Genomic DNA, 144,179 nt, shown 5'->3' on the forward strand with positions numbered 1-144,179 from the left:
GAGCAGTCTGTATATAGTATATTAGATTGTAAGCTCCTAGGACAGGGTGTACATTAATATGTATGCCCTCAGGAGCAGCCTGTATATTGTATACTAGATGGTGGCCAGATTCTAACGCATCGGGTATTCTAGAATATGTATGCGGCCGACCGGGCGCAATCAGCAGAGCGGTGTTTAAATTTGGCGGCAATATCGGTGATTGGTCGCGGGCGGCGGCCGCGACCAATCAGCGAACTGTGTTAGTGAGGACTGGAGAGCGTGTTTAAATTTGGCGCCAAAATCGCTGATTAGTCGCGACCAATCAGCAGAGCGGTGTTTAAATTTGGCGCCAATAATGCTGATTGGTCGCGGCCGTGACCAATCAGCAGAGCGGGGTTTAAATTTGGCGCCAATATCGCTGATTGGTCGCGGCCGGCCACCGCGACCAATCAGCAAAGCAGTGTTTAAATTTGGAGCCAAAATCGCTGATTGGTCGCGGCCAGCGACCGCGACCAATCAACAGAGCGGGGTTTAAATTTGGCGCCAATACTGCTGATTTGTCGCGGCCGGCGACCGCGACCAATCAGCAGAGTGGTGTTTAAATTTGGCGCCAATACTGCTGATTGGTCGCGGCCGGCAATCAGCGAATCTTATTAGTGAGGATCGGGGAGAGGCGCTGCCTGTGCGGGTAGTTCCGCTGCGAGAAGCCGGGAGATGAGCGGCTGCTCGCAGCAGAAGTATCCCGACCAGCGGCGCCGCTCCCCGGTCCTCCCTTCACACTTGCCGTCGGGAGATCAGCGGCCCTAGGCGCTGATCTCCCGACAGTAGCCGCATGGAGGGCAGCGGCGCCGCCGGTCGGGGTCCTTCTGCTGCTAGCAGCCAGACATCTCCCGGCTGCATCGCCGCTGACCTTCGTGCGGCAGATGAGCCACTAACGGCCGCCATCTTTTTCTGAAATTCCACGTCGCTGATTGGCCGCGGCCGGACTAATCAGTGACGCGGGATTTCCTGGACAGAAGGACAGACAGACGGGATAAGACAATTATATATATTAGATTAGACTGTAAGCTCCTAGGACAGGGTGTACATTATTCTGCAAGCCCTCAGGAGCAGCATGTATAGTGCATATTAGATTGTAAGCTCCTAGGACAGGGTGTACATTATTCTGTATGCCCTCAGGAGCAGCATGTATAGTGTACATTAGATTGTAAGCTCCTAGAACAGGGTGTACATTATTCTGTATGCCCTCAGGAGCAGTCTGTATATTATATATTAGATTGTAAGCTCCTAGGACAGGGTGTGCATTATTCTACATGCCCTCAGGAGCAGCATGTATATTGTATACTACGCATCGGGTATTCTAGAATATGTATGCGGCCGACGGGCGCAATCAGTAGAGCGTTGTTTAAATTTGCCGCCAAAATCGCTGATTGGTCGCGGCCGGCAACCGCGACCAATCAGCAAAACGGTGTTTAAATTTGCCGCCGTTTCGGTGATTGGTCAAGGGTGGCGGCTGCAACCAATCAGCAGAGCGGTATTTAAATTTGGCGCCGTCCCTCCCTTCACACTTGCCGCTGATCTCCCGACGGCAGCCACATGGAGGTCAGCGGCGCCGCCCGTCGGGGTACTTGTGCCGCCAGCAGCGGGGAGATGAGCGGCTAGCGCCGCTCATCTCCCAGCTGCATCGCCGCTGACTTCCGTGCAGCAGATGAGCCGCTAACGGTCGCCATCTTTTTCTGAAATCCTGCGTCGCTGATTGGCCGCGGCCAGACTAATCAGCGACGCAGGATTTCCTGGACAGACAGACGGGATAAGACGATTATATATATTAGATTAGACTGTAAGCTCCTAGGACAGGATGTACATTATTCTGTATGCCCTCAGAAGCAGCCTGTATATTGCATACTAGATTGTAAGCTCCTAGGACAGGGTGTACATTATTCTGCATGCCCTAAGGAGCAGCCTGAATATTATATATTAGACTGTAAGCTCCTAAGACAGGGTGTACATTATTCTGTATGCCCTCAGGAGCAGCCTGTATATTGTATATTAGATTGTAAGCTCCTAGGACAGGATGTGCATTATTCTGCATGCCCTCAGGAGCAGCCTGTATATTGTATATTAGATTGTAAGCTCCTAGGACAGGGTGTACATTGTTCTGCATGCCCTCAGGAGCAGCCTGTATATTGTATATTAGACTGTAAACTCCTAGGACAGGGTGTACATTATTCTGCATACCCTCAGGAGCAGCCTGTATATTATATATTAGACTGTAAACTCCTAGTACAGGGTCTACATTATTCTGCATGCCCTCAGGAGCAGCCTGTATATTATATATTAGACTGTAAGCTCCTAGGACAGGGTGTACATTATTCTGCATGCCCTCAGGAGCAGTCTGTGTATGGTATATTCAATTGTAAGCTCCTAGGACAGGGTGTACATTATTCTACATGCCCTCAGGAGCAGCCTGTATATTGTATATTAGATTGTAAGCTCCTAGGACAGGGTGTACATTATTCTGTATGCCCTCAGGAGCAGCCTGTATATTATATATTAGACTGTAAGCTCCTAGGACAGGGTGTACATTATTCTGTAAGCCCTCAGGAGCAGCCTGTATATTGTATATTAGATTGTAAGCTCCTCTTGTATTTGTCTTTTCCTTCCCAGGGTCGGCTCTCTTGAGCTTATAATACATGCATATATACAGCAATATGCAGCAGCACAGATGTGATCCAGGGAAATATCCGATCGCCACAACTGGGGTCAGGAAGGAATCCCCCCCCCCCCCCCCCCTGAGGCAGAATTCTCCGGGGGGTTTCTTCGCCTTCCTCTGGATCTTTGGGTCCAGTGGCTCTCAGCTGGTCCACAATGAGCACAGCTAGTTCTGTGGTCTCTATGGGGCTGACCTGAGAGTCATTGTGATCATAGTTTAATTTCTTAAAGGGCCAGTAATATTTTTATTACAATGTTGCTTATTGCTATTCCAATAAAAGATAAAAAGAAAGAAAATAAGTGTAATGTTAGGATTTTTGTCTTGACTTTTTTTTTTTTTTTTTTTTTTTTACACAGTTACAATGATGGGAGTGATCATTACTACCCCCAATACTCCACAAGTAGAACCAGGAATTATGGGGGGCGCCATTTACATATGGCAGACCACATATATCTCCTCCCATTGTGGTATCATAATGTCAGCTCCTGTCCCAAGTTACATTACAAGTGTGATGGGGGCAGGCACTAATATAGTATATGTCCTACACAACAAACTACCTGATAGAAGTCTGAAGACCGGGACACAGAGCCACCGAATAAAAGAGACAAGCAGTGTCGGACTATGGTGCCAAGGGCCCACCAGTAACCAAATCTAGGGCCCCACTTTTCAGCTACATGCAAATGTGACATCATCCTCAATCACAAATTTATATAACAATGAACTGGGTAGATTGGTAAATGAATAAGATGCTGCCTTTGTCTGTACATAGTGATTCAAGTATATTGTGCCAAGTACTGCTCATATAAGAGGGTGGTGGCCCACCGGAGGATTCTCCTGTTCTCCTATTGGCCAGTCCAAGCCTGCCCATGCATACTGTATGAGCCCCCACATAAGTTCACACACAGCCCCCTATATACAGAATGAGCCTCCACATAGCTACTTAGATACAGTATGAGCACTCACATAACTCCCTATATACAGTATAAGCCCCACATAGCTCCCTATATACAGTATGAGCCCCCATATAGCCTCCTATATACTGTACAGTATAAGCCTGCACCTAGTTCCCTATGTACTTTATGAGCCCCCCTGTACATAGCCTCCTATATACATTATGAGCCTCCAGAGAAGAAGAGGGACCTCTCTTGCCAAGTCAAGGTACCTTCAGACATCCTGACATGGCAGCAGGGTCCTTGGCCCGAACAACTGAACACACTAATGGAGGGCACCATCCAATGCTCGGGAACAACATGCATCATGCCATGTGTAAACTATAAATTCCCAGAGAAAAGAGACACACAATAAGGCAGTGATCACCATATCTGACCAAATATGGATATTGTAGAAATATAAATTTTATTGAATAAATAAATACACGTCACACAACACTATATTAAATTAACACACAAGTAAAAACTCAGTAAACCCCATACTGAGTGAAAACTGATCCACTCTGCAACACCATCCCACAAAAGGTCTCATACACAATGAAAAGGCAAAAAACTAGTAGGAGCCATTTCTGATGATCAATCTGCAACCGTTGAATGGAAGCAAACCAATAAATATAAACAGTGTGTGCACAGATCCCCATACAGCTAATGAGAAAACAGGCGGGCAGCAGGATTAAGTAATCACACAGTGTTGAAAATACACGTTAAACCAGAGCGAAAATTGGTAAAGCAGGGGGGACAATCCCCAACTATAAGTCCTGAGAATGGTATGGATCCCTGTTAAAACTACCTGTATAGCCAATAAGACCAGGGGCCCAATTTGAGTGGCAGTGGTAATAACAGCATGCACTGAGAAAAAAAAAATCAATCAATGAAAGTGGAGACCACGGGACGGCGTGGATGGGCTGTCAATGCCCTACGCATGTTGCCACGCACGGTTGCTTCGTCAAGGGCCTATGGAAAGTATGTTATGATGCTACTATATATGGGATACATTATAATTACAGTAGGATCCTCACCAGGTGGCCGGAGCCGGGCCAGAGTTGCGCGCGACAAGAGCGGAAGTGCAGCCTCCGAACCGGAAGTACTGGGCATAGCGTGTGCGCAAATGACAAAAACAGTGATGGAAGCAACGCTTCCCGCACAATAGACACTGCAAGGATATCAGTCAATGTAGGTAAGTTGCAAAGCGCTGCCCCAAAAAAGGGCAGCGGTGCTAATTCAGACAATGCTAATGAGAGCTCACCCTCATATTCTGTACACCAATCCAGAGTAACCCTAACTCAAAAATATGGTATCTCAAGAACATTTAATCGCGTTTTGTTAATGCAAGATGGTACAGTATCAACCTATTCCAAATATTTATTTACAGTTCTTTAATCAGGAGAATATATACAGATAGAAAGATCAGTCTCTTCTATACCCCCACACACTCAATAATAAAATGGAAAGAAATCACCCCCCCACTCTCTTTTTGAATAATATGCCAAAATAAGGACAAGTGATACCGTAATATCACTGCCCCAAATTGGGAACTATCGAAAAGATGAAGGCTTATCCCTACAAATATACTGTTAGGCCTGCCCACTTGTAAAGGACAGGGCAGGGTTGAAGCAATTGCAGCCCAATCCCATAGTTCAACCTCAAACCACTTTTCATGCATACACCAAGGAGCACTCGATGTGCAGTCCAAAAGCAGGATATATGAGCCCCAGCATATTTTATGTACTGAGCAAGCCAACAAATAAAAAAAAACAACAACAAACAAACATAATGGCCCGAATATAATGTAACGCTGGTGGGTGTGGACCCACTGCGCCACGGGCCGGGCTTACCATAAGCGACTACCTGGTGTTCACTAGTGAGGATAGGCTTGGCCACAGGTAGTCGCCAGGTGCCACTCCAGGACAGCCCCCGGGTCTGCAGCAGCTGACCGGAGGGTCAGAGGCGTGGTACAGAAGGGCAAAGACAACGCTTGGTCAAATGGTTCAAGGATGGAGCATGCAGTACCGGATAAATGTGAATAGCAAGGGTCAGGAACGGAGAAGTCAGACAGGACGATAAACTGGCCTGGACGGTAACGAGAATCAGACCACAGGCTAGCATGTACAGAAACAAACGGGGTAAGACCCAACATTCGGGTGAGGAATGGGGGAAGGAGCTGCCTTAAATGGAACCTGTGCACATGGGATAGGCTGGGGAGTGAGATCTCTACAGGACACAGCAGTGTTATGATCTGCAACAAGTACTAAGGAAAGAAGGGGAAAGCTTTTCCTACAACAAGACTAAGCTGAATCCCTACGATGTAGCGGGCAGCCTGTTCCTAGCGAACAGACCTACCTTAGTCCTAGGCTAGTCTGAATGAAGACCTATAGAATAAAGGGAAGGGATCCCTAAAAGAACTAAGGACTGGAACAAAAATGGGACACCTCCTAAACTGAGAAAGTTGTTGCAGAACACAAAAGACAAACTGACAAAAAGGTACTAGAGGTCCCAAAAGGACCAAGCGAACTGACAGAGATAGGCACAGAAGCACCTGGCTAGCAAATCAGTCAAACAACACTGAAGTCCAGCACAGCCAAAAAAGGCGGAGCTGGAATATAAAGGCAGATAGTCACGTGACCGCAAAACACAAGATGGAAAAAACAAACAGGAGGGTTTTAACAAGCAGGGTTAAATTCCCACAGAGACCAGCCATGCCCCCCCACCCCCAAGGCCAGATGGAAACACCATGCTGTAGCAGCCATGCAGGGGAGTACAGGAAGAAACAAAACAAACTTTAGTGGAACGGCCTGCCACGAGGAGAAAACGCACGGTGAGTGGGCGGCGCTGAGAAGTCATACAAGTTGCCACTGTGACAACATCCTAGTATACTGTAAAAACCAAAGCAATAACCTGACAAGACAATGATACATGAGCGAGGAGGAAGGCGGTAAAGAGCATTACTGAATCCTTAGTTCCTAACCATCCCGGATTCAGCGGGACTGTCCCGTCACAGCTTTTGTCCCAGCTTCTATACTCACCTCTTCACCGTCTTCATTGCTCCGTAGCTCCTCTCCTCAGGGGGCAGGGCCGCTTCTCTCTATATATATATATAACAATGTATTTCTATGGTCCCTGTATACTGAGGTGAAGAAAAAGATTTTTTTGTTCCTATAAAAGTAGTAAAAATAATAATGAGCAATTACATTTTTTTTTCTGTGAGTCTCTCTGGTATTTGAACCAACAACCTTAACCGGTTCAGGACCGCCCACTGTACATAAACGTCGGCGCTGCCTGGGCTCTGTATAGCGCCGACGTTTAAAAACGGTGGGTGGTCCCGCAGCGCTCAGGCCCCCCAGGGTCCTGCAAGGACTGCGGTTCCGATGCAGAGCGATAGCTCTGATAGGGGACATCATCGGGACCTGATTGGATCAGGTCCCAATGATGTTAACCCTGAGAGGAGAGGGGGTCGTCAACTTACCTCTCCGATGGCCCCCTGATAGCTTCCAGGACCTTCCGCTGTTATGGCAGCTGGAGGTCACATGACTGCCTCCAGATCTGCCATATATGGTGTCCTGCTAGGCTCAGCCTGCAGTTGAAGCCTGGCAGGACACACTGACTGTGAAACAGTCAGCAAAGATGTCATGTAATGTAATACATGTCTATTACATTGCATGACATCAGTGATTAGAAAAATAAAAATTAATGTCCCATACAGGGACTAAGTAAAAATGTAAAAAAAAAATCAAAAAAATGTTTTCAAACTGTTAAAAAAAAAATCACAAAATAAATAAATAAAATATTAAACCAATAAATCCGTATATTTATGCAAAAACAAAAAAAGTACACATATTTGGTATCGCCGCGTCCAAAACAACCCGATCTATAAAACTGTCACACTAATTAACTCCTTCTGTGCACACCGTAATAAAAATAAATAAAAAACGGAGCAAAAAACTATGCTTTTTCATCATATCGCCAAACAAAAAGTGGAAAAAAATGTGATCAAAAAGCAAAATGGAAATAAAAATGGTACTGCTGAAAACGTCATCTTGTTCCGCAAAAAAAAAGCCGCCATACAGCTCCATCAGCCGAAAAATAAAAAAGTTATAGCGCTCAGAATAAAGCGATGCAATAAAAATATTTTTTCTATAAAATTGTGTTATTGTGTAAAAGCGCCAAAACATTAAAAAAATATACAGTAAGTGTAGTATCGCTGTAAACGTACTGACCCGAAGAATAATGCTGCCTTATCACTTTTACCATAAGCAGAACGGCATAAAAAAAAACCTCAAAAAACAATTCCTGAATTGTTTGTTTTTGTTAATTTTACCTCCCAAAAAACGGAATAGAAAGCGATCAAAAAATGTCACGTACCCAAAAATGGTACCAATAAAAATGTCAACTCGTCCCGCAAAAAACAAGCCATCACATGACTCTGTCGGTCGTAATATGGAAAACTTATAGCTCTCAAAATATGGCGATGCAAAAAATAGATTTTGCAAAAAAAAAGCGTCTCTTAGTGTGTGACAGCTGTCAGTCATAAAAACCCTATATAAATCTGGTATCTCTGTAATCGCACCGGCCCGAAGAATAAAGTAATCTCATCACTTATACCGCACGAGGAACGGCGTAAAAAATGAATAAAACAAATTCTTCACCTGCTACTGATTTGTTTATTATGGCTCCCAAAGATCGCAATAAGGCTCTGCTCACATTTATCCTGCGCTCTGCGCTGAGCACTTACACCAGAGTTTCCGAGTAAATCTCTGAAATACGTGATTCAGACGGAACCCATGACGGAAGATTCCCTGTAATGAGGCAGATATAGGCCATTGTGGATGCCGTCTGGCCTGTGATCCCACAGTGTCAGTTTTTTTAGGCGTGCATAAAAGTGCGGTTGGCCACAGTTTTGTGCACTTCTGAAAAAAAGGACACCGCTAAACAGAGGCCAGACGGAGTCCAGAGTAACTCTGCTGCCTCATTACAGTGAATGGATCCCACAGGGGTTTCATCTGAATTACATCACTTGGAAATTTAGATGGAAATCCAGATGTAAGTGCTCAGCCTAGAGCGCCAGATAAATGTTACGTAAAATGTTCCCAATAAAAGCTTCAACTCAGTCCTCAAAAAAAGCTAGTCCCCACTCAGGTCCGTCATCTGTTAAAAATATTCCAAGTTACTGGTAGCAGAAAGGCTCTAGAAAAGCGAAATGGCCCTTGCCCCCCAAAAGAAATTCAGAAAATTTTGTGCTCCCAAATCCAAATGCCTATTCTACAATAATTTGTTCTCCAATTGTCAAATAGCGCTCCGTCCCCCCCAGATCTCGCCGTATGGCTGAGCGGTACGATACAGCCACATATGGGGTATTGCCACTTTTAGAAGAAATTGTGTGACACATTTCGGCACCATTTTTACCCATTGCCCTGTGTGAAAATGTAAAATCTGAGGGTAAAACATTTTTTTGTGGTAAAAATATAATTATGCTTTTTTCACTGCCCAATGGTATAAATGTAAAAATTAAAAAATACTCACTACTTCCCTAGATGAATTCCTTGAGAGGTGTGGTTTACAAAATGGGGTCACTTGTGGGGGTTTCTGCTATTTCGGCATGTCAGCGACTCTTCAAATGTGACATGGTGTCTGCAACCTATCCCAGCCAACATAGCGCTCCTTTCTCTTCCGAACTCTGCCGTATACCAAAGTAAGTGGTTTTCCCCCACATATGGGGTATCAGCGTACTCAGGAGAAATTGCACAACAAATTTCATGGTGCAATTTCTCCTGTTATCCTTATGATAATGCAAAATTAGGGAATGGGAAAAATGTGAATATTTTATTTTTACGGCTCAATATTATAAACTTCTGTGAAGGACCTGGGGGTGCAAGGTGCTCACCACACATCTAGATAAGTTCCCTAAGGGGTCTAGTTTCCAAAATGGTGGCACTTGTGGGGGGTTTCCACTGTTTAGGCACATTAGGGGCTCTCCAAATGCAACATGGCTTCTGCTAATTATTCAAACAAATTTTACATTCAAAAAGTCAAATGGCGCTCCTTCCCTTTCAAACCCTGCCGTGCGCCCAAACAGTGGTTTTCCCCCACATATGGGGTATCGGCGTACTCAGGAGAAATTGCACAACAAATTTCATGGTGAAATGTATCCTATTACCCTTATGATAATGCAAAATTAAGGGATCAAAAACGTTTTTGTGGGAAAAATATGAAAATTTTATTTTTACAGCTCAATATTATAAACTTCTGTGAAGCACCTTGTGGTTCAAGGTGCTCACCACACATCTAGATAAGTTCCCTAAGGGGTCTAGTTTCCAAAATGGTGTCACTTGTGGTTGTTTTCCACTGTTTAGGCACATCAGGGGCTCTCCAAACGCAACATGGCGTCTGCTAATTATTCAAACAAATTTTACAATCAAAAAGTCTAATGGCGCTCCTTCCCTTACGAACCCTGCAGTGCGCCCAAACAGTGGTTTTCTCTCACATATGGGGTATCAGCGTGCTCATGAGAAATTGCGCTACAAATTGTGTATTCCATTTTTTCCTGTTACCCTTGTGAAAATAAAAAAATTGGGTCTAAAGTAACATTTTTGTGAAAAAAAGTTAAATGTTCATTGTTTTCTTCCACATTCCAAAAATTCCTGTGAAGCACCTGAAGGGTTAATAAACTTCTTGAATGTGGTTTTGAGCACCTTGAGGGGTGCAGTTTTTAGAATGGTGTCACTTTTGGCTATTTTCTGTCATAAAGGCCCCTCAAAGTCACTTCAAATAAGATGTGGTCCCTAAAAAAATGTTTTTGTAAATTTTGTTGGAAAAATGAGAAATCGCTGGTCAACTTTTAACCCTTATAGCTTCCTAACAAAAAAAATTTTGGTTCCAAAATTGTGCTGATGTAAAGTAGACATGTGGGAAATGTTATTTATTAACTATTTTGTGTGACATATCTCTCTGATTTAAGGGCATGAAAATTCAAAGTTTGAAAATAGCTAAATTTTCTAAATTTTCGCCAAATTTCCGATTTTTTCACAAATAAACGCAAGTGATATCGAAGAAATTTTACCACTATCATGAAGTACAATATGTCACGAAAAAACAATCTCAGAATCAGGGGAATACATTGAAGCGTTCCAGAGTAATTACTTCATAAAGTGACAGTGGTCAGAATTGAAAAAATTGGCCCGGTCACGAAGGCAAAAACAGGCTCTGGCGCGAAGTGGTTAAACATTACAGGCATGAGCCTAAGCTACTGAGCTACAAGGTCTGGTGATGTTAGGGTATGTGCACACGATGCAGAAATGCTCAGGATTTTTTCCTGAGCGTTTCTGCATCTCTCTGGCAGGAAAAAACGCATGCGGATTGTACATGCGGTTTCCTGCCAGGGACATCGGAAATGAAGCGGTCTTCACTTTCATTTCCGCATGCGGGTTGACAAGCGCTTCCCAAGCGATTTTAGCATCACTTGGAAAGTGCTTGTCAACTTCACACTATATAAATCCATGCAACCGGCATGGATTTATATAGTGTGTGATGTCAAAAAATAAAAAATAAATCTATACGTTACCATCTGATGGCCCCCGGTGTCCTGCTTCGCTCGGTCCCGGCTGCCGGCAGTGAAGACTGTAGGACCTTCCGACGTCAGCGTCACGTGACCCGTCACATGACTCTGACGTCAGCGAAGGTCCTTCATTCAACCGCGAAGTGCGCGGGAAGCCGGCAGGACGCAGCGCGGGCCGTCAGAAGGTGAGAATATATATATTTTTTATTTTATTCTTTTTTTTTTAATGGTACCTGGGTCTGGATGAGAGTCCTCTCATCCACACCCGGGTACCATCCGCACATTAGACCGCATGAAAAGCGCATCAACATATACAGTGATGCGGATTCCATGCGGTCTAATGCAAGTCAATGGCGGCAAAAGAGCAGCGTTTCCGCAAAATTAATTGACATGCTGCGGATTTTTGACCGCAGCGTTTACGCTGCGGAAAAATCCGCATCATGGGCACAGCACATGCGGATTTCCATTGGGGAACATTGCTGCCCTTCTACCATGCGTTTTTCATGCGTTTCCGCGGCGTTTACGCAACTGCAAAAACGCCGCGGAAACGCATGAAAAACGCATCGTGTGAACTCAGCCTTACATGGAGAATTTTGTGTACTTGATCTGTACTGCAGCCTCTGACTCCACAGACATATTACATACAGATACATTGTACACAGCAAAGTATTTCTATGTATTTGTATTCTAGAGGAAGAATAAGATTTTTTCATCCTATAAAATTACTAAAAAATAATAATGAAAAACATTTGATAATGAAAAAAATAATGTCATGTTTATTATTTTAAAAAAAACGCATTAAAAATCACAAATCAGCAAATAACATGGACATATTTGGGGTCCCTGTAATCATAACAACACAGCGATCAGATTATTTACGGGGATTGGTAAATGAAAAATGGCGTGATTGATATTTGTTCTCTATTAAACCCATAAAAAAATGTAATAACTGTAATGCTGAGGCCGTGTTTTCTGCACGTTTTATGCAGGTGTCCGATCTCTGACAGCGGCATTTAACATCGCCGCGCCGGAAGCGAGTCACTTACCCCGCCCATCGGTGACCCCGTCACGTGATCGTGGGTCACTGATGGGTGGGCATGACAACCCTGGGTCTGCAGCAGACCCCAGTGGTTGTAATGTACTGATCACTATGAGCGCCACCTAGTGGTCGGCGCTCATACCACAGTAGCATTTCTGCTACATAGAGGTAATCTGCTCATCACCTCTATGTAGCAGAGGCGATCAGACAAGTGCTGCTTCTAGTCTCCTATGGAGACTATTGAAGCATGCAAAAAGTGAAAAAAAATGTTTTTAAAAATATTTAAAAAATTAAAAAAATATAAAAGTTTTAATCACCCCTCTTTCGCCCCATTCAAAATAAAAAAAAAACTCCACATACACATATTTGGTATTGCCGCATTCAGAATTGCCAGATCTATCAATATAAGAAAATAATTCATCCGATCGGTAAACGGTGTAACGAGAAAAAAATTCTAAACACCAGAATTACGTTTTTTTGTCGCCGCAACATTGCAATAAAATGCAATAACAGGTGATCAAAACAATCGATCTACCCCAAAATGGTATCAATGAAAACTTCAGCTCGGTGCGCAAAAAATAAGCCCTCACCCGGCCCCATATCCCGAAAAATGGAGACGCTACAGGTCTTGGAAAATGGCGCCATTTTTTTTTTTTTAGCAAACTTTGGAATTTTTTTTTCACCACTTAAATAAAAAAGAACCTATACATGTTTGGTGTCTACGAACTCGTAATGACCTGGAGAATAATAATGGCAGGTCAGTTTTAGCATTCAGTGAACGTGGTAAAAAAAAATAAAAAAAAAAACCATCTGTGGTATTGCACATTTTTTGCAATTTCACTGCACTTGGAATTTTTTTCCCGTTTTCCCGTACATGATATGGTAAAACCAGTAATGTCGTTCAAAAGTACAACTCATCCTGCAAAAAATAAGCCCTCACACGGCCATATTGACCAAAAAATAAAAACACTATGGCTCTGGGAACAAGGGGAGCAAAAAACGAAAGTGCAAAAACGGAATATCCCAGGGTTGCTTAGAGGTTAAAAATGTGACGGTGTTTTTTTTCCATGCATTTTTTTCAGAAGAACCCTATAGAGGACAAATGCACCAAAACCGCAGCGTTCAGCAGCGTCTTCAGACTAAAGGGGGCAGAGAGTTCATGGAATCATAGTCACTTTGTTTGGAAATTTATACCTTGTTCACATGCAGCGTAAATGCTGCATGTTTTTTGCTGCTCTTTTTGTACAAACATTCTACTGTCCAAGCAAAGTGGATGTGATTTCATGAACACTGCGCCCCCTGTGGTCTAAACACACGGCTGAACTGTGCGGTTTTGGTGATTCTTTTTCTCTCTTGTCTTCTATGTGGAGCCTAAAAAAAACACATGTAAAAAACTGCAGTTACTTTTTTAAGTGCAGGATCAAAGCTTTTCTGTACAATAAAAACGCAGCTTTGCATCTGCACCAAAAACGCATCAAATAAGGGTGCTTTCCCAAGTTTAGGATTTGCTGCTGCTTTGATGCTGCGTATTTATGCAGCGTCAAAACCGCAGCGGCCAGATGTTACAGCATAGTGGACATAGGATTTCTAGAAACCCCATGTCCACTACGCGTCTCTGTGCACCTGCGTATAAAGAGCGGAAACTGACATGTGGCGAGTCTTTCAGATCCACAGCATGTCAATTTCTCTTGTGGGTCCACATGTGGGTTTTCCCCATAGACTAACATTAATGAGGAAAATCTGCATGTAAAAAAAAAAATGCAAGCCTGCTCATTTGCATAATTAATGCAGAAGTGGTGCGGGTGTTCTGCAGAGTCTGGGCCACAGCAGGTCCTGATAGTGGGAAGGCTGGGTGCCCCTATGCGTTTTTTTAAGCGTTTCCGCAGCGGCAATTCTGCTGCGGAAACGCTTAAAAAACACTTGGTAGAAGGTCTGTCATGTTCCCCAATGATAATTTTTTTGCGGAATCGCGGCCATTGACTTGCATTGAATCGCTTAATATCTGCATGACTACATGTGCACATGCGGATATTAAGCAATTCAATGTGCGGATGGTACCCGGGTCTGGAGAAGAGGAGACTCTCCTCCAGACCCGGGTACCATAGTACCTGTAAAAAAAAAGAATTTAAAATAAAAAAAATACATTATACTCATCTTCTGGTGGCCCCCGGTCTCCATAGCGATGCGTCCGGTCTCCCTGGCATTTTGCGATGGACTAAAAGGACCTTCCATGACGTCATTTAGTCATGTGATGGGTCACGCGACCGCTGACGTCGGCGGTCACGTGACCTGTCACATGACTAAATGACGTCATGGAAGGTCCTTTTACACCAACGCGAGACACCGGGGAGACCGGGAGCCGTCGGAAGGTGAGTATATGTTTTTTTTCTACAATTTCTATTCTTTATTTTAACTAACTTGGTCAGACTATATAAAATCTATGCCGGTTGCATGGATTTATATAGTGTGACCAAGTTGTCAAGCACTTTTCCAAGTGATGCTAAAATCACTTGGAAAGCGCTTCGCAACCCGCATGCTAAATCGCATGCTAAAAACGCTTCACAAACGCTTGTCCCTGGCTGAAAAAAACGCATGTAAAGTCCGCATGCGTTTTTTCTGCCAAGGAGATGCAGAAACGCTCATGAAAAATCCAGAGCATTTCTGCATCGTGGGCACATAGCCTAAGAGGGAGAAGATTGATATTGTGTAGTTTGGTGCGGACATCTGCAGAATACAAAAACACAGTATTTTTGCAATGTGTGAACACGGCCTTACAGACATAAAAAATCCAGATGTCATGTAGTGAAGCTACATAAAGATGAGAATATTGTGGCTGCTGTGACTATGAATGAATGAACAAAACAATAATCCACAGGTCCCAACTAGAGATGAGCAGGACGCACAGATGATGTCGCACTGCCCTGGCTAATCAAAAGCCGTGCCGGGGACGCCGGATGATTAGAGATTCGCGGCCTCCTGTCCAGCCACCAGTTAGCACTGACCTGTACGCTGGACCAAAGTCCCGTGAAATCCATCCGCTCATCTCTAGTCCCAACTGTCCCGGATACAGCGGACAGTCCCGGATTTGGGTCTCGGGCATCTGCTGAATGTCCCTCACTGCCACAGTCCCTCTGACAACTCCTCTGACAAAGGTAGAAAAAAAATGGTAAATGGGCATGGCCAAAATTTTCCACAGCGCAACTTAATCTGTCTATTCTACCTAAATCATTTTGGTATAGCTATGATCACTAACAATCTCTTTGAACCCACTATGTGTCACACAGAGTCCAAATTACTTCAAAACTCTAAATAGTGTTATTTATTACAGCTGTGAGATGTTCTATGCTTCCTGCTTTACCAATGTTGCAGGTTTTGCAGTTGGTTTGTGTTTCCTTTTCCTGCTCAGTGTTGGCACCGAGTATCTGTAAGTTGTATATATTTATGATTTGATAAGTTAGTGCCCTTAAGTATTGCAGCACATGCTGTGTTATCATGCCAAAAGACATGTCCAATCAGTCCAATGAGCAGGCTCCTTCTTTTCTCCTCCCTCCATCTGTTTACAACAAAAGAACCTATGTGACTGCAACAGCTGCAAGGGTGAAGTCCTAAAAGGAATCGATCACAGAAGGTAAGTGTGTGAGTCTCCACCTGCACCGTCCCTAATAGCAGAATACTAATATATCCCGACCAGCGCAGTGTATAGAATGCAAGACATGGAAACTCTAAAGTGTCTTCTTTTTAAAACTTCTGCTTCCATGTAATAATAAATAACTTTTATATTGAGTGTATTATATATACAATGATTTTGAGAATTCATATGCAAAATGAGTTAGACGATTTTGGTTGTAAGATATTGCTTAAAGTGGACGTGTTTTGCCTTTAAGGCGGCATTCACTGGCAGCTGTGGCTTCTGACTGTAGCAGTCCTGTGCTCCCCATTTTCTGTCGGTTTCCCTGCACAATTACAGGGTTTCCCAATCAAAACCAATGGCTGTTATGATTGTCTGTGTGGTCTTGGAGGTGAAACAGCTGTGACTGTGCAGTGAAAAGGTCAGAGCGGTCCAGGGTGACTGCATCATGTGAATGCAACCTAAGGAGTCGGAGACTTATTTCAGTTTGAGCAAATAATGCTTCTTCATTGTGTAGTAAACTTATCCAACCTTACAATATGTTTTCTAAATGAATTTCTTATGGTCTTACAAGCTCTCTGCCTGCAGGCTTTGAACCTTTATTGGTTTCTTTTAAGGCTCGGGCAGACACCTGTATTTTCTGTCCGAGTGCAATCCAACAAAACATCGGATCGCACTCGGACCAATGTTAGTCTATGTGGCCATGCACGTGTCAGACTTTTTTTTTTTTTCTTTTCTTTTTTTTCCCTCTGACAGCATTGGTCTAAGGGGAAAAAAGTAAAAGACACAGCACCGCCCAAGTTTGATCTGGTATTCGGAATGCACTCGGCCATACAAGTCTACGAGTGAATGGAAAAAATCTTCTCCTCATTCGAAAGAATCTAATCACACTGATAAAAAATTGATTAGAGTGTGATTTGCATAATCAGCCCCATTCTCTCGGATAAGACCTGCCCTTAGAAAATGAATTCTGTCTTGGTTATGTGATAAGGCCATATATATCTAATGCACCAGATGTTCTCATCAACTTCCTTTATTGGTTACAGCATGCAAAAAAAAAAAAACGTGACATTTCGACCCCACACTCATCCATTACCTTATTTTATGTTGTGTCGGCAATACAACGGCACGGACTAAGGAGTGGTGCATGGGATTTTACTAATGAACTAGTCATGTCATAACACAGGTATTCAGGTCAATAGAGTAGAGCCTGTAAAAAAAGAAAAAAACAAAACCTACTACAGTTTTTGCATGGGTCGTTATCCTCGTCTTTGGGTGCTGGTGTATGGAGTGAGCTCAGGAGCTGAGCATGCGTCAAACTCAGCAGATGCATGTAGGTCATGGGAAGCTGAATAAAATGACACCTTGGCGTGTTTTCTCTCGTGTTGGAGCCATGATTCATGTCAGTCCACTTGGTGCAACAGCTCTCCAAGGTGTGATCACTCCTTTTTAGATGCAGACTAACGAGCAGATCTAATTTGATGCAGGTGTTAGTTTTGGAAATGAAAATTTACAGGGTGATTCCATAATTTTTTTCCTCAGCTTGGTCTGAAAAAAATTACCCTTCCTGAGTACCACATTTTTATCTTGATTTCTTTTAGTGTTTCTTAAAGCCCTAAAGTTGCCATTTGAAATTACTTTAGTTTTGTGCCATGTCTGTGATCTGCTTTTTTTCAACAACATTAAACAACTGAATGAACATCCTCCGAGCCCGGTGATTCCATAATTTTTGCCAGGGGTTGTAGGGTTTTGGTTCGGGGGGCGGGGGGGTGAAACTTCTGAGCGGGTCCCTAACCAGGCAACCCTAATAGTGGATGTAGGAGAACCTCAGCAGATGACTGGGCTGTTACTGAAAATAATCTCTATACAAAGACCAACACTGATAATACTGCTATATGGTGGTGACCATATAGTGGTAGATACCAGTCCTACAGAGCATATAAGAGATTACAGTACAGTTACTGTATATATAATAACTTACAAATTACGTTCTTTCTGATGGATTTGTTCACTTTTTCTGTCTTTTCCATCTGGCACAGACCGACATGACAACTTCTTTCAGCCACGACTTATCTGCAGAGTTTACAACAAAGACACATTTGACTTCTCACATTTCCAGAACTGCCCCATCTATTCCCAACCTGCACAAACTCCTCATCCTACTGATACCCCAATACAGAGCCACTGCTGCCATATGTGTCCCTATTACTGCACCTACTGTGTGCCCTCTAGATGGTAAAACAATAATTCTAGAATACAGTGGGGAAAAAAGTATTTAGTCAGCCACCAATTGTGCAAGTTCTCCCACTTAAAAAGATGAGAGAGGCCTGTAATTGACATCATAGGTAGACCTCAACTATGAGAGACAAAATGAGAAAACAAATCCTGAAAATCACATTGTCTGATTTGGAAAGACTTATTTTCCACCAAAATTTGAAAAAAAATTATTTGGTCAATTACAAACAAGCAAGATTTCTGGCTCTCACAGACCTGTAACTTCTTCTTTAACAGGCTCCTCTGTCCTCCGCTCATTACCTGTAGTACTGGCACCTGTTTGAACTTGTTATCAGTATAAAAGACACCTGTCCGCAACCTCAAACAGTCACACTCCAAACTCCACTATGGTGAAGACCAAAGAGCTGTCGAAAGGACACCAGAAACAAAATTGTAGCCCTGCACCAGGCTGAGAAGACTGAGTCTGCAAAAGGCAAGCAGCTTGGTGTGAAGAAATCAACTGTGGGAGCAATAATTAGAAAATGGAAGACATACAAGACCACTGATAATCCCCCTCGATCTGGGGCTCCACACAAGATCTCACCCCGTGGGTCAAAATTATCTCAAGAACGGTGAGCAAAAATCCCAGAACCATACGGTGGGACCTAGTGAATGACTTGCAGAGAGCTGGGACCAACGTTGCACAGGCTACCATCGGTAACACACTATGCCGCCAGGGACTCAGATTCTGCAGTGCCAGACGTGTCCCCTTGCTTAAGCCATTACATGTCCGGGCCCGTCTGAAGTTTGCTAGAGAGCATTTGGATGATCCATAAGAGTATTGGGAGAATTTCATATGGTCAGATGAAACCAAAATAATACTGCTTGGTAGAAACACAACTCGTCGTGTTTGGAGGAGAAAGACTGCTCAGTTGCATGCAAAGCACACCATACCTACTGTGAAGCATGGGGGTGGCAACATCATGCTTTAGGGCTGTTTCTCTGCCAAGGGACCAGGCTGACTGATCCGTGTACATGAAAGAATGAATGGGGCCATGTATTGTGAGATTTTGAGTGCAAACCTCCTTCCATCAGCAAGGGCATTGAAGATGAAACGTGGATGGGTCTTTCAGCATGACAATGATCCCAAGCACACTGCCAGGGCAACGAAGGAGTGGCTTCGTAAGAAGCATTTCAAGGTCCTGGAGTTGCCTAGCCCGTCTCCAGATCTAAACCCTATAGAAAACCTTTGGAGGGAGTTGAAAGTCCGTGTTGCCCAGCGACAGCCCCAAAACATCACTGCTCTAGAGGAGATCTGCATGGAGGAATGGGCCAACATACCAGCAACAGTGTGTGCCAACCTTGGGAAGACTTACAGAAAACGTTTGACCTATGTCATTGCTAACAAAGGATATATAACAAATTATTGAGATGAACTTTTGTAATTGACCAAATACTTATTTTCCACCAAAATTTAAAAAAAAAATTCTTTCCAGATCAGACAATGTGATTTTCAGGATTTGTTTTCTCATTTTGCCTCTCATAGTTGAGGTCTACCTATGATGTCAATTACAGGCCTCTCTCATCCTTTTTAAGTGGGAGAACTTGCACAATTGGTGGCTGACTAAATAGTTTTTTTCCACACTGTATTAGTGCCCTAGAAAACAGTGTCCACATGTTTCCCCCTAGAAAGTAATAGTGCCCTCTGTGTGCCCCTTTTTGATAGTCACAATAATCTGAGTTCCCCTATAAAAATAAGTTCCCACTTAACATTTAATAAAGTTCCGAGTCTCCCCTTTTTATACAGTATAATGCTCTGTTATACACAATATGCCCCCACAGTATATAGTACCCCCCCATAACAGTATACTGACACCTTAGTAGCCCCCAAACTGTTTCATGGCTTCAAAACTGTATGATGGTCCCCACACTGTATGTTGACCCTTCACTGTATGATGGCCCCCTAAGCAGCCTCCATATAGTATAATGCACCCCATAGCCCTCCATATAGTAAACTGACCTCCTCATAGGCCTCTGTATATAGCATAATGCACTCCCCATAAATTAGAATATCATCAAAAAGTTACAGTAATTTATTTCAGTTCTTCAATTCATAAAGTGAGACTCATACAGTACAGACCAAAAGTTTGGACACACCTTCTCATTTAAAGATTTTTCTGTATTTTCTTGACTTTGAAAATTGTACATTCACACTGAAGGCATCAAAACTATGAATTAACACATGTGGAATTATATACTTAACAAAAAAGTGTGAAACAACTGAAAATATGTCTTATATTCTAGGTTCTTCAAAGTAGCCACCTTTTGCTTTGACTGCTTTGCACACTCTTGGCATTCTCTTGATGAGCTTCAAGAGGTAGTCACCGGAAATGGGTTTCACTTCACAGGTGTGCCCTGTCAGGTTTAATAAGTGGGATTTCTTGCCTTATAAATGGGGTAGGGACCATCAGTTGTGTTGTGCAGAAGTCTGGTGGATACACAGCTGATAGTCCTACTGAATAGACTGTTAGAATTTGTATTATGGCAAGAAAAAAGCAGCTAAGTAAAGAAAAATGAGTGGCCATCATTACTTTAAGAAATGAAGGTCAGTCAGTCTGAAAAATTGGGCAAACTTTGAAAGTGTCCCCAAGTGCAGTTGCAAAAACCATCAAGCGCTACAAAGAAACTAGCTCACATGAGGACCGCCCCAGGAAAGGAAGACCAAGAGTCACCTCTGCTTCTTAGGATAAGTTTATCCGCGTCACCAGCCTCAGAAATCGCAGGTTAACAGCAGCTCAGATTAGAGACCAGGTCAATGCCACACAGAGTTCTAGCAGCAGACACATCTCTTCAACAACTGTTAAGAGGAGACTTTGTGCAGCAGGCCTTCTTGGTAAAATAGCTGCTAGGAAACCACTGCTAAGGACAGGCAACAAGCAGAAGAGACTTGTTTGGGCTAAAGAACACAAGGAATGGACATTAGACCAGTGGAAATCTTTGGTCTGATGAGTCCAAATTTGAGATCTTTGTGTCACGGGTGTGTTGCCACGAAGATCGTCACGAGTACACAGCCTGACTTCTCGCAGCTGACTTGTTGGTGCTTTGTGTTTCTTGGCAGTGAGGGAGTTAATTCTCTCTGGGCTAGATGAGGTCCAGCCTCGCCCAGCTGCAATCAATACTTCTGTAGTGAGACTCCTTCATATACCTGCTGGTCTGTTTGGGAGGTGTCGGTGAAAGCATTTCATTCAGACTGACAGAGCGGATCGTGGTGTTTGGAGTTGCTGAGATAAGTGTATTTGGAAGTGTTTTTTCCCTTTCCTCGCTTTATCATTTATCTCCTTTCCCGTTGGTTTTCCCTCTGTTGTAGTTGAGAAGTTGTTTGTATGCAAGGTGGTTTTGGTTTTTCCCTTGTACTGTCTCGTTCGTCTAAATACTGTGTTTGGGCATATTATTTCTTGTTCCCTTTGGTTGTGATCGGGTTCCTTCTCAGGACTAGATTACTGAGGTGCAGGGATCTTCAGGAGGTAGGGGTTACGCTGGCGGCCTGGACCTCTGTACCTTTAACAGTACCTCCAGGTTGAGGGATTAGTCAGGGCCCCAGCTTAGGGTCAGCTTAGGCCCCCTACCTCCAGTTTACAGAGACAGCGTGACACTTTGGTTCCAACCACCGTGTCTTTGTGCGACGCAGAAAAGGTGAACGGATGGACTCTACATGCCTGGTTCCCACCGTGAAGCATGGAGGAGGAGGTGTGATGGTGTGGGGGTGCCTTGCTGGTGACACTGTTGGGGATTTATTCAAACTTGAAGGCATACTGAACCAGCATGGCTACCACAGCATCTTGCAGCAGCATGCTATTCCATCCGGTTTGCGTTTAGTTGGACCATCATTTATTTTTCAACAGGGCAATGACCCCAAACACACCTCCAGGCTGTGTAAGGGCTATTTGACAAAGAAGGAGAGTGATGGGATGCTACGCCAGATGACTGGCCTCCACAGTCACCAGACCTGAACCCAATCGAGATGGTTTGGGGTGAGCTGGACCGCAGAGTGAAGGCAAAAGGGCCAACAAGTGCTAAGCATCTCTGGGAACTCCTTCAAGATTGTTGGAAGAAAATTTCCGGTGACTACCTCTTGAAGCTCATCAGGAGAATGCCAAGAGTGTGCAAAGCAGTCATCAAAGCAAAAGGTTGCTACTTTGAAGAACCTAGAATATAAGACATATTTTCAGTTGTTTCACACTTTTTTGTTAAGTATATAATTCCACATGTGTTAATTCATAGTTTTGATGCCTTCAGTGTGAATGTACAATTTTCATAGTCATGAAAATACAGAAAAATCTTTAAATGAGAAGGTGTGTCCAAACTTTTGGTCTGTACTGTACATACAAATGAAAAAGATGAATTTACAAGCAGTAGGTGCACTAGCATATCAGCAGCTAGAGGAAACATGTATACATCAACTAAATAGCCACCTCATGCCCCCCATAAGTGTCAAAAATAAACCAATTATGCGTACATGCTAAATTCCACCTGCAGATTTATGACTGATACCAAGTGGATGGCAGATCACTACAAAAGAGAATGTGATATATCCACATAGGATATATAAAGAGACTCAGGAAGTCAAAATAGTATGGAACTAATGCCATTTAAAAATAATATTCAATATGTAGTCAATTATTGGCCAGTACAAAATACCACACTAGGTTGGCAAATAACCTGATCATGGGGTGTAAGTGACATAACATATTCAGGATAGAAATAACCTAAGCATATACAACCTCTTGCAAAATTATGGAATCACCGGGCTCGGAGGATGTTCATTCAGTTGTTTAATGTTGTTGAAAAAAAGCAGATCACAGACATGGCACAAAACTAAAGTAATTTCAAATGGCAACTTTAGGGCTTTAAGAAACACTAAAAGAAATCAAGATAAAAAATGTGGTACTCGGTAAGGGTAATTTTTTTCAGACCAAGCAGAGGAAAAAAATTATGGAATCACCCTGTAAATTTTCATTTCCAAAACTAACACCTGCATCAAATTAGATCTGCTCGTTAGTCTGCATCTAAAAAGGAGTGATCACACCTTGGAGAGCTGTTGCACCAAGTGGACTGACATGAATCATGGCTCCCGCATGAGAGATGTCAAAGGAGAGGATTATCAAACTCTTAAAAGAAGGTAAATCATCACGCAATGTTGCAAAAGATGTTGGTTGTTCAGTTAGCTGTGTCTAAAATCTGGACCAAATACAAACAACATGGAAAGGTTGTTAAAGGCAAAAATACTGGTAGACCAAGGAAGACATCAAAGCGTCAAGACCGGAAACATAAAGCAATATGTCTCCAAAACAGGAAATGCACAACAAAACAAATGAGGAACGAATGGGAGGAAACTGGAGTCAATGTCTGTTACCGAACTGTAAGAAACCGCCTAAAGGAAATGGGATTTACATACAGAAAAGCTAAACAAAAGCCATCTTTAACACCTAAACAGAAAAAAACAAGGTTACAATGGGCTAAGGAAAAGCAATCGTGGACTGTGAATGACTGGGTGAAGGTAATATTCAGTAATGAATCGCGAATCTGCATTTAGCAAGGTGATGTTGCTGGAACTTTTGTTTGGTGCCATTCCAAAGAGATAAATAAAGATGACTGCATGAAGAGAACATGCAAATTTCCACAGTCATTGATGATATGGGGCTGCATGTCAGGTAAAGGCACTGGGGAGATGGCTGTCATTACATCTTCAATAAATGCCCAAGTTTACATTGATATTTTGGACAGTTTTCTTATCCCATCAATTGAAAGGATGTTTGGGGATGATGACATAATTTTTCAAGATGATAATGCATCCTGCCATAGAGCAAAAACTGTGAAAACATTCCTTGAAAGAAGACACATAAGGTCAATGTCATTGCCTGCAAGTAGTCCGGATCTCAATCCAATTGAAAATCTTTGGAAGTTGAAGAAAATGGTCCATGACAAGGCTCCAACCTGCAAAGCTGATCTGGCAACAGCAATCAGAGAAAGTTGGAGCCAGATTGATGAAGAATACTGTTTGTCACTCATTAAGTCCATGCCTCAGAGACTGCAAGCTGTTATTAAAGCCAGAGGTGGTGCAACCAAATACTAGTGATGTATTGGAGTGTTCTTTTGTGTGTTTGTTTTTCATGATTCCATAATTTTTTCCTCAGAATTGAGTGATTCCATAATTTTTTCCCTCTGCTTGGTCTGAAAAAAATTACCCTTACTGAGTACCACATTTTTTATCTTGATTTCTTTTAGTGTTTCTTAAAGCCCTAAAGCTGCCATTTTGAAATGACTTTAGTTTTGTGCCATGTCTGTGATCTGCTTTTTTTTCAACAACATTAAACAACTGAATGAACATTCTCAGAGCCCAGTGATTCCTTAATTTTTGCCAGGGGTTGTAATACCCAATAAAGTCATCAGACTGCAGGATAGGCATACAGTATCTTTATAAAGGACACAGGAGAGAGCATACCGACTTGAAGGTGCACCCTGGACCACCACTGACTGACTCGTGTTTCGCATCAGCTTCCTCTTGAGGGGTCAAATTTAATTGTCTGTCTCCATAGCAGGGTTGTGGAGTCGGTACGCCAAACCTCTGACTCCGACTTCTCAATTTCCATGACTCCGACTCCACGACTCCCTCATACATGGCTCATGTTTAAGTGATAAATTTACTGTAGCACAGATTCATCTCAGCTAAAAGTCTAGACCCTTAGATCAGGAACAGAACAGACATTTATAGGACATTTCATAACTTTCCCAAATTCTTCTGAAAATTTTTTCCCCACAAACTGCATTGAACTACTGTACCCAATGTATTACATATTTTAGGAGTCGGTCCATTTTATACCGACTCCGATCCCGACTCAGACTCCACCAAAATGGACACACACACACTCCGACTCCGACTCCACAGCCCTGCTCCATAGTGCCATCCTCTTACTTTAAACCATGTATTCAATAAAGGTTTTTTATTTCAGAATTTTGACTTGATTCATGACTTTTTTGTTCGGGTTTTTTTTCCATATTGGTTGTTTATTTCCGAATGGTCTTTGCTTTAAATCTTGTCTGGCATTTATGTGTCTAGCTATCTCCTAGATCAGAGGTCTCAAACACGCGGCCCACGGGCCGTATGCGGCCCCTGCAGCTGCTTTATGCGGCTCGCAAGCACAGACCCCTTGACGATCCAGACCTAGTGCAGGAGGAGCCGCCGACAGCAGCGCTGCACAGAGACAGTCTCTCAGCACAGCATTTCCAATGCCGGCCAATAAGAGGCCAGCAGCTGACATCTGCGCATGGCAGTGACGTCATACGCCGCTGCGCTGGGACGCAAATATCAGCTGCTGGCCTCTGATTGGCTGGCGGCTGGCATTGGGAATGCTGTGCTGGGAGACTGTCCCTCGCAGTGCGCGGCAAGACAGCTCTGCTGTCGGCGGCTCCTCCTGGACCAGGACTGGATCGTCAAGGGGTCTGTGCCTGCGGGCCGCATGTGCACAAAGGACGCTGACGGAACGGAGGACAGGTGAGAGGAATCCCCCCCCCCCCCCCCCTTTTTTTTTTTTTTTTTTTTTTTTTAATGTGTGTGAAGAACAGCGCAGGGGACAATTCTACAATAGGGGGACCTGCTGGATGGGGCATTGCTAACGGATGGGGGACATTACTGCAAGATGGAGACCACCAGGAGATGGCACATTGCTGCAAGATGGGGACCACCAGCATGGGGCATATTACTGCAAGATGGGGACCACCAGCATGGGGCATATTACTGCAAGATGGGGACCACCAGCATGGGGCATATTAATAGATATTTGCCAGAATTACTATATGGTGCTAATTGTAAAACCATATTACTGTATGTGGCCAATTGGAGGAAACAAAATTGTGAAAATGAAATTTAAAAAAAAAAAAAAAAAAAATTAAAATAAAGCATGAAAAAATATTTTGCCACTAAACATGCTGTTTTATATATAATCTAAGCACAAAAAGTACACATTTATTATCGAAACATCCGTAACGTCCCAAGCTATAAACAAAATAAATACAGCAAAAATGTTCAGACGGTGTATACAAAAAAAATGGTATCACTAAAATGGTCACTTTGACTTTGCAAAGAATGCGGCCCCCCCAAATTCAAATTTTTTTCTATGTGCGGCCCATATACCCAGCCGAGTTTGAGACCCCTGTCCTAGATGATTATACTTTGACAAGAACTATACTAATGCAAGTATATTTTGCCATTCCCAAGTACCTTGTTTGATGAGATTCTATGTAGATGGGAGGAGCTCTACCTCTGGCTCCTCCCTCCTCTTATCTACATAGGAGATGGCAGTTGCTACATGTACAATTCTATCTCAGTAATGAGAAAGTCGGTCTTCACGAATACAGATTTCCCTCAGAATTGAGAATTTTGATAATAACTGGTCAATTTTGGCAGAGAAAGAAGCAAATTTCTGATAATATATTGCAAGGTTTCTTATTTTCACGCGTATTGATTTCTGAAATAAAAATTTAAATGACAGTTACTCTTTAAAAATGGCTTGTCCACTACTAGGACAACCTCTTCTCATACCCCACGCTTGGCCCCGATAAAATAAAAAAGCCTATACTCCCCTCCTGTGCTGGTGCCGTTCCCGTGGTGTTGGCACTCGCTCTCCCCGGGGGTCCCGTGCAGTGGGCACATGTAAAGAACTAGGCAAGTGGCTTGCCATGAAATAAAGTATTTTGCCATTTTATCTTTCAAAATTGTGAGGTATGGATTCCCCAAGCTCAAAGCATTACACTGTAGGTATTTTTGTTGAACCACTGCAGTGATCACATCATGTCGACAGCGCTGCAGCCAATCGATTAGCTCAGTGGCCTTGCTGATCTAAACGGCACAAGCCACGAAGCCCAGAGATTGGCTACAGTGCTGTTTATGTGACGTCACCATTGGAGCAGCGGTGGCATCGCTGGACTTGCAGGGGCAGGGTGAATAAAACCTCAGTTTATTTTGTATGTTTCTGAGCTAATAATCATTAGTATGGGATAAGTTACATAAAAACCTCCATAGACACCTGTATCTTATTTAGTCAGTGGCTGGTTGCACCATTATTGCTGTTTTTCTAAAGCGGGGTATGCTGTGCCAGCCATCAGTAAAATGTGGCAACATTGTTGCAGTTGAGGGAAAATCACCAGAATAGAATTCAACAAAGACCTGAATGTAATGTAAATTGTGCATCTGTAGTTCACAAACAATCTAATTGTACGTGTTATTGTCTTACAGTGCAATCATGTGGCTCCCCCTGCTGGTGTTTTTCGGTTTAATCCTGTTATATAGATGGCACAGACAGAGTCAGATCCTAGGAAATCTCTCGGAAAAATATGTTTTCATCACTGGTTGTGACACTGGATTTGGAAGACAGCTGGCTAAACAGCTGGACGGACGAGGAATGAAGGTTCTGGCGGCTTGTTTAACAGAAGCAGGAGCTAAGGAGTTAAATCAGGAGACCTCCAGTAGACTCCAAACTGTCATTCTTAATGTTACTGACAGCAAAAGTGTGAGCGCTGCTGTCAAGTGGGTTGCAGACTCTGTGACTGACAAAGGTAATAAACCATGTATTATTCCGAGGTACGTCGTCGTTAGATGCACTGGATTGAACTAGTTAGTAAAAGATGTACGCTTCTTAACCCCTTAAGGACCCTGGGATTTTCCGTTTTTGCTCCACTTGTTCCCAGAGCCATAGCGTTTTTATTTTTTTTGGGGTGTCAATCTGGTCGTGTGAGGGCTTATTTTTTGCGGGACCAGTTGTACTTTTGAACGACATTACTGGTTTTACCATATTGTGTACGGGAAAACGGGAAAAAAATTCCAAGAGCGGTGAAATTGCAAAAAAAGTGCAATACCACAGATGGTGGTTTTTATTTGTTTGTTTTTTTAACCATGTTCACTGAATGCTAAAACTGACCTGCCATTCTTATTCTCCAGGTCATTACAAGTTCGCAGACACCAAACATGTATAGGTTCTTTTTTTATTTAAGTGGTGAAAAAAAAAATCCAAAGTTTGCTAAAAAAAAATTGCGCCATTTTGAAAGACCCGTAGCGTCTCCATTTTTCAGGATTTGGGGCCAGGTGAGACCTTATTTTTTGCACGCCGATCTGACGTTTTTATTGATACCATTTTGGTGTAGATACGATGTTTTGATCGCCCGTTATTGCATTTTATTGCAATGTTGCAGCGACCAAAAAACCTAATTCTGGTGTTTAGAATTTTTAGTTCGTTACGCCGTTTACCGTTCGGATTAATTCTTTTTTTTATATTGATTGGGCGATTCTGAATGCGGCAATACCAAATATGTGTACGTGTTTTGTTTTTGTTTATTTTTTATTTTGAATGGGGCGAAAGGGGGGTGATTTAAACTTTTCTTTTTTTTTTATATATATAATATATATATATATATATATATATATATATTATATTATATTTTTTATATTTTTAAAAACCTTTTTTTTACACTTTTTGCTTGCTTCTAGAAGCAGCAACTGTCCGATCGCCTCTGCTACATAGAGGCGATGAGCAGATCATCTCTATGTAGCAGAAATGCTCCTGTGCTATGAGCGCCGACCACTAGGTGGTGCTCATAGCGATCAGTACATGACAACCACTGGGGTCTGCTGCAGACCCAGGGTTGTCATGCCCACCCATCAGTGACCCGCGATCACGTGACAGGGTCACCGATGGGTGGGGTAAGTGACACGCTTCCGGCGCGGCGCTGTTAAATGCCGCTGTCAGAGATTGACATCGGCATATAACTGGTTAACAGCCTCGGGTGGATCGTGTATAAATCAGCTGACATGTGCCCGGTTCAGTGCGGGTTCAGCGCCGGAGCCCTCACTGAACTGGGGGTGATAGCCTGGGGCGTACTATTATTACCCAGGCTTTAAAGGGGTTAAAGGGAATCTGTCATGTCAAAAAATGCTATTAACTTGTAGATATGAGGTTAACAGCATTCTGAAGCTGTGCGGCTGCTGCACTACAAGCCCAGCTGCCAGGAGGAAATGAACCTTAGTCCTCCCGGCAGCCTCTGTCTTTTAGTCATAGAGGCGCGGCTTCTGTCACCACTCAGTGTATAGTGAGTGGTGAATATAACCCCGCCCCAGCACTGACTGACAGCTGGGTCTGTACTGATGCAATGCTGAGCTGGCTGTCAGTCAGTGCCACGGCATGGTTACAGTTGCCGCTCGCTATGTACTGCAAAGAGTATATGTGAGTAAGCTCACGGTCCCACTATCAGTATTCAGTCAGTATTTTTTTTTTTTCTCTGGAGTCAAAACCAGATGAGGAACAATCAGAGAAAAGGTATAATAGAAACAAGTGCACCAATTCTGCATTTATCACCCACTCCTGGTTTTGTCTCCCATTCCTGGGAAAAAAATACTGACCAAAAACTGATAGTTGGGCCGTGGCCTAAATATACTTAGAAGATCCGGCTGGAGACTAGACTAGTCCGGTGATGCTGCAGATGACTGAAAGGTTTCTCCCATAACACGAGACTTGTCAAACGCCTCTAGTAGCGCTGGGAAAAGTCAGCTAGGAGTAGCACTCGATTAGCCTTGTCCTGGCCGGATCTTCTAACTACAGTGGGTACGGAAAGTATTCAGACCCCTTTAAATTTTTCACTCTTTGTTTCATTGTAGCCATTTGGTAAATTCTAGAAAGTTCATTTTTTTTCTCATTAAAGTACACTCTGCACCCCATCTTGACTTAAAAAAATAGAAATGTAGAAATGTTTGCAAATCTATTTAAAAAGAAAAACTGAAATATCACATGGTCATAAGTATTCAGACCCTTTGCTCAGACACTCATATTTAAGTCACATGCAGTCCATTTCCTTGTGATCCTCCTTGAGATGGTTCTACTCCTTCATTGGAGTCCAGCTGTGTTTAATTAAACTGATAGGACTTGATTTGGAAAGGCACACACCTGTCTATATAAGACCTAACAGCTCACATTGCATGTCAGACCAAATGAGAATCATGAGCTCAAAGGAACTGCCCAAGGAGCTCAGAGACAAAATTCTGGCACGGCACAGATCTGGCCAAGGTTGCAAAAGAATTTCTGCATTACTCAAGGTTCCTAAGAGCACAGTGGTCTCCATAATCCTTAAATGGAAGAAGTTTGGGACCACCAGAAGTCTTCCTAGACCTGTCCATCCAGCAAAACTGAGCAATCGTGGGAGAAGAGCCTTGGTGAGAGAGGTAAAGAAGAACCCCAAGATCACTGTGGATGAGCTCCATAGATGCAGTAGGGAGATGGGAGAAAGTTCCACAAAGTCAACTATCACTGCAGCCCTTCACCAGTCGGGCCTTTATGGCAGAGTGGCCCAATGGAAGCCTCTCATCAGTGCAAGACATATGAAAGCCCGCATAGTTTGCTCAAAAACACATGAAGGACTCCCAGACTATGAGAAATAAGATCTGGTCTGATGAGACAAAGATAGAACTTTTTGGTGATAATTCTAAGCGGTATGTGTGGAGAAAAACCAGGCACTGCTCATCACCTGCCCAATACAATCCCAACAGTGAAACATGGTGGTGGCAGCATCATGCTATGGGGGTGTTTTTCAGCTGCAGGGACGACTGGTTGCAATTGAAGGAAACATGAAGGCGGCCAAGTACAGAGATATCCTGGATGAAAACTTCTTCCAGCATGCTCTGGACCTCCGACTTGGCTGAAGGTTCACCTTCCAACAAGACAATGACCCTAAGCACACAGCTAAAATAACAAAGGAGTGGCTTCAGAACAACTCTGTGACCATTCTTGACTGGCCCAGCCAGAGCCCCGACCTAAACCCAATTAAGCATCTCTGGAGAGACCAGAAAATGGCTGTCCACCAACGTTCACTATCCAACCTGACGGAACTGGAGAGGATCTGCAAGGAAGAATGGCAGAGGATCCCGAAATCCAGGTGTGAAAAAATTGTTACATCATTCCCAAGAAGACCTATGCCTGTACTAGCTCAAAAGGGTGCTTCTACTCAATACGGAGCAAAGGGTCTGAATACTTATGACCATGTGATATTTCAGTTTTTCTTTTTTAATAAATTTGCAAAAATTTCTACATTTCTGTTTTTTTTCAGTCAAGATGAGGTGCAGAGTGTACATTAATGGGAAAAAAAATGAACTTTTTTAGAATTTACCAAATGGCTGCAATGAAACAAAGAGTGAAAAATTTAAAGGGGTCTGAATACTTTCCGTACCCACTGTAAATTCTCAGGCATTTCAGAGAAAAATATACCTGGCTGCAGTCATACTGCCAGGCTCTGATTCATGCTGCACATGGCGTTGGCAGCATGAATCAGATGACAGGTTCCCTTTTAAAATGGTTTTCACATGAAGATCAAGATCAAGATTAAGTTAGTCTGACATGACTTGTTAGTTACAAACCCATGCTGATTCTGGTTAATCACTTCATTCTTATCCATGTACTTACATACATGTTGTTTAATAATTTGTTCAAAGATCTTTCCTGGTATAGAAGTCAGACTCACCGGCCTATAGTTCCCTGGGTCCACCTTCTTCCCCTTTTTGAAGATAGGAACAACATTTGCTCTTCTCCAGTCTTCTGGGACTTCTCCTGTTCTCCAAGAATTTTTAAAGATTATGGAGAGTGGTTCTAAAATTTCTTCTACGATCTCCTTCAGTACTCTGGGGTGTAATTCATCTGGACCTGGAGACTTGAACTCATTTATGTTAGCTAAATATTCCCTCACAATCTTTCTGTTTACAGATAACTTGGATTCCTCTATTCCTTTAAAAGGACAGTGAAGATCAGTTGATGTTACATTTTCTTTCTGAGAGAAAACAGATGCAAAATAGGAATTAAAAAGTTCGGCCTTCTCAACATCCTCTCTTACCATTTCTCCATTTTCATCCTGTAAAAATCCTATAGCATCTTTGACTTTTCTTTTACTTTTGACATACCCCCAAAATCCTTTTTTATTGCTTTTGACATCTCTTGCAAGCCTTAATTCATTGTCAGCTTTAGCTAACCTGATACGTGCCCTACAGGATCTGCAGACTGCATTATAATCTTCTTTAGATATGCCTCCCTCTTTCCATTTAATAAACATTTCTTTCTTTCTTTTTAGCATGTGTTTAAGTTCTGTGTTCATCCATCCTGGTTTCCTTAAATGCTTCCCATTCTTCCTACTTTTCGGGATTGTTAACGATTGTGCTTTGAGAATCTCATTTTTAAAAATTTCCCATCCTTCCTGGACATTTTTGTCCTTAAGGACATCCAGCCATTGGATCCCTCCTATTCTCTTTCTGAGTCTCTTAAAATCTGCCTTTCTAAAATCTAACCTTGAAGTTTGAGTCTTCACATGTCTTCCTCCTCTAGTTATCCAAAATTCTATAATAGCATGATCGCTGCCTCCTAGGGTCCCAGCCACCTTTACCTCCTCAACCATTTCCTCCCTGTTTATAAGGATTAGATCCAAAGTAGCAGATCCCCTTGTTTTCTCCCCTACCTTTTGGAAGATAAAGTTGTCAGCAAGAGAGGATAAGAATTTGCTTGACCTGTTAGTTTTACTTGAGAGAGATTCCCAACAAATGTCTGGATAGTTGAAATCTCCCATGACCACTACGTCATATTTTTTGGAGAACTTGGTCATTTGATACATAAAGAGTTCATCCATATCTTCAGCTTGCCCAGGTGGCCTGTAGTAAATGCCTACAATGGTGTCCTTTCCGTTGTTCTCTCCTTGTATTCTTACCCAAACAGTTTCCACAGAACTCCCAGTCTCTGAAGCTTCAATCTCTGTGCAGATATACGCTTTTCTAACATACAATGCAACACCTCCTCCTCATTTATCAAGTCTGTTTCTTGCAAATAAGTTGTAGCCTTTTAGCCTTTTATTCCAATCATGTGTATCGTCCCACCAAGTTTCAGTGATTCCAATGACATCATATTCCTTTTCCTGCATTAGTAGTTCCAATTCTCCTTGTTTGTTGCCCATGCTTTGTGCATTTGTATAAAAACATTTTAGTTTGTGATTGGTTTCTCTTCCTCCCATATTTTTATTATTTAAATTGTTTTGTCTTTGTTCTTCTTTTCCACTTCCAATAGCAGAGATCTCAATAGTATTTGTCAGCTGTATGGCTTTTTCTGGCCTTTTGCTTCCCTTCTCACATTGTTCTAGTTTAAAGCTCTTCTGATGAGTGTAGCAAGGCGACTTCCAAATACATGTTTTCCAGTCTTCGTAAGGTGCACCCCATCTCTAGCAAGTAGTCCATCGTATAGGTAATTCATTCCGTGATCCAGAAATCCAAATCCTTGTTGACGGCACCATCGACGTAGCCAGTTGTTCACCTGTAGAATCTTATTCCACCTCATTGTTCCATGGCCATCCACTGGGAGGATGGATGAGAAGACCACCTGCGCTCCCAATTCTTTCACTTTCTTGCCTAAGTCTTCAAAGTCACTGCAGATGGTTTCCAGGTCCTTTCTTGTGGTGTCATTTGTCCCCACATGTATTAGCAGGAATGGGTAGTGATCTGTAGGTCTGAAGAGTCTTGATAACCTGTCAGACACATCTTTAATTTTTGCTCCTGGAAGACAGCACATTTCTCTTGAGGTTATGTCTGGTCTGCAGATAGCGGCCTCTGTTCCTCTTAACAGGGAATCCCCCATGACCACCACTCTCCGTTTTTTCTTCACAACATTCTTCTTTCTCCATCCAGGAGGATTCTGAGGGCTTACAAGGTTATTCATTGCTGGCAAAGTCTTATCTTGCTGTATTTCTTCATGGTTCTCCTGTGTGAGAGCCTGGTACTGGTTCCTGAGCAGTATGGGTGCTGACTGCCTCTCGATCCTCCTGCTTCTGTGGGTCACATGCTTCCATTCCTCTGTTTCGTCAGGTGCAGTTCGAATTTCTTCTCTTTCTGAATCATGAAGAGATAATTCTGCTCTGTCTAAGAACTCTTCACCTTCCTTAATGATTTTCAAGGTCGTTAACCTCTCTTCTAGATTTCGCAACTTTTCCTCCAACAGGGACACAAGCTTGCATTTCTGGCATGTGAAGTTTGGCTTTTCCACTGGCAAGTCTGTGAACATGTAGCAGGATATGCAGCTCACCAAATGGCTCCTGGACTCTTCCATGTTCTTATTGTTAATGTTCTGAAAACAGTGAAAAAAGCTTAAAAAAAAAAAAGCTTCAAAATGCGCGCGCCGGTAGGCGCGCGGTTTACCGATGTCCTCTTTTCAGCTCCAACAGCCAAAATCCAGTGTTCTTTGAGCTCGCGGAGACTCTTCACTTACCCCAAAATGCAGTGGGAATATGCCAATTATCTCCTCAGGACCCCTCCCCTGGTTTACCGATGTCCTCTTTTCAGCTCCAACAGCCAAAATCCAGTGTTCTTTGAGCTCGCGGAGACTCTTCACTTACCCCAAAATGCAGTGGGAATATGCCAATTATCTCCTCAGGACCCCTCCCCTGGTTTACCGATGTCCTCTTTTCAGCTCCAACAGCCAAAATCCAGTGTTCTTTGAGCTCGCGGAGACTCTTCACTTACCCCAAAATGCAGTGGGAATATGCCAATTATCTCCTCAGGACCCCTCCCCTGGTTTACCGATGTCCTCTTATCAGCTCCAACAGCCAAAATCCAGTGTTCTTTGAGCTCGCGGAGACTCTTCACTTACCCCAAAATGCAGTGGGAATATGCCAATTATCTCCTCAGGACCCCTCCCCTGGTTTACCGATGTCCTCTTTTCAGCTCCAACAGCCAAAATCCAGTGTTCTTTGAGCTCGCGGAGACTCTTCACTTACCCCAAAATGCAGTGGGAATATGCCAATTATCTCCTCAGGACCCCTCCCCTGGTTTACCGATGTCCTCTTTTCAGCTCCAACAGCCAAAATCCAGTGTTCTTTGAGCTCGCGGAGACTCTTCACTTACCCCAAAATGCAGTGGGAATATGCCAATTATCTCCTCAGGACCCCTCCCCTGGTTTACCGATGTCCTCTTATCAGCTCCAACAGCCAAAATCCAGTGTTCTTTGAGCTCGCGGAGACTCTTCACTTACCCCAAAATGCAGTGGGAATATGCCAATTATCTCCTCAGGACCCCTCCCCTGGTTTACCGATGTCCTCTTTTCAGCTCCAACAGCCAAAATCCAGTGTTCTTTGAGCTCGCGGAGACTCTTCACTTACCCCAAAATGCAGTGGGAATATGCCAATTATCTCCTCAGGACCCCTCCCCTGGTTTACCGATGTCCTCTTATCAGCTCCAACAGCCAAAATCCAGTGTTCTTTGAGCTCGCGGAGACTCTTCACTTACCCCAAAATGCAGTGGGAATATGCCAATTATCTCCTCAGGACCCCTCCCCTGGTTTACCGATGTCCTCTTTTCAGCTCCAACAGCCAAAATCCAGTGTTCTTTGAGCTCGCGGAGACTCTTCACTTACCCCAAAATGCAGTGGGAATATGCCAATTATCTCCTCAGGACCCCTCCCCTGGTTTACCGATGTCCTCTTTTCAGCTCCAACAGCCAAAATCCAGTGTTCTTTGAGCTCGCGGAGACTCTTCACTTACCCCAAAATGCAGTGGGAATATGCCAATTATCTCCTCAGGACCCCTCCCCTGGTTTACCGATGTCCTCTTATCAGCTCCAACAGCCAAAATCCAGTGTTCTTTGAGCTCGCGGAGACTCTTCACTTACCCCAAAATGCAGTGGGAATATGCCAATTATCTCCTCAGGACCCCTCCCCTGGTTTACCGATGTCCTCTTTTCAGCTCCAACAGCCAAAATCCAGTGTTCTTTGAGCTCGCGGAGACTCTTCACTTACCCCAAAATGCAGTGGGAATATGCCAATTATCTCCTCAGGACCCCTCCCCTGGTTTACCGATGTCCTCTTTTCAGCTCCAACAGCCAAAATCCAGTGTTCTTTGAGCTCGCGGAGACTCTTCACTTACCCCAAAATGCAGTGGGAATATGCCAATTATCTCCTCAGGACCCCTCCCCTGGTTTACCGATGTCCTCTTATCAGCTCCAACAGCCAAAATCCAGTGTTCTTTGAGCTCGCGGAGACTCTTCACTTACCCCAAAATGCAGTGGGAATATGCCAATTATCTCCTCAGGACCCCTCCCCTGGTTTACCGATGTCCTCTTTTCAGCTCCAACAGCCAAAATCCAGTGTTCTTTGAGCTCGCGGAGACTCTTCACTTACCCCAAAATGCAGTGGGAATATGCCAATTATCTCCTCAGGACCCCTCCCCTGGTTTACCGATGTCCTCTTTTCAGCTCCAACAGCCAAAATCCAGTGTTCTTTGAGCTCGCGGAGACTCTTCACTTACCCCAAAATGCAGTGGGAATATGCCAATTATCTCCTCAGGACCCCTCCCCTGGTTTACCGATGTCCTCTTATCAGCTCCAACAGCCAAAATCCAGTGTTCTTTGAGCTCGCGGAGACTCTTCACTTACCCCAAAATGCAGTGGGAATATGCCAATTATCTCCTCAGGACCCCTCCCCTGGTTTACCGATGTCCTCTTTTCAGCTCCAACAGCCAAAATCCAGTGTTCTTTGAGCTCGCGGAGACTCTTCACTTACCCCAAAATGCAGTGGGAATATGCCAATTATCTCCTCAGGACCCCTCCCCTGGTTTACCGATGTCCTCTTTTCAGCTCCAACAGCCAAAATCCAGTGTTCTTTGAGCTCGCGGAGACTCTTCACTTACCCCAAAATGCAGTGGGAATATGCCAATTATCTCCTCAGGACCCCTCCCCTGGTTTACCGATGTCCTCTTTTCAGCTCCAACAGCCAAAATCCAGTGTTCTTTGAGCTCGCGGAGACTCTTCACTTACCCCAAAATGCAGTGGGAATATGCCAATTATCTCCTCAGGACCCCTCCCCTGGTTTACCGATGTCCTCTTTTCAGCTCCAACAGCCAAAATCCAGTGTTCTTTGAGCTCGCGGAGACTCTTCACTTACCCCAAAATGCAGTGGGAATATGCCAATTATCTCCTCAGGACTCCTCCCCTGGTTTACCGATGTCCTCTTTTCAGCTCCAACAGCCAAAATCCAGTGTTCTTTGAGCTCGCGGAGACTCTTCACTTACCCCAAAATGCAGTGGGAATATGCCAATTATCTCCTCAGGACCCCTCCCCTGGTTTACCGATGTCCTCTTTTCAGCTCCAACAGCCAAAATCCAGTGTTCTTTGAGCTCGCGGAGACTCTTCACTTACCCCAAAATGCAGTGGGAATATGCCAATTATCTCCTCAGGACCCCTCCCCTGGTTTACCGATGTCCTCTTTTCAGCTCCAACAGCCAAAATCCAGTGTTCTTTGAGCTCGCGGAGACTCTTCACTTACCCCAAAATGCAGTGGGAATATGCCAATTATCTCCTCAGGACCCCTCCCCTGGTTTACCGATGTCCTCTTTTCAGCTCCAACAGCCAAAATCCAGTGTTCTTTGAGCTCGCGGAGACTCTTCACTTACCCCAAAATGCAGTGGGAATATGCCAATTATCTCCTCAGGACTCCTCCCCTGGTTAGTTAGTTAATTTCCTTCTATGACAGAATCACTGACTGGGTGGATCAGGGAAATGCTGTAGATATAGTATATCTTGACTTCAGCAAAGCATTTGACAATGTATCTCACACCATCCTTATTGAAAAAATGACCAAGTATGCAATGGACCAGGCAACTGTTAGGTGGATTCATAACTGGCTTAGTGATCGGACTCAAAGGGTGGTTGTAAATGGCTTCACATCCAGCTGGATGAATGTCTCAAGTGGGGTACCACAGGGCTCCGTCCTGGGACCTGTATTGTTCAACATCTTTATCAATGATTTAGATGAAGGAATTGAGGGTAAACTGATTAAATTTGCTGATGACACAAAGCTAGGAGGGATAGCTAATACTAGAGAAGAGAGAGGGAGGATTCAAAAAGACCTAAATAAACTGGAGCAGTGGGCAGCAACCAACAGAATGGTTTTTAACAGGGAAAAATGCAAAGTACTACATCTGGGCAATAAAAATGAAAAAAGCATATACAGAATGGGAGGAATAGAGCTAAGCAACAGTACATGTGAAAAAGACTTAGGTATACTAATAGATCATAGACTGAACATGAGTCAACAGTGTGATGCAGCAGCAAAAAAGGCAAATACAATTCTGGGATGTATTAACAGAAGCATACAGTCTAGATCACGTGAAGTCATTATCGGTCTTTACTCCTCTTTGGTCAGACCTCATCTGGAATACTGTGTACAGTTTTGGGCACCACATTTTAAAAAAGACATAGACAAACTGGAGCAAGTTCAGAGAAGAGCGACCAGAATGGTGACTGGTCTGCAAACCATGTCCTATGAGGAACGGTTGCAGGATTTGGGAATGTTTAGCTTGCAAAAAAGAAGACTGAGAGGAGACTTAATAGCTGTCTACAAATATGTCAAGGGCTGTCACATTGTAGAAGGATCATCTTTATTCTCATTTGCACAAGGAAAGACTAGAAGCAATGGGATGAAACTAAATGGGAGGAGACACATATTAGATATTAGAAAAAACTTTTTGACAGTTAGGGTGATCAATGAGTGGAACAGGCTGCCACGAGAGGTGGGGAGTTCTCCTTCAATGGACGTCTTCAAACAGAGGCTGGACAGACATCTGTCTGAGATGATCTAGTGAATCCTGCTTTGAGCAGGGGGTTGGACCAGATGACCCAGGAGGTCCCTTCCAACTCTACCATTCTATGATCAGGAATTTAAAAAGCGGTAAAGGGGTTCTTCAAGAAGTGTAATAAAATATATATAACATATGGAACATTTTTCTAAATACCTTTTTATTTATCAAAAAGATATGCTTTATTTAGTGCACTCTATCAAGATTTTAAACATGGCGACTGCCAGGACATGCAGTGGGACGTACTGCTTGAAGCACGAGACACACATGCTAAAACGGTCAGGCTGACTGAGATGGATGTTCCTTGTCAGTCAGTTAAAGAAAGGTGTTCATCTTCTCCTTTTAGTGTGGCTGCACTCCTCCGTGTCCTGTCAGGTTGACTGAACAGAGGAATGTCCATTCAGTTGTCTGACAGGATGCTGCTCTGACGTGACCTCTGTCTCCTGCGTCAAGCAGCCCATCCTACTCTTACTACTGCATGTCCTCTGAGATCATAGGATGGGTTGTGATTGATGGTAGCTGCCATCTTGGAATCCTGACAGAGTGCATTGGATAAAGCAGACATTTTTTGCTATATAAAGGTATTTAAAAAAATGTTTCACATTTAAATGTGTATCATTTATTATAGTACATTTCTCGGAGAACCCCTTTAACCTTTCTGGACTCCTCTGCAGCATCGACCAGCAATCCACTCTTAACACAGGGAAATGCGATCATCTCATACATTAGTAGCAGCCGCAGAATAAATGTAGCATTACATGTTGGGCATTTAAACGAGTGGGTGCCATATAATAGATAAGCGACAGATGCATCAGAGTGCTAGAATATCTGGTCATATAGAGCGCCTATGTATGTAGACCCCCCCTCTAAAACATCCATATCCTCTAGCATGGTGTCTTTATAAAGCATTTTATGTATGTATTGGTTTTGTTTTTTTTCTTCCAGGTCTCTGGGGACTGGTAAACAATGCTGGCATTTTAATCCCTGTGTGTCCCAACGAATGGCTGAAAAAGGAAGACTTTCTAAAGATTCTAGATGTCAATCTCTTAGGGATGGTAGATGTAACAATCAATTTGCTCTCCTTGATCAGAAAATCCAAAGGACGCATTGTGAATGTTTCTAGCATTGCTGGAAGGCTGGCATTTTGCTCAGGTGGATATTCCATATCTAAGTTTGGGGTTGAAGCTTTTTCGGACAACTTAAGGTAAAACAATTTATCTGGTGCATCATGGAACCTAAACTTAGTGTGGACATGAAGCATCTTGTAATGTTATATTCCCGTCATCAATTGTTGTTCATACCCAAGCCAAAGGTCTATGAGAATATCTGAGCTGCTATATTCAGCGCCCTGCAGATGCTAAAATAAATGCAAGCAGGAACGGACTGGCACTAAAATTCAGCCCTGGCAATTTAAAACACAGGTCCATGCTGTCCCATCCACTTTCCCTGATTGGAGTCTCTATTACTAATATTACCTTGCCTGGAGGAAATCAGCATTTACTACTACGTACTGTATATTTACAATAATACCCCTTTATAAGATTTAATAAATCACAGCAAGAATATTGAGATATAATTTAAGTTCTCATCATGAGTACTTGGTGGGTTTTTGATGCTGCTTATTTTCACTGCACAGAAACTCACAGCTTCTTACAGTTCCAGCAAAGTGGATGGGATTTAAAGAAATCTCCTGCCCATTGGGTGTTTTCTTCTATTCAGCATAAACTGACTGTTTGTTTAAAATCCGCAATATGTCAATTTCTCTTGCAAGTACTTTGTTTTATGTGTGGATTTTCCCAATAGAATTGCATTAGATGCGGAAAATCTGCAGGTAAAAAAATGCATGAAACCCGCACATGACTGTATCAATCAGGGTACGTTCCCACGTTCAAGAGCCGCAGCGGCCCCGACGCTGCAGAACTTCCACACCACGTCCGCACTGTTTATGCAAATTAGCAGATTTTTTTTTACACATGCAGATTTTCCCCATCTAAGCAAGTCTATGGGGAAAATCCACATCTGGACCCTCAAGAGGAATTTACATGCAGCGGATCTGAAAGACTCGCCGTATGTCAGTTTCCGCGAGTGATCCGCAGGTGCACAGAGACGCATAGTGGACATGGAGTTTCTAATCCCATCCACTATGCTGTAACATCTGGCCTCTGCTGCGGTTTTGACGCTGCATGAATAAGCAGCGTCAACCGCAGCAAATCTTGAATGTGGCAACATACCCTAAAGCTCTGTCAAAGCTGAACACCAGGAAATATCAAAAACAAAGCAGCTTTATTCACAACATGACATACCAAAAAGAGACCAAAACCACACTGTCAAACGGTAAAAAAAACAAAATGCATGTGGCCTAATATACTGAATAGGTGCAGAAAATCTATAACCTCAAAACCTCATTGTAGGAATGTAGCCTAACAGACTAATGCCACCAGCCCATAACCAAATAGTACTTGCATATACAGTAGTGATAATATCGCCATACTGATCAATAACCAAAAGCACTGTACTAGAACTGATTATTGCTACCATACTTTTATAATGGTAATATCAGTTCCACACCAATTATCTGCAGACCATATCTGTGTATATGGTACATGTTCTCATCAGTGGCATTCTCTATGATCATAATCATTTATTTTTATTTTTTTCCATTCAGCCCAGACCTACATGACTTCTTCTTCCATCCATACCTTGTCCGTGCAAGATGTAACACAGAAATCTTTGGCTTATTGCTTTTCCAGCCCCCTCCTCACATTCCCTGTGCCGACCATATAGTGCTATATTCAGAGCCCTAGACTTTAGAAATGCCTCTCTTTGCCCTGCACAGTAATAGTACCCTCCTGTGTCCTACACAGTAATAATGTTCCTTCTGTACTTCTTTGTAGTAATAATGCTCTCCTGCACCTCCTTACACTTATAGAGCACCATCTAGAAATGGCGTCCCCTGTGCTTTTTTTAATAATGATTCCCCTTGACCTTTTTATAATAACAACCACAAACTTCTTTTATAATACAAAGACACCCCTGTGCTTATTTATAATAATGCCTCCTGTGCTTCCCTTATAATAATGACCCTCACTGTCTTTTTAGTGTAATAATGCTCCTGAGCAGGGGAAACCACAGGGGCCCATAGCAAAAGTCCTCTCACAGCACATAGGCTCAGTCACAAGACATAACTTCATACTTTAACACACAGAAAGGGATATATATTGTGGCACTTAGTTATTTTGCCCCTACTGAAGCCTCTCCGTTTTCTCACCCTCTATGATACTCTATAGAGGATATTCAAAGAGTATGATGTTCCAACATTCCTTCACGTACACAGTATGATGGTCATCACATACCCACCACCACTCACAGTATGATGGGCCCCCCAATATAGTATGATGAGATCCTCAAAGCCCACAAAAAAAACACCATATCCAGGCTCCCTGCCCCCCTCTGCCGCCGTCTCTTCTTCAGTCCTGCCTTGCATTGGATACAAGTGACGCAATGCAGTGATTGCATTGACCGACTTCCCCTGTGTGGCATCAGAAGTAGCCTGCGTTATGCTGGAGTAAGTGACATACTGAGGATGCAGATACTGTTAGCAGTGTCACAATCCATACAGCCAGAACGGCCCATCTAGCATTTACCATATTAGCTTGATGGCCAGTCCGGGGTGTGTGTGTGTGTTTCCCATCCCCCACCTTCATTTTAAATTTACCATTACTGTTATATTTACTATAGTAAAAATTTTCACAAATGTTTGTGTGCATTCCTACCACAGGGCATTTATTTAACCCTTTAACGACGTATGATGTACAGGGTACAGCCCTAATAAACAGCCATCATCTGCCTCTAACAGCTCTGCTCCACCAGCGGCTGTTAACGTGTCATATGCTGCTGTCAATCTGTGACAGCGACACTTACAGCGTGCTATTCTATACGCCATGATGGTCAAGAGTCTGCTGAAGACCCCTATGTCTCTCATGATGGTACACCTGTGAAAGCCAGCCTGTGGGTGGCATTCATAGGAGACTGTGATTTTTACTATATACAACAATACTGTGGCATTGCTGTATATAGCAAAAGCGATTAGATGATAAGTTCAACTCCCCCAAGAGGACTAACGAATATAGTGGAAAAAAAAATATATAAAAATGAAAATCTCCACCCCTTTTCCCTTATTAAAAATTAAAAAAAAAATGAAATACACACTTGATATGGCTGCGCTCATAAAGAATGATCTTTCAAAATATAAAATAAATTAATGTGATTAATGGCATAATAAGAAAAAAAATCAAACCTCCAGAATTGCGGCTTTTCGCCATCTGCAACAACACCAAAAATTAGATAAAAGGTGATCAAAACATTGATATCCGTTTGTGGTAGATACAATAAAAACATCGGCTTGGCACACAAAAAAAACTAGTCTTCACACAGTTCCATATCCTGAAAATTTTAAATGTTACGGCTCTTAAAAAATGGCGTCACAAGCGAATATTTTATTTTTTTTATACATTTCTGAATTATTGTAAAATGAATGCTGTAAATTAAGAAAAAAATTGCCAAATTGCTTTTATTTTTTGCTATTTTGCCAAACTTGGAATTTTTTTTACTACTTTCCAGTACATTACTTAATAAAATGGATGTGGTCATTCAAAAGTACAATTTGTGATGCAAAAAAAAACAAGCCCTCACAAACTGTTGGATACCACTATTGCTATTGATCCTGGCATCGAAGGCCTCAAAGAAGTTTGACAAGTGGGTTGATCACCCTATCAGCTCATTGGCGCCTCTGCTCTGTGATCATGGGGTGCTTATAGCGGCCAGTACCTAATAAAGGCCTCCAGGGGTGTAAGTATAGTGGATGTATCTATTGGTGCCCTAAATGCTTAGCCCATGTCAGAGGACGAATACTATGGAAGACTGGTTATAGTTGTGCGTCATTCAGAGACTTTGCGTGGGGACCCATGAGTAGATAATTGATCCGAAAGTATTACACACTGCAAGATCCAGTCTCCTTGTGGAACTAATTGAGATTGTGATGAAGTTTTTTTATATATATTATATTAATTATATAAACCTTTCTTCTGTTCGTTTACTGCAGACGAGAGCTGAAACCGTTTGGAGTTAAAGTCTCCATCATTGCGCCTGACTTTTTTAAAACTAATATTTTGAATGCAACCCAATTAAAAGAAAGTGTTACAAACGTCTGGAAGAGATTACCAATGAGTCTACGAAATGACTATGGGGAAGACTACTATCACAATTGTAAGTGTGATCTGTTCTAAGTGAAGGAATATCTTAGTTACGTTAGCTGGAAATAGCAAAATATATAACTTCTTAAAATAGTTGGTTCTTCCATACACCTTTGTCTTCCCTTCTGGTCACATGCCGAGACTGGACAGCAGTTCCTGCGTCAAGACCTAACAGCAGTATGTAAAGGGAACTGCCTGACTACTTACTTCAGTAACTAAGTGCGAACCCACCCCCCCCCCCCCCCCCCCCCCCACACACACACACACACACACACACACACACACACACACACACACACACACACACACACACACACACACACACACACACACACACACACACACACACCATTCCCCTTTCCACTACTGATGCAGAAACCAAGATGAGGGGGGAGTTGGCTATTGAAGATAACAGTGAGTTGGCCTCCTTCACACCTATTGACAGTCACATGGCCAAACAGGAAACCGATCCTGTGTCAGCAGGTGACCAGAAGCACAACAGCAGGGAACCAAGTGTCTACAGTGAAGAACAAGGCAATGTAAGTAATAAAGCACTAGTAAGATTTAGCCCTTTTAACCCTTTTTAGATTTTGCACTTTTCTTTTTTTTTCTTCATGCCAATCTACATGTGGACAATTTATTATTATTTATTATTATTATTATTATTATTATCATCATTATTATTATTATTTATATATAGATTTTTTTCACTTTCTGCTCAGGTTTGCCAAGCATATAGATGACTAGAGTGGTTATGTATTGAACCTTCTTAAAAATGCACTCCCACTAAAATTTTTATTCATTAAATGTGTGTGGCGTGCGACTAGTGGGCACGGCCTTGCTCCATACACTTGTATGGAGAGAGGCTGTGCCCACTAGTAGGGTTCTGCCTGGGCGTATGCATAATGCATTCGTACCCGCCGGTCCAGACTCAGAAACCGGCGAATCCTCGCAGCGCACAGTGCGCACGCCGGAGGGATTCGTAAGTCAGCACTCGAACAGACTAACTGCAGACTTAACAATTCAGACCAAGCAACCCCTTTAAGTGTGCATAGGCTTCCATTATTCTATGTGACGCGTCCCCTGGGCCTGTGCTGTGCAGGGGGATACCCGGAGCCAGATCACTGGGGCTTGTAGTTCTCCGTGGCGGTGACCCGGTCTGTGCCCAGGGCGGTCAAACCAGTGGCGGTCTTAAGTAATAACAATGTCCGACTACGCCACCCGTGGATTGCGGTCAGTGGGGACCGCCGCTGCGCTGCCGACCGCTGAGGCTGATGTTGTTTGCGCAGCCGAGTATGGGATAACTCCCCACGGGAGAAGTATTGCCTCAGGGCAGCTAATGTGGATGATGGGAGTGATGGTGTGAGCGTCCCAGTAGTAATGGTGCTGGTGCGGCGATGAAACAGACGTGTGGTGCAGTTCAGGGTCTTTACTGATGGTATAAAGCAGACCCTCCCGGGAGTACTGGTTAGCAGTAGGGGCCTGGTCAGTCTGTGAGCAAGCAGGATCTCCCCTGGCCAGGTGGAGTTGTAGGCATCCCCGACTATCTGCACTCTTTCCTGGCTACCTTGCTCTATGCGGGTAGAAGTAGCCCACGTCCCTGAGTATACCGTGTGGTGCTCACCCGTATGGCCGGTGACTTGGGGCCTTCCGTTAGCCTTCGCTTCACGATGGCGGTGCTGGTCCCTTGCTTGTGACCGTGCCTTCGGGTTTCTAAGGCCAGAGGACATGGAATCCCCTGCCGGTTGGATTCTGCTGCTGGACCTGGATGGCCCCACAGCCTCGGACTCCGTGTCCGGGTTAGTGTCTTCAGCCAAGGCGAGCTTTCTAGCTTCCAGCCTCTGGCACTCGCTCCTGCTCCTACAGAGCTCCTGTTGTAACTTTCCCTGTGTCTGCTGTCCTCCAGACCTGACTGCGTCTCTGTCTGGGACTTCACTCCAGGCTCTGACTGCTCTGCTTGTTCTGCAGGCTCTGTCTGTCCTAATCCCGCCCCAGACCCAGTTTATAAGGGCAGATTCCTCTCCTCCCAGGTCTGGGTGGGCCGTGTTGCATGCTTAGGGCTCCTGACCAGAGAAACCTCCCACTTGCTCTCAGACATATTATCTCTATTACTGTGGTAACCAGACCCCTGGGGTGCCACATTCCCCCCTAGTAAATTTTAGTACTCCGGGACTAAACACATTTTTTTAAAGAAACATAAATACAGGGTATAACAATAATACAATAACATATTTACAAGAAGCTTTAGTTCTTTAAAGGTCACGGCGTGTCCGCAACCGGGTGTCCATATCACCCAAGGTGAAGTTTTAAGCGAAGTAGGGGACCTGTCCAAAGCAAACCCCTTGCGTTGGCCTTGGGCGTGGCTGCAAGGCTGGAGCTAGCTACTTTGGGCCGCAAGTAGGCCACGCCAGACAGGTTTTCTCTTCCGCGGCCGTCTTCGCAAGAGGCACCAAGGTGCAACTATCTACAAGCATTGTTCCGGTTATCCAGTGTCCATAACCTGTTAGTTCATAGAAATCTGCAGGGTAACTGAGAAACATAATTAATAACAGGCAACAAACATAAACCATAAACAGTTAACAGTTAAATTCACAGTGCATTAGTTATATTTTCCAGCGAGCGGGCATCTGACCTCTAGTGACTCTAGTGGACCTACGGAGCTCACTAACTGGTCCTGCACTACAGGGTGTAGGAGGTGTTATGGGTAAGCTGGGCAGCTGTCTGCGCACTCTTTGGCTCACTAGGGGCACGGCAGGCTCACTACTAGCAGAGGGTTGATTCTCCTGGGCTGCTGGTGTGGATTCTTCTGCCTCCTGGGCCGGCTGCTCTTCCAGCTCTACCTGGTCTTCTGTAGGCACTTGAGGGGCTGGCTGGAGAAAGGTGAGGACGGGCACCACGATAGCGTTGTTTACTTGTGTCCAGGACCGGGGAAAGTCTCCGAGTACGGTGCTGATCATTTCCTCCTTTTCCCCTACGGGTTGAGGGTCTTCCTGATCTTCATCCGTGCTTTGCAACTTCTCGGGGCACTTTTTCAGGTGGTCTCTGGAGACAGTGGCTGTGGTCTCTCCTCCATCCTTGCTGATGACGTACACCTTTGGATTATTGTGGCTTGAGGGCAGTACGGTGTACGGGTCCTTTTCCCACTGGTCGTCCAACTTATGGAGCCGCCTTTTTCTTTTTAAGACCTGCTCTCCAGGTACCAGGGGAACAGCGGGAGCATGTTGGTTATAAGTCCTCTCCTGCCTTTCTCTTGATTGACAGAGACTTCGCTCGACGCTCTCTTGTACTTTCCGGTACTGCTGCTGCCGTTCTGTAGCCCAGTCTGTCTCTGGTGAGGTGTCCTCGGGTATCAGGACTCCCATATCCAGGTCAACAGGCAGCTTACCAGGTCTTGCTCGCATTAGGTAAGCCGGGGTACAGTTGGTGGAACCTACCGGGATGTGGTTATACAGGTCCACCAGATCGGGCAGTTTCTCAGGTCACAGACTACGTTCTTCCAGGGGCAATGTTTTTAGCCGATCTATCACCACCTGGTTCATCTTCTCGCAGAGTCCATTGGTTTGGGGGTGATAGGGCATTGTTCTTATCTTCTTGCAGCCATACAGGTTGCAGAACTCCTGGAAGACCTCCGCTTCGAAGGCTGGTCCTTGGTCCGTCAGCACTTGGTCCGGGTACCCGTGTGGGCGGCAGAAGTGCAGCTGGAAGGCTCTAGCTGCTGTTTGTGCGGTTAAGTCTTTGACGGGGACCACCACTAAGAATCGGGAGTAGTGATCCACGATGGTTAGTGCGTAGACATACCCGCTTCTGCTTGGAGCCAGTTTAACATGGTCCAGAGCGACCAGTTCCAGCGGCTGCCTGGTGATGATGGGCTGCACTGGAGTCCTCTGGCTGGCACGGTCCCTTCTTCTTAGATTGCACGGGCCACAGTCTCTACACCACCTCTCAATGGCTCCTCTCATGCCTATCCAGTAGAACCGTTCACGCAGCAGGAACTCCAGCTTCTTCCATCCGAAGTGCCCTGCCCCATTGTGGTAGGCCTCCAGCACCATAGCTGCGTCCCGTCTCTGTACCACAACCTGCCAGATCAGTTCATGTGTCCGGGAATTGACCATTCTGCGGCACAACTTCTCCTTGTAGAGAAACAGTCTGCTCTTCTCCGTCCACAGTTGCTTGGTCTCTTCCGGAGCGTCTGGGTCTAGGCGGGCGTCAGCCTGGGTCAGCATTTCCTTCACCAGACGGACTGCGGGGTCACTGTCTTGCGTCTCCGCCCAGTTGTAGTGGGGTAAGGGGTTGAACGTAGCGGATCGCTGGCCCCTTACACGGTGGGAATACTGGGTAATCCCATGACAGTGAAATGCAGGGAGTTCGATCTCTTCCAATTCTTCTGGATCCTCACCTTCGTCCGGTAGGTTTGGCATCCTGAACAGGGCGTCCGCGTTGGTATTGGAGCGTCCTGCCCGGTATTTGATCGTGAACTCAAAATTGGACAGGCGGTCCATCCATCTCTGCTCCAGGGCACCCAGTCTTGCAGTGTCCAGGTGTGTCAACGGGTTGTTGTCCGTGTACACGGTGAACCTGGAAGAGGCAAGGTAATGCTTAAAACGTTCGGTTACTGCCCACACCACTGCCAGGAACTCTAGCTTGAACGAGCTGTAATTCTCCGGGTTTCTTTCCGTGGGTCGCTGTTTTCGGCTGGCGTAAGCAATCACCCATTCTCTCCCCTGCTGGATCTGGGACAGTACGGCTCCTAGCCCGATGTTGCTTGCGTCCGTGTAGAGGATAAAGGGCTGGCTGTAATCCGGGTACGCCAGGATTTCATCCCCAGTGAGTGCCATCTTCTGCTGGCGGAACGACTCCTCTTCCAGCTTTTCCCATTTGAAGGGTGGCTTCTGGTTTTTGGCCTTCCTGGACTGGCCTATCAGGAGGTCCTGCATAGGAGCTGCCTTCTTGGTAAAACCGGGAATGAATCTTCAGTAGTAGCCTACCAACCCGATGAACGGCCACACTTCCTTTATACTGGATGGTCTTGGCCAGTCCTTAATCACGGTGATCTTGTCAGGGTCGGGGGCTACTCCGTCAGCACTCACCACGTGTCCCAGGTACTGTACCTTTGGCTTCAGTAGATGACACTTTGAGGGTTTTACCTTTTAGGCCATAGTTTGCCAGGGCTTCAAACACTTCTGCCAGGTGTTCCAGATGGTCCTCATAGGTCTTGGAATAGACGATGACATCGTCCAGGTATAATAGAACTGTCTCGAAGTTCCGGTGTCCCAGACAGCATTCCATCAACCGTTGGAAGGTTCCTGGTGCGTTTCAGAGCCCGAACGGCATACAGTTAAATTCGCTGAGTCCCATCGGGGTGGTGAATGCGGTCTTCTCACGGTCCGCCTCTGCTACAGGAACCTGCCAGTACCCGCTAGTGAGATCCAAAGTAGAGAAGAAGTTAGCAGATTTTAATGCAGCTAAGGACTCTTCTATCCTTGGTAACGGGTACGCATCTTTGTGTGTGATACGGTTGACCTTCCTGTAGTCTACACACATTCTCATGGTGTTGTCTTTCTTTTTCACTAAGACTAGTCGAGCTGCCCAGGGGCTACAGCTGTCCCTAATTACCCCAGCCTCCTTCATGTCTTTTAGCATCCCCTTGGCGTGTTGATAGTGTGCAGGGGGTACGGGTCGGTATCTCTCCTTTATGGGAGGATGGTCTCCCGTTGGGATGTGATGTTCTACCCCCTTTACTCGCCCAAAGTCTAGCTGGTGTTTGCTAAACACTCTCTCGTACCCTTGAACCACCCGATAGACTCCCTGTTTTTGGTGTGAGGGAGTGGAGTCAGTACCCAAATGCAGTTGCTGACACCAGTCCTCCATTGGTTTCTTAGAGCCGTTACCTTCCTCTGGTTGAGATGGAGGCAAGGGTTCCACGGCCTGTACAGAATTCTGGTTGATGGTGAACAATTTGGCTAGCGTGGCATACCAGGGCAGGTATACTTCTCTCTCCCCGATATTGATGATGCGGACGGGCACCCTCCCATGGCGTACATCGACCACCCCCCGTGCTGTCAAAATGGTGGGCCTACTGTCTGAGTAGACGGGTTCTACCATTGCTTGGTAGTCTCTACCTCTTAGACCAATAGCTGCCCGGCACCAAATCATCATCTCACTTTTTGGGGGCATGGCAATAGAGAACGGGTCACACATTCTCACGCTACCTATCTCACCACCAGATAGTTCCACTTGTTGCCGCTTCATCAGTGCCCGGATCTCTTTTTGGAGCACACGCTGCTGGCTGGAACTGGCGTTCTTGGCAACCTGTTGCAAAATAAGAATCACCTCTGCAAGACAGTTTTCGATTACGTTAGTACCTAGGGTTATTTTTGGGTGACTCTCGCGACGGTCAATGTCCACAATGATCAGTCCTTGTGCCGGCAGTTCAACTTTACCGACCTTGATGGTCACTTCCTTAAATCCTATCTGTGGTACGGGCTGACCATTGCTGGCGATAATGCTCAGGTCGTCAACCCGCTACCCAGATATGTCCGAGTCATTCCATTACCGCTTGAAGAGCACGTACGGGATGGTGGTGATCTGTGACCCGGTGTCTAGTAGGGCACTCATAGGAATGCCATCCAGTACCACAGGCAAGACCGGACGTCCCCCTACGTATTTGTCACGCCAGTTTGATGGGCCTAATGATCTTATGCCTGGGGGTTGGCCCTCTACCCCAGGTTGTGCCCGTTTAAATGACAGTACCTTGCCATATGTCCGGGTTGATTGCAGCGGCGGCAGATGGGTCGTCCGTCCTCGTTGTACCGGTCGCTGGGTCTTCCTCTGGCCGGTGGGGTCTTCCTCAGTCGGCGCCACGGGACGTCCTCTGGTCCGGATGCCAGCTGGATCTTTCCTGGAGAAGAGACCTGTAAAGACTGCACAGTTCTGGTTAGCGCGGCAACGCTCTTAGTCAGCTCTTGGACCTGAGCAGGTCTGTTGCCGGGTCATTGTTCAAAGCCTGCGCATCAGCTCCCACAGGCCCTGCAGACAAGGGCGCCGCGTCCTGGTGATAAGTAATAGCAGGGCGCCTGTGGGTCACAGCGCCACCTGGTGCCGGTTCTCGGAGCACCCGGATGGCTCTGTCCTTGAACTGTGCAAAGTCCAGGTCAGGGTCCTGTAAGGCTATTGCCCGCAACTGGGTTCGGTGGGCATTGCACTGTAGACCCTCAATAAATTGTTCGGTCAACAGCTTGTCTTCATTTCCCACGCTGTCAGGGTCTGCCTGCTTAATGGCTCTCAGGGCCTCTTGTAGGTTTAGAGCATAGTCCCTTATACTTTCATGTGCCCGTTGTTTGCACCCGTAAAATCTTAGTTTTATCTCGGCTGAGGTTCGGGTATCAAATGTGTCTTTCAGCTGGGCTAGTATTTCTCTGACAGTCCTCTTCTTCCCAGGTGACCAGGACTTTACCTCCCTTTGGGCTGCCCTGATTAACTCGGCCACCAGGATGCTCACTTTTTGCTCTTCTGTGAGGGGGTATACCTGGAAGAGGCTATCAAGTCTTTCCCTAAAGTCACTCAGGGTATGTGACTCTCCTGAGTACTGGGGTAGCCAGGTTGCCCCCGGGATATAGGGCATGGTGAATGGCATGACTGCTGCAGCGGTTGCGCTGGCGGTGGCTGTGGCAGTGGAGCTCCCCTCGGTGTCCGACATCCTCTTTCCCCTCTAGTGGACCGTGGCCTACCTTGCGATGCTCTTCTTCCGTAGGCTGCGGTTCCGCAGTCAATCGTCGGGGTAGAGGACCTGGCGTCGCGCTCCGATGACGTCAGCGTCGCTCTTCCTCCCTTCCAGGACCTTGCGCGGTGTCGGAGCGTGGAGCGGAGCTTCGGATCTCGCGCGCTTTCGGCGTCCACGCCCCTCTTCTTCCCGTGCGGCGTCCCGAAGATGGCGTCCGAAGGCGGGAAGCAGCTGCGGATGGCGGGAAGAAGGCAGAAGACGGTGGGAAACGGTCCAAGATGGCGTCTGATGGCGGGAATCGGCTCTGGATGGCGGGAAACGACTCCGGACGGCAGGAAACTTCACCACAGGTAAGTTCAAAAGTCTTTTTCAGGCACGCAGTACCCGGTGGTTGCGGGCACGAAATCCTGCCGACTACGCCAAAGTTGACGCGCCCCCTGGGCCTGTGCTGTGCAGGGGGATACCCGGAGCCGGATCGCTGGGGCTTGTAGTTCTCCGTGGCGGTGACCCGGTCCGTGCCCAGGGCGGTCAAACCAGTGGCGGTCTTAAGTAATAACAATGTCCGACTACGCCACCCGTGGATTGCGGTCAGTGGGGACCGCCGCTGCGCTGCTGACCGCTGAGGCTGATGTTGTTTGCGCAGCCGAGTATGGGATAACTCCCCACGGGAGAAGTATTGCCTCAGGGCAGCTAATGTGGATGATGGGAGTGATGGTGTGAGCGTCCCAGTAGTAATGGTGCTGGTGCGGCGATGAAACAGAGACGTGTGGTGCAGTTCAGGGTCTTTACTGATGGAATAAAGCAGACCCTCCCGGGAGTACTGGTTAGCAGTAGGGGCCTGGTCAGTCTGTGAGCAAGCAGGATCTCCCCTGGCCAGGTGGAGTTGTAGGCCTCCCCGACTATCTGCACTCTTTCCTGGCTACCTTGCTCTATGCGGGTAGAAGTAGCCCACGTCCCTGAGTATACCGTGTGGTGCTCACCCGTATAGCCGGTGACTTGGGGCCTTCCGTTAGCCTTCGCTTCACGATGGCGGTGCTGGTCCCTTGCTTGTGACCGTGCCTTCGGGTTTCTAAGGCCAGAGGACATGGAATCCCCTGCCGGTTGGATTCTGCTGCTGGGCCTGGATGTCCCCACAGCCTCGGACTCCATGTCCGGGTTAGTGTCTTCAGCCAAGGCGAGCTTTCTAGCTTCCAGCCTCTGGCACTTGCTCCTGCTCCTACAGAGCTCCTGTTGTAACTTTCCCTGTGTCTGCTGTCCTCCAGACCTGACTGCGTCTCTGTCTGGGATTTCACTCCAGGCTCTGACTGCTCTGCTTGTTCTGCAGGCTCTGTCTGTCCTAATCCCGCCCCAGACCCAGTTTATAAGGGCAGATTCCTCCCCTCCCAGGTCTGGGTGGGCCGTGTTGCATGCTTAGGGCTCCTGACCAGAGAAACCTCCCACTTGCTCTCAGACATATTATCTCTATTACTGTGGTAACCAGACCCCTGGGGTGCCACATATGCATCCTATGAATGGATGATAACTCGTTTTCACTGGACGACCTTTTTCAAATAGTTTGAAATGAGTTGGTTACTGTCTTGGGAGATTTTAAAGTGTTATACACTTTCTATTCAGGGCACTTGGAGTACTGGAAATTTGTTGCAAATCAAATTCCAGTTGTCCCTGGAAAATTCAAATTTCAAAAGATTCGCTCATCTACATGAACACGTCTTCTTAATCAATCACAAATCCATGTATCAGATTGTGATTCACAGACCGGCTGCAGCTTTCCCAACCAGAACTCAACAGCCTCCTAGGCACATATGAGGCAGTCAAGTTTGGATTTGGAGACCTTTGGCCAGTCTCTACATCATGGTTCGTAGTCTGGCCAGATACACACATCTGTGTGTCACGGTCCAAGAATGAAATCACAGACAACTACCCACCGGCAGATTGCCCCATGATTTTGCTTCCAAACTAAGTGGAAGTGATAACCGAGTGTGGACGGAGTTCGGACTGCATGCAGCCAGCTGCAACATGTGGTCTCATCCTAAGGCCGGTTTCACAAGTCCGCATATCTCCGGTACCCGAGATATCCTTGTCCCGTGTGACTGAGTATGTCACACGTGTGGCAATTGTGTGCCACATCAGGATCACTTGGACAGGCGCCTGGGAATCAGCCCTACAGGTAGCGCTGTTCCCAAGCGCCGGGTGCTGAACACTGCCCTCATCATGGTTCCCTGCCGGTGCTGCGATCAGCACCAGCAGGGACTATGATGAGGGTAGTGGTAGTCTTCTCCCAGTGTCCACCTGTGTAAAAAGTAAGAATAAAATAATAAAATCCAAATACTCACTTCTTCTAGGTGTTCCCGGCTGTAATCCTCTGACCACTGACACAGAGCAGCCAGGGAGAATGAGCTGCTCTGGAGCTGCAGCTCAGTGAGTGACAGGACACCGCTCCTGAGCTGCAGCTTCGGAGCCGCTTATTCTCCCCGGCTTCAGCGGTCAGAGGATTACAGTGGGGGACACTTAGGTGAGTATATGGATTTTATTATTTTATTCTTATTTTTACACCGGTGGACACTGGGAGAAGACTACCACTGCCCTCATCATTGTCCCTGCTCGTGCTGATCACAGCGCCGGCAGGGAACCATGATGAGGGCAGTGTTCAGCACCGGCGCTTGGGAACAGCGCTAACTGTAGCTCTGATTCCCAGACACTGGTACATGTCACATGGATGTCATCCGTGTTGTATGTTATGCAGACCGTGTATCCGCAAAAAACTGACTTGTCTCCGTGTAGAAAACACAAAATCCATGAAAACACACTGAGGTGTGCACAGACCCATTCATTTTATTGGGTCTGCTGGTGTCAGTGTCTCCGGTACGTGTGGAAACTGTCACCACTCATACCAGAAACACTGATCTCTGAAAGAGCCCTTAGGCGATGTTCAGAATTTTACATCAGTATTTGTCAGCCAAAACCAGGAGTGGGTGCAAATTGCAGAAGTGGTGACGTGTTTCTATTATACTTTTCCTCTGATTGTTCCACTCCTGATTTTGGCTTACAAATACAGATGTTAAATACTGACCAAATAGTGAACATGTAAATGTGGTCTAAGACTGTTTTCACATATTTGCATTTCATCAGTGTTTCCCATCAGGATTTATAAGCCTGACTCACGAGTGGAACCTACCGAGAGGAAAAATGAATAGAAAGAAGCTCACCAGTTCTGTGCTTTGCAGCCATTCATGTTTATGACTTATAAATGCTGATGAAATGATAACCACAACTATTAATGTGTGAATAAGGCCTAAGTCTTGAATTATTACCATATCCTTTTCACAAGAAATGTTAAAGGAGTTGTCCATGTTATTCACGAAAGTCTCCAGTCACTTTATGATACGCGTTGTGAGGATACAAGTGGATTGAATGAGGAAGCACACGTCTAGTTGGAGAGTGGCCGGGATATCGCATACTTGCCGGTCACATGATCACTCAGTCTTTCGGCCAGCATCGGCGAACACTCAACACATGTCAGTGACTGCAATCTGTTGTGAAAAACTCTTTAAATGTTACCGTATGATATTGAGATAAAACATGCAATTTTATCTCAATATGTACTGTATGTGCAGCATATCTGTATGTTGTATAAAACTGTATGAGTGTTTTAAAATCTTCAATCTCTCTGCACAGTCTGTAAATTCATCGATGTTATCTGCTCGAAGACTACCCCCAAACTTACAATTGTTACAGACTGCATGGAACACGCCCTGACTGCTGAACACCCGTGGACCCGTTATTCTGCCGGACCTTATGCTAAATTCTTCTATATTCCATTGTCTTATGTTCCTACATGTGTAACTGATTACATACTTGGCTCTTAGCTTTCAGTTTAATACATAAATGATGAAACTTTGCATGGTTGTATTTAAGAATTACATCTCCCATCAAAACTTCTGCTATTTTTTTTAATGTTTCTGAGCATGATAGATGGATGACACAAGGCCAACAATGCCATTTAGCCCCACCAGTTAAATATTCTATATGCTATTGACAAGTTACTCTACAAATAACTGCACAAGGTAATGCTGGGACTACACAATATTTGGCAGGGACGCAAGTCATGTGGCCTATGTTCGCTGTATGTTGCTGCAAAGGACTCAACTGGCTCCATCTTTTTTTTCTGGTCACAATGCAACTTATTCACTTATATGCTGTAATGTATCACCTCAATAAATAATTATCTCTCACTGACCTCTCCTACCTATGCAATACTTTTTGTGCAGGAATGAAATCTCCTCTGGCATACCCACAGTCAGCAACTAACGTATACGCAACTGGATGGACTGAACCTGTGAAACTGTTAATCTTTCCCCTGACCGTTAATATAATGATGTAGCCCTTTAAAAAATAAACCTGTTGATCCCTTTATGATCCCAAAGCACTGATCCAGCACAGAGAAATTTCCAGCTTTAGGCCGCGTTCACACGTTCAGTATTTGGTCAGTATTTTTCATCAGTATTTGTAAGCCAAAACCAGGAGTGGGTGAAAAATGTAGGCATGTGTTTCTATTATACTTTTCCTCTGATTGTTCCTCACCTGGTTTTGGCTTACAAATACTGATGTAAAATACTGACCAAATACTGAACATGTGAATGTGGCCTTACACTGTATTTATTCGCTCCCCTGCCTGTTTATCAGGTGAATGGCAATGTACCTGAGCAAAGGACCTCTCAATCAGCCAGAGGAGGGTGCTGCTAGGTAGGAAATATAGTGTGAAGCTGTAAGTGCATCTCCCACCCCAATGCACTTCAAGACAACTTCAAAAAGCAGTTTCTCACTGTAGGAGCAGTGCTTTGGGATCATAAAATGGATCGACTGGCTTATCTTTTAAAGGGGCTCCGAAACTATAAAATATATATTTATTTATTTTTACTTTAAATATTTTTATTGGGATTTAACAACATTTATATGAAAACAGAACATTCCAATTATGTTCAATATTAACAATAATGAAGTTGATGGTTGTTAATATTTAAATTATCGTTAAACATTTAGAATATAAGTATAACCAGTTTGATGAGGTATAAATATAAGCATGAACCAAATAATTATTTGTGTGCTAGAGGAATGTAAAAAAGAAAGGCGGGCGGAAAGCGAAAGAAAAGGAGGAGGTGGTGGTGGTGGTGGGGGAACACCACGACTTATTGAAACCAGCACTTCAGAGGAGGCCACATCTACCACAACATTCTATTTTAACCAGATTGCCAGGTCCTTCCCCTGACTGAATAATATCCAACATATCCATTGACGATTAAAAGCTTCAATGCGATTGTTATCATGTGCAATCATGTTTTCAAGTTTCATAATCTTGTTAACCTCTTCCACCCATTCACCCAAAGTGGGAGTTTCTATGGATTTCCAGTGACGTGGAATAATTGACTTAAGAGCTGTTAGAAAGGGCCTAAAGATATCTCTCCCTTTTGAGATTGAATCCGGAGTAATGGAAGGTAGGCCTATTTGGGGGAAGGTGTGACTCTGCTGCCAGTGAGACTATTGTACAGTAAGAAAACTGAATTCCATAACCCACAAACCAATGGGCGTTCCCACCATATATGAAACATAGACCCATCTGCACCACCAGACCGCCAGCACAAGTCCGACACAGAGGGGAAGATCCCATGTAGCATAGTGGGACAATGGTACAATCTAGATCGTCTTATAGTTTTTCTCCTGAGCACATAAGTAATAGGTAATTTGTGGGAGAGTATGAATGCTTTTTGCCAATCCTCCTCTGAAATTTGACTACGTAATTCCTTCTCCCAAGCCCCAGTCGAGGGTCATTGCAGGTGTCCCTTTGTGTTGCTTTGTATATACAAGATAGAAGTCAAGACAAGACACACAGACTTACTTGAGTGGTTAAGGGTTCAAAGTGAGTGAGTTCTCCTTAATTCTAGTCAGACATATGTGAGAATTTATAAATGACCTGAACTGGAAATATACCAGCCAGAATAGATGCCTACTTGGACAAGAGCCACCAAGTTCTGTAAAGGAAGAAGAGCCTGATCCCATGAAAACATGTTTCAATCTAACCCCAGCGGATCTGTCCCAGATTAGAAATGAGTCTGCACCTGAAGCAGGGGGGAAATTTGGTTTGTCAAACAAGGGCATTAATGGACCCAACCTACATGATATAGATGATGAGATTAAGTTTTACTCCCATGTTTACAAAAAGTGTTGAGTGAGTATTGGTAATTGTTTAGTTTGTACATGTATTTTGTCAATGCAAAGTAAAGATGTGTGTGTCCAGGGAGAGGTCCCCTTCCAGTTTAACCCATTGCTTATGTTCCACAGACCTGAACCAGTCCACTGCTCTCATAAGAATCTCAGACGGATGGTATTTTTTTAGATCAGGCAGACTAGTAGCCTTTTATTCTTGGGATAACACAACATTTTAAAATGTATCCTAGGTCTCGACATTCCCCATACAAAATTGCTAATAGCCTTGTTGAGATGGGAGAAAAAGGTCAGAGGAACACAAACAGGAACGGTCAGGAATATATAAATAGGTTTTTGCAAAATGTCCATTTTGATCACATAATACGACCAAACCAGTACAAGGGTTTCAAGTTATAATTCATTAGATTTTGAAGAGTTTGTTTAAGGATGGGGATATAATTTAAACAATACAGATCATCCAAGTTCCCCAGAATTTGGTACCCAGGTACTTAATTTCGTCTGTCTGTCTGCCACTTAAAGGGAAAGCTATAAATCAGTTGTTGTGTCAGTTTAACGTTAAAAGTTATGTTCATGGCTTCTGTTTTAAAGTACTTGTGTCACGGGTGTATCAGAGGTGACACAGTCGCCCTGTAGTTGGTTGCAGGAGATCTATACGTTTGGCATTACAGACATCTTCTTAGATGAGAGGTTGTCTCTAGGACCTAGCGGCTACCTCCCTCTGGCCTTGGTGTATAAATACCTGGTGTGTCTGAGAGGGAGGTGTCGGCTATATTCATTTCTACTTGTGAAGGCTTAGCAAGAGCAGTACTTCGTCCTCTCTGGAGCTTGAGGCCAAGTGCGCATTTGTCTGGAGTTCGTCTCAAGCTAAGCAATCGCCCCCGGTTTGTCTACCCTTGTTGTCTATAGAGTTTAGTGGAGATCGACTAGTGCTCATCTCCTCCCTTCCCTAGCCTTAGCCATATGCCATGGAAAGCCAGGGCGAGGCACGCGTGCGGCGATTGGCGAGGAGCCAATATAGGGACGGTAGTTGAGACAGTGTGACGCTAGTCCAGACTAGGAGGTCTCCACTCCCCCCTTTCCCTAGTATCTGGGCTTCCTTTGCCTCTTCCATCTGTGTTCACTAAGTCTTTCCCACACCTGGCGTGACAACTTGACTTAAAATTGTTTACATGGCCGAATTCTTTAAATTCCTTAGTTATAAAGGGAAATAAGATCATTGGAATTTAAACATAGAGCAACAAGTCACCTGGGTATATAGCTAGTTTATAATGATGTGAGCCTACAGTAACTCCACTAATATCTGAATTTTTACGTAATGCTACCACTAAATCTTCCATCACAAAAGTGTATAGGAGAGGTGATAAAGCACACTCTTGCCTCATGCCATTTTTAATAGAAAATGTGTCAGATAGAAGGCCATTTACACTAACTCTCGCTTTAAGGTCAGTGTATAAGGATAGAATTTTAGATAATAAGAAAAGGCCCAACCCAATTTGTTGTAGGGTGCCCGTCAAAGTCCAATGCACTCTGTAAAACGCTTCTTCTGCATCTACAGAATCAAAGCACGTTGGGATCTCCTTTTTTTTGCATATGAAATTAACAATGTTTTATTTGTATTATCACAAGCTTCTCTACCCTTAACAAAGGCCACCTGATCGTTGATAACAATTGAGGGTAGGTAGTGGTAATGCTGTAATTATTTTAGAGAATATTTTGACATCTACATTAATGATATTGCACAAAAATCAAAGGGGGAGTTTTCTGAGATTAGTATTGAACACTTTTACTAAAAATGGTAATAACTGGGGTGCAAACATGTTCTAAAATATATTATTGAATCCATCTGGACCAGGGTTCTTACCGGTATGGAATGATTTAGTGGCCTCTCCTATGTCTTATTCAGTGTTTTGTCTAGTACCTCCTGCTCAGGCATCTGTAAGAAAGGAAGGGCAGTGTCCATAATAAATTTGTCAATTTTTGTTTCAATAATTAGATAGCACATCGTGGTATTGTCCATGAATATTATATAGCAAGCTATAATGGCAACAAAATGTTTCAGCTATAGTACAGACCAAAAGTTTGGACACGCCTTCTCATTTAAAGATTTTTCTGTATTTTCATAACTTTGAAAATTGTACATTCACACTGAAGGCATCAAAACTATGAATTAACACATGTGGAATTATCTACTTAACAAAAAAGTGTGAAACAACTTTAAAGCCCATGACGTACTGGCGCACACAGGCTGTGCAGGCGCGATCGCCGCCGGGTGTCAGCTGATAGTACCGGGTGTCAGCTGTGACAATGTGCAGGGAGCGGTCGATCGCAGCATTGCGGTGGCTAAGGGGAGGTGATCACAATACTCACCTCCTCTTCCGACCTCCAGCGCTGTCTGCCGCGGCTTCCCGGGTGTTGCCATGATGACCCGATGTCGTCATGACAACATCCGGGTCACCAGACAGCAGGAAGATTGTTTGGTCATGCACTCACTGTGCAGCGCTGACTGCCTGCATGGCACAGGGATGGTGCTCCATCCCTATGCTATGCAGGCGATCAGAATAAAAAAAGTGAAAGTCCCAGAGTGGGACAAAGTAAAAAAGTAAATAAACTCTCAGAAAGTGGAAAAAAAACATTTAAAAAAAAATTGTAAAAATATAAAAAAATAAAATAAATAAATCCACCAAAAATAAAAATATAATGTACCCATCAATAAATATTATTATGAATAAAAACAAACAATAAAAGTACACATATTTGGTATCACCACATCCGTAACGACCTGACCTATAAAACTGTCCCACCAGTTAACCAATTTAGTGAACACGGTAAAAAATAAAAATAAAAAACAAAGCAAAAAACAATGCTTTATCATCATACCGCCAAACAAAAAATGGAATAACACGCAATCAAAAAGACGAATATAAATAAAAATGGTACCGCTGAAAATGTAATCTTGTCCCGCAAAAAACAAGCTGCCATACAGTTCCATCATCCGAAAAATCAAAAAGTTATAGCCCTCAGAATAAAGTGATGCAAAAAAATAATTTTTTCTATAAAATAGCTTTTATTGTGTAAAAACGCCAAAACATAGAAAAACTATATAAATATGGTACCGCTGTAAACGTACTGACCCAAAGAATAAAGCTACCTTATCAATTTTACCACACGCGGAGTAGAATAAAAAAATGTAAAAACAAACAATTCCTGAATTGTTGTTTTTTGTTTATTCTGCCTCTCAAAAGCTGGAATAGAAAGCGTGCCTGAAAAGGGCACCAATAAAAACGTCAACTCATCCCGCAAAAAAAAAATATGGAAAAATTATAGCTCTCAAAATATGGCGATGCAAAAACTAGTTTTTAGAAAATATGTGTCTTAGTGTGTGACAGCTGTCAATCATAAAAAGCCGATATCATTCTGGTATCTCTGTAGTCGCACTGACCCAAAGAATAAGGTCATCTGATCATTTATACCGCACTAGGAACGGCGTAAAAAATAAACGCTAGGGCTGGGGTTGGGGTTAGGGTTGTGCCAATGTTAGGGTTGGGGTTAGGGTTGGGATTTTTTTCAAAAGTAAAAAAAAAAAAAAAAATATGGCAACTAGTGTTGAGTGTAGTTCTCGCTACTTGAGTTTGCATCGGGTGCTCAGGTATGCATTGAGTATCGCGGGTGCTCGAGTCTCCGCCAAAAAAACCTCGCGGGGATTGCCTGCCATGCACGAGCGATCCCGCATGTTTTTTTTGGGGTGTCTAATAACCGTGAAACATGCGGGCGGGGACTCGAGCATTTCACTTGAGCACCCGTGATACATGGTGCATACCTGAGTACCTGATGCAAACTCAAGTAGCGAGCACTTGCGCTCAGGACTAATGACAACTTATTCAATATGATGACCTAATGTCATCAAATTCTGTGTCGTACCTCTGGGTTCAAAATGTTCACTATACCCCTTGATAAAATCCTTGAGGGGTGTAGTTTCCAAAATGGGGTCACTTGTGGGGGGTTTCAACTATTTAGGCACATCAGGGGCTCTCCAAACGCGACATGGCGTCCGCTCTCGATTCCAGCCGATTTTGCGCTCAAAAAGTCACACAGTGCTCCTTCCCTTCTGAACTCTGCCGTGCGCCCAAACACTGTATTTTCCCCACATATGGGGTATTGGCGTACTCAGGAGAAATTGCATAAAAGTTTTTGGGGTCCATTTTCTCCTCTTACCCTTGTGAAAATAAAAAAATTGGGGCTAAAACATTCTTGTGGAAAAAGTTTGATTTTTTTATTTTCACGGCTCCATGTTATAAACTTCTGTAAAGGACTTGGGGGTTCAAGGTGCTCACCACACATCTAGATAAGTTCCCTGAGGGGTCTAGTTTCCAAAATGGTGTCACTTGTGGGGGGTTACCACAGTTAGGCACATCAGGGGCACATCCGCTAATTATTCAAGCAAATTTTACAATCAAAAAGTCAAATGGCGCTCCTTCCGAACCCTGCCGCGTGCCCAAACAGTGATTTTCCCCCACATATGGGGTATCGGCTTACTCAGGAGAAATTGCATAGTGCAATTTCTTCTGTTACCCTTATGAAAATGCAAAAGTGGGGGCTGAAAAACATTTTTGTGGGAAAAATGTGAAAATTTTATTTTTACGGCTCAATGTTATAAACTTCTGTGAAGCACCTGGGGGTTCAAGGTGCTCACCACACATGTAGATAAGTTCCCTGAGGGGTCTAGTTTCCAAAATGGTGTCACTTGTGGGGGGTTTCCACTGTTTAGGCACATCAGGGGCTCCCCAAATGCAACATGGCGTCCGCTAATTATTCAAGCAAATGTACTTAACACTTTTTTGTTAAGTAGATAATTCCACATGTGTTATTTCATAGTTTGGGAAAACTTTGAAAGTTTCCCCAAGTGCAGTTGCAAAAACCATCAAACGCTACAAAGAAACTGGCTCACATGAATCATAGAATCATAGAATCATAGAATGGTAGAGTTGGAAGGGACGTCCTGGGTCATCTGGTCCAACCCCCTGCTCAAAGCAGGATTCACTAAATCATCTCAGATAGATGTCTGTCCAGCCTCTGTTTGAAGACGTCCATTGAAGGGGAACTCACCACCTCTCGTGGCAGCCTGTTCCACTCATTAATCACCCTAACTGTCAAAAAGTTTTTTCTAATATCTAATCTGTGTCTCCTCCCATTTAGTTTCATCCCATTGCTTCTAGTCTTTCCTTGTGCAAATGAGAATAAAGATGATCCTTCTACAATGTGACAGCCCTTGACATATTTGTAGACAGCTATTAAGTCTCCTCTCAGTCTTCTTTTTTGCAAGCTAAACATTCCCAAATCCTGCAACCGTTCCTCATAGGACATGGTTTGCAGACCAGTCACCATTCTGGTCGCTCTTCTCTGAACTTGCTCCAGTTTGTCTATGTCTTTTTTAAAATGTGGTGCCCAAAACTGTACACAGTATTCCAGATGAGGTCTGACCAAAGAGGAGTAAAGACCGATAATGACTTCACGTGATCTAGACTGTATGAGGATCGCCCCAGGAAAGGAAGACCAAGAGTCACCTCTGCTTCTGAGGATAAGTTTAACCGAGTCACCAGCCTCAGAAATCGCAGGTTAACAGCAGCTCAGATTAGAGACCAGGTCAATGCCACACAGAGTTCTAGCAGCAGACACATCTCTTCAACAACTGTTAGGAGGAGACTTTGTGCAGCAGGCCTTCATGGTAAAATAGCTGCTAGGAAACCACTGCTAAGGACAGGCAACAAGCAGAAGAGTCTTGTTTGGGCTAAAGAACACAAGGAATGGACATTAGACCAGTGGAAATCTGTGCTTTGGTCTGATGAGTCCAAATTTGAGATCTTTGGTTCCAACCACCACGTCTTTGTGCGACGCAGAAAAGGTGAACGGATGGACTCTACATGCCTGCTTCCCGCCATGAAGCATGGAGGAGGAGGTGTGATGGTGTGTGGGTGCTTTCCTGGTGACACTGTTGGGGATTTATTCAAAATTGAAGGCATACTGAACCAGCATGGCTACCACAGCATCTTGCAGCGGCATGCTATTCCATCCGGTTTGTGTTTAATTGTACCATCATTTATTTTTCAACAGGATAATGACCCCAAACACACCTCCAGGCTGTGTAAGGACTATTTGACCAAGAAGGAGAGTGATGGGGTGCTATGCCAGATGACCTGGCCTCCACAGTCACCAGACCTGAACCCAATCGAGATGGTTTGGGGTGAGCTGGACCACAGAGTGAAGGCAAAAGGGCCAACAAGTGCTAAGCATCTCTGGGAACTCCTTCAAGATTGTTGGAAGACCATTTCCGGTGACTACCTCTTGAAGCTCATCAAGAGAATGCCAAGAGTGTGCAAAGCAGTCATTAAAGCAAAAGGTGGCTACTTTGAAGAACCTAGAATATAAGACATATTTTCAGTTGTTTAAAACTTTTTTGTTAAGTATATAATTCCACATGTGTTAATTCATAGTTTTGATGCCTTCAGTGTGAATGTACAATTTTCATAGTCATGAAAATACAGAAAAATCTTTAAATGAGAAGGTGTGTCCAAACTTTTGGTCTGCACTGTATCTCTCTGATTTAAGGGCATAAAAATTCAAATTTAGAAAATTGCAAACTTTTCAAAATTTTCGCCAAATTTCCGTTTTTTTCACAAATAAACGCAAGTGATATCGAAGAAATTTTACCACAATCATGAAGTACAATATGTCACGAAAAAACATTCTCAGAATCAGGGGAATCCGTTGAAGCGTTCCAGAGTAATTACTTCACAAAGTGACAGTGGTCAGAATTGTAAAAATTGGCCTGGTCATTAATGTGAAAACCACCTTGGGTTGTAAAGGGGTTAAGCAGGTCAACATATATCTGGAGGGAAGCAGATCATTTATGTTGTCTGTGAAGGAGAGCAATCTGCTCAAGCAAATGGGAGACTTTAGCTGCTCTATCTTTTTTTCTTTTTAGCCTGGATCCAGGCTTTATTAGTATCCCTGTGAGGATGCATTTGAGTGCTTCTCATTGAAATTATGAGGCAGTTTCATCATGCTCATGAATATTTTTGAAGGAGTCTATAGTCTCATGAAGGTCAGAGACACTTCATAATTATATTGTTTCGGGGAGGTAACATTTTCTGCCAGATTCCCCTTAGTGACATTTTGTTAAAGGGACAGTCCCATCTTCAGACACTTTAAATATTCAATAGCTGTGGTTTCTACCTCTGAGAACCATACTAATCCGAAGAAAGGGGCTTCGTCTTGTACTGTGATTGCGATGATGCCCGCACCAGCTTGGCTCTCTCCATTCACCTCCATCGAAGTTCCAAAAATACCTGAACAAATATAATTGGTAATTTTTCAGAATTGACATAGAAGTTAGATGCAGAAATCCATATAAGTGCGCCATCTCTTTATTATCTGTGGAGGAAGAGGTCTTGTTCTTAGGTATATGTCCAAGTGTGACCAGTACCTCTCAGACATTTATTGTATGCATACCCCTTTAAGGATGCCATGCCATTGTCTCAAAAAGGAAACATTTACTTTTTTAGATTTGTTTCTATCGTTGGTTAAAAATAATTTGTTTAGATTTTTTTTTTTTTTAATCAAACCACCTGCAGGAAATATAAGAAAAATAAGTTATTTTACAGTTATACATTTCCATATTTTACATCCTGTGGAAAATTGATGTTTTTCATTATAATCCTTTTTACACTGGTCTGGTAGACTTCATGCTATTTCCAACTTTTTTCCCGAGCACTATAGATCAGCTGCTAGGCTTTATTAACCACTTCACGACATTTGATGTACGCTTATGTCATGGCCGAAAATGGATTCCCCCAAAATTACGTACATTTATGTCTTGGCGATCATGCGGGCACAGGAGCAGTACCCTCATGATGACTGCTGGGAGCTCGGCTTAAGTGAAAGCCGAGCCTCGGCTGTCACTTCCAGGATCGGTTCCCGCATCGCCTTGGGCATTTTAGCCCCCAAATGCCGCGATCGATATTGATCGCAGTAATTAGAAGGCAAAGAGAGGGAGGGGGCTCCCTTTCCCTTCAGATCGGCCCCCTCTGCGACCTCATCGTGAGGGCCCGATCGTTGCCATGATGACCTCCGGGTCAGCCAGCTACAGCAAGCCTGTTAGACCATGCTCAAAGCATGGATGGATTCCTTGAGAGTTTCATATGAATCACATCACTCAGAGATTTAGATGAAAACCCCGATATAAGTGCACAGCGTAGAACGCCGGCTAAACATGATCCAAAATGATATGTGAGACGTTTGGTAGTGCATTGAGCTGTAGGGTGGATTGCTGCTAAAAGGGAAAAGAAAGAAAAAAACACTTTAAATCTTCTTCTTTAGCAAGTGTGAACGAGCTGAGTGTGACCGGAGTGTAAGTACAAATGGAAGTAAGTGTGTGACTTGTTTTTCAGTGACTCAGGGATTCAGGGAGTTTGGAAGGGAGGAATTTGGACTGAATTGCTGTCTGTATTTCATTAATTCTTTACATTTCTTTTTACTTAACATTTCTGTCTAGGGCAATCCCCATTAGGAAATGAGCTCCATTATTGACAATGCTATCCAGTGTACATCTTGCCAAATGTATGCAATCCTTGAACAGCTGGTCGGGGTTGCTTACTGCTGTGCGAGATGTCTGCACGTTGTGTGTTTGGAAGCCCAGGTACTGAATCTAAATGAGCAGCTGGCAACACTGTGATCCATTGACAATATGGAAAGGAGTCTGCTGCTCACTGAGCAGCAGCTCACTGCGGTAGATGTGGGGGAGGGTGGTAGTAGGGAGCGGCAGGACAGTGAGGCAACTAGCTGGGTGACAGTTAGAAAGGGGGGTAGAGAGCCAGGGAGGTTAGTCCTGATCTGGCACACCCCAATAAGTTTGCAAAGTTGGCAGATGAGGGGGGTGTCAGCACAGGGGTAGCACTGCTGCAGCAAGGCATGTCCTCTGAAAGCCGGAGGAGTGTCAGCTCCAGTAAGGGGGGAAATAGGAGAGCGGGGCAGGCCAGGCAGGTGCTGGTAGTGGGGGACTAAACTATTAGGGGAACAGATAGGGCAATCTGTCACATAGACAGGGATCGTCAAACAGTGTGCTTGCTACCTGGCACTCGAGTCCGGCACATCGCTGATCGGGTTGACAGATTACTGGGAGGGGCTGGTGAGGACCCAGCGGTCATGGTGCACATTGGCACAAATGACAAAGTTATAGGTAGGTGGAAGGTCCTTAACCCTTTCGCTACCCTGGGATTTTCCGTTTTTGCATTTTCGTTTTTTGCTCCCCTTGTTCCCAGAGCCATAGCGCTTTTATTTTTTGGTCAATACGGCCGTGAGAGGGCTTATTTTTTGCGGGACAAGTTGTACTTTTGAAAGACATTACTGGTTTTACCATATTTTGTACGGGAAAACGGGAAAAAAATTCCAAGTGCTGTGAAATTGCAAAAAAAAGTGCAATACCACAGATGTTTTTTTTTATTTTTTTTACCACATTCACTGAATGCTAAAACTGACCTGCCATTATTATTCTCCAGGTCACTACGAGTTCGTAGACACCAAACATGTATAGGTTCTTTTTATTTAAGTGGTGAAAAAAAATTCCACAGTTTGCTAAAAAAAAAAAAAATGGCGCCATGTTCCATGACCTGTAGCGTCTCCATTTTTCGGGATCTGGGGCGGGTGAGGGCTTATTTTTTGCGCGCAGAGATTGACAGCGGCATTTAGCATGTTAACAGCAGCGGGTAGATCGCGATTCCACCCGCGGCTGTTGCGGGCACATGTCAGCTGTAATAATCAGCTGACGTGTGCCCGGTTCAGTGCGGGCTCAGCGCCGGAGCCCTCACTGAACCGGGGGTTTCAGGCTGGTGCGTACTAATACATCCCAGGCTGTAAAGGGGTTAAAGATGATTTCAGGGAATTAGGCTGCAAGCTTAAAGCAAGGACCTCCAAGGTGGTATTCTCTGAAATACTAGCTGTACCACGTGCCACGCCAGAGAGGCAACGGGAGATTAGGGAGATAAATAAGTGGCTCAGGAACTGGTGTAGGAAGGAGGGGTTTGGGTTCCTGGAGAACTGGGCTGACTTCTCAGTTGGCTACAGATTCTACGCTAGGGACGGGCTGCACCTCAATGGGGAGGGTCAGGCTATGCTGGGGGAGAAAATGGCTAGAATGTCGGAGGAGTGTTTAAACTATGGATTGGGGGGGTATTCATTTTATAGGTGGGGAAGATAGTGCAGATAGTGACCTGGGCACAAATAAAGAAATTGGGGGTGGGGTTAGACGAGTCAATATAGTAAGAAGGAATAGAGTGTAACATACCTGGCGGCGTCCTTGCATAGTGGTCCATCTCCCACTGTGCAAGAGCGCGCACTTGATCTCCTGTCCAGAATGTCTCTCTGGCTTCCCTCCATGCTGTCTGTTTGTGTCTGTTTCTGCTGCTTAAGGGCGGCGCCCGATCACTTCCTGCTTTTTGTACCTGCTGTGGGTCACACCCCTTGTGCGTCCTCAGCCTATTGCTGTCTGTCACCTGGTATATAGCTCAGCTGCTCCAATCAATCCCTGCCTGAGCATAGTGTTTCTTTCAGTGTGTGCTCGCACTCTGAAGGTGCCAGGTCCCGTTCTGTGTTCTCTTGTCTGCCTATCCTGGAGGCTGTATTTCCAGGCCTATCTGAACACGCTCCTAGCCTGTTCCTCCTGCCTTCTAGGGGCTGATTACCTAGACCCGCTCCTGTATCTTGTCTGTCCTGTCTGAACACGCTCCTAGCCTGTTCCTCCCGCCTTCTAGGGGCCGATTACCTAGACCCGCTCCTGTATCTTGTCTGTCCTGTCTGAACTCGCTCCTTGCCTGTTCGTCCCGCCTCTCTGGGGGCCGTATTCCCAGACCCGCTCCTGTATCCCGCTGCAGTGTCGGTCTCCTCCGTACACTCAGTTCCAGTCTGAACTCTCTCCTATCCTTTACCTGTTTTGCCTCTATGTCCGTTCCTTTCCTTTTTCTGCAGAGTCTGAACTTGTACCTAACTCCTGCTTGTTGTCTCTGTACTCCCGTTTGTGAGTTTGTGGTCCACTCGTTACTTCACTGCAAGTACCCTGTGGGTATCTGGCTCTGCCTTTCTCTTCCTGTCTGTTCCGTGTGAACAGAGCCCAGTCCCCCCTTCTCTGCCTTGCTCACCGCTCCGGCGGTTCTAGCCTGCTCTGACTCCTTTGCTCACCGCTCCGGCGGTTCTAGCCTGCTCTGACTCCTTTGCTTACCGCTCCGGCGGTTCTAGCCTGCTCTGACTCCTTTGCTTACCGCTCTGGCGGTTCTAGCCTGCTCTGACTCCTTTGCTCACCGCTCCGGCGGTTCTAGCCTGCTCTGACTCCTTTGCTCACCGCTCCGGCGGTTCTAGCCTGCTCTGACTCCTTTGCTCACCGCTCCGGCGGTTCTAGCCTGCTCTGACTCCTTTGCTCACCGCTCCGGCGGTTCTAGCCTGCTCTGACTCCTTTGCTCACCGCTCCGGCGGTTCTAGCCTGCTCTGACTCCTTTGCTCACCGCTCCGGCGGTTCTAGCCTGCTCTGACTCCTTTGCTCACCGCTCCGGCGGTTCTAACCTGCTCTGACTCCTTTGCTTACCGCTCCGGCGGTTCTGGCCTGCTCTGACCCTTTTGCTCGCTGCTCCGGCAGCCTTGCTCCGCTCTGACCCTTTTGCTCACTGCTCCGGCAGTCTCGCTCCGCTCTTATCCTTTTGCTCACTGCTCCGGCAGTCTTGCTCCACTCTTGCTCACCGCTCCAGGCGGCCTCGTCCTGCTTTACTCTTGTTCACTGCTCCGGCAGTCTCGCTCAGCTCTGACCCTTTGCTCACCGCTCCTGGCGGCCTTGTCCTGCTCTGCTCTTGCTTACCGCTCCAGGCGGTCTTGTCCTGCCCTGTTCTCGCTCATCTCTCTGGGCGGCCTCACTCTGCTGTGTTTGTCCGCCACATCTGTGGTTCTGTTCCTGAGTCCCAGTGTGTACTGGGTCCTATCCCGCCAGTGTCCCTACCTGCTAGTGCTTTCCTTTCTGTACTCTAGCTGTGCTCGCCTGTACCCCTCTGCCTGTATTGTTCCTGAGTCCCAGTGTGTACTGGGTCCTATCCCGCATGTGTTCCTACCTGCTAGTGCCTCCCTGTCTGCACTCTAGCTGTGCTTGCCTGTACCCCCCTGCCTGCATACCCGCCTGCCTGCATACCAGTCGTGCCTGCCTATACCCACCAGTCTGTGCGCCAGCCTAACCAGTCTGTTCCTGTATTCCCCTGTGTGGGTCAACAGCCGTGTCCGGGGTCTGTCCTGGAGTAGCACCTGGTCCCTCTGCTCGGTTCCTCCTTGGTGCACTGGCGTCGTATGCCGTCGTGCGACCCTGGTCGGATCGGGTGAATACCTAGTTACGCCCCTCCAGGCATTCACTCTCCGACACGGTCCAGTGGAATCACACGCACACGCCGCTCAGCCCGGGCGTGTGCATTACATAGAGGTACAGAGAGATACATAAAATGCATGTACACTAATGCCAGAAGCCTCACCAACAAAATGGAGGAATTAGAATTAATTTTGTTGGAAAATAATTATGACATGGTGGGGATATCTGAGACATGGCTCGATGAGAGCCATGACTGGGCAGTTAATTTACAGGGCTATAGTCTGTTCAGAAATAACCGTACAAACAAGTGAGGGGGTATGTGTTTATATGTAAAATCATCCTTAAAACCCATCTTGCGTGAGAATATATGTGAATCTAATGAAAATGTAGAGTCCCTGTGGGTGGAGATAAGGGGAGGTTGAAAAACAATAAATTACTGATATGGGTTTGTTATAAGTCTCCAAAAATAATGGAAGCAGCGGAGAATAAAGCAAATAGATGAGAAAGCGACTCAATGAGAAGTCATTATTATGGGGGACTTCAACTACCCTGAAATACATTGGGGAACAGAAACCTGTAGTTCAAGCAAAGGTAATAGGGTTTTGACAACTTTGAGAGACAATTACCTTTCACAACTGGTTCAGGACTAGAGATGAGCGTTGTTCGTCTCGAACTGTTCGCCAATCTCAAATTCGAGCTGTTTTGGGTGGTGTTCGAGCCGTTCGGCGAACACGAACGATTTGAGAAAAATTCGGCTGTTCGAGGTTATGTTCGATAACTGTTCGTGCACCAAAATCATAACTGGATTTTTTCTCAGTAATGATGAAAATTAATGTTAATACGCAGTTTGAGTGTACAGCGGGGTGGGGGGAGGGGCAGGGGATGGATCTCTGCAGGAATAATGAAGATCTCCATTTTTTTTTCTCTTTCCCGCATTTACAGTGGGGAGGTGCAATCTGTCAGCCTATCAGCAGCGCACACACGGAGCGAAGTGCTTTTTTTCACACAAGCAAGGGCATGTGTCATTGGCAGTGTATGTCACATGTCCTTGCCCTATAAGACCAAGCCATTTTCCCCGTCGCCACCATTTTCTCACTGCTGCAGCTGCGTGTTAGACGGCACCGCTGTTGCTGTGTGCGCTATACCTTGTTAATTTCAAGCCAATTTTCGCACAAATCTACAGATAGCTTGGGAGTAGGGAATAGTTGTGATTGCAGTCCTTTTAAGGACTAGGTTACAGCATTTCCTACGACTTTTATCAGGCAGGTCTGTGCTCTTAAATAGATAGATTGTGGGAGTAAAGACTAATTGTAATTGCAGTCCTTTTCAGGACTAGGTTACATCAGTTCCTATCAGTTTTTGCCAGGCAGGTCTCTGCCAGTGCTGTGCAAGTTTTTTTCACAGCATTTGGCTGAATCTAGCAAAGCTAATCCTTTTTGGCCTATTGCAGAGTGTGTTAGTCAGTGGAGTAGCCTATCTGTGTTGCAAGATATACCACCTGTGTATAGAATACCAATTTTTTTACTGCACCTAGTGAAGTAAAATCTTTTGGGCATAGCATCATTCTATTAGTCCATCTATACTGACCTCCATCAGGTTGCAAATTGAATATCATTTTTTTCTGCATCTAGCTCTGAAAAAATATTTGGGCTTCTAGCAGTGTGTGGGACTTGTTCTATTAGTCCATCTATACTGACCTCCATCAGGTTGAAAAGTGAATATAATTTTTTTCTGCATCTAGCTCTGAAAAAATATTTGGCCTTCTAGCAGTGTGTGGGACTTGTTCTATTAGTCCATCTATACTGACCTCCATCACGCTGCAAATTCAAAATAATTTTTTGTCTGCATCTAGCTCTGAAAAAATATTTGGCCTTCTAGCAGTGTGTGGGACTTTCTCTATTAGTCCATCTATACTGACCTCCATCAGGTTGCAAATTAAAAATAATTTTTATCTGCATCTACCTCTGAAAAAATATTTGGGCTTCTAGCTGTGTGTGGGACTTGTTCTATTAGTCCATCTATACTGACCTCCATCAGGTTGCAAACTGAATATAATTTTTTTCTGCATCTAGCTCTGAAAAAATATTTGGCCTTCTAGCAGTGTGTGGGACTTTCTCTATTAGTCCATCTATACTGACCTCCATCAGGTTGCAAATTAAAAATATTTTTTTGTCTGCATCTAGCTCTGAAAAAATATTTGGCCTTCTAGCAGTGTGTGGGACTTTCTCTATTAGTCCATCTATACTGACCTCCATCAGGTTGCAAATTCAAAATAATTTTTTGTCTGCATCTAGCTCTGAAAAAATATTTGGCCTTCTAGCAGTGTGTGGGACTTTCTCTATTAGTCCATCTATACTGACCTCCATCAGGCTGCAAATTAAAAATAATTTTTATCTGCATCTACCTCTGAAAAAATATTTGGCCTTCTAGCTGTGTGTGGGACTTGTTCTATTAGTCCATCTATACTGACCTCCATCAGGTTGCAAACTGAATATAATTTTTTTCTGCATCTAGCTCTGAAAAAATATTTGGCCTTCTAGCAGTGTGTGGGACTTTCTCTATTAGTCCATCTATACTGACCTCCATCAGGTTGCAAATTAAAAATAATTTTTTGTCTGCATCTAGCTCTGAAAAAATATTTGGCCTTCTAGCAGTGTGTGGGACTTTCTCTATTAGTCCATCTATACTGACCTCCACCTCCTCCTTGTTGGCGCTGTAGCCGTGTTTGCGTGGGGTGTCCATCAACCAGCCATCCTCCACTCCATCCATCTGGACCATCGAGCGCTGCACGGCACTCATCCGTGAACAAAACAGTTTTGAAATCAGTCTTCATGTAATGTTTGGCCCACTGGAGCCGTTTCTGCTTGTGTGAAGTGGATAGAGGAGGTCGACAGGATGGCGTATGCACAGCTGCAAACCTCTGAAGGACCCTGCATCTTGTTGTTCGGGGGACGTTGGAGGCACCAGCAGCTTCAAAAACTTGTCTGCTGCTATGACAAGGCTTTTTTGCCGCTGCTCTTTTAACCTGACGTAATTGCCTGTAGGAAAGAGTCCTCAATTTGCCCTTATCAGCACGCACACGTGTGTACTGTGAATCAGCTACATACTTCTTGATTGCCAAGACACTTCATCCTGATCATCGCACAATGTTGATTGTAGTCATGCCTTGACCTAAACACTCCATAATTTGTTGCTTCTCAGCAGCCGACACATCCTTTTTCTTTCCCATTTTGGCAGAAAATGTAGGCTGCTTAATAATGTGAGACAGCCTTCTTAAGTAGTCTTGCCTTTCATTGGACACACCTGCCAAACTAATTAGCACAGGTGTCTGCAATTGCTTACAGTGATATAAAGAGCCCTGACACACATCACCATCAATGAGTTTAACTGACAAACAAACAAATTCTTCCCTTATCACTGCTAAACACTTTTTGCATAATAATTTGGAACACAGTGTACATGTGCTTTTCCACAAAACACCAGTGGTTCACGTAGTGAATCTTACAGTTCTAACTTGCCAACCGTGGTCTGTATGGAGTTGTTCAATAAAGGACCCAAAATTAAGATAACATAGATGGGAGAGGTGTCTATGAATAGGAATTCCTAAGTATTTGATACCCTGTGAGGGCCAGGCAAAGGGAAAGTTGGACTGGATGGAATCCTATATGGATTTGGGGAGGGAGACATCGAGGGCCTCAGACTTCGCTGCATTGATTTTAAAATTTGACCATGTAACAAAGTGATCTATTTCAGCCATAACAGCATGGATGGATATATGTGATTGAGTGATATATACTAGGACATCATCAGCAAATAGAGAGCACTTGTACTCGGTGCCTCCCACCTCAATCCACCTAATATTGGGGTTATGGCGAATTGATGAGAGCAGGTGCTCCGTCACTAGGATGTATAAGAGAGGGGACAGAGGACATCCCTGCCTTGTCCCATTGGTGATTGTGAAAGGTGATGAAAATGTTCTGATGCACCCCCTGGGCCTTGGGACACCCGGAGCCGGACCCTTTTTGGTGGATGCTGGTGGTTGTAGTCTTCGTGGCGGCGACCCGGTTCCGTGGCTCAGGGTGGTCAAACCAGTGGCGGAACTATTTATGTGGTTTTGATGTTTAAATGTCCGACTACGCCACCCGTGGATTGCGGTCAGAGTGAACCGCCGCTGCAGGGCAGACCGCTGAGGCTGGTGTTGTGGGTGCAGCAGAGCGTAGCATAACTCCCCACGCGAGGAGTATAGCCTCAGGGCAGTGTATGCGGAGGATGGGGGTGATGGTGCAGGGCAGCAGCAGTAACGACACGGAGTCAGTGATGCAGTCCAGGGCCTTTACTCACAGTTCTTATTATCCAGACAACGTCTGCAGGTAACGACTGCCCACGTCGTACTGTGCTCACCAGGTGAGGGGCTCAGACAACTCCCAGATAACTTTGGAGCGCTTCACAGGACCCCCTTTGTGTGTCCTTTGTCTGGCCTTTCTTACCAACCCTTCTGTCCGGCTGCCTCGGGCCTCCTCTTGGTAAACTTGGCGCCAGTTTCCCTGACCCTATGTGGTGCCTTCCTAGCGGGTGTAGCGAGGGGCTGCGCCACATAAAATGTCACAGCCTCCGGTTTCTAGCTGAGGGTCGTTTCCTGCCTCCACTAGTTTCGGGGACCGGTCTCCCCCTTTGGCCTGACCCCTCCACGCAGGTGGATTCGGGCGTGCGGTGGAGACTCGCCCGTCCGCACCCCTGGGATCCCTTCATTCCTCGTTCCTGGAGCCTTCTCCGCTCCTCTTCCTTCCTTCTCCCTCTTCCAGGCCTGGGCCTCTGTTACTAGGCCCGCCTCCGAAGCAGAGCCCATGCAGAGCCCCTGCTCCCTGCCACTTCTGCTCAGACTTCTCTGCACTGAACTAAGATGGTGCCCACCTTTTATACTCCCTTCTCAATGCACCCAGGAACTGCTTCCTCCCTGCTCCTGCACTACAGGGTTCCCCTTCCTCAGTGTTCCCTCCCCCCACTCCAGCCAGTGACAGGGACTGTCGTGCCCATCTCAGAGGCATATTGGTCGCCCTGCCCCACGGCAATGTGGTGTAATGCATGCAGGTGTCGGGTCCTGATCCACACTCCATCCTTACCTGAGAGTGAGATATCACACCTCTGGGTGAGGTGCAATACTTCTGTAGCAACCGAGCCCTCAGGGTGCTACAATTCCATTTATCTTCAGCCTAGGTGACGTATTGTGATACAGGGCCGTGATTTTGGCTATAAAAGGGTCCCCTAGACCCCTACCCCAAGCTTTTTAAGAGAATCATATATGGCGTGCCAGCTTTTTAACTGCAGCAGCTTTAGTGGACGCTACTGGAGCTGGAATTACGCGGCTGCTGGCATGAGACTTGCCCTCCAATAGATCCTTGTAAATGGATTTAAAGTGTATTCATTCAAATTAGAGAGACAATTTAAATTAAAAAGCTTAGAGCTGCCTCCACCACAGGGGGGCTCGCTCGACCCACCAGCGGACAGGCACCAGTATTGGGAGAGGGGGGCTGGCCGTCAGGGTTCACCGCGGCTCTGGCACAAACCCGGCGACACGGAGGTGGCACGGGCAGGAGTGGACTGAACGTGTCGGCTTCTCACTTTTTGGATTTTAGAAGGGCATGACATGCCTATATCTGTGTCTCCCCCTCCTTTTACTCCTCCACCTCTTTTCTTTTCGCATGACTATATGTACTTGTCACTTTTCCATGTGTTAGTTGTGTCTTCTGAGCAGTTTGTCAGCTTTTGGACACCTTTGAAGGTGTTTTCTATGTGTTTCTATGTGTTTTTGTTTGCCTGCCATTGGTTTTAACGGTGTTCGAAGGTGTTCGACGAACAGTTCGACGAACAGTTCGGCGAACACACGGGTGTTCGACGAACCGAACTCGAACACTACGGGGGTGGCTCAACACTATTCAGGACCCAACAAGAAGGGGGGCACTGCTAGACCTAATATTAACCAACAGGCCAGACCGCATATCAAATATACGAGTTGGGGGTCACTTGGGTAATAGTGATCACAAAATAATATGTTTTTATGCATCCTTTAATAAGATATGTAGTAGCGGGGTTACAAGGACACTAAACTTCAGGAAGGCAAATTTCCAACTGTTGAGAGATGATCTTAGTGCAATAAACTGGGACAATATCCTGAGACATAAAACTACACAAAGCAAATGGGAGACATTTATTAGCATCCTGAATAGGACCTGTACACAATATATACCACAATATAACCAGTATGGCTAAATAGAGCTGTAAGGGGCGCAATAAGTGACAAAAAAAAGCATTTAGAGAACTAAAGCAAGTAGGTAGCGATGAGGCATTAAATAAATATAGAACATTAAATAAATTCTGTAAAAACCAAATCAAGGCAGCAAAGATTGAGACGGAGAGACTCATTGCCAGAGAAAGTAAAAATAATCTCAAAATATTCTTTAACTACATAAATAGTAAAAAACTAAAAAATGATAGTGTTGGCCCCCTTAAAAATAGTCTAGGTGAAATGGTGGATGAGGATGAGGAAAAAGCCAATATGCTAAATGATTTTTTTTCAACAGTATTTACACAAGAAAATCGCATGACAGAAAGCATGATTAGTGATGACAAAAATTCTCCATTAAATGTCACTTGCTTAACCCAGCAGGAAGTACGGCGGCGTCTAAAAATCACTAAAGTTGACAAATCCCCGGGCCCGGATGGGATACACCCGCAAGTACTGCAGGAATTAAATAACGTCATAGATAGACAATTATTTTTGATCTTTAAAGATTCCATAATAACAGGGTCTGTACCACAGGACTGGCGTATAGCAAATGTGGTGCCAATATTCAAAAAGGGGACAAAAATCGAACTTGGAAATTATTGGCCAGTAAGCTTAACCTCTACTGTGGATAAAATCCTGGAGGATTTCCTAAGAGATGCTATACTAGAGTATCTGAAGAAGAATAACCTCATGACCCAATATCAACATGGGTTTACGAGGGACAGTTCCTGTCAAACTAATCTGATCAGTTTATATGAGGAGGCAAGTTCTGGACTGGACCAAGGAAATGCAGTGGATGTTGTGTATATGGACTTTTCAAAAGCTTTTGATACTGTTCCACACAAAAGGTTGATACATAAAATGAGAACAATGGGGATAGGGGAAAATATACAATACAGACCAAAAGTTTGGACACACCTTCTCATTTTGTTAAGTATATAATTCCACATGTGTTAATTCATAGTTTTGATGCCTTCAGTGTGAATGTACAATTTTCATAGTCATGAAAATACAGAAAAATCTTTAAATGAGAAGGTATGTCCAAACTTTTGGTCTGTACTGTATGTATGTGGGTTAAGAACTCAGTGATAGGAAAAAATAGGTGGAACACACTCAGACTGGGTCTCAGTTAACAGTGGGGTACCACAGGGGTCAGTATTGCGCCCGCTTTTTTTTAACATATTTATTAATGACCTTGTAGGGGGCATACAGAGTAGTATTTCAATATTTGCAGATGATACTAAACTCTGCAGGGTAATCAATACAGAGGAGGACAATTTTATATTACAGGAGGATCTATGTAAACTAGAAGCTTGGGCTGATAAATGGTAAATGAGCTTTAATGGGGATAAATGTAAGGTAATGCACTTGGGTAGAGGAAATAAAATGTATAATTATATGCTTAATTGTAAAACACTGGGCAAACCTGTCACTGAAAAAGACCTGGGTGTATTGGTGGACAACAAGCTTACGTTTGGTGGCCAGTGTCAGGCAGCTGCTGCAAAGGCAAATAAAATAATAGGATGCATTAAAAGAGGCATAGATGCTCATGAGGAGAACATAATTTACCTCTATACAAGTCATTAGTGCGACCACACTTAGAATACTGTGTACAGTTCTGGTCTCTGGTGTATAAGAAAGACATAGCTGAACTGGAGCAGGTGCAGAGAAGAGCGACCAAGGTTATTAGAGGACTGGGGGGTCTGCAATACCAAGACAGGTTATAACACTTGGGGTTATTTACTTTGGAAAAACGAAGGCTTAGGGGTGATCTTATTACTATGTACAAGTATATGAGGGGACAGTACAAAGACCTGTCTACTGATCTTTTTACTCTGAGGCCTGAGACGGGGACAAGGGCATCTTCTACGTCTGGAGGAAAGAAGGTTTAATCATAATCACAGATGCGGATTCTTTACTATAAGAGCAGTGAGACTATGGAACTCTATGCCGCATGATGTAATGAGTGATTCACTACTAAAATTTAAGAAGGGCATGGATGCCTTTCTTGAAAAGTATAATATTACAGGTTATATATACTAGATTCCTTGATAGGGCGTTGATCCAGTGAACTAGTCTGATTGTCGTATGGAGTCAGGAAGTAATTTTTTTCCCCAATGTGGAGCTTGGTGTTTGACGCATGTTTTTTTTTTGCATTCCTCTAGATCAACATGATAGGCTATGGGTTGAACTAGATGGACTTAGTCTTCCTTCAACCTTAAAAACTATGTTACTATGTTACTATGTTCACAACGAAAGCTTCAACTGAATCCACAAAAAAATAAGTCCCCACTCAGGTCCGTCATTTGTCAATTGAAATAAAGGGGGGTTCCATTTTACTAGTGGTACAAAGGCTCTGGAACAGCACTATGGCTCCTCACTCCTCCAAAAGAAATCCAAATGCCCCCCCTCCCTTCTGAGCCCAACAGTGTGTCTAAACCACTTTTAACGACCACATGTTTGGCATTTCTGTAGCGGTGAAAGTCTGCTTAATTTACGGGTGCATGTCTCCAGAAGCACGAGTTGGGCATAACGTACTGGGCACTACAAGGTACGGGCACTACTATGTACTGGACACTACACTGGCAGATTTGCAATTTTTACTCGGCAACATCCACTGCTGCTTGTTTCTGAAAAACATCCATGTAGTCAAAATCATCACCACACCTGTAGATAAATTCCTAGAGGGGTGTAGTCTCCAAAGTGGGGTCACTAGAGAGGGGATTCTGCTCTTCTGGCAAACTATTCTATGATAATTTGTTCTCCAAGAGTCAAATAGTTCTCATTCCCTCCCGAGTCTTGCCGTCTGGCTAAGCAGTACTGTACAGACACATAAAGGGTATTTCCACATTCAGCAAAAATTGTGACAAATTTTGGTGCCATTTTTATCCATTTCCTTAAGTGAAAATGTAAAATTTGGGGCTTAAACTAATTTTTTTTGTGGTAAAAATTGAATTCTTTTTTCTTTACTGCCCAATGGTATAAAATTCTGTGACACATTCGTGGTGTCAATAAGATCACTGCACCCTTAGATGAATTCATTGAGGTGTAGTTTGTAAAATGGGGTCCCTTATAGGGGGGTTCTGCTGTTCTGTCACCTCAGGGGCACTCCCAGTGGGTCATGGCACCCACAAACCATATCAGTAAAATCAGTATTCTAATATGGTGTTCCATCCCTTTTGAGCTCTGCACACATTTTTTTGTGGTAAAAATGGAATTCTTTTTTCTTCACCGCCCAATGGTATAAAATTCTGTGAGGTACATGTGGTGTCAACATGATCACTGCACCCTTATATTAATTCATTGGGGGTATAGTTTGTAAAATAGGGTAATTTATGGAGGGATTCTGCTGTTTTGGCACCTCAGAGGCTTTGTCAATGTGACATGGCACCTTCAAACCATTCCAGCAAAATCTGAACTCCAATATGGCGCTCCTTCGCTTCTAAGCTTTGCACTGTGACTCAAAAGTAGTTTTTGAAAACATATTGGGTATTAGCATACTCAGGAGAAATTACGTAACAAATTGTAATGTTCATTTTCTCCTATCATACCTTTTGAAAATTAAAAACTTGGGGCCAAAGCAACATTTTAGGGGAAAAAATGGTAATTTGCCATTTACTCAGCCTAATGCTATACAATTTTGTGACTCACATGGGGGGGGGGAATGCTCACTACACCCCTAGATGAGTTTCTCGAGAATTGTAATTTCCAAAATGTGGTCACTTGGGGAAGGGGGTTCTGTTGTTTTGGCATGTCAGGGGCACTTCAAATGTGACTTGGCATCTGCAATCTATTCCTGACCAAATTGAACTCCAGAATTCAGTTGGCGCTTCTTACCTGCTGAGCCAGGCCGTGTGCCCCAACAGTAGTTTTCCACCACATATGGATTATAGATGTACTAAGGAGAAATTGCACAACAAATTGTATAGTCCATTTTCTCCTGTTACACTTCTGAAAATGAATAATTTGGGGTAAAACTAACAATTTTGCTGGAAAAATGTATTTTTCCATTTTCACAGCTCAGTTATAAAATTCTGTGTTCAAGGTGATCACCACACCTCTTGATAAGTTCCTTGAAGGGTGTAGTTTCCAAAATGTGGTCACTTGTGGGGGCTTCCACTGTTTAGGCATGTGTGGGGCCCTGCCAATGCAACATGGTATCCGTTATCTATTCCAGTCAATTTTGCACTCCAAAAGTCAAATAATGCTCCTGCCTTCTGAGCCCTGCCGTGCAACCAAACATTAGTTTTCCACCACATATAGGGTATCGGCATACTCAGGAAAAATTGCACAACAAATGTTACAATCCATTTTCTCCTGTTACGCTTGAGAAAATGAAAACATTGGGGACAAACCAACATTACTGCAGGAAAAAAAAAAGTATTGTTTCATTTTCATGGCTCAATGTTGTAAAATTCTGTGAAGCACCTGTGGGTTCAAGGTGCTCATCACACATCTAGATAAGTTCCTTGAGGAGTGTAGTTTTCAAAATGGGGTTACTTGTGGGGGGTTTCCACTGTTTAGGCACATCAGAGGCTCTGCAAACACAATGTGGCATCCACTATCAATTGGTGCTTTTTTCCTTCCGAGCCCTGCTGTTCCCCCAAACAGTAGTTTTCTACCACATATGGGCTATTGGTATAGTCAGGAGAAATTGCAAAACAAATTATATAGTCTATAAGTTATATGGTCTATTTTCTCCTGTTAAATTTTGGGCTAAATCAACATTTTTGTGGGAAAAAGTAAACTTTTCATTTTTTCCTTCCACATTGCTTTAATTCGTGTAAAGAACCTGAAGGGTTAATAAACTTCTTGAATGTGGGTTTCAGCACTTTAAGGGGTGCAGTTTTTAAATTGTGTCACTTTTGGGTATTTTCTGTCATTATACGCCCCTCAAAGTCACTTCAAATGTGTTGTGGTCCCTAAAAAAATTGGTTTTGTAAATTTGGTTGGAAAATTGAGAAATTGCTGATCAACTTTTAACCCTTCTAACTTCCTAACCAGTGTTGAGCGAGAACTAAAATGCTCGTGTGCTCGAAGCTCGGCCCGAGCTCGCCGTGATACTCGGGTGCTCGACCTGAGCAACGAGCCCAATGTTAGTCTATGGGAGACCCGAGCATTTTTGCGGCGGCACCCCCGGCAGTCTGTAGAAAGCCTAAAAAGTGCCCAAAACGATAGTGACAGTGCAAATGACATGGGGACAGCATGGGGATCGCCCCAGGAAGCATTTCTGACCCCCAGGTCACTGTTGTCAACAACAGGGGTTCAGAGGTATTAAGCCACTTTTAAAGGGTCATAATAAAACGTTCAAAAACGAAAGTGAGACTTTTTTCCTGTGAAATATGTGAAGGAATTTCTTTTCCAGGGTAAAGACTTGTGTATAAGGTAAAATAAATGACCAAAAACAAAAATACTCCTTCACACCTTGGGCTATGTTCACAAGTAGCATTTTTGATGCGTTTTTGCAGTTTTGTATTGCTTTCAACTGTGACAAATGCATTCACCGGGAAATGTCATTTTAACATTTTACAACCTTATCTGGCCATGTGCTGTGTGACACATGCATACAGTGCTGAAAAGACATGGGGACAGCATGGGGAAGACCCCTGGAAGCATCTCTGACTCCCAAGTCACTGCCTAAAAGTGTGCCCATCAGAAGTGATCCTTGCCGCATCAGAAGATGCAGACTTGCAACTATCCCCGTGCAAGTCCTTGTCCCAGGGCAGTGTTCAATTGTACCTCCCCCATTCCTAGCAATGCAAGCGCAAATATTCAGCCAACCACCCACCCACCCCCAGGCTGCAATACCATACTGCTAGCTTGCACTTGAAATGGGGCCTTTTAGTTTTGAGGAGGCCGAAGCTGGCCACTACCTCATGGCTGCTTCGGCAGCGAGGTATTCATACTAAGTCCCCAGCCGCCCGGCGGCCGGGTGTCCACGCTCGGTCCCCAGCCGCCTGGGGGCGGCCGGGTGTCCATAAACGGTCCCAAGCCGCCCCGATTTCTCCGCGGAACATCCACACAGACTTTTCTTAGACCGGCCTGCTTTAGGGCAGCATTGGACGAGCCCACCAGAGAAAACCGACTCCTCTGGTGGGCCCTGGCTTCTCCATCAGGGAAGTTGTTTGTGCCAAGGTGAGGAGCATGATGATGATAGAAGTTAGCATCTGCTTTGTTTTCTTAGAATGCAAGCGTAAGTGTGCAACCTGCCACCCACCCACCCCCAGGCTGCAATACCATACTGCTAGCTTGCTTGCACTTGAAATTGGGCCTTTTAGGCATGTGGAGGCAGACGCCGGCCACCATGTCATGGCTGCTTCGGCGGCCCTTTTATCCATACTCAGTCCCCAGCCGCCCGGTGGCCGGGTGTCCACGCTCGGTCCCCAGCTGCCAGGGGGCGGCCGGGTGTCCACATGTGGTCCCCAGCCGCCCCGCGGCCGGGTGTCCACACACGGTCCCAAGCCGCCAGGGGGCGGCCGGGTGTCCATAAACGGTCCCCAGCCGCCCCGATTTCTCCACGGAACATCCACACAGACTTTTCTTAGACTGGCCTGCTTTAGGGCCGCATTGGACAAGCCCACCAGAGAACCCGACTCCTCCCGTGGGCCCTGACTTTTCCATCAGGGGAGTTGTTTGTGCCAAGCTGAGGAGCATGATGATGATAGAAGTTAGCATCTGTTTTGTTTTCTTGGAATGCAAGCGTAAGTGTGCAACCTGCCACCCACCCACCCCCAGGCTGCAATACCATACTGCTAGCTTGCTTGCACTTGAAATTGGGCCTTTTAGGCATTTGGAGGCAGATGCCAGCCACCATGTCATGGCTGCGTCGGCAGCCCTTTTATCCATAGTCAGTCCCCAGCCGCCCGGCGGCCGGGTGTCCATGCTCGGTCCCCAGCTGCCAGGGGGCGGCCGTGTGTCCACACTTGGTCCCCAGCTGCCCCGCGGCCGGGTGTCCACACACTGTCCCCAGCTGCCAGGGGGCGGCCGGGTGTCCATAAACGGTCCCCAGCCGCCCCGATTTCTCCGCGGAACATCCCCACACACTTTTCTTAGACTGGCCTGCTTTAGGGCAGCATTGGACGAGCCCACCAGAGAACCCGACTCCTCCGGTGGGCCCTGGCTTCTCCATCAGGGGAGTTGAGAGTGCCAAGGTGAGGAGCATGATGAGGATGATAGAAGTTAGCATCTGCTTTGTTTTCAAGGAATGCAAGTGCATGTATGTAGTAGCGGCTGTCCTGAGGTGGTCAGCGTTTTGGCGCATATCCTACCTCCTCCAAGGATTGCTGGATGTTTCCCTGCTACTATCCAAGTTTTATGACTCCCGTTAAAACAAAGCTTCAGGTGATAAATGATGGATGAGGTAGTGGCAAAGGAGAAAGAGCAGGAGGAACAGGAACCATTCACATCAATATCAGGCCAGTCAACCACATATGTCTTGTAGGATATGTTTCTGTAACAAAAGGAGTGGTTCGGCTACACAGTTATAGGGCATACAGTGAGTGCAATGCCTACCAAAAATTTTGAGGCACTCCAATGCCCCTTGGAAATGACATGGAGGTCAGAGGGCCTTAACTAAACCTTTTTTTCCATTTATAGCAACCGGGTCTCCTGTTCACTGTTGGCCTAAGCAGTGAAAGGAAGGCTTTCCAAAAATTATGTGGAACTGCAATGCCCCTTGAAACAGCAGTGGATTACAGTGTACTAAAAACCTTCTACCCATTATTGGGGAGTGTGTCTCCCTTAGATTTCACCTTTGCATTGAAAAGCAAAAGCTGACTAAAATTAGGAGGAAATGCAATGCCCGTTGGAAGAGTCGTGTAGATTAGAGGTAAGGTAATTAAAAACAACATTTCAATGCCCCTTGGAAGAGCTGTGGAGTTCAGAGTGGCTTAAGAAGACGCTTTTAATGCCCCTTTGAAGAGACGTGGAGGTCACAGTAGCTTAACAAGACGGTTTTAATGCCCAATACAAGAGCCATACTGTACAGCATCTTAAAACCATTATTCCCATTATTGGGGAGTGTGTCTCCCATAGTCTTTGCTTATGCCTTCCAAGCAAAAGCTTCCAAAAATTAGGACGGAGCAACTTGCAATGACTCTTACAAGAGCCATTCAGTACAGCATATTACAAACATAAGTTCCATTATTTGGGAGTGGGTCTTCCATAGTATTTGTTTATGCCTTCCAAGCAAAAGCTTCCAAAAATTAGGACGGAGCAACTTGCAATGCATCTTACAAGAGCCATTCAGTACAGCATATTATAAACATAAGTCCCATTATTGGGGAGTGGGTCTCCCATAGTATTTGCTTATGCCTTCCAGGCAAAAGCTTCCAAAAATTATGAGGAAATGCAATGCCCGTTTGAAGAGTTGTGGAGGTCCCAGTAGCTTAACAAGACGCTTTCAATGCCCCTCAGAAGAGACGTGGAGGTCAGAGTGGTATAACAAGATGGTTTTAATGCTCCTTGAAAGAATGATGGAGGTCCCAGTAGCTTAACAAGACGCTTTTAATGCCCCTCAGAACAGACGTGGAGGTCAGAGTGGTATAACAAGACTCTTTTAATGCCCCTCAGAAGAGACGTGGAGGTCAGAGTGGTATAACAAGACGCTTTTAATGCCCCTTGAAAGAATGATGGTGGTCCCAGTAGCTTAACAAGATGCTTTTAATTCCCCTTGAATGAATGATGGAGGTCCCAGTAGCTTAACAAGACGCTTTTAATGCCCCTCAGAAGAGATGTGGAGGTCAGAGTGGTATAACAAGACGCTTTTAATGCCCCTCAGAAGAGACATGGAGGTCAGAGTGGTATAACAAGATGCTTTTAATGCCCCTCAGAAGAGACGTGGAGGTCAGAGTGGTATAACAAGATGCTTTTAATGCCCCTTGAAAGAATGATGGTGGTCCCAGTAGCTTAACAAGGTGCTTTTAATTCCCCTTGAAAGAATGATGGAGGTCCCAGTAGCTTAACAAGATGCTTTTAATGCCCCTCAGAAGAGACGTGGAAGTCAGAGTGGTATAACAAGACGCTTTTAATGCCCCTCAGAAGAGACGTGAAGGTCAGAGTGGTATAACAAGATGCTTTTAATGCCCCTTGAAAGAATGATGGAGGTCCCAGTAGCTTAGCAAGATGCTTTTAATGCCCCTCAGAAGAGACGTGGAGGTCAGAGTGGTATAACAAGAAGGTTTTAATGCCCCTCAGAAGAGACGTGGAGGTCAGAGAGGTATAACAAGACGCTTTAAATGCCCCTTTAAAGAATGATGGAGGTCCCAGTAGCTTAACAAGACGCTTTTCATGCCCCTTGAAAGAATGATGGAGGTCCCAGTAGCTTAACAAGACGCTTTTTATGCCCCTCAGAAGAGACGTCGTCAGAGTGGTATAACAAGACGCCTTTAATGCCCCTCAGAAGTAACGTGGAGGTCAGAGTGGTATAACAAGACGCTTTTAATGCCCCTTGAAAGAATGATGGAGGTCCCAGTAGCTTAACAAGATGCTTTTAATGTCCATCAGAAGAGACGTGGAGGTCAGAGTGGTATAACAAGACAGTTTTAATGCCCCTTGAAAGAATGATGGAGGTCCCAGTAGCTTAACAAGACGCTTTTAATGCCCCTCAGAAGAGACGTGGAGGTCAGAGTGGTATAACAAGATGATTTTAATGCCCCTCAGAAGAGACGTGGAGGTCAGAGTGGTATAACAAGACGCTTTTAATGCCCCTTGAAAGAATGATGGAGGTCCCAGTAGCTTAACAAGACGCTTTTAATGCCCCTTGAAAGAATGATGGAGGTCCCAGTAGCTTAACAAGGTGCTTTTAATGCCCTTTGAAAGAATGATGGAGGTCCCAGTAGCTTAACAAGACGCTTTTAATGTCCCTCAGAAGAGACGTGGAGGTCAGAGTGGTATAACAAGACGCTTTTAATGCCCCTCAGAAGAGACGTGGAGGTCAGAGTGGTATAACAAGACGCTTTTAATGTCCCTTGAAAGAATGATGGAGGTCCCAGTAGCTTAACAAGACGCTTTTAATGTCCCTCAGAAGAGACGTGGAGGTCAGAGTGGTATAACAAGACGGTTTTAATGCCCCTTGAAAGAATGATGGAGGTCCCAGTAGCTTAACAAGACGCTTTTAATGCCCCTTGAAAGAATGATGGAGGTCCCAGTAGCTTAACAAGACGCTTTTAATGCCCCTCAGAAGAGATGTGGAGGTCAGAGTGGTATAACAAGATGCTTTTAATGCCCCTTGAAAGAATGATGGAGGTCCCAGTAGCTTAACAAGACGCTTTTAATGCCCCTTGAAAGAATGATGGAGGTCCCAGTAGCTTAACAAGATGCTTTTAATGCCACTTAGAAGAGACGTGGAGGTCAGAGTGGTATAACAGGATGCTTTTAATGCCCCTCAGAAGAGTCGTGGAGCTCAGAGTGGTATAACAAGATGCTTTTAATGCCCCTTGAAAGAATGATGGAGGTCCCAGTAGCTTAACAAGACACGTTTAATGCCCCTCAGAAGAGACGTGGAGGTCAGAGTGGTATAACAAGATGGTTTTAATGCCCCTTAAAAGAATGATGGAGGTCCCAGTAGCTTAACAAGATGCTTTTAATGCCCCTCAGAAGAGATGTGGAGGTCAGAGTGGTATAACAAGACGCTTTTAATGCCCCTCAGAAGAGACGTGGAGGTCAGAGTGGTATAACAAGACGTTTTTAATGCCCCTTGAAAGAATGATGGAGGTCCCAGTAGCTTAACAAGACGCTTTTAATGCCCCTTGAAAGAATGATGGAGGTCCCAGTAGCTTAGCAAGATGCTTTTAATGCCCCTCAGAAGAGACATGGAGGTCAGAGTGGTATAACAAGACGCTTTTAATGCCCCTTGGAAGAGCCATACAGAACAGCATCTTAAAAATATTATTCCCATTATTGGGGAGTGGGTCTCCCACAGTCTTTGCTTATGCCTTCCAAGCAAAAGCTGACAAAAAACAGGATGGAGGAACTTTCAATAATAGCAACACGGACCACGATCACCCTGGTGGTATAGTGGTGGTGGAGGCTGAGGATAAGGAGAAGAGCATAAACAGCCGAAATGAGGAAGCGTATACCCATGTGTGGGTGTGAAGTGGTGCATGTGAATACACCTCCCGAAATAACACAGTGGATTTGACTTTATGTTACTCTGCTGTCATTTGGTGGTGATGAGAAGTCGGGCCCAATCCAGCCCTTGTTCATTTTGATAAGGGTCAGCTTGTCAGCATTGTCAGTTGACAGGCGAGTGCGCTTATCAGTTATAATTCCCCCAGCGGCACTAAAAACACGCTCCGATAACACGCTAGCGGCAGGGCAGGCCAGGACCTCCAAGGCGTACAGAGCGAGTTCATTTCAAGTGTCCAGCTTGGATACCCAATAATTAAAAGGCACAGAGGAATCACGGAGGATGCTGGTACGGTCGGCAAGGTACTCTCTCACCATCTTTTGAAACTTTCCACTCCTTGTGAGAGTACCCCGCACCTCAGGGTCAGTCCGAAGGGAGGGTCTGAGAAAACTGTCCCAGAACATTGACAGTGTTCCCCTGCCTCTGCTGGATTGTAGTTGCGGCTCTCTCGCATGTACGCCTTGGTTGGGCAACAACGAACTGTGACCTCTGCCGCTAGATTGTTCAGATGGGAATTTTTTTAACAGTTCTGCAGCAAGGGCCTTCTGGTACTGCCCCATTTTTGTAGACCTCTCCACCTCAGGAATTAGAGAGTGAAAGTTCCCCTTATAGCGGGGGTCTACAAGTGTCACCAACCAGTAATGACTGTCACCCAACATTTTGACAACGTGAGGGTCACGGTTAAGGCAGCGTAACATAAAGTCAGCCATGCGTGCCAGACTGGTAACGGGCAAGATTTCCGTGTCCTCACCAAGATGACAACTGACCATGCTCTCCTCCTCCTCCTCCTCCCCCCTGTCCTCAGGCCACCCACGCTGAACCGACGGTATGACAGTTGTACAGGTACTACCGTCTACAGCGCATGATACCAGCTCCTGTTCTTCCTCCTCCTCCTCCTCTCCCTCATTGTCCCCCAATGCACGTTGGGATGAGATGAGGCTGGACTGTGTGTAATCGCCCGCTACGGCTTCTTGATCCATCTCATCATATTCTGGCTGCAATGCCTCCTCTTTAATTCTCTGCAGAGAGCATTGCAAAAGACAGACAAGTGGGATGCTGACACTAATGATGGCGTCATCGTCACTCACCATCTTGGTGGCCTCCTCAAAGTTTGTCAGGATGGTACATATGTCAGACATCCAGGTCCACTCCTGAGGTCTTATGTGTGGAATCTGACCTGAATATCGACGGCCTTGTTGCAGCTGGTACTCCACAAATGCTCTCTTCTGCTCACAAATCCTTAGCAACATGTGGAGGGTAGAGTTCCAACGTGTGGGGACATCACACACCAGTCGGTGTGCCGGAAGCTGCAAACGCTGCTGCAACACAGCAAGGGCGACGGAAGCTGTAGCTGACTTGCGAAAATGAGCTGACAGGCGGCGAACTTTCACGAGCAGATCTGGCAACTCGGGGTTTTAAGAAACCGCTGAACCACGAGGTTAAGCACATGAGCCAGGCATGGTACGTGTGTGATCTCGCCTCGCCTCAGAGCCGCCACCAGGTTACGGCCATGCCTGGATGTAGGTTCAGCGGTCTCAGCCACAGATCTGCCTGCTCTTTCACAGCTGTCCACAACTCACAAGCAGTGTGAGGTTTATCACCTAAGCTTATGAGTTTCAGCACAGCCTGTTGCCGCTTGGTGTAGGCAGTACTGCAGTGCTTCCAGCTTGTAACTGATGTGGTGATATCTGAGATGGAGGCTGAACATGAGGAGGAGGAGGAGGATGATGCGCAGGAGCTGTACACTGTGGGGGCAACTCTGACTGACATAGGGCCCGCAATCCTCGGTGTGGGGAGGATGTGTTCCGTCCCAAGGTCCGACTGGGTCCTGGCTTCCACTATGTTTACCCAGTGTGCCGTCAGGGAGATGTACCGTCCCTGGCCACAAGCACTTGTCCACGTGTCCGTTGTCAGGTGGACTCTCCCAGTAACTGCGTTGTTGAGGGCACGGCAGATGTTTTGGGACACGTGCTTGTGTAGTGCGGGGATGGCACACCGGGCAAAATAGTGTCGGCTGGGGACCGAGTACCGAGGGACGGCCACCGCCATAAGGTTGCGGAAGGATTCCGTCTCCACCAGCCTAAAAGGCAGCTTTTCCAAATAGTCGTGAAATGTGCGAATTTAGGACTGTGGCCTGTGGGGCGTTAGCTGCGAATTTCCGCTTTCGTTCAAAGGTCTGGGATATGGACAATTGAACGCTGCAGTGGGACGTGGACGTTAATGCTGTTTCTTGAAAAACTGTCATAACAAGTGAAGACTGAGAGGAGGGGGCATCTTTACATGCAGTATGGACAGGGGATTGCCTTGCACACACAACAGGGGGTTCTATTGCATGCACAACAGCGGAAGAAGCAGTGGTGACACCCGCTGACACTGGTCGTGGACCCTGGGGTTCGCCCCACAATGTCGGGTGCTTTGCTGCCATGTGCCTGATCATGCTGGTGGTGGTCAGGCTGGTAGTTTTGTCACCCCTGCTGATGCTGGCATGGCAGGTGGTACAAATGGCCTTTTTGGGGTTATCAGCAGAGTCTTTAAAAAAATTCCAGACTCTGGAAGACCTACCGCTTGTACTCGCAACGTCCCTTGTGTTGGTGTTACGGGGAACGGTTGCCCGCCTTCTGTCTGCGGCCACCACACTGCTTCTTCCTGCCTGTTGGGGTACTCTGCCTCCCTCCCCCTGTGTGCTGCTGGCCTCACTCTGCATGTCCTCCTGCCACGTTGGGTCAGTTACTAGATCATCCAATACCTCCTCCTCTTCCACTTGCGCACCACAATCCTCCTCCTCACCTCCTGGCAATTGTGTCTCGTCATCGTCCACCTCTTGTGACAAATTGCCAGCGTCGACTTCTTCTGGCCATGGCTGTTCAAATATTTGGGCATCGCTACATGGGATCTCCTCTTCCACCACTTCAAGCGGAGCAGGCGAGGGGCACAAATCTGGAAATGGACCAGTGAACAGCTCTTCAGAGTGTCCAAGTGTGGGATCAGTTGCTGTCTGACGACACTCGGCATGGTGGGAGGAAGGAGCATCAGGGTGAGGAGGAGTATGCGGTCGAGACTCACGGCTACAAAGAGTTGACCGTGTGGAAGACAGACCGGAGGTGGTGGTGCTCAGGTAACTGGAAGTATTATCTGCTATCCAATTAATAACCTGTTCACACTGATCAGTTTGCAATACTGGTATTGTTCTGTGCTTCCCTAGTAATTCGGTCAAGAAGTGGGAGCGAGATGATGTGGCTGTTGGTTGTGGCACATTTTCACCTTGGCCACGGCCCCGTCCTCTGCACTCACCATCACCAGAACGTCCACTTCCACGTCCCTTGCCACCCGCCTTGCCCATTGTAAAGGAAGTAAAATAGCTTACACTCGCATTATCAATGGAAAAAGGGTAATAAAAAGTAGATTAGAACCGTGGAAGAGGAAAACCACAGTTCTATTTCTCTGGCCTACACCCGACTCTTTTAAACAATCAGAACAATCAGGAAGAAACTATTGCTGTTTTTCTTTACGGAAAAAATACCAAAACCTGAATAATAGAGATTTTTTACAGTGGAATGGCAAAACCACAGTTATTGTTTACTGGGGTATACCATAAAATTTTAAATATATATATTTGCGGCTGAACAGTGAGCGACACACTCAAACTGTTTTTTTTTAGATACAAAAGGCCCAAAACTGGATACTACAGAGATTTGACCCGTGGAACTGCAAAACCACACTGGGATTTGTCGGGCCTACAACAGACTATTCTCAACAGATATATTTTTGTGTCTGGACAATCAGGGAGACACGATTAAATTTTCTTTTTACTGCAAAAAATGCGAAAAGCAGGATAATAGAGATTTTTACTGTGGAACAGCAAACCCACAGTTATAATTTACTGGTGTATACCAGACTTTTTAAAATATATAGATTTGCGGCTGAACAGTGAGCGACACACTCAAACTGTTTTTTTTTAGATACAAAAGGCCCAAAAGTGGATACTACAGAGATTTGACCCGTGGAACTGCAAAACCACACTGGGATTTGTCGGGCCTACAACAGACTATTTTCAACAGATATATTTTTGTGTCAGAACAGTCAGACACTACTGGTTTTTTTTAAGGCAAAAAATGCGCAAAAACAGAATTATAGAGATTTTTTACCGTGGAACAGCAAAACCACAGTTTTAATTTACTGGTGTATACCAGACTTTTTAAAATATATAGATTTGCGGCTGAACAGTGAGTGACACACTCAAACTGTTTTTTTTTTAGATACAAAAGGCCCAAAAGTGGATACTACAGAGATTTGACCCGTGGAACTGCAAAACCACACTGGGATTTGTCGGGCCTACAACAGACTATTTTCAACAGATATATTTTTGTGTCAGAACAGTCAGGAGACACTACTGTTTTTTTTTTAAGGCAAAAAATGCGCAAAAACAGGATTATAGAGATTTTTTACTGTGGAACAGCAAACCCACAGTTTTAATTTACTGGTGTATACCAGACTTTTTAAAATATATAGATTTGCGGCTGAACAGTGAGCGACACACTCAAACTGGTTTTTTTTAGATACAAAAGGCCCAAAACTGGATACTACATAGATTTGACCCGTGGAACTGCAAAACCACACGGGGATTTGTCGGGCCTACAACAGACTATTTTCAACAGATATATTTTTGTTGTCTGGACAATCAGGGAGACACGATTAATTTTTTTTTTTTACTGCAAAAAATGCAAAAAACAGGATAATTGAGATTTTATACTGTGGAACAGCAAACCCACAGTTATAATTTACTGGTGTTTACCAGACTTTTTAAAATATATAGATTTGCGGCTGAACAGTGAGCGACACACTCAAACTGTTTTTTTTCAGATACAAAAGGCCCAAAACTGGATACTACAGAGATTTGACCCGTGGAACTGCAAAACCACACTGGGATTTGTCGGGCCTACAACAGACTATTTTCAACAGATATATTTTTGTGTCAGAACAGTCAGACACTACTGGTTTTTTTAAAGCCAAAAAATGCGAAAAACAGGATAATAGAGATTTTTAACCATGGAACAGCAAAACCACAGTTATAATTTACTGGTGTATACCAGACTTTTTTAAATATATATATTTGCGGCTGAACAGTGAGCGACACACTCAAACTGTTTTTTTATAGATACAAAAGGCCCAAAAATGGATTCTACAGCGATTTGACCTGTGGAACTGCAAAACCACACTGGGATTTGTCGGGCCTACAACAGACTATTTTCAACAGATATATTTTTGTGTCAGAACAGTCAGGAGACACTACTGGGTTTTTTTAAGGCACAAAATGCGCAAAAACAGGATTATAGAGATTTTTTACCGTGGAACAGCAAAACCACAGTTTTAATCTACTGGTGTATACCAGACTTTTTAAAATATATAGATTTGCGGCTGAACAGTGAGCAACACACTCAAACTGGGTTTTTTTTAGATACAAAAGACCCAAAACTGGATACTGCAGAGATTTGAACTGTGGAACTGAAAAACCACACTGGGATTTGTCGGGCCTACAACAGACTATTTTCAACAGATATATTTGTGTCTGAAAAATCAGAGACACACTGTTTTTTTTTGGGGGGGGGGGACACCAAAAGGTTAATAAGATGGGTATTTGTACAGTGTGAAGGAGGAAAAAAAAAAGAGGATTTAGATGAAAAAAAAAAGGATTTTTCCTAGCCCCCCGAGACCTGGAGCTAAGTCCAGAAATTTCAGCAACAGGAGCAGCACACAGGACTGTAATGCAGCGTTTGGTGGTATAACCCCACTGCGTCTGCTATACAGCCTGCCTTCCTGCCTGATATCGGGGATGGATATTAGTCCTCAGAAGGACTGTTTGTTTGATCTGCCAGCCTTTAGAGACCCTACACTAACTATTTTGCACTATAAATCTCTCCCTAGCTCAGCAGCACTTTCCCTACACTGTCTGATCCCGTGCGTCTGTGTCCAAGATGGCGGCGCCCGGTTTTAAATACTCGAGGTGACGCTGTGCGGCCAGCCAATCAATGTAATGCCCACAACCAACATGGCTGCGGCATTACAGGGACTGGCTGGCAATCCCTGCATGTTCATTGGCTCTGTAAAGAGCACCAAACATGCAGGGCGGAGACCCGAGCTCCCGCCCGAGTAACCTGGAAATGCTCGGTGCTCGCCGAATATCCCGAGTAGCGTGATGCTCAGGCGAGTACCGAGCAGTGTCGAGCATGTTCGCTCAACACTATTCCTAACAGAAAAAAATTCTGTTTCAAAAATTGTGCTGATATAAAGTAGACAAGTGGAAAATGTTTTGTATTAACTATTTGTGTGATATAACTCTCTGGTTTAAGGGCATAAAAATGTGTGTGAAGTGTGAAAATTGCGAAATTTCCAGAGTTATTACCACATAAAGTAACACTGGACAGAATTGTAAAGATTTGTATAAAATCACATAACTAGGAATGTTTTTTGGGAAAGATGTATCATAGAAACTGACCGGACTGGAGTGTGCGCCTGTAATTATGATTCAGGGCTGACTCTATAGCTATATGCAATTATTACCTGACTAGCAGCTCAAGTTCCAAAACAAATAAGTTTCGGAAGCTAGAAAAGTGTGTATGTCTATTTACTTTTAGCCTTTTTACACGATAAACAACAAAGTTGTCATAATTAATAAATTAGTAAATGGCATTATGGAAAAAAAAAAAATTCAGAAGATTACAGAGACGTTCGCCAATTCAAAAAGTGAATTGCCCAGGGCAGATCGAGTGGAAATCTCTCTGTATGCCTTATCACCTTCAGCTGATCTTGTTAAAATCTCTGCCTCAAGAACATGTCTATTCAATGATGTTACAACTAATCGTATACCATTGCAGAGTCCTCATTTTGTATTCAAATTTCTCAACAACATAATAATGCTGCCCTCCTTAAGTCTAAGGCAATGACTTGCCATGTCTGATGGGGTTAAACTATTTAAAAATTCAATAGGAAAATGTTCACTTTCATCGTCATCATTTACAACAACAGAGTCATCGCTCCAACATCAGCTGATGTTTTTCTCGGACTCACCTCAACATTAAGCTCTTTATGTAGTAAGATTCTTGTTCCTGTGCATTTTTTCATATATACTCAACAGCAAGAAGGTAAATTAGTGTAAATATTGGCTGAAGGTGTTTCATTTGGTGACATCTTGAGGCCGTTTTTCAGTACTACAACCGTGATTACAAAATGCAATACAAAGATATACATTTAATTTTTTTATTTTATTTTCATCGATGTGACAGAACGGGTATGTTCCCTAGCTCCTTGGGCTCCCACCCTCCATCCCATTGTGAGCCACCTTCCAGATTGGGTTGAGCCGTATCAGCTGGCAGCTTGGCCACTCAATATGCTGGGATACCGCACGGATGATTTTCCTGTGGCACTCTTGCCTGTTCTCTTTACGATTGGGTTGAGCCAACACTGAAGACTGTTTGGTGGCTCTGTTGACCTCCCCTGAATTCACCACCAGGTCATGGGCATGACGAATATCTTTGAGTGTATTCTCTTGTTAAACTCTCTTGGCCATTTGGTTAGTATGTGACAAGTACCAGGCAATCAGGCACTTTTCAGCATCAGAGTAGTGTGGTATCGTCCATATCATACACACCTGTCATACGAGCAGGTTGGTGATGTTTGGCAGGCCGTACCTGTGAAGGAAGACAGGACAGAGTTGGGCAATGAAGAAAAAAATAATTTAATTTTTACAAAGAAAATTTTGTTTTAGCCCCAGATTTTACATTTTACACTGGGAAATGGGTAAAAATTGCACCAAAATTTGACCCACAATATTTGCAGAATATATATACCTACATCTGGGTACAAAGTATCCAGGAAAAGCCACTGACAAAAGGTTAATACTAAGAAATAATCAATTTTATTCATACTCAGTTAAAACCATGAAGTGCCACACGTACACAAACGCACACAGACAAACAGAGTTTTGTGCAAAGAGGATTGTCCAAATAATTAAAGGCAGTGGTAGAAAAACTGTCAGTATACATTCATTGCATCAAAATATTTAAAGTCATATTCATATTGGCTAATGGCTGCCAGTACTGCTGCTGGTAATGAGCCCGTATCAATTTAGACCAAGAATTTGAGCATGATTAATATCTCAATCAGACTTACCTGTATTGGGAAACCACCACAAGCCGCCCCGACGCGCGTTTCGCACACACCAGAAGTGCTTTCTCAAGGGGAGTGTGTTATAATGCCATACTGTAATGCACACGCCCGGGCTGAGCGGCGTGTGCGTGTGATTCCACTGGACCGTGCCGGAGAGTGAATGCCTGGAGGGGCGTAACTAGGTATTCACCCGATCCGACCAGGGTCGCACGATGGCATACGACGCCAGTGCACCAAGGAGGAACCGAGCAGAGGGACCAGGTGCTACTCCAGGACAGACCCCGGACACGGCTGTTGACCCACACAGGGGAATACAGGAACAGACTGGTTAGGCTGGCACACAGACTGGTGGGAATAAGCAGGCACGACTGGTATGCAGGCAGGTGGGTATGCAGGCAGGGGGGTACAGGCAAGCACGGCTAGAGTGCAGACAGGAAGGCACTAGCAGGTAGGAACACAGGCGGGATAGGACCCAGTACACACTGGGACTCAGGAACAGAACCACAGATGTGGCGGACAAACACAGCAGAGTGAGGCCGCCCAGAGAGGTGAGCGAGAGCAGGGCAGGACGAGACCGCCTGGAGCGGTGAGCAAGAGCAGAGCAGGACGAGGCCGCCTGGAGTGGTGAGAAAGGGCAGAGCAGGACGAGACCGCCTGGAGCGGTGAGCAAGGGCAGAGCAGGACGAGACCGCCTGGAGCGGTGAGCAAGAGCAGAGCAGGACGAGACCGCCTGGAGCGGTGAGCAAGAGCAGAGCAGGACGAGACCGCCTGGAGCGGTGAGCAAGAGCAGAGCAGGACGAGACCGCCTGGAGCGGTGAGCAAGAGCAGAGCAGGACGAGACTGCCTGGAGCGGTGAGCAAGAGCAGTGCAGGACGAGACCGCCTGGAGCGGTGAGCAAGAGCAGAGCAGGACGAGACCGCCTGGAGCGGTGAGCAAGAGCAGAGCAGGACGAGACAGGGCTCTGTTCACACGGAACAGACAGGAAGGGAAAGGCAGAGCCAGATACCCACAGGGTACTTGCAGTGAAGTAGCGAGTGGACCACAAACTCACAAACGGGAGTACAGAGACAACAAGCAGGAGTTAGGTACGAGTTCAGACTCTGCAGAAAAAGGAAAGGAACGGACATAGAGGCAAAACAGGTAAAGGATAGGAGAGAGTTCAGACTGGAACTGAGTGTACGGAAGAGACCGACACTGCAGCGGGATACAGGAGCGGGTCTGGGAATACGGCCCCCAGAGAGGCGGGACGAACAGGCAAGGAGCGTGTTCAGACAGGACAGACAAGATACAGGAGCGGGTCTAGGTAATCGGCCCCTAGAAGGCGGGAGGAACAGGCTAGGAGCGTGTTCAGACAGGACAGACAAGATACAGGAGCGGGTCTAGGTAATCGGCCCCTAGAAGGCGGGAGGAACAGGCTAGGAGCGTGTTCAGACAGGACAGACAAGATACAGGAGCGGGTCTAGGTAATCGGCCCCTAGGAGGCGGGAGGAACAGGCTAGGAGCGTGTTCAGACAGGACAGACAAGATACAGGAGCGGGTCTAGGTAATCGGCCCCTAGAAGGCGGGAGGAACAGGCTAGGAGCGTGTTCAGACAGGCCTGGAAATACAGCCTCCAGGATAGGCAGACAAGAGAAACACAGAACAGGACCTGGCACCTTCAGAGTGCAAGCACACACTGAATGAAACACAATGCTCAGGCAGGGATTGATTGGAGCAGCTGGGTTATATACCAGGTGACAGACAGCAATAGGCTGAGGACGCACAAGGGGTGTGACCCACAGCAGGTACAAAAAGCAGGAAGTGATCGGGCGCCGCCCTTAAGCAGCAGAAACAGACACAAACAGACAGCATGGAGGGAAGCCAGAGAGACATTCTGGACTGGAGATCAAGTGCGCGCTCTTGCACAGTGGGAGATGGACCACCATGCAGGGGCGCCGCCAGGTATGTTACACATACATACGCTGCATTTATACCAGCACCGCTTCTCCGGAAGCCAATTACGTCAGCGCATGCGAGACTCACTTCCGGGTCAAAAGTGCAATTAGTTCCGCCATTCACCACAGCCGCGTGTCTGCGAGAACAATCTCCTTGTGACGTCATCAACACGTGACTGCAGTAGTAAGAAGCTTTCACCAATGCAATGAAGGCATTAGCCAATACGAACAATATTTTGATGCAATGAATGTATACTGACTGTTTTTCTACCACTGTCTTTAATTATTTGGACAATCCTCTTTGCTCAAAACTCTGTTTGTCTGTGTGCCTTTGTGTACGTGTGGCACTTCATGGTTTTAACTGAGTATGAATAAAATTGATTATTTCTTAGTATTATAGCCTTTTGTCAGTGGCTTTCTCTGGATACTTTGCACCCAGATGTAGATAGATATACATATATATATATATATATATATATATATATATATATATATATATATATATATATATATATTATAGTAACCCACTGCTAATTAATTTATGGGGAGACTGACTTGATCATGACTCCAGCCAGATTGGACAATATATGTATTTTGAACATTTTTATGATAATATTTGCTGAATGTAGAAATACCCCATACAGTTAGGTCCATATATATTTGGACAGAGACAACATTTTTCTAATTTTGGTTCTAGACATTACCACAATGAATTTTAAACAAAACAATTCAGATGCAGTTGAAGTTCAGACTTTCAGCTTTCATTTGAGGGTATCCACATTAAAATTGGATGAAGGGTTTAGGAGTTTCAGCTTCTTAACATGTGCCACCCTGTTTTTAAAGGGACCAAAAGTAATTGGACAGATTAAATAATTGTAAATAAAATGTTCATTTCTAGTACTTGGTTGAAAACCCTTTGTTGGCAATGACTGCTTGAAGTCTTGAACTCATGGACATCACCAGACGCTGTGTTTCCTCCTTTTTGATGCTCTGCCAGGCCTTCACTGCAGTGGTTTTCAGTTGCTGTTTGTTTGTGGGCCTTTCTGTCTGAAGTTTAGTCTTTAATAAGTGAAATGCATGCTCAATTGGGTTGAGATCAGGTGACTGACTTGGCCATTCAAGAATATTCCACTTCTTTGCTTTAATAAACTCCTGGGTTGCTTTGGCTTTATGTTTTGGGTCATTCTCCATCTGTAGTATGAAACGACGACCAATCAGTTTGGCTGCATTTGGCTGGATCTGAGCACACAGTATGGCTCTGAATACATCAGAATTCATTCGGCTGCTTCTGTCCTGTGTCACGTCATCAATAAACACTAGTGACGCAGTGCCACTGGCAGCCATGGATGCCCAAGCCATCACACTGCCTCCGCCGTGTTTTACAGATGATGTGGTATGCTTTGGATCATGAGCTGTACCACGCCTTCACCATACTTTTCTATTTCCATCATTCTGGTAGAGGTTGATCTTGGTTTCATCTGTCCAAAGAATGTTCTTCCAGAACTGTGCTGGCTTTTTTAGATGTTTTTTAGCAAAGTCCAGTCTAGCCTTTTTAGTCTCGATGCTTATGAGTGGCTTGCACCGTGCAGTGAACCCTCTGTATTTACTTTCATGCAGTCTTCTCTTTATGGTAGATTTGGATATTGATACGCCTACCTCCTGGAGAGTGTTGTTCACTTGGTTGGCTGTTGTGAAGGGGTTTCTCTTCACCATGGAGATTATTCTGCAATCATCCACCACTGTTGTCTTCCGTGGGCGCCAAGGTCTTTTTGCATTGATGAGTTCACCAGTGCTTTCTTTCTTTCTCAGGATGTACCAAACTGTAGATTTTGCCACTCCTAATATTGTAGCAATTTCTCGGATGGGTTTTTTCTGTTTTTGCAGCTTAAAGATGACTTGTTTCACCTGCATGGAGAGCTCCTTTAACTGCATGTTTACTTCACAGCAAAACCTTCCAAATGCAAGCACCACACCTCAAATCAACTCCAGGCCTTTTATCTGCTTAATTGAGAATGACATAACGAAGGGATTGCCCACACCTGTCCATGAAATAGCCTTGGAGTCAATTGTCCAATTACTTTTGGTCCCTTTTAAAACAGGGTGGCACATGTTAAGGAGCTGAAACTCCTAAACCCTTCATCCAATTTTAATGTGGATACCCTCAAATAAAAACTGAAAGTCTGAACTTCAACTGCATCTGAATTGTTTTGTTTAAAATTCATTGTGGTAATGTCTAGAACCAAAATTAGAAAAATGTTGCCTCTGTCCAAATATATATGGACCTAACTGTATGTGGCTGTACAGTACTGCTTAGCCACACGGCAAGACTCGGGAGGGACTGAGCGCCATTTGCCTCCTGGAGCGCAGATTTTCCTAGAATAGTTTGCAGACTCCATATACAGAGCCCCAATGGCTAGATGAGCAGAATCCCCCCTTAAGTTACCCCATTTTGGGAATTATATCCGTTTGGCAATTTATCTACAGGTGTAGTGACGATTTTGACTCTATGGGTGTTTTCCAGAAAAAAAGCAGTAGTGGATGTTTCTGAGTGAGAATTGCAAACTGCCATTATAGTGACCAGTACATTTTGGCCCAGCTTATGCTTCTGGAGACATGCACTCGTAAATTAGGCGAGCTCTCATCGTTACAGAAATGCCAAACATGTGGATGCTAACTGCAGTTTAGGCACACACTGGGGTTCAGAAAGGAGAAGGACATTTGGATTTGGGAGTACAGAATTCACTGGATTTGTTTTGGAGGGCGAGGAGCCATTTTGCTTTTCCAGAGCCTTTGTGCTACCAGAAAAAAAAGTGGTTTGGTACCGTGTTAGCCAGTTGAAAAAAGATTGCTCTCAGTGGGAAAAACAAGATAATCTTATAGTTATGATACCTTTTAATGGCTAGCAAAAATAAAATAAATGATGTTACAAGGCAAGCTTTTGGGACAACTTAGGTCCCTTCCTCAGGCATGGTATAACATGATATATGAAGAAACACAAATATATGCACACAAAGGAAAAAAAGGAAAAGAAAAGCAGATGAATGGCATAATAAATTGACATATAAATAAACAAACAAACTGAGCTTGGAGAGTGAGTCCTTAATTGGATTAGATTAGTGGTGTGGAAGTTTAATGGTCCCAATATTCATGTAAGATCATAGGACTGGTGCCTTCACTTTCTCTGGAGCAGATTCCTCAGATTTTGTAGTGAGACCTAAATCCTCCTGACAGATTAAGGCTGTGTGCCCACGATGCATTTTTAATGCGTTTCTGCAGCGTTTTTGCAGCTGCGGAAACGCATTAAAAACGCATGGTAGAAGGGCAGCAATGTTCCCCAATGATAATCTGCATCTGCTGTGCACATGCTGCGGAAATTTCCGCTGCGGATTATCATTGCGGAAAAAAACGCAGCACTACCAATTATTTTGCGGAAGTGCTGCGTCTTCGCCGCCATTGACTTGCATTAGACCGCATGGATTACGCATCACTGTATATGTAGATGAGTAATCCAAGCGTTCTAATGTGCGGATGGTACCCGGGTGTAGAGGAGAGGAGAGTCTCCTCCACACCCAGGTACCATTAAAAAATCTGTAAAAAAAGAATAAAATAAAAAATAAATGTATATTTACCTTCCGGCGGCCGCGCTGCGCTCCTCTGTCACGGGTGTGTTGCCACGAAGATCGTCACGAGTACACAGCCTGACTTCTCGCAGCTGACTTGTTGGTGCTTTGTGTTTTCTCGGCAGTGTAGGAGTTAATTCTCTCTCTCTCTGGGCTAGCTGAGGTCCAGCCTCGCCCAGCTGCAATCAATGCTTCTTTAGTGAGACTCCTTTATATTCCTGCAGGTCTGTTTGGGAGGTGTCGGTGAAAGCTTTTCATTCAGACTTACAGAGCGGATCGTGGTGTTTGGAGTTGCTGAGATAAGTGTATTTGGAAGTGTGTTTTCCCTTTCCTCGCTTTATCATTTATCTCCTTTCCCGTTGGTGTTCCCTCTGTTGTAGTTGTTTAGAAGTTGTATGCAAGTTGGTTTTGGTTTTTCCCTTGTACTGTCTCGTTCGTCTAAATACTGTGTGTGGGCATATTATTTCTGGTTCCCTATTGTTGTGATCGGGGTCCTTCTCAGGACTAGATTACTTAGGTGCAGGGATCCTCAGAAGGTAGGGGTTACGCTGGCGGCCTGGACCTCTGTACCTTTAACAGTACCTCCAGGATGAGGGATTAGTCAGGGCCCCAGCTTAGGGTCAGCTTAGGCCCCCTACCTCCAGTATTCTGTGACAGTGTGACATTTTCACCGACCATCTTAGTTTTTCTCCAGCTACCATGGATCCAGTAGCCGGTCTAGCTCGGCAGTTGCAGAGTTTGTCCATGGGGCTGGCGGACGTTAGGTCCAAGGTTTTGCATCCTCTGGAGCAAGCCGGACCAGAACCTAAAGTAGCTCTCCCTGACAGGTTCACTGGGGGGCGGGACAAGTTTTTTGTTTTCCGGGAGGCATGCAAATTGTACTTTCGGCTGCGGCCTCGGTCATCGGGCAGTGAAGAACAAAGGGTGGGAATTGTCATCTCGCTCCTACAAGGGGACCCACAATCTTGGGCGTTCTCTCTTCCCCCAAGCTCCCCGGTTCTCCAGTCAGTGGATAGGTTTTTCGCTGCTCTGGGACTCGTATATGATGACCCAGATCGGATCTCCCTTGCTGAGTCTAAGTTACGTAGGATTCAGCAGGGAGATCGTCCGGCGGAGGAATTCTGTTCGGAGTTCCGTAGGTGGGCCACGGACACCCAGTGGAATGACCCGGCTCTTAGGAGCCAGTTTTGTCATGGTTTATCCGACAAATTACAGGATGTGTTGGCACAGTATGACTCTCCCGCGTCACTGGAAGCCGCTATGGCCCTTGCTATTCGCGTTGACAGACGGCTTCGGGAGAGGTGCGGGATAACTCTACCCCCTGTAATGTCTCCACCTCCTACAAGGTCCCCTCATATGGTGGTTCCCCTGGTCAGTCCGGAGGAGCCTATGCAATTAGGAGGGACATCATTTCGGGGAGGGGGACCGGTGGTGCGCCATAAGACAGGAAGGTGTTTTCTCTGCGGGAAAAAGGGACATTTTATTGGGGGGTGTCCATCCCGTCCCTTGCAGAGTAAAGAGTCGTCGAAAAAACTGTTGATCCCAGGTTGTGTGGTGGACGGCAATCTGGGAGTAGGTATTTCGTCCCTAGGTTCGTCTCAGTTTCTCGTACCGGCGGAGGTGGTGGTGGGTACGAGAACTGAGAGGATATCTGTTCTTCTGGATAGTGGGGCCGGGGCTAATCTGGTTGATGCTCGGTTTGCCCGGGTTCAAGGTATGCGATTGAGTGAGTTGGCTAAACCCATCCCCATATTCTCGATCGATGCCAGACCTCTCGGTCAGGGAAGTTTTTTGCAAGCTGTGCATGGCGTAAAACTTCAAGTGGGGGCAATACATAAAGAACTGTTGTCTTGCTACGTGTTGGAGGGTCTTCCCACTCCTATAGTGTTGGGCCTTCCTTGGTTAGCTAAGCATAACCCGGTTATTAATTGGCAAACCAGAGAGATAAGCCAATGGAGTAAATTCTGTAATAAAAACTGCATGAACACGGTCATCGGTGCGGTTACTCCTTGGGTCTTACCTCCATTTCTGGCGGACTTTGAGGATGTATTCTCGGAGAATGGGTGTCAGGAACTACCTCCTCATCGCGTGTATGACTGTTCTGTAAAACTGCTCCCTGAGGCCAAGTTACCTAAAGCTAGGTTGTATAACCTTTCTGGTCCTGAGAGGCAGGCCATGAAGGATTATATTTCTGAAAGTCTGGCTAAGGGGCATATTAGACCTTCATCTTCTCCGGTGGCCGCGGGGTTCTTCTTTGTTAAGAAGAAAGATGGAGGCCTACGCCCTTGCCTGGATTTCCGTGAACTTAATCGGATTACGGTCCGAGATCCGTATCCGCTCCCACTTATTCCCGATCTCTTTAATCAGATCGTGGGCGCCAAATGGTTCTCTAAGTTGGATCTCAGGGGGGCGTACAATCTGATTAGGATGAAGGAGGGGGATGAGTGGAAGACGGCTTTTAACACTCCGGAGGGGCATTATGAGAACCTTGTCATGCCATTCGGTCTGACTAATGCCCCGGCGGTGTTTCAACACTTTGTTAATGATATTTTTCGCCACCTGGTGGGACAGTTTGTTGTCATATATCTGGATGATATCTTAATTTACTCGCCGGATCTGGTGTCTCATCAGGAGCACGTTAGGCAGGTGTTACAGATCTTGCGGGATAATAAACTGTATGCCAAGTGGGAAAAGTGTGTGTTCGCCGTACAGGAACTCCAGTTTTTAGGCTTCCTGGTTTCAGCGTCCGGTTTTCGTATGGACCCTGGGAAAGTGCGGGCAGTTCTTGAGTGGGATCGGCCGGAGAATCTTAAGGCACTACAACGTTTCCTGGGGTTTGCTAACTATTACCGGAAGTTCATTCGTAATTTCTCGTCCATGGTTAAGCCTCTCACAGACATGACTAAAAAGGGGACGGATTTTTCTAGGTGGTCTGACAAGGCTTGTCAAGCATTCTCCTCCTTGAAAAAATGTTTTGCCTCGGCACCCATACTCATTCAACCTGATGCGTCTCAGCCATTCTTTGTAGAGGTAGACGCTTCCGAGGTAGGGGTGGGAGCAGTATTGTCACAGGGTTCGTCCCCTGGTAAGTGGCATCCGTGCGCCTTTTTCTCTAAAAAATTGTCGTCCGCTGAGAGGAATTACGATGTCGGCAATAGGGAACTCTTGGCCATTAAGTTAGCTTTTGAGGAGTGGCGCCATTTTTTGGAGGGGGCAGTTCATCCGGTCACCGTCATCACCGATCACAAGAACCTGCTATATCTGGAGTCCGCTAAATGTCTGAATCCCAGACAAGCTAGGTGGTCATTGTTTTTTACCAGGTTTAATTTCGTCGTTACATATCGTCCTGGGTCTAAAAATGTAAAGGCGGATGCCTTATCTCGTAGTTTCCCTGGGGCCGGGAATACGGACGACCCGATTCCTATTCTTCAGGAGGGGGTGGTGGTTTCGGCAGTATGCTCTGAGCTGGAGGAGGAGATATTGGAGGCTCAGGGAGACGCCCCTGTTGGACCTCCGGGGAGACTGTTCGTTCCAGATCAGTTGCGACAAAAGGTGATCGAGGCACACCATAACTCAGTTTTTGCAGGACACCCGGGGAGTAAAGCAACTGTGGATCTCCTCTCGCGTCGGTTTTGGTGGCCTAACTTACATAAAGAGGTGGTAACTTTTGTCGCGTCCTGTGGGGTTTGTGCGCGCTCTAAGACCTCACATACCCGTCCGTCTGGGGCCCTCTTACCTTTGAAGATCCCGGAGCGTCCTTGGACTCATCTGTCTATGGACTTTATTACTGACCTCCCTCCGTCTTCGGGTAAAACGGTCATACTCGTTGTAGTGGACAGGTTCAGCAAGATGGCACATTTTATCGCTCTTCCGGCTCTCCCTAATGCTAAAACTCTTGCGCAGGTGTTCATTGGGGAGATTGTGAGGCTTCACGGGGTACCCTCCGAGGTGGTGTCTGATCGGGGGTCTCAGTTTGTGTCCAAGTTCTGGAAGGCGTTTTGTGCACGGCGGGGGATGCATTTGTCATTCTCGTCGGCTTTTCATCCTCAGACCAATGGTCAGACGGAACGTATGAACCAGAGCTTGGAGACATATCTTCGGTGTTTTGTGTCAGAGAACCAGGAGGACTGGGCTTCTTTCCTACCTCTGGCAGAGTTTGCTCTCAATAATAGGCGGAGCGAGTCCACTGGTAAGTCCCCGTTTTTTGGGGCATATGGTTTTCACCCCCAGTTTTGTACTTTCAGTAGGGGGGGCTCTTCGGGGGTTCCGGAGGAGGAACGATTTTCCTCATCTCTCGCTTCAGTATGGAGAGGGGTGCTGAAGAATCTGAATACTATGGGGAACCGATACAAACGTATGGCTGATAGGAGGAGAGTGTCTGGTCCGGACCTTAGTGTGAACGATCGGGTATGGTTGTCTACCAGGAATATTAAACTTAAGGTTCCCTCCTGGAAACTGGGTCCCAGGTTCATCGGGCCGTACAGAATCAGTTCTGTTATTAATCCGGTGGCATTCCGTCTTGACCTCCCCCCTACGTTTAAAATTCACAACGTGTTTCACAGATCATTGCTTAAGAGGTATGTGGCGCCGGTGGTACCGTCACCTTTACCTCCCCCTCCTGTGGTTGTCAATGGTAACTTGGAGTTCCAGGTATCGAGGGTCATTGATTCACGCTTTAATCGCCGGTCCCTTCAGTACTTGGTTCATTGGAAGGGGTATGGTCCTGAGGAGAGGATGTGGGTTCCTGCGTCGGATATTAACGCAGACCGATTAGTTCGGGCCTTCCACACGACTCACCCGGATAAACCTGGCCCTGAGGGTCCAGAGGCCCCTCGTAGAAGGGGGGGTACTGTCACGGGTGTGTTGCCACGAAGATCGTCACGAGTACACAGCCTGACTTCTCGCAGCTGACTTGTTGGTGCTTTGTGTTTTCTCGGCAGTGTAGGAGTTAATTCTCTCTCTCTCTGGGCTAGCTGAGGTCCAGCCTCGCCCAGCTGCAATCAATGCTTCTTTAGTGAGACTCCTTTATATTCCTGCAGGTCTGTTTGGGAGGTGTCGGTGAAAGCTTTTCATTCAGACTTACAGAGCGGATCGTGGTGTTTGGAGTTGCTGAGATAAGTGTATTTGGAAGTGTGTTTTCCCTTTCCTCGCTTTATCATTTATCTCCTTTCCCGTTGGTGTTCCCTCTGTTGTAGTTGTTTAGAAGTTGTATGCAAGGTGGTTTTGGTTTTTCCCTTGTACTGTCTCGTTCGTCTAAATACTGTGTGTGGGCATATTATTTCTGGTTCCCTATTGTTGTGATCGGGGTCCTTCTCAGGACTAGATTACTTAGGTGCAGGGATCCTCAGAAGGTAGGGGTTACGCTGGCGGCCTGGACCTCAGTACCTCCAGGATGAGGGATTAGTCAGGGCCCCAGCTTAGGGTCAGCTTAGGCCCCCTACCTCCAGTATTCTGTGACAGTGTGACATCCTCCTTGCTTCCCGACACTTTGCAGTGGATTGAAGGACCTGCGCTGACGTCAGAGTCATGTGACGGGTCACGCGACGCTGACGTCGGCAGGTCTTTCAATCCACTACTGCCGGCAGCCGGGACCGAGCGAAACAAGACAGCGCGGGCCATCGGAGGGTGAAGTTTATATTTGTTTTTTAATTTTTAACCACTCTCTTGGGTCACACTATATAAATCCATGCAGTTTGCATGGATTTATATAGTGTGACCTAGTTGTCACAAGCACTTTCCAAGTGATGCTAATCGCTTGGAAAGCGCTTGTCAATCCGCATGCGGAAATGTCAGCTCCATTTCCGCATGTCCCTGGCAGGAAAACGCATGTACAATCCGCATGCATTTTTTTCTTCTAGGGAGATGCAGAAACGCTCTGGAAAAAATCCTGAGCATTTCTGCATCGTGGGCACATAGCCTTATTCCTGTGTGGAGGGTGTGAAAGACACAAATCAGTTTGTATTCCCAGATCCTTCGATGTTTTTGCGATTTAAAGTTGTCTTTTAATATGACAACTTTCATATTGCTGATGTGCCCTGGACCACAGGAATGTTTGGCCACCGGTACCTGGGTTTTTTTTTATCTGTAATCATGTGGCGATGAGATCTCATCCTTGCTCTCAGTTTCTGTTCTGTTTCTCCCACATAGAGACCCCCAATAGGACATATAGTGCACAGAATTAAGTACACCACATTGGAAGAGGAACATGTGAATGTCCCGGGAATCTTATATTCCTACGGTGTGTTGGGAATCTATATCCTGTCTTTGGTCTCTACATGGGTGCAGGTTTGGCAGCTCTTGCAAGGAAAAATTCCTCTTGGTGTATCTGAGGGCATTGAACTTCGGATCATGATGGTTCTTAAACCCTTTACCCCCCAAGGTGGTTTGCACGTTAATGACCAGGCCAATTCTGACCACTGTCACTTTATGAGGTAATTACTCTGGAATGCTTCAATGGATCCCCCTGATTCTGAGAATGTTTTTTCGAGACATATTGTACTTCATGATTGTGCTAAAATTTCTTCGATATCACTTGCATTTATTTGTGAAAAAATGGAAATTTGGCGAAAATGTTGAAAATTTTTTAGGGGCCTTTATGACAAAAAATACCCAAAAGTGACACCATTCTAAAAACTGCACCCCTCAAGGTGCTCAAAACCACATTCAAGAAGTTTATTAACCCTTCATATGCTTCACACCAATTAATTGAGCGTGAAAGGAAAAAATGAACATTTAACTTTTTTTCACTAAAATTTTATTTTAGACCCCAATTTTTTTTATTTTCACAAAGGTACCAGGAGAAATTGGACCCCAAATGTTGTTGTGCAATTTCTACTGAGTACGCCGATACCGCATATGTAGGGGAAAGCCATTGTTTCGGCGCACGGCAGGGCTCGGAAGGGAAGGCGCGCCAATTGACGATTTCAATGCAAAACTCGCTGGAATTGACAGCGGACCCCATGTCGCGTTTGGAGAGCCCCTGATGTGCCTAAACAGTGGAAATCCCGCACAAGTGACCCCATTTTGGAAACTAGACCCCTTAAGGAACTTATTTAGATGTGTGATGAGCACTTTGAACCCCCAAGTGTTTTGCAAAGGTTTATGACGTAGAGCCGTGAAAAAAAAAATCATTTTTTTTCCACAAAAATGATCTTTTAGCCGCAATATTTTTATTTTCACGAGGGTACTAGGAGAAATTGGAACCCAAAAGTTGTTGTGCAATTTCTCCTGAGTACGCCGATACCTCATATGTGGGCGAAAGCCATTATTTGGGCGCACGGCAGGGCTCGGAAGGGAAGGAGCGCCATTTGACGTTTTCAATGCAAAACTCGCTGGAATTGACAGCGGACCCCATGTCGCGTTTGGGGAGCCCCTGATGTGTTTAAACAGTAGAAACCCCCCACAAGTGACCCAATTTTAGAAACTAGACCCCTCAGGAAACTTATTTAGATGTGTGGTGAGCACTTTGAACCCCCAAGTGTTTTGCAAAAGTTTATGATGTAGAGCCGTGAAAAAAAAAATCATTTTTTTCCCACAAAAACGATCTTTTAGCCACAATATTTTTATTTTCACGAGGGTACTAGTAGATATCGGACACCAAAAGTTGTTGTGCAATTTGTCCTGAGTACGCAGATACCCCATGTGTTGGAGAAAGCTACTGTTTAGGCGCATGTCAGGGCTCGGAAGGGAAGGAGTGACGCTTTTGAATGCAGACTTTGATGGAATGGTTTGCATGCGTCATGTCACGTTCTCAGTGCCCCTGATGTGCCTAAACAGTGGAAATGCCCAATAAGTGCCCCCTTTTTTTAAACTAGACCCCCAATGAATTTATCTAGATGTGTGGTGAGCCCATTGAACCCCCAGGTGCTTCACAGAAAATTATAATGTTGACTTGTGAAAATAAAAAAAAAAAACATTTTTTCCACAAAAATGCTAAAAAAAATATTTTCACAAGGGTACCAGGAGAAATTGCACCCCATAAGTTGTTGTGCAATTTCTCCTCAGTACGCTGATACCCCCCATGTGTTTAAGAAAACTACTGTTTGGTCGCATGTGAGGGCTCGGAAGGGAAGGAGTGACGCTTTTGAATGCAGACTTTGATGGAACGGTCTGCGGGCGTCATGTCACGTTCTCAGAGCCCCTGATGTGCCTAAACAGTGGAAATGCCCAACAAGTACCCCCTTTTGGAAGTGATAGCTGATTTTTGAATTTTGTAATGTGTCATACATCAGTTGTGTAGGACAACCTGATGAACACTACACAACTGACGTATGACAACCTGATGAACACTACGTCAGCTGTGTAGTGTTCGTCAGGTTGTCATACGTCAGCAATTAATTTAGTAGTCCATGGAAGTATGGAACCTTTTGAAGCAGTCTTTCATGCACAGGCCAGGTTTGTCGAGTCAGGTGTCACATTGATAAGTGGTATCCTTGCGTATTCCCCTTTTATAACACACTCGGCACCTCTTTTGTGACTTACCTTTTTTTCCACTGTGAGGGATCTCCCCTGGGAAATGCTGGCCTGGTACAATTCGAGGTCCTTCTTTTCCAGAAGTACTGGGACCCGCTCTGTCACCGCTGCCAAATATTAGGGCCTTGATAACTGTCTCCTGGAAGTGAAGGTATGAAGTAAAAGTCTGGCCTTCACATTGTGACAGAAGGAAAGCGTTGTGCATTACCATCTGTACGATGTGCACGGCCAGCTTCTTATACCATACCTTGGCCTTTCTCAAAGCACTGTACGGCTGGAGAACTTGATCAGAGAGATCAACTCCCTCCATGTACTTGTTGTACCCCACTACACAGTTTGGTTTGGCGACCTGTGTAGTGGAACCTCGTAAAGTGCTGAGGGTGCTGCCCTCACCATGTATGGTGGTCAAGAAAAAGACATCCCTCTTGTCCTTGTACTTGACCACCAGCAGGTGGTCGCTACATCGGGCTCTGCTCTCACCCCTTCTGAGCAGCTGCCCAATTAGCGTCTTTGTGAGGCCTCTCTGATTTCTGCGGACAGTACCGCAAGCTGTGGTACGTCGCGCAGAGAGGGACTTGAAGAGAGGGACACTGGTATAAAAGTTATCCACGTACAGGTGATAATCTTTATCCAGCAGTGGGTGCACCAAGTCCCACACAATTTTCCCACTCACTCCCAGAACAGGGGGGCATTCAGGGGGTTCAATCCGGGAGTCCTTCCCTTCGTAAAGTCTAAACTTCTGAGTCTACCCTGAGGTACTCTCACACAGTTTATACAGCTTGATTCCGTACTTGGCCCTCTTACAGGGCAGATACTGCAGGAATCCAAGCCGCCCCAATTGAACGCACCAATCAGACATGCCTGGGGCAGAGCAGGCACCACAGAGGGTCACAGGGAGGTGACCGCCCGGTCACCTGTATTCAGGTATTCTGATTGAAGCGACCGATGTCATCATCAATCGCTCCAATCACAGCAGTCTGGGGGCTTTACATTCATTACTGGGGGTCATGGGGCGGTGACAGGCAGGTCACAAGCCAGTCACCGCCTCATGACCGCCCTGTCACCGAGCGATCGCTCTACGATCGATGTGATCGGCAATCGCTCCGATCTTAGAGCTGCAGATCATTGTTTCCGGCAATCAGATTGCCAGAAACAGTGAGAAATGCTGTGATTGGCTGTTCAGATTTGCGCGGGGGGGAGGCGACACCCCCCGGGATGATTTCGCCATCTACCCAGAGGTAAGATGGCGCCAGAAATTTAATGCGATCACAGCGACTTCGGTCGCAGTGCCGCATTAAAGATATGACGTACTAATACGTATCAGGCTCTTAAGTCCCAAGGCGCAGATACGTATTAGTACGTCCTGGGCTTTAAAGGGGTTAAATTTGGAGGTTGCCTGTAGAACAGCTAGGGAGGGTCTTTGAATATTGTTTTTAGCTGGTCATCCTTGTGTAGGATGTGGTGAAGTATTTTAGCAGTTTTTCTCAGTACCTCAAGCTGTGGATTGTAGGTCACCACTGGAGGTACACGATTATTTTCCTCTTTTTCTCCGTGCTGAAGTAATTGACTTCTAGGGATCCTTGTGTCTCTAATGATCTGGTTATCAATGGAGGTGGGCTGGTAACCTTGGTTTAAAAATGTCTTTTTAAGATGGGTTAGGTGTTCATCCCTGTCCATTTCCATCAATTTCTGGGTGCTTCTTTAAGTATGTTTGGGGTCATTGTTCTGCTGGAAGACCCATGACCTAGGACACAAACCCAGTTTTCTGACACTGGGCATTATATTGCAACCCAAAATCTTTTGGTAATCTTCAGATTTCATGATGCCTTGCACACAGTGAAGGTACCCAGTGCCAGAGGCAGCTATTCCAAAACATCTTTGAATCTTCACCATATTTGACTGTAGGTACTATGTTCTTTTATGTTTTTGGTAAACAGTAGAATGATGCTTTACCAAAAAGCTCTATCTTGGTCTCATCTGTTCACAAGACACTTTCCCAGAAGGATTTTGGCTTACACACGTAACTTTTGGCAAACTGCAGTCTAGCTTTTTTATGTCTCTGTGTCAGTAGTGGGGTCCTCACGTCATAGTGATTCATTTCATTCAAATGTTGACGGATAGTTCGCGCTGACACTGATGCACCTTGAGCCTGCAGGATAGCTTGAATTTCTTTGGAACTTGATTGGGGCTGCTTATCCACCATCCGGACTATCCTGTGTTGCTACCTTTCATCAATTTTTCTCTGTCGTCCACTTACAGGGAAATTAGCTACCGTACCATGGGTTTTGCACCTCTTGATTATTTTGCGCACTGTGAACAAAGGAACATCAAGATCTCTGGAGATGGACTTGTAACATTGAGATTGTTAATATTTTTCAACAATTTGGATTCTCAAGTCCTCAGACAGTTCTCTTCTCTTTATGTTCTCCATACTTAATGTGGCACACACAGACACACAATCGAGTCAAATTCTCCCATTTTTATCTGGTTTCAGGTGTGATTTTAATATTGCCCACACCTGTTACTTGCCACAGGTAAGTTTGAAAGAGCATTGCATGCTTCAAATAAAGTTGTTTACCACAATTTTGGAAAGGTGCTACCAATTTTTTCCAACCCATTTTGTGTGAAATTATGTTCAATTTGCCTTTTTATCCTGTTTTTTTTGTGTTGTTCCAATACGTACAAAGGAAATAAACATGTGTATAACAAAACACGTGCAATTGCAATAATTTTCTTGGAGAAATACTTCATTTTCTGGAACAATTTCAAGGGTGCCATCTTGGTGACACATACCTGCCATCCAGAACATTCCCAGCTGCTTTCCTTCTATCTATCCATCTATATATTTCCCTTTCCCGTTTTAGGTCAATTAGGATTACCATAATTTTAAATATTTGCCAAATGCCAGAATAATCAGAATGAGAGAGAATGGTTTAAGGCATTTTTATTACTTACTGGAAAGTCAAAAGTTTACATACATTTCATTAGTATTTGGTACCATTGCCCCTAAACTGAATGACTTGGGTCAAATGTTTGGGATATCCTTCCACAAGCTTCTCACAATAGTTGGTCAGAATTCGGGCCCATTCCTCCTGACAAAACTGGTGTAACTGACCCCAATTTGTAGGTCGCCTTGCTCGCACTTGCCTTTTCAGCTTTGGCCATACAAATAAATATATATATATATATATATATATATATATATATATATATATATATATATATATATATACACACACTGCTCAAAAAAAATAAAGGGAACACTCAAATAACACATCCTAGATCTGAATGAATGAAATATTCTCATTGAATACTTTGTTCTGTACAAAGTTGAATGTGCTGACAACAAAATCACACAAAAATCATCAATGGAAATCAAATTTATTAACCAATGGAGGCCTGGATTTGGAGTCACCCCCAAAATTAAAGTGGAAAAACACACTACAGGCTGATCCAACTTTGATGTAATGTCCTTAAAAGAAGTCAAAATGAGGCTCAGTATTGTGTGTGGCCTCCATGTGCCTGTATGACCTCCCTACAACGCCTGGGCATGCTCCTGATGAGGTTGCGGATGGTCTCCTGTGGGATCTCCTCCCAGACCTGGACTAAAGCATCCGCCAACTCCTGGACAGTCTGTGGTGCAACGTGACGTTGGTGGATGGAGCGAGACATGATGTCCCAGATGTGCTCAATCGGATTCAGGTCTGGGGAACGGGCGGGCCAGTCCATAGCTTCAATGCCTTCATCTTGCAGGAACTGCTGACACACTCCAGCCACATGAGGTCTGGTATTGTCCTGCATTAGGAGGAACCCAGGGCCAACCGCACCAGCATATGGTTTCACAAGGGGTCTGAGGATCTCATCTCGGTACCTAATGGCAGTCAGGCTACCTCTGGTGAGCACATAGAGGGCTGTGCGGCCCTCCAAAGAAATGCCACCCCACACCATTACTGACCCACTGCCAGTGTGAATGTACAATTTTCAAAGTCATGAAAATACAGAAAAATCTTTAACTCCTTTACCCCCGAGGGTGGTTTGCACGTTAATGACCAGGCCAATTTTTACAATTCTGACCACAGTCACTTTATGAGGTAATTACTCTGGAACTCTTCAACGGATCCCCCTGATTCTGAAACTGTTTTTTCGTGACATATTGTACTTCATGATTGTGGTAAAATTTCTTTGATATCACTTGCGTTTATTTGTGAAAAAATCAGAAATTTGGCGAGAATTTTGAAAATTTTGCAATTTTCAAACTTTGAATTTTTATGCCCTTAAATCAGAGAGATATGTCACACAAAATACTTAATAAATAACATTTCCCACATGTGTACTTTACATCAGCACAATTTTCGATCCAACATTTTTTTTTGTTAGGGAGCTAAAAGGGTTAAAAGTTGACCAGCGATTTCTCATTTTTCCAACAAAATTTGCAAAAACATTTTTTTAGGGACCACATCACATTTGAAGTCACTTTGAGAGGTCTTTATGACAGAAAATACCCAAAAGTGACACCATTCTAAAAACTGCACCCCTCAAGGTGCTCAAAACCACATTCAAGAACTTTATTAACCCTTCAGGTGCTTCACAGGAATTTTTGGAATGTGGAAGAAAAAAATGAACATTTAACTTTTTTCACAAAAATGTTACTTTAGACCCAATTTTTTTTATTTTCACAGGGGTAACAAGAAAAAATGGACCCCAAAATTTGTTGTGCAATTTCCCCTGGGCACGCAGATACCCCATATGTGGGGAAAAAACACTGTTTGGGCGCACAGCAGGGCTCGGAAGGGAAGGAGCGCCATTTGACTTTTTGATTGTAAAATTTGCTTGAACAATTAGCGGACGCCATGTTGTGTTTGGAGAGCCCCTGATGTGCCTAAACATTGGAGCTCCCCCACAAGTGACCCCATTTTGGAAACTAGACCCCCCAAGGCACCTATCTAGATGCATAGTGAGCACTTGGAACCCCCAGGTGTTTCACAAATTGATTCATAAAAATGAAAAAGTGTTTTTTTTTTTCTTCACTTTTTCATTTTTACAAATCAATTTGTGAAGCACCTGGGGGCTCCAAGTGCTCACTATGCATCTAGATAGGTGCCTTGGGGGGTCTAGTTTCCAAAATGGGGTCACTTGTGGGGGAGCTCCAATGGTTGGGCACACAGGGACTCTCCAAAGGCAACATGGTGTCCGCTAACAAATTGAATGGAAAATCGGCTCAAATTGTTAGCGGACACCATGATGCGTATGGAGAGCCCCTGTGTGCCCAAACATTGGAGCTCCCCCACAAGTGCCCCCTTTTTGAAACGGATTCCTGATTTGTCAATTTTATAATGTAGTGTTATATGCCAGTTGTGTATTACAACCTGACAAACACTACACAACTGAAGTATGACAACCTGACGAACACAACGTCAGCTGTGTAGTGTTCATCGGATTCTCATACGTCAGAAATGAATTCCATAGTCCATGGAGGTATGGTATCTTCTGAAGCAGTCTTTCATGCAGAGGCCAGGTTTGTCGGAGCAGGTGTCACATTGGTAAATGGAGTCCTTGCGTATTCCTCTTCGGTAGCACCCTCGGCACTTCTTTTGTGACTTACCCTTTTTTCCGCTGTGAGTGATCTGCCCCGGGAAATGCTGGCCCGGTACAATTCGAGGTCCTTCAGTTCCAGAAGTAGTGGGACCCGCTCCGCCACCAGTGCCAAATATCAAGGCCTTGATAATTGTCTCCTGAAAGTGAAGATACGACGCAGAAGTCTGGCCTGCACATTGAGACAGAAGGAATGCGTTGTGCATTGTCATCTGAACAATGTGCACGGCCAGCTTCTTATACCATACCTTGGCCTTTCTCAAAGCACGGTACGGCTTGAGGACTTGATCGGAGAGATCAACTCCCCCCATGTACTTGTTGTACCCCACTACACAGTCTGGTTTGGCGACCTGTGTAGTGTAACCTCTTACAGTGCTGAGGGTGCTGCCATCACCATGTATGGTGGTCAAGAGAAGGACATCCCTCTTGTCCTTGTACTTGACAACCAACAGGTGGTCGCTACATTGGGCTCTGCTCTCACCCCTTCTGAGCAACTGCCCAATTAGCGTCTTTGGGAGGCCTTTCTGATTTTTGCGGACAGTACCGCAAGCAGCGGTATGTCGCGCAGAGAGGGACTTGAAGAGTGGGATACTTGTATAAAAGTTATCCACGTACAGGTGATAACCTTTATCCAGCAGTGGGTGCACCAAGTCCCACACAATTTTCCCACTCACTCCCAGAACAGGGGGGCATTCAGGGGGTTCAATCTGGGAGTCCTTCCCTTCATAAACTCTAAACTTGTGAGTGTACCCTGAGGTACTCTCACAAAGTTTATACAGCTTGATCCCGTACCTGGACCTTTTACTGGGCAGGTACTGCCGGAATCCAAGCCACCCCTTGAAAGAAATTAAGGACTCATCGACGCAGATGTCCCTTTGGGGCACGTACACTTCACCAAACTTGTTGTTGAAGTGCTCGATGACCGGCCGAACTTTGAAAAGACGATCAAAGTTCGGGTCATCGCGTGCAGGACACCTTGCATTATCTTGGTAATGCAAGAACTTGTGGATGGCCTCAAAAAGTTTCCAGATCATCACCATTCGGAACACTGGAGTGTTATACAAAACGTCAAGACTCCAGTATTGCCGAATCTCTGTTTTTTTCAGGATCCTCATATGAAGGACCAGGCCCCAAAACTTCATAATTTCTTCTGCGTCTACAGGAGACCAGTTAGAAAATGATGAAGAGGGGTTTTGTTCCAAAAATTGATGAGCATACAAATTAGTTTGGCCCACCATGAGGTTTATAAAATCCTCAGAGAAAAAGACTTTGAAAAAGTCTATTTCTGTGAGGCCGGTGGTGTCAAACTTGATTCCTGATTCCGCCACGAAATCAGGAATCAATGGCTCAAAATTTTCGGGGGGCGAGGTCCATATGGGGTCAGTATTGAGGGGTGCTGGAACATCTTCTCTCCTGCAACGACTGCGGGGTGGTCCAGGAGAACCTGAGGAAGAAGAGGAGGAAGAAGAGTAGGAAGAGGAGGATGATGAGGCGTCAGAAAAGCAAAGAAATGCGGGATCCTCGCCCTCGCTGTCGGTCTCAGTGTCGGAGGCAACAAAAGAGTATGCCTCCTCCGCTGAATAGCGAGTTTTGGGTGAGCCGGCCATTTTTTTTTCCCCGTGTATGTGGTGCGTGTGTGTCAGTTCTTTATTTAGAGTGTGTGTGTGTGAGTGTGCTTGGTGTGAACTTTTTTTTCCTGAAAAAAAAAAAAAGAGAAAAAAAAGAACTACCGTAGGTGGTTCAAACAGCGAGCACGAGTGCAGATCGGTGAACTATGTCACCAATCAACTCTCGGCAGCTGCTGGGTGTGTGCGTGGATGTGGTGCAAAGGTGGGGGGGGAGAATTGACAGGGACAAGAAAAAGAGAAAGAAAGAAAAAGAAAGAAAAAAAGAAAAGTCGTGAAAACAGAGAACACAGAAAAGAAAAAAAGAAAAGTCGTGAAAAGCAGCGAGCACGGACGTTGATCAGTGACGTAGACACTGCTCAGCGCTCGGCCGCTGCAGGACGCACGAAAAAAAAAAATTGGTAAAAGGAGGGGGGGGGGTAGAGGAGGAGGGGGGGAGAGGGGTGGATGAGGGGAGAGGGGTGGATGAGGGGAGAACAGAGATGCACTTACCAAGTCTTCTCTGTTCTTCTTTCAGCAGGATCAGCAGCAGGTTCTGGAAGAGGCTCAGGAGCAGGATCCGCAGGATAAGGAGCTGGAGACAGACGACCTAGGAGACAGGAGATCCAGGACCCTGGACAGCAGCCGGACCCCGAAGATCCAGCAGCCTGAAGAGCTCAGCAGGATGCCGGAGCAAGAGATCCAGGACCCTGGAGAGCGGCAGCAGCGACTGGAGCAGGTAGGAGAAAGGTCTTGTAGTGTCACAGAAGATTGTGGAACTATAAGGCCCAGCACAGAGTGATCAGACGTGACCGCTCTGTAGAAATCCTCACCAAGTGTGAGGATCTGCAGGGCGGTCACAGGGGGGTGACAGGGTGGTGACAGGCAGGTCACAGGCCGGTCACCTCCCGGTCAGGTACTCTGATTGGTGCGATCGATGTCATCATCAATCGCACCAATCAGAGATGGCTAGGGCCTGGGCACGCACCACAGGGGGTTACAGGGAGGTGACAGGCAGGTCACAAGCCGGTCACCGCCCTGTGACCGCCGTGTCACCTGTGTTCATGTACTCTGATTGGAGCGATCGATGTCATCATCGATCGCTCCAATCAGAGCTGGCTGGGGGCTGGCAGGGGGCTTGTATGACTTCACAGGGGGTCATGGGGAGGTGACAGGCAGGTCACAAGCCGGTCACCGCCCCCTTGCCGCGCGGTCCCGCTGTGATGGGTGCGATCGATTTGATTGGCGATCGCACCGGTCCTAGCAGTTTGGGGAGAGGGCTGGGGTTACTAGGCAACAGCCTAGGATTGGTGCTCTTAGGAGCACCGATCCTAGGCTGCACAGCACTGTTTCCGGCAATCTGCTTGCCAGAAACAGTGATAAATGCTGTGATTGGCTGTTCAGAATTGAACAGCCAATCACAGCGATCGTGGGTGCGGGGGGTGGTGCCAGCCCCCGAGATGCCGGCGCCATCTACCCTGAGGTAAGATGGCACCGGAATTTTAATTTTATCACCGCGACTTCGGTCGCGGTGCCGCTTTAAAGATAGGGCGTACTAATACATATCAGGTCCATAAGTCCCAGGGCACAGATACGTATTAGTACGACTTGGGTCGGAAAGGGGTTAAATGAGGCGTGTCCAAACTTTTGGTCTGTACTGTATATATACATATATATTAATGCTATTTCATCGTTCTTCGCTGACAGATTTCTGAAACTTAGTGAAAATGAGCAGCACAATCTTACTAATGTGAACAGGAGCCAACTAAAAAGATTCAAACTATAAAAAAAGGGTCAAAGTTGCCACCTAAATTGCTAAGAGTGACTGCTCTAAGACATTGAAACTGCATTACTGCAACAGGAACATAGGAAAGTGCTAGCTACAAAATGTGAACGTGAAATATTTAACAAAAAAAATTCTGTAATATTAATCTGAAAAAATGTTCATATTAATATTACAGAAAAAATAACCTATATATGTTTGGTAGCTACAAACTCGTAATGCCCTGGAGAATAATAATGGCAGGTCAGTTTTACCATATAGTGAATGTGGTAAAAACAAAAAACAACTGTGGTATTGCACTTTTTTTTTGCAATTTCACTGCACTTGAATTTTTTTCCCTTTTTCCCGTACACAATATGGTAAAACCAGTGATGGCGTTCAAAAGTACAACTGGTCCCGCAAAAAACAAGCCCTCACATGGCCATATTGACGGGGAAATAAAAACGCCACGGCTCTGGGAAGAAGGGGAGCCAAAAACCAAAACTGAAAAGGGCTGCAGCGTGAAGGGGTTAAGTGGCGCCTCCTAATGATTCCAGCCCTTCACTTCATACTCAGGTAAGTCCTTCATTAGGAATCCAGTGCACAACACCAGTCTGAACGAGTCAGTCCCAAAAGTCCCTCATGAATCTAAGGTGCCGCACGGTGTGAACTAATGTAAAGAAGAAGAAGCAACGACGAAATAAACGTGAAATAAAAGGACAGCTCTTCACCCCGCATCTGTCATCACTTGTCAGCGGTTACAGATCACGAGGCCTCGGTGTGAGGAGACTGCGGCCATCAGAGAGAAGACGCTCAATGACCGCATGGTAGTAATACAGCGCCATCTTGTGGAGAATCGCTTCACTCTGCCTGGCGCCATCCTCTGGTCATTACTGGCTGAGAACCCTGTTATCCCTCTGTGGCTTCTCGGCTATGAGCCGCATACGGGACTAACAATAACATGTTCTGGTGATCGGGTGAAGAAGCGGAGAATGATGGCAGTTATAGCTGCAGAAGGAGATAAAACTACATCTCCCATAATGCTCATAGTAGGAACCGGCAGTGACGTCAGGGTTATGGCAGAAGTAGTGGGCGGGTTCTGCTGTTTCCCGCGTAGTTTGTGTTGTTGCTGTCAGAATCCCGAGCTCCGGCTGCAGCATGGACTTGTCGGTGTATGACTCGGCCAGTCTGCCGGACCTGCTGCCGCTCTACTACCGGAGGCTGTTCCCCTTCTACCAGTACTACCGATGGCTGAACTACGGCGGCGGTGAGAAGAAGGCTTGTATTACAGGGGGCAGCAGGCACCGGCACTAACCCTGCCGTATCGGGGGCTTCCAGTGTTAGCGCGTTATCTGATTCCTAGCCCAGTCCATGTTTGTGAGCTTTGGGGCTGCGGTTTTCTTTGGTAAATGTACAGACCGGGGAAGTGTGGCTGTGACCGTGGGCTCGCTCCCGCTCTGGTGATGAGTGCTGGTCACAGTGGTGCGGGGGTGGGGGGGCAGCGCTTAGTTTATGTGGTAAAATGATGGCCACCCAGTGGATCCTTAGCCATAGCTGCCATCATTCTTGTTCTGCTCCTATGACTGATCCGCACAGTGGACACGAAGATCGTAGCTGTGAACACAGCCTGAGCAACCCTCCACCCTATCCCTACCCTAACATGTTACAATACATTTTGTATGTCCCTTTCCCTGCTGACCTGTGCTCCCACCATGCTGGTGCCATAAGTCTAACCAGGCATCCTCAGCCTTTCATGTGCTGAGATGGACACGTGCTGGTGACGTCGCCGCTGACATGTATTGTGCCCAGTCCCAGATTCAGCTTTGATTTCGGCACAGTACCGTACTCCGCAGCACCGTCCTCTTCACCATATGGACAAAGTATCGGGACTCTCCTCTTAAGCCCTGAATTTGGATTTTATGTTCATTCCTATTGCCACAGGTGTATAATATCCTGCCCCTGCCACGCAGTCTTCCCTTACTAATGTGTGTGAGGACGCATCCAGTATTTTACATCAGTATTTGTAAATCAAAACCAGGGGAAAAGTATAATAAACACATCACCAATACTTTTTTTGGCTTACAAATACTAAAGTGAAATACTGAACGTGGCCAAAGAATGGGTCGTCCTATGGAGCTTACTGATCCCAGTGGGGTCCTGTAAGACTCTGTTCACATGTCAGTTCTGGAGTTCCAGTTTCTTGCTCCTTCTTCATAACACATACAGAATTCATCCCCAAAGATGATCCATTTGCTAAGTGACGTGAGCGAGAAGAGGAGCCGCATTGACTATTATGTGGTTGTTGTCTGTATTTGCTCAGCTTGCAGACATTTTTTCTTTTTTTTCTAAAAAGAAATAACTGACTGCACATGGACCCAGAAAAGTCAGCAGCGCTCATTTGCTACCGTTTACGTCACTCATCAAAGGGTTCCACTTTGGGCAGAAATTATTTTTTCCTAGCACAGTCAAACAGCTCCAAGATGGACACGTGACTGTAGGTAGACTAATAGGAGCTATTGCTGTAACCAGTCAGTCATAAAATTTCTTCCTTTTGAAATATTCTACCATCAACTGTGAGATATTACTGCAAAGTGGAAGTGTTTAGTGACTGCAGCAGCAACTCAACCACAAAGTGTCAGACCACGTAAAGTTGCAGAGCGAGGTCACCGAGTGCGGAGGAGCAGGGGGCCCAGAAGTAACCAGCGCTCTGCTGACTCCAAAACTGCAGAGTCCAAGCCTCCTCTGGCACTGACTTCACAAAATTGTGCCCGGGAGCTTCATGGCAGGGTTATGGCCAAGCAGCTGCCTGAAGCTTTAAGTCACCAAGCATCGGATGGAGTGGTGTAAAGCTGCTACCACTGGACTCTGAAGTAGTAGAAATGCCTTCTATGGCGTGATGGCTCACATTTCTGTCTTATGGATGGATCTGGGTTTGGCACATACAAGCAGGGCTGTGGAGTCGGTAAGCCAAACCTCCGACTCCTCAATTTCCATGAAACAGTCTCCACGACTCCCTCATACATGGCTGATGTTTAAGTGATAAATTTACTGTAGCACAGATTCATCTCAGCTAAAAGTCTAGACCCTTAGATCAGCAATAGGACAGACATTCATAGGACATTTCATAACTTTCCTAAATTCTTGTGAAAAATATTCCCCACAAACTGCATTGAATTACTGTACCCAAATTATTATATATTTTAGCAGTCGGAGTTGCTCCATTTTATACTGACTCCACCAAAATGGGCTCCGACTCCACAGCCCTACAAGTAGAGTGTTACCTGCCAGACTGCATTGTGCCAACTGTAAAGTTTGGGAAAGACCCTTGTCTGCTCCCCAGTGCACAAAATAATGCCAATAAAGGCCTGGTTGGGGGAGTCTGTTGTGGAAGAACTTGACCGGCCGCATAGAGCCTTGGTCTTAACCCATCGAACACCCTTGGCATGAGCTAGAAAGGTGCACGCTCTTGTGGATGAATGGGCACAAATTCACACAGACACTCCACAAAACCTTGTACACAGCCGTCCCAGGAGAGTGGACGCCTAATGACTCTGTTCTGTACAGAATGCACAATGGAATCGGGGTTGTCCTTTTTGTCATGTTTGCTGTGTTATGTAATGCTCTAATAACGTTGTTGCTGTGTATGTAATAAATCTGCCTGTTTTGTGTTTCAGTCGTAAAGAATTACTTCCCAAACAGAGAGTTCAGTTTCACCCTGAAAGACGACATATACGTGCGCTATCAGTCCTTTAATAACATGAATGAGCTGGAGAAGGAGATGCAGAAGATGAATCCCTACAAGATCGACATAGGCGCAGTGTATTCCCACAAGGTCATTACTACTGTCATTAGTAACACACCTTTATGTAGTAACCAGGGCACAAGCCACATGGCCTAAATTAACTATAGACTTAAAAACAGCATACGAATCACTGTACCCAATAGTCAAATATATGCAACTACTACACCAGTCAGCCATAAAATTAAAGGGGTTGTCTGGTCTAAAACAACAAGTCTGCAGTCACTCTGTGTCTGAGCGCTGTGAGGATTCTCCGATGTCTGCACAGAGAACGGCGATCATGTGATCGCATGTATGCAGTATGCGCACTCCCGGCCATAATTCAACTATATACAGTTTCCAGCGCACTCAATGCAAGTGTATTGCATGAGGCTTGAAACAGTCAAGTCAGATTCAGGCCAGGTTTACGCATATGATATACATGCTGTCATATGACCGCCAGTGCTGATGCCAGAGAATCCTCACAGTGCGTCTGCTGCGAGGATTGGCAAGTCTGCAGTCACGCAGAGTGACTGCAGACTTGATGTTTTAGACCGGACAACTCCTTTAAAATTATTATTGTGTAGATCCCCCTCGTGCTGCCAGTACAGCTCTGACCCTTTCAGAAGTAGACTCCACAAGATTTCTGAAGACGACCCCTGGCACCAACACATTAGCAGCAAATCCTCAGAGTTGCAAGATGGGTTCTTTATGGATACACCTCAGCAGTGCCACAGGCTGATCGCCGCCACGCTGCATTGATGCAAAAGGACCCCGACCAAGTATTGAGGGCATTTACTGAACATACATTTCAGTAGGCCAACATTTTTGAGTTTAAAAACATTTTTTCAAGCTGTTGTTGTAAAGTATTCTAATTTACTGAGATAATGACTTTTGTGTTTTCATTGGCTGTAAGCCATGATCATCGACATTAACAGAAATAAACACTTGAAATAGATCACTCTGATTGTAATGACTCCATATAATGAGTTTCACTTTTTGTATTGAAGAACTGAAATAAATTAACTTTTTGATATTCTAATTTTATGAGATGCACCTGTATTTTCCCAGCATATCCCACAGATGCTCAGTTTGATTGAGATCTGTAAGATTTAGGTGTAACACCTTGACCTCTTGTTTATTCTTGAACAATGATTGCAGTGCGGCAGAACGTATCCTGCTGAAAGAGACCACTACAGTAGAATCCCATGGCACCTTATGGGAGGTACTTAGTTTGCTGCAATCTTTAGATAAATGGTATGTCACAATGTCCTATGATATAGAAGAAAATGAGTCCAGGCCACCACCATCACTGCTTTGCGGTCCATTGTAGGTGCTTTTGGTCGGTAGGGGTCAGCGTGGGCTCATCCATACACAGCTGCCATGCACTAGTGTTCTGACATTTGTCGATTTTTCCTGCTACGATATAATCAACTCCAAGATCTGACTGTTCATTTGATGCCTAATATATTCCACTCCATGACAGATCTCATGCCATGGGATAATTGTATTATTCAGTTGGTTTAATATTGTGGGTGATCAGGGTATGTTGTTTTTAAACTATTGCCTGTCCAGAAAACATCACATAGTATATTATAATGTTTGTAAATCATTTCTACAGCCCAGTATGCACAACTCTGTGAAATCTGGAACCTTCCAAGCTCAGGAGAAGGAGCTGGTGTTTGATATCGATATGACAGATTATGACGATGTGCGGAGATGCTGCAGGTAATAATATAATCCCGACTCTGTGCGATATCCACCTTCACTCCGGCGTCACCTTTTCTTTACTTTTATATCTGACCTTGTGCTTTAAAATTGTACTAAATTTTTAAAGGGTTTGGGCGCTTCGTTGCTTCTGTAAAGCAATATATGTTATGCTTTTTGTTTCCCATTTTTTAGATTGTCACACCCATTTTCTCAGCCATCTTTTTTCAAATCTGAATGGCACTCCCATCTATAAGATGACTGATGATGGAGACCTGTGTGACTTCACTTTTTTTTTTTTTTTTTTTTATTAGCCTTTTCCACATTTGTATTATTCCCTTAAGACAGGGATGTCAAACTAAGACTCCGAGGGCCAAAGTGAAAAACTTGAACAAAGTCGCGGGCCAACCAGTATACGGTATAATGGGTCCCACATAGCTTTCTGTACAGTATAATAGGCCCCACATAGTCCTCCATACAGAATAATGGCCCCACATAGTCCTCCATACAGAATAATGGGCCCCACATAGTCCTCTATAAAGAATAATGGCCCCACATAGTCCTCCATACAGAATAATGGGCCCCACATAGTCCTCTATAAAGAATAATGGCCCCACATAGTCCTCCATACAGTATAATTGCCCCACATAGGGGTGGTGGTTCTAGTGTTGCATGCCAAATATAATCACCCTGCGGCCAGAGTTTGACATGTATGACCAAGGATCATTGCCTTGCTTATACGTCGTTTTATGCATTTTGATGCTGTTCAACAGGAGAAACTTTACTCTAAACATCCATTGAAGGCCTCTTGCGTAGCCTATCAGTGTCCTGCACTGACAAGCGGCAGTAATCTACAGATGGAGGTCTTTCCCTTTGGTGAAGACTCTTGTATGGCTAATAACCTAACGTATAAAACTCGTTATAGGGTCTTCGACCTCCAATAAATGGCACGAGAGAGACCACTTCCTTCCTTTCTCACAAAAGGGCTAATTTTCAGACCTTTATTTTCCATAAATTTCCCTATGCCAGCTTGTTGTTCCTCCATGGGAGGAACCTTACACCCCAAGTCCTCTACATAATAATATACCATGCATGCATAGGAAGATAGCTCAGGCGCCGGGGGGATGAATTGTGTGTGCTCACATGTTCCTCCACTGGGACCCATTATATACGTATATATCTCTCTCAAAAGGGCCCAACTTCAGAAATATAAGAATGTATATATTAGTAATTAGCATGTAGTCCTCATCCATATACGATATCTTTGGAGTCAGTACTTTTGATGTCTGTTCTAAATGACTTTTCTGATCAGTATGTCATGTCTAGTTCTGCAGATATCTGCACTAAATGCTGGACATTGATGACCATTGCCATTCGAATCCTGGATCGAGCCCTCTATGGTAGGCACTTTATGTAATGTACTATAGGGCTGATGTGTATTTGCACAATTTTCCTGTTGAACTGTATGAAGAAGACATCCAGTGCTTGTATTTCATTGTGAGAAGCTTCACAGGTCTGTCTGTTGTTTGACTTCTGGTTACACCACGACTGACATGTCAGCTGATCCCCTGCAGGCTTGTGTAATTTCCTGATATCCCAAATAGTGTAAGTGATACCTAATAATAATATAGGATTCTGCAACTAAAGTCTTTGTATCCAATCTTTCCTTCTCAGAGGACTTCGGCTTTCGGCACCGATTATGGGTTTACTCGGGCAGAAGAGGCGTTCACTGCTGGGTGTGTGATGAGTCTGCAAGGAAACTTTCTCAAGCGGAGAGATCAGCGGTGGCAGAGTATCTAACGGTTGTGAAGGTACAGTGATGTCTGTTATAGTCTTCTGGATTAAGAGCAGTTTGCCATCTCCACACCTAGACGTATAGATGCTTTTTAACTTTTTCTTCTTTGGGATTTTTAAGGATTTTTTTTTTTTGCAAAGATAAATATGTATAAAGGACAACCTGTTATCCATTTACTGGTCTTTTAGATTATCAGGACCGTGCAACACTAGATCCGTTTTTGTAAGATATTGTAGTTCCTTGCAATAGAGCCAAGCTGTAATATCTGATAGTCTGTGGAAATAAAGTTGCCATATTTTTCTTACTCTGGACAACTAGTTTAAATAATATACATTACAAGGTAAAACATAGCATCATTCCAGCTAACAATGAAGGCTGCGACATTCACCGTTCAGTAGTCTGGAGCAGCTTCTTGGGTGAATCTATTACTTTAATTTGTTTTCTAAAAAAAAAGAAAAATGGCCATTAGCCATTCCTTCTTTTTATCAACTATGGAAATATTTACCTCTATGTATACCCTTACCCTTCATACCCACTCAACACTGAAATTGCAAAAACGAGAGGGAAAAGTTCTGGAATTATGTAAATCACAGGATCGCTAGACATGTTAATGATGCGCAAATGATGAAAAAATGGAAACCTCATGTAAAATTTAAAAATATATTGATTTATTCAATATAGAATGAGTGCCACACATAAATCTCTGCGCTTACTGCTATCAGTGAGGTTATTAGTGGTTTTCTGAGGAACGTTCAGCCATGTTGAGTGCACTTGGGCAGCAAATCATCAAGATCCACTGCTGGCAGCTCGATTTGCAGTTCCCAACCAATGATGTTTCAGATGTGCTCGATGGGAAACCAGTCCAGCAGGCCGTGGTAGCACGTTTAGGCGACACAGACTGCTCACAGAGGTATGAGAAACATGTAGCCTGGCGTGTAAGTACGTGTATTTGTCTGCACGTGGCTCTCATGCTCAATATGGAGCGAACAAACAGGCAATCCCTGCATGTGGTGCGGTCTAACAGCCACGAGAAATGCGGCAACGGGAACATATTTTTCGAGAACGCCGAAGATACCACGTTATCCGAGCATGTTCGCTCAACACTGTCTAGCCATCCTGTGGTTTACATAATTGCACAACTTTTCTTTCTCGGTGTTGTAATTACACTTTGAGGAGAGTAAAAAGGTAGTTAAATATAAAATGTATATATCATTGAGTGCACAATATTTTCTGTCGTTGGAGGGATTTTACAAGACTTCATTGTTTGTTTTAAACAGAAACCCTAAAAAGGAGATTTTTGCATATATATTCAAGTCGTCGCCACTTTATCCACTATTCACTGACCCTAAAAAATGCCAATGTCACATCTTTCTGTCAGATATCCTAATAATGATAAATTCTGATCAACATTTTTTTTTTTTTTTTTTGTAAACAACAAAGAAGAAACAAACTTTTTAATCTTTGCTCTCTAAGTATTTTTTTTTTTTCTTACAGGGAGGAGAAGAAACCATAAAGAAAGTACAACTTTCTGATCCAATTCATCCATTTATAAAGTATGTTCATCATTAATACTGTGGATATTAGGGCCACCATCACTGATGGTCAGGTGCCAAGGAAAAAAAATCCAGGGGCATAGATAGTTAAATCTCTCCGCAAATCACCAGGCAGACGAGACAAAATGTTTTGTACAGTTTTTGGCATCAGTGCACATGAAGATGCTAGAGCTTTGTGCAGGTTCAAAGGCATGAAACTAAAGTGAAAAAAAAAAAATAGAATAGGTGCACTACAGTACCCAAAAAATATGGCTGACGTGTGTACTAATAACTCTCTAAATGTATCAAGTTCCAAAACGGGGATCTCTCTTTTAGTCTATAATAAGGGCGCGTCCTCTACGTCAGGGGTGGGGAACCTATTTTCTGCCAAGGGCCATTTAGATTTTTATACCATCCTTCGGGGGCGAACAGATTTGTGCTTTAACTCCGCCCTCAGAGTAAGTCTTGACACTGGTGTCAGGATATAATCTTTACTTGGACGTGCCTCAGTGTTCAGTAGTGAATGCTGTGCTCACAGAGCAAGAAGATATTAAAAGGCCGGTGGCCATCAAAACAAAGCTGCCGGCCCAAGCACTGTGGTCCAGTGATGGGCCAGAGAAAAGGCCGTAAATGGCTTTCGGGCCAGAGGTTCCCCATCCCTGCTCTACGTTTTTCCACCAACATAGGTTTTTACTGTAACAGCAGTGAAACTATGAACTACTGTGCTGTAGAAAGTTGTCATAGTAAATGCACTAATGGAGTTCAGAAGTGTTCCAGACGCCTTTCTCGAGTGCAATTACTACTGTAATCAGGGCTGTGGAGTCGGAGCCCATTTTGATGGAGTCAGAATAAAATGGACTGACTCCGACTCCTAAAATTGGGTACAGTAATTCAATGCAGTTTGTAGGGAATATTTTTTCCTAAGAATTTGGGAAAGTTATGAAATGTCCTATTCCTGATCTAAGGGTCTAGACTTTTAGCTGAGATGAATCTGTGCTGCAGTAAATTTATCACTTAAACATCAGCCATGTATGAGGGAGTCATGGAGTCGGTGTCGGAGGTTTGGCTTACAGACTCCACAGCCCTGACTGTAATAGTCTACTGGAGATGGATTTCAGATCTGAAGATGTCCCCATTCGTGTATTTTCCTCAGGGTGCTGAATCTTGTTTTTTTTTTTTTTAAAAAAAATTTAAATAGTGCCGCTCATTAGCATATTGAGCTAATCCAGATGGTGGGAACGTAGCCTAATGACCTAGAATAAGTATGGGAAAGGACGACCTCTGAGTGAGATTTACTCTGCTGTATATGAAGCTGTGATAGCAAATTCGCTTTTGCTTCATTAGGGTCTTTGGAGGTCTGGATCAACATTGCAGGGTATTACTGAACTGGATGGACAATGTTTTTGTCAGCCTTACAATCTATGTTACAATGTTATTTACAATACATGTTTCTTTTTATTTTTTGGGTTAGTTTCTTGATAAGATTCTGTATAATAGTTTAAATGTGTCTGCTTTTATTTTCTGGATTTTTTTTTTTTTAAACTTGGAACATCTGTAAATAACTTGTCCTTTTAGCATATTTGATCCTGGTTCTGTATCTTGCAGGAAATCCATTATGGTTGTAGAGAGATACTTTGAACAATACGCCTTGGTGGGTCAGGACATCCTGGAGAATAAGCAGTGCTGGGACAAAGTGTTGTCACTTGTTCCTGAAGATATCCTTTGTCTTATCTCATCATTACATGAAGGATTTTGTTGTTGGAACATTTTTAACCTTCTTACTAGTGATGAGTGAGTATGTTCTGTTAACCCTTTCGACAAGCATGCTCAGACGAACACCGAGTATCTTCAGCATGCTCGGGTGTTATGTTTGAATCACTCCGTGTGCATGATTTGCGACTGTTTGACAGCTTTAACACATGTGAGGAATAAAAGGAAAAATTTCAGCCTACCATTCATATGCCATAAGGGTCCACTGGTGCACGGAAATCCTTGGTAGCAAATCCTGGGATGAGAAGCAGTAGGAAATAGATGAGAAAAACTCCAGCACCTTCTCCGTATCTATCACAAGAAATGTAAAGTTAAAACGTCCATTTTATTAGTTCCATTAAAAAAAACGCCAGACCTTACGCATTTCGAACCAAATTATATTTCGGTACAAAGATGTGGACCTTTTTCAAGCTTGAAAAAAGTCCACATCTTTGGACCGAAACGTTGCTACAGCCACGTGGGCTAATAAAGAGAAGATTATTTCACTATCCGTCTCCGTTTGTGTGCTGCCTCCACTCTCTTTTTTTCATGTATACAGGACTGGTGTGTACCTGGGGGGGGCTTTGCACCTGTTTTTTCTTTTTTTCTGTGGAGACAGCAAAGAGCAGGAAGTTCATTAGTGAATGAAAATCCTCCTGAAGATAATTGCTCAGTAATATGCATAAATTAAACTTATGTGCATGGTATGCTGGCAAATTAAGTACATTATTAGAAAAAAGTATAAAAAAATGTACATTAAATCATTGCGAAAATTGAGACCATTGGGAATGCGAGAGTTAAGTTTAAGAATCCATGAGGCTTCTCTGGCTAGGAGAAGCTTGCCTCTATCTCCTCCAGGTATTTGTCTTTGCACCTTGTCTATACCAATAACCTTAAGTGTGGAAAGATCACCACAGTGAAAATCAGCAAAATGTTTGCTGAGCCCTGACATGGAGGACTCCCTGCATTAGGATTCGGAGTCGTTCCAGTAACGTGCTCTGCGATGCGTCTTTTAAGCATGCGGCTGGTGCAACCCAGATAAAAAAATTTTGCAAGATGTGCACAGTACTTGATAAATGACATATGTACTAGAGCAAAAGAAAGTGCGTAATATTATATATTTTGCCTGCACTGTCAGTAAATGTCTGGGTCTTGAACATAAATTTGCAAATATTACACTTGTTGCCTCCACATTTATAGGATCCATTAATATGAAGCCATGTGTCTGACCTTGGGCTTTTGGTGGACAAAAAACTTGGAGATTTCCTATATTGGAGGATTTTTTTAGCAACAAAATTAATTCCTTCCTTAAGGATGCTCTGAAGTGCTTTATTCTGATGTAATATACAAGCATATTTCCGAATTAAATCTGTAATAGCCTGATAGTCTGTACTATAAGCTGTGGAGAAAGTAACTTGTTTATCTATCTTACAAATCGTATTATTCTGCAGTAAAGATGTTTGTGTTTACAATTAGGATTTTCATTCACTAATGAACTTCCTGTCCTTTGTTGTCTCCACCATATTTTTTTCTTTTGTTTACCTATGATTAAGAACCCCTGTTTGGCTCAAAACGCGTAAGGTCTGCCTTACATATGGCGCTTTTTTAATGTAACTAATAAAATGGACGTTTTAACTTTACATTTCTTGTGATGGATACGGAGAAGGTGCTGGAGTTTTTCTCATCTATTTCCTACATGTGAGGAATGCCTATTTCTTTTGTATTAAAGCTGTCAGTCGCAAATCATGCACACGGAGTGATTCAAACATAACACCCGAGCACGCTGAAGATACTCGGTGTTCGCCCGAGTATGCTCGTAAATCTCGAGTAATAAGCATGCTCGCTCATCACTACTTCTTACAAAAATAGCCTTAAAATACTGTATATTATATTAATAATGATCAAAAACTTCCTCCCCATACATAATTACACACACACACACACACACACACACACACACACACACACACACACACACACACACACACACACACACACACACACACACACACACACATCACAGATATAGAAGATACATTTCCAGTACCACAGTAAAGGATTAGCAATCCACCAAAAATAGTTACAAAAGGAACCAACAGCTCTTCCACCAGAAAAAGACATCTGGTCTCTGAGGGTAACAAGACAACCACAGAGACCCTGCTATCTTCACAAAGGACCTCGTGATTTGATGCCAAACTGTCTAAGAGCCTCCTGATGACCTGAATGACGGAGGGAAAATGCTTAGAGGCACTGCAAGCGATTCAGATGAGTACATTAATGCACTGATGACGCATGCTTAATATAAGTATTATTGGATAGACATAACACACCTATTGAACCTTTTTTCTGTCCCGTTAGCTTAGTATATAGCCCTATACCTTTATCCACTTATCTGGTATGTGGATCTATGGTTTCTCATGTTGAGTTAAGATTGATCTATATTTAGGATCATCAAGGGACATGGAGGAACAGTCCTTGGTGAGCAGGGGCGCCATTTGAGTCCATCCTTGGGTGCCAGCCTCTTCTGCATGGCAGGCATCTACCTGTGTATTTAAAGGGACTAATAGATTCCTTCTGTAACAATTTTTGGTGGGCTGCTAATCCATTTCTGTGGAAATGTATCAATTCTATATATGTGTGTATAATTAGCTATGGGCAGGGTGTTTTTTAATCCTTACTAATAAATTATATATTTTAAGGGTATTTTTGTAAGACGATTTTTAGACTATACCTTATTGAAATCAATATTGTGAGCCGTTCTGGAAATTTTTTTTACCCCTTCCTGACATGGGAAGTATTAGTTTGTCCTATGTGCGTATGAAGCTGAGCCCATACCACAAAGGGCTGGTGCTTGCTGTTTTATGCAGACAGCTACTGCCTTGCTCTAGCATCAGAATCTGGAGGTATCCGATTGGTTAAACAGGAGCATTCAGATGCACTGTCAATCTCTGACAGCAGCATTTAATTGGTTGTGATCGGCCTGTGCCTATTTGGGCGCATTTAGTCCCCCAAAGAGTGTGTCTACGGGTTTTTTGGTATCCAGAGATCAACTGAAGGCCATGGTCACTGCCATCTTGGTGCTCCTGTGAAACCCAGCCACAGACTGTTATTGCAGCATGTAATATAAACAGTTGCAGGCTCAAGTCCCTTATGAGACTGAAAAAATACAAGTCATCCCCATTTCTCAATATAAAAATAAGCATATTTTGTATTATTGTATGTATAAAAGTCCAATCTATAAAAATATACAAGATTATTTAACCCATAAGGTAATTGCCGTAAACGAGAAAAAACAATTAAATGAAACTCCAGAATTAGGCTGCGTGCCCACTATGCGTTTTTCAATCGTTTGTGCCTCGGAATTTCCGCAGCGAAAACGCTTGGTAATAAGTGCCCCATGGTCCCCAATGATAATCCTCATGTGCTGTGCACATACTGCAGAAACTTCCGCTGTGGATTATCATTGCGGAAAAATCCGCAGCATGTCCATTAATTTTGCGGACACGCAGCGTAATTGTCGCCATTGACTTGCATTGAATCGCTTAATATCCGCAAGACTACACGTGCACATGTGGATATTAAGCGATTCAATGTGCAGATGGTACCCGGGTCTGGAGAAGAGGAGACTCTCCTCCAGAACCAGGTACCATAGTACCTGTAAAAAAAAGAATTTAAAATAAATATACATTATACTTGCCTTCCGATGTCCCCCGGTCTCCTGTACGATGCGTCCTGGCTCCCCAGCGGCTCGCGATGGTCTAAAAGGACCTTCCATGACGTAATTTAGTCATGTGACGGGTCACGCGACCGCTGACGTCGGTGGACGCGTGACCTGTCACATGACTAAATTACGTCATGGAAGGTCCTTTAACACCACCGCGAGCCGCCGGGAGACCAGGACGCATCGTAAAGAAGACCGGGGTACAACGGAATGTGAGTATAATGTTGTTTTGTTTTTTTATTATTATTATATCATTTTTATTCTAACTATTACTTTGTTACACTATATAAATCCATGCCGTTGCATGGATTTATATAGTGTGAACAAGTTGTCAAGCACTTTTCCAAGTGATGCTAAAATCGCTTGGAAAAGCGCTTGATAACCCGCATAAGTAAGATTTGTGGAAAGGAGCACACCACTTGTCAGACACTCTAGACTATATCAGATAGGTTTGTTACCGCTGCAACCATACTGACCTGGAGATTTCATGTTGCCAGGTAATTTCTTTTTTTTTTTTTTTCATGTACATTACATGGTGAAATGAATGGCTTCTTTCAAAAACCAGCTGTTGTATGTCTGTCAATGGAAAAAAAAAGTTATGTTCTTGGAAGAAGGGGAAGCAAATAGGACCAGGTAAAAAATAATTAATTTGCCATGGTGCAAATGGTTGAGGGGTTGTCTCATAACAGACACTGGCGCTATATTACTCTGTTCAGAGATGTATCCCCTGCCAATCAATGAAACAAAGTTGCAGTGGAACTTAAAAAAAAAAAAAAAAAAAAAAAGCCGATCCACAGTCACAGCTGAAAGAACTCTTACTTATTGGAGGGAAAAGTCTTAATAGAATATGCGCATTGTCCCAGTGCCAAAGCTCTGCCACCCGAATCAGTAACTAGTTATGTGGCTATTTGCACAAGAAAACCCATTCCAACATTTTCAGGAGATTCTCCAACTAATACAGTATAATCTGTTCTGTTATTGATGGTCTAATAATTTGAAGCAATACTTTTCTCCTTAATTTGAATAACCACCAGCGCGAGAGACTCTACTGCGTGACTTCCAGAAAGCGCGATCCTCTGTAGATCGCTGGGAGAAGTTAAAGAAAAGTGTGCCTGGCTTGGTGCGTAATTCTACTGTAAAAAGGCCATGTCTTAGGGTGTAAGCGTACATTCCCACAGGGTACTTCTGATGTGAATTACCTGCAGCAAAAATACTGCAGCTGTACTTACCAAAAAATTGTGCTGTAAATTCACATATCTCACTCTTTACATTGTAAGAAGGGAAATACGCAGTTGTACTGCAGGATAGATTGATATGTTATGGATTTAAAAGGAAACCTTTCATGTGAAAAATGCTATTAAGCTGCACAGATGGGGTTAATCTGCCGGTTATTGGCGTTCTGAAGCTGCCCAGCACTCGCACTGAAAGCCCGGTTATCGGGAAGAAACTAACCTACCGTATTTTTCAGACCATAAAACTCACCGGACCAGAAGATGCACCTCCCAAATTATCAGGAGGAAAATGAAAATAGGATCAAAAATGTAATGCAGCAAATGAGGTTCCGTCTAACAGTTCGAATTCAGCTTAGCGGGGGAGGGGGTGTGATGCTGCGAGTCTTATCCCAGGCTGGTAGAGAAGGGTGTTTTCGGGAGCCGAGATTTCGATCTGCGCATGCTCTGCTTCCAACGGCCATTTTCCCGGAGACCGCCGCATTGAAACCATGTAAGTGCGGGGTCTCCGGGCTTTCACAAAATGTCGGTGGAGCGCGAGAACCGCCGAACACCCCGTTCTACCAGCCTGGGATGGGACTCGCAGCATAGAGCACCAGCCTGGGCTTGCAGCATAGCCCTGTAGCGTCGCACACCTCTGAACACATCCCCCTCCCTCCCCAACCCCAGTAAATTACATTCGGTCTATAAGATGCACCACCATTTTCTCCCCAAATTTGAGGGGGAAAAGGTGTGTTTTCTAGTCCGAAAAATATGCTAATTCTTCCGGGCAGCTTCTGGCTTTGTCGTGGAGGCGTGGCTTCAGTTACCGCTCAGGGCGTAGTGAGCGGCAGCTGTAACCATGCCCCAGCACTGACTGACAGCCAACTTGGCACTGGTGCACTGAAGAGCCGACTTAGTCAGTGGAGGGGCATGGTTTCAACCACCGCTCTCTATGCAATGCATAGAGCATTGACTGAATCCGCTCTGGCCGTTCCTTTATGACTGAAAGCCTGAGGCTGCCTGGAGGATTAAAGTTAATTTCCTCCCAGCAGCCGCCGGCCTTTCAGTGCGGGCATCAAACAGCTTCAGAATAAACTGGAGATTAACCCCATATCTGCAGGTTACTAGCGTTTTTTCACATGACAGGTTCAGTTTAAATTTGCAGCATTGATCGATTTATGTTGCTATTTTTACATCTTGTACATGAGATATCTTTAAATGCTTCTGTTAAATATGGCTGATTTTCTGGATGTGGAAATGTACCCTTATTCCTTCTGGAGAGGGGGGATGGGGACAGAAAGGAGGGGGAACAAAGCTAACCTCTCTAACCATACATTTCTGGTATCTTCTGCCTTATAATATCTTTACTCTCTATTGTAATCACAGCATATATCTATCTATCTATATATATATATATATATATTATATTACAGTACAGACAAAGTTTGGACACACCTTCTCATTTAAAGATTTTTCTGTATTTTCAGGACTATGAAAATTGTACATTCACACTGAAGGCATCAAAACTATGAATTAACACATGTGGAATTATATACTTCAGAGGTCCCCAACCGCCGGTCCGCGGACCAGGACCGGGCCGTTGGGGTTTTTCAGCCGGTCCGCGGGGAGAGGGGGCCCCTCCAGCCTCCAGCAGGGCCGCCATCAGGGCATGACTGCCCTGACTCCAGTATGGGGCCCGGCCGGTAGGAGCCCCCTCGGAGCCCCCCTCTTGTGCGTCTCTCGCCTCATGGGGCCCCCGGCCGCATGCTAAGCGCCGGGTCCGGGACATCTTAGCGCTGCGCTGCTGCGGCAGCACCTTCATGATTCCCCTGACTTCCGGTCATGTGACGGCGCCGTCACATGGCCGGAAGTCAGGAGAACCTGGTGTCAGCGATTTGGACGAGCGCCAGGATTCTGCAGGGATCGCATGGGGATAAGTATAACAAGTTTTATTTTTTTTTTAAATACAATTAACTAGGAGTGGGGGGAATGGGAGATGCACATGGGGGGAGGGGAGAGATGAGAGATGCACATGGGGGAGGGGAGAGATGAGAGATGCACATGGGAGGGAGGGGAGAGATGAGAGATGCACATGGGAGGGAGGGGAGAGATGAGAGATGCACATGGGAGGGAGGGGAGAGATGAGAGATGCACATGGGGGGAGGGGAGAGATGAGAGATGCACGGGGGGTGGATGAGAGATGCACGGGGGGTGGATGAGAGATGCACGGGGGGTGGATGAGAGATGCACGGAGGGGGATGAGAGATGCACGGGGGTGAGCTGCACATGGGGGGGTGAGAGATGCACATGGGGGGGTTATGTTTACATAACTTTGTTGCCTTATGAAGGGCGGGGGGGGCCCCCAAAAATTTCTTGCACAGGGGCCCTCTACAGTCTGTGTCCGCCCCTGGGATGAAGTAAATGCAGCTGAACAGCAGCTGTCAGGACAGCTGCCCTGTCCTGCTGCAGGGCGTGATGGGGCCTCAGTGATGCGGCTCCTGGCACAGCACATTATGTGGGGCTCCTGGCATAGCTCCTGGCGGGGACCTGGTCTACACTATATGATAAGTATGCACTAAACTCCAAATCCCTCCATTACCCCGCCCCCATATGACCAAAGCCCCGCCCACCCCACCCCCTCCTTGCTGGGCCATGGAAAAATGATCTTGCTTCAAGCCGGTCCCTGGTGCAAAAAAGGTTGGGGACCACTGATATACTTAACAAAAAAGTGTGAAACAACTGAAAATATGTCTTATATTCTAGGTTCTTCAAAGTAGCCACCTTTTGCTTTGATGACTGCTTTGCACACTCTTGGCATTCTCTTGATGAGCTTCAAGAGGTAGTCACCGGAAATGGTCTTCCAACAATCTTGAAGGAGTTCCCAGAGATGCTTAGCACTTGTTGGCCCTTTTGCCTTCACTCTGCGGTCCAGCTCACCTCAAACATCTCGATTGGGTTCAGGTCTGGTGACTGTGGATTTTCCAGGTCATCTGGCGTAGCACCCCATCACTCTCCTTCTTGGTCAAATAGCCCTTACACAGCCTGGAGGTGTGTTTGGGGTCATTGTCCTGTTGAAAAATAAATGATGGTCCAACTAAACGCAAACCGGATGGAATAGCATGCCACTGCAAGATGCTGTGGTAGCCATGCTGGTTCAGTATGCCTTCAATTTTGAATAAACCCCCAACAGTGTCACCAGCAAACCACCCCCACACCATCACACCTCCTCCTCCATGCTTCACTGTGGGAGCCAGGCATGTGGAGTCCATCCATTCACCTTTTCTGCGTCGCACAAAGACACGGTGGTTGGAACCAAAGATCTCAAATTTGGACTCATCAGACCAAAGCACAGATTTCCACAGGTCTAATGTCCATTCCTTGTGTTCTTTAGCCCAAACAAGTCTCTTCTGCTTGTTGCCTGTTCTTAGCAGTGGTTTCCTAGCAGCTATTTTACCATGAAGGCCTGCTGCACAAAGTCTCCTCTTAACAGTTGTTGTAGAGATGTGTCTGCTGCTAGAATTCTGTGTGGCATTGACCTGGTCTCTAATCTGAGCTGCTGTTAACCTGCGATTTCTGAGGCTGGTGACTCGGATAAACTTATCCTCAGAAGCAGAGGTGACTCTTGGTCTTCCTTTCCTGGGGCAGTCCTCATGTGAGCCAGTTTTTTTTGTAGCGCTTGATGGTTTTTGCAACTGCACTTGGGGACACTTTCAAAGTTTTCCCAATTTTTCGGACTGACTGACCTTCATTTCTTAAAGTAATGATGGCCACTCGTTTTTCTTTACTTAACTGCTTTTTTCTTGCCATAATACAAATTCTAACAGTCTTTTCAGTAGGACTATCAGCTGTGTATCCACCTGACTTCTGCACAACACAACTGATGGTCCCAACCCCATTTATAAGGCAAGAAATCCCACTTATTAAACCTGACAGGACACACCTGTGAAGTGAAAACCATTTCCGGTGACTACCTCTTGAAGCTCATCAAGAGAATGCCAAGAGTGTGCAAAGCAGTCATCAAAGCAAAAGGTGGCTACTTTGAAGAACCTAGAATATAAGACATATTTTCAGTTGTTTCACACTTTTTTGTTAAGTATATAATTCCACATGTGTTAATTCATAGTTTTGATGCCTTCAGTGTGAATGTACAATTTTCATAGTCATGAAAATACGGAAAAATATTTAAATGAGAAGGTGTGTCCAAACATTTGGTCTGTACTGTATGTGTGTATATATATTATACTTCAGTTTCTTTTTTGTTTAAATTAAGAAACTTTGTTGATTTTCATTTTTGTTTCATGTGTTTTGTTCCTGTCTAGGATAAAAAAGGTGCAAATTCAGTGAAGGAAATAATGTTACAATATTGCTATCCCCGTTTGGATGTTAATGTCAGCAAAGGGGTAAACCATTTGCTAAAAAGTCCGTTCAGTGTCCACCCCAAAACAGGCAAGTGCACAGAGCTCCCAAATGCATATACACTGCTCAAAAAAATAAAGGGAACACTCAAATAACACATCCTAGCTCTGAATGAATGAAATATTCTCATTGAATACTTTGTTCTGTACAAAGTTGAATGTGCTGACAACAAAATCACACAAAAATCATCAATGGAAATCAAATTTATTAACCAATGGAGGCCTGGATTTGGAGTCACCCCCAAAATTAAAGTGGAAAAACACACTACAGGCTGATCCAACTTTGATGTAATGTCCTTAAAAGAAGTCACAATGAGACTTAGTATTGTGTGTGGCCTCCACGTGCCTGTATGACCTCCCTACAATGCCTGGGCATGCTCCTGATGAGGTTGCGGATGGTCTCCTGTGGGATCTCCTCCCAGACCTGGACTAAAGCATCCGCCAACTCCTGGACAGTCTGTGGTGCAACGTGACGTTGGTGGATGGAGCGAGACATGATGTCCCAGATGTGCTCAATCGGATTCAGGTCTGGGGAACGGGCGGGCCAGTCCGTAGCTTCAATGCCTTCATCTTGCAGGAACTGCTGACACACTCCAGCCCATGAGGTCTGGCATTGTCCTGCATTAGGAGGAACCCAGGGTCAACCGCACCAGCATATGGTCTCACAAGGGGTCTGAGGATCTCATCTCGGTACCTAATGGCAGTCAGGCTACCTCTGGCGAGCACATGGAGGGCAGTGCGGCTCTCCAAAGAAATGCCACCCCACACCATTACTGACCCACTGCCAAACCGGTCATGCTGAAGGATGTTGCAGGCAGCAGATCGCTCTCCACGGCGTCTCCTGACTGTCACGTCTGTCACATGTGCTCAGTGTGAACCTGCTTTCATCTGTGAAGAGCACAGGGCGCAGTGGTGACTTTGCCAATCCTGGTGTTCTGTGGCAAATGCAAAGCGTCCTGCACTGTGTGGGGCTGTGAGCACAACCCCCATCTGTGGACGTCGGGCCCTCATACCACCCTCATGGAGTCGGTTTCTAACTGTTTGTGCAGACACATGCACATTTGTGACCTGCTGGAGGTCATTTTGCAGGGCTCTGGCAGTGCTCCTCCTGTTCCTCTTTGCACAAAGGATGAGGTAACGGTCCTGCTGCTGGGTTGTTGCCCTCCTACGGCCCCCTCCACATCTCCTGGTATCTGCTCCACGCTCTGGACACTGTGCTGACAGACACAGCTACCCTTCTTGCCACAGCTCGCACTGATGTGCCATCCTGGATGAACTGCACTACCTGAGCAACTTCTGTGGGTTGTACTGTAGACACCGCCTCATGCTTCTGTACCTCTAGGGGTGAGAACAATGGCAAAATGAAAAAGTGACCAAAACAACAGCCAAAAAAGGATGAGAACAGAGAAATGGTCTGTCACCACCTGTAGAACCACTCCTTTATAGGGGGCATCTTGCTAGTTGCCTATAATTTCTACCAGTTGTCTGTTCCATTTGCACAACAGCAGGAGAAATTGATTCACAATCAGTGTTGCTTCATAACTGGACAGGTAGATTTCACAGAAGAGTTACTGACTTGGAGTTACATTGTGTTGTTTAAGTGTTCCCTTTATTTTTTTGAGCAGTGTAGTTTATCATTTCAAAGTCGTGTCCTTTTGGCTTCCTATCACAAATTTGTTTTGAACCCAGTCTAAGAAACACTGAGGTTATGTTCACTCCTTGCGTTTTTGCTGCGTTTTTTTATGCAAATTAAAAGGTGCTTTTTTTTCAGTACCAGCAAAAGCGTTGAGTTTTCAGAAATCTCATGCACACGCATGTTTGTTTTTTTCCTGACTGAATTGGAAAACTGCTTTTTTTTTTTTAGAAAAAAAACAAACTGAAGTATGTCAATTCTTTCAGCATCTTTTTCATCCATAGAAAGCAATGAGTAAGTGCAAAAAAGCAGCAAAAAACTTTGCCATCAGTTTTTCCAGTGTTTTTAGTGAAAAAAAGCATGTACAGCAGGATGTGAAACACATTTATTTTTGTGATTATTTCCCCCCATCCCTCCCCCAAGTTTAAACCAAAATGTCTTGGTATCCTCACCTGAGCAGGGATCTTAGTTTTGGTACAGTGTAATTAAATTCGTTATATGTGTGAATTTGAACAATACCTGACCAACTCAATAACCTGCTAAAGTCTTAGACAAACTATTTCTGACCAATTCAACTCCCCGCTGCTGTTTTTACATTTGCAATTGTGTATTTTTTCATGGACTCAAACTTTTTTGTTCATAATGGTCACTATTTTTTCAGACACAAAACTTTTTCCACTAAATAATTTGATAAAATTGCCCTTTTTTCCAAAAGTATTTTATGGTTTCACATACGTCTTGCATTGTTCATGCTTGTTTGGTGGAAGCAAAGCTGAACTTTGGGATCCTAAAAAACGCAGCAAGAAAACCAGCAAAAAAAGTCATCAAAATCTGCTTTGTCCGAAGCTTTTTTACTACCAAGAGATCAGGTTTTTGCTGCAGAAAAAAAAAGCAGCGTGTGAACATAGCCATAAGGTGAACAGCATTGTCTGCACATTTAATTTTTCTGAAGCTTCTAATCTGCTCTGTCTTATACTAGGTAGAATTTCAGTTCCTATTGATGTGAAGAAGTTGGACAGTTTTGATCCATTTGCAGTCCCAACAATAAGGTAACCTCAAAAAGCAGGCGATGCTCACTTTTGTCACAGGGGAAAAAAATGCACTGCAATAGATTTTAACTGAATGTGCGTCCAAGGACACTTGTTTAGTTGCTTAACCGGCCCATGGGGCCTGGTGAGGAGAAGCAAAAAGAGAGGGGGGCCCAGACTTCCTTGCTTCTGCTCACCAGGCCCCATATAGCAGTAAGGGCAGTAATGAAAAATATAAGAAGTATAGGACATGGACAGGATTAAAAGCAGCCATCCTTCCATAATACTCAGTTGGACAACCTATGGCATCAAGAACAGCCTCCAGATGTCTTTTTGTAGCCATCTGTGAGTTTCTTGAACCTTGTCTGCAGGTAATTTCTTCCACTTTAGTTCTCTTAATCTCTTTTGTATGTTTCCAGGGTTTCTTTTCTCAATAACAAATTTCTGTCCTCTGCAAAGATTTTCTTGGATTGAGATCAGGACTCATTGCTGGCCAGTTTAAAACACTCCATTTTCCATTTTTTTTAACCATTCTTATGTAATTTTGAAGGAGTGCTATGGGTCATTACCTGCTGTAGGATCCATTTTATTTGACCCAAACCTATTATTGGACTTAGGAACAGGATTTGCCCTAAAAAAACAGTTCTGTAACATTTTCAAGACCTCCAGTCCAAGAGGCAGCAAAACAGCCTCATAACATTTTGGATCATCCACCATCTTTCCCTTTTAAGTAGAGTGCATTTTTCTTTATCGGCTTAATTTCTTCATCTATAAACATAACGTAAGCTGCTCTTTTTATGACTTTCTTTAAGAAGTGGAGTCCTCCTTTGCCAAGAGGGCCCTAATTTATTCAAAGTGCGGTGCATGGTATGTGTTCTCAGCCTGAAGTTCTTTAGGATCTGTACATGATTTTTTGCTACATTTCGATACAACTTTTGAAAGGGTCATCTATTTTCCTCATGTACTTGAAGGCCCATGAGTAGGAAACTTGATAACATTTCAGACTGTTGAGGCTGTGTGGTCACTTAAAGAAGCACTCCAAGGTTTTTTTCATATATATCATGCTGTCCATAGTTTTCCATATAAATATAATTCAGCACCTTATTTAGTTGACCGTCTGTCTGGAAATTCATGGTATACTTATCTTCAGTTATATCTTGTGATCATATGGCTACCTCCTTGACTATGACTTTTCATTCCATAAAAAGGGTAAAGAGGGTCACCATCTCGGTCCAGAGGAATTCTTGTATAAAGCGAAGGCATGGATTGGACCAATTAAGTTCTTCACAATGGGAATTGAAGCTCATGTCCTAGATAATGATGATGACTGCACAGTGCCTGTCACACAGTTATGTAGGCGATCACAGTTCAGCCTCTCTGTTTACTGATAATCTATTAGTTAATTTAGAAGAATATAGAAGTAAGGCTAGTTGGTGTCATCCCAGCAGGTAGCTGTTTCTGGCTCTAGCAAGTGATGCTGACTGGTGCATTATGGGACTTATAGCAGAGCATTGAGGAATATCATGCAGGATGAGAGGAATCAAGGTAGAGGCTGTATTACATGGAAGTAGGTACACCATGAATAAGAGAAATGGAGAGTGTGATAGACAATCAGATGGGGTGTAGGAATAGAAAAAATGTGCTTTGAATGGAATCTGTCAGCAGGTTTTTGCTATGTAATCTGAGGGCACCATAACGTAGGAGCAAAGACCCGAATTAGGGTATGTGCACACGATGCAGAAATGAAGCAGAAAATTTCTGCATCTCCCTGGCAGAAAAAACGCATGCAGATTGTGCATGCGTTTTTCCTGCAGAATACATGCGGATTCACATGCGTTTCCGCATGCGGGTTGACAAGCGCTTTCCAGGCGATTTTAGCATCACTTGGAAAGTGCTTGACAACTAGGTCACACTATATAAATCCATGCAAACAGCATGGATTTATATAGTGTGACCCGAGAGAGTGTATATACTTACCTCCGATGGCCCGCGCTGTCCTGCTCAATCCATTCTCCCTCGCCGGCAACTTTGAATTGAAAGACCTGCCGACGTCAGCGTCACGTGACCCGTCACATGACTCTGACGTCAGCGCAGGTCCTACAACTCACTGCAAGTGCCGGGAACCAAGCAGGAGCGCTGCGCAGGCTGACAAATGGTAAGTATATATATATATTTGTTATTTTATTCTTGTTTTACAGCATTTTTAATGGTACCTGGGTGTGGATGAGACTCTCCTCTCCTCCACACCCGGGTACCATCCGCACATTAGAACGCGCCAATAACGCAAGTACAAATGCAGTCTTGCGGAATTGGCGCGTTCTAATGCAAGTCAATGGCGGCGAAAACGCCGCGTTTACGCAAAATTAATTGACATGCTGCGGATTTTTGAGCACAGCGTTTACGCTGCGGAAAAATCCGCATCATGGGCACAGCACATGCGGATTTCAATTGGGGATCATTGCTGCCCTTCTACCATGCGTTTTTCATGCGTTTCCGCAACTGCAAAAACGCAGCGGAAACGCATTAAATACGCATCGTGTGAACTCAGCCTTACAGTGATGTGTCACTTTCTGAGCTGTATTTTGTTTTATCAAGATATTATCACCACAGGACTTGTGCATCCTGGTCCAACCGCCACCATGAGCACTGATTAGCAGCAATCTGTCACTATACAATGTACAGAGAAAGCTGTGGTGTGAGCGAGGTTATATAG

At 44.7% G+C, this 144,179-nt stretch overlaps 2 protein-coding genes across 2 annotated transcripts in view; both read left to right on the plus strand.

Annotated features, from left to right (window-relative positions):
* Window positions 1-15,702: 15,702 nt before the first annotated feature.
* On the plus strand, window positions 15,703-55,968 carry LOC141201413 (17-beta-hydroxysteroid dehydrogenase type 6-like). The gene is made up of 5 exons (XM_073663406.1): window positions 15,703-15,858; window positions 27,365-27,684; window positions 39,706-39,964; window positions 43,862-44,025; window positions 55,408-55,968. Exons 2-5 carry the CDS (start codon window positions 27,372-27,374, stop codon window positions 55,596-55,598), a joined length of 927 nt encoding a protein of 308 aa, XP_073519507.1. The 5' UTR covers window positions 15,703-15,858; window positions 27,365-27,371; the 3' UTR covers window positions 55,599-55,968.
* A 63,987-nt stretch (window positions 55,969-119,955) lies between these two features.
* PRIM1 (DNA primase subunit 1) overlaps window positions 119,956-144,179 on the plus strand; it is a 28,852-nt gene continuing 4,628 nt past the window's right edge. The window contains exons 1-10 of the mRNA XM_073663416.1: window positions 119,956-120,164; window positions 122,572-122,729; window positions 124,297-124,403; window positions 125,709-125,782; window positions 126,057-126,193; window positions 127,672-127,730; window positions 129,315-129,424; window positions 134,211-134,299; window positions 138,710-138,840; window positions 141,422-141,487. Of these exons, the coding sequence (XP_073519517.1) occupies window positions 120,056-120,164; window positions 122,572-122,729; window positions 124,297-124,403; window positions 125,709-125,782; window positions 126,057-126,193; window positions 127,672-127,730; window positions 129,315-129,424; window positions 134,211-134,299; window positions 138,710-138,840; window positions 141,422-141,487 (1,040 nt within the window). The 5' untranslated portion in view covers window positions 119,956-120,055. The remainder of the gene's footprint in view (window positions 120,165-122,571; window positions 122,730-124,296; window positions 124,404-125,708; window positions 125,783-126,056; window positions 126,194-127,671; window positions 127,731-129,314; window positions 129,425-134,210; window positions 134,300-138,709; window positions 138,841-141,421; window positions 141,488-144,179) is intronic.

The sequence above is a fragment of the Phyllobates terribilis genome, unplaced genomic scaffold, assembly GCF_046119375.1.
Source record: "Phyllobates terribilis strain yellow unplaced genomic scaffold, ASM4611937v1 Scaffold_2__4_contigs__length_985480577, whole genome shotgun sequence".
NCBI classification, from domain to species: Eukaryota; Metazoa; Chordata; class Amphibia; order Anura; family Dendrobatidae; genus Phyllobates; species Phyllobates terribilis.

What these genes read in the sequence shown, in the direction of transcription:
- LOC141201413 (XM_073663406.1), top strand. Translation starts at nt 27,372, where the DNA reads ATGTGGCTCCCCCTGCTGGTGTTTTTCGGTTTAATCCTGTTATATAGA. An exon ending in AGACTCTGTGACTGACAAAG is followed by an intron (nt 27,685 to 39,705) that starts GTAATAAACCAT and finishes TTTTTCTTCCAG; the next exon opens with GTCTCTGGGGACTGGTAAAC. An exon ending in GGAAGACTACTATCACAATT is followed by an intron (nt 44,026 to 55,407) that starts GTAAGTGTGATC and finishes CTCTCTGCACAG; the next exon opens with TCTGTAAATTCATCGATGTT.